The 144179-nt window shown below is 44.2% G+C and overlaps 2 protein-coding genes across 3 annotated transcripts; both read right to left on the bottom strand.

Moving 5' to 3' along the window:
• Positions 1 to 26126: 26126 nt before the first annotated feature.
• On the bottom strand, positions 26127 to 27946 carry FOXL3 (forkhead box L3). Its single transcript, XM_058850030.1, has 3 exons — positions 27840 to 27946; positions 26961 to 27129; positions 26127 to 26609 (listed from the first exon to the last, which is right to left on the bottom strand). The coding sequence occupies exons 1-3, from the start codon at positions 27944 to 27946 to the stop codon at positions 26127 to 26129; spliced, it is 759 nt and encodes a 252-aa protein (XP_058706013.1).
• A 26855-nt stretch (positions 27947 to 54801) lies between these two features.
• FAM20C (FAM20C golgi associated secretory pathway kinase) lies at positions 54802 to 112508 on the bottom strand. Of its 2 annotated transcripts, XM_058849847.1 has the most exons (11): positions 111713 to 112508; positions 110684 to 111414; positions 108788 to 108963; positions 100161 to 100239; positions 67995 to 68087; positions 66172 to 66287; positions 59135 to 59315; positions 58491 to 58600; positions 56910 to 56991; positions 56753 to 56812; positions 54802 to 55965 (listed from the first exon to the last, which is right to left on the bottom strand). In XM_058849847.1, exons 2-11 carry the CDS (start codon positions 111196 to 111198, stop codon positions 55713 to 55715), a joined length of 1665 nt encoding a protein of 554 aa, XP_058705830.1. In that variant the 5' UTR covers positions 111199 to 111414; positions 111713 to 112508; the 3' UTR covers positions 54802 to 55712. The 2 variants fall into 2 exon arrangements, with proteins under 2 accessions (XP_058705830.1, XP_058705829.1); XM_058849846.1 differs by having other exon boundaries at positions 110684 to 112508.
• Positions 112509 to 144179: the final 31671 nt, after the last annotated feature.

The following is a 144179-nucleotide window of genomic DNA, read 5'->3' as shown; positions in this document are numbered from 1 at the left end:
ATGCAGCTCTCTTCTTCTCCTCCCCTCCTTGGTGAGGGATGTCACTGGAAATCCTGGATGCTTCAGCTTTGGCTTAACTCAGAGCAGAGCAGACCAGGCTGGAGCTGCCTGTGTCCCTCCTGAACAAAGAGCTCCTCCAGGCATCAGCCCAGGATGGCTCCTGGGCACATTCCTGCCCTCCATGGGAACAGTCTGTCCCCTCTCACAGCTCCTCTGGCTGCCCTGCACCCTCACCAGGGCTGTGGGAGAGCACCCCCTGACTGATTCATCTGGCCATGAAAGACTTGAGGTAGTGCTAAGGCCAAAGTGGGGGAAAACCCCCCTCCCCAAAATAACCCCCATGCAGATCTATGAGAAAAGTTGGTTGAAGTAAAAGAGGCTTGTGGAAGTTTTTGAATGAAATTAAGTAAGATACACACCCTCTTGCCCCCGATTTTTCATTGTGATTCCAGGCATGGTTTTGTTTGACTGAAAACTCAGTGTTGTCTTTAATTTTCAGGCTATTTATCCTTCTGGAAGCTTGTGATGTGATTTTTATGAAAAGAAAACCAGTGTTTGCAAAACAATTCAAAGAGTTGAACTTTGGGAGGCATCAGAATATGAACTGTGAGCTTTTTCAGAACAAGACATTTCCTATAAGGATCACTGAAACAATTTATTTCGAAATTCATGAAATTATTCCTTTGCCTTTATTCTTTGGTTTGTCTTTTTCTTTTTTTTTTTTTTTTTTTTAAAGACTGGAAAGATTTCAGAACAAATTTTATGCTGTATTTTGTTTTTCACTCATTCAAGAAATAGTGTTTAAAAAATGTCCAGATTGGATTTGTCTAAACCCTGCCATCCCTTTAAAAGGCAGACATCTGTGTTCTAGCTGGTTATAGGTGCAAATGGAGCAAAAGGATGGGCTCAGGGGAAATAAAACCTCTCTGCATCCTGCATTTACCTGCCTGTGGATGTGTGCCATCCTCTCTGCAGCACTGCTGCCAAGCACCCTTTGTCTGTGATTCTGGCTGACTCGTGCTCTGGAGCTGCTGATCATTTCTCAGCCACAGCAGATGGCTGAATGTGGGCATGATAAACCCACGCTCTAACAAGCAGCCATGCAGCCAAAAAAGTTGCTTTGCTGCCCTCACCCTCCCTGTGTCCGGTGGCACCAGCACTGCCTCTTCCCATGGCTCGTGTCGCCCTGCTGCTCCTGCCAACCACTGCTGCTGCCCAAACGTGATCCCCAAGGCCAGAGTTTGGGCTGGGGGTTGAGTGTTTTCCCTTTTATATTATCAGATGTATCCATGGAACCCTCTGAGTGCTTATAACAACCACATAGCCCCATCCATTCACTGTGAGAGCCTGCCCCGAGCCTCTCAAAAGATAATGGGGCTTTAATCACAGCAAGACTCACCCTTTTGAACTGTGCTCTGGAGCAAAAAAGTACATGAGGCAAACACAGTCCTTGGCACATCTACATGGAAAAACTTCACAGTGTTCCTGTTGGCCTCCTGAGAGGGAGTCTGAGCTCTTGCTCTGTCAGTCAGATGGGATTTTTACTACTTATTTTTATTTTCTTTCGGTTGCTCTGTTGTTGGGAGAGAGGGGAACTGTAGTTGCCAGATACCAAACTGTGTATGATCTCCTTGAGCAGTCAGTGAAAAAAACATATTTATTTCCTTTTCTATAAATGGCTCTGAGAGAACTGTGTTTTTCTCCAGGGTTTAGTCTTCTTTAGGCTGGATTTTAGGTAGGTTGTGAAGGACCTACCCTTGAGGTTCATGATGGAAACTCAGGTCCAGGTTCTCAGCTAGAAAAAAAGTTCCTTGCAATTAATGTCAAATTTATCCCAAAATCTCAGAAGCATTGACCAGGCTAAAGATACTGCTCTCAGCAAGGAAAGCTGCTAGTAGTGAATTTAGTAGCTGTTCCAGCTGAAATAACATCAGGGCTCTCCTTTTTCCTCTTTACGAGCTGAACTTCTGCAGTGTGACTCCAGCATCCTCCTCTCCCAGTGAAACTCAGCCTGTTTTTTCTGTAAATATCTGTACGTGTTAACATTAGAGACAGAAGGTATGATAAACTCCCATTAAGGGTTCAATGCCAGTAAATGAAAGAAAAAAAGCATTGAAATGATTACTTGACTTAAAATTCCCTGTTTGGCTCTGGCAGGGTTCCAAGACACATGATCACCAAGGTCACACACTTTGATGAAATTCCCTGGCACAGTGGGAGAGTTAAAATGCTGTATTGTAGTTCCTTTTGCTGTGGGGAAATCTTACAAACGTTGTTTATTTGGTATCTTTCCTGCCTCCAGTCATTCCCCACTTCAGACTAGGAAGGAATCAGCTCTCATGAAGTAAACAGGGTCAGAGCTGGTGGGGTGTTGGGATGGGAGCTGGGTGAATGTTTGTGGTCAAATACTTCATTAGAAGAAAAGGAAAAAATGTGGATGCGAGTCCTCCTGACAGGCTTGAAAATTAAATCATGTTTCTCAGGTGCTTGAGCCAAGAGAAGATGATAACTAAGAGTAATTACAAATAATAATTCATCATGCTCTAATCTTGCAATGTTCTCAAGATGAAGCTTTGCTTTGCTTTCCTTTGATTCCAACCTTTTTGCTGGAACTTTTGTTTAGAGATGGAACTAAACGTGTTTGCTCTTCAAGGAGAGAGGACTAATGGAAGTTAAATATTTCATGGTTGATTTTTGCTTGGGGTGTTTTACTTGAGTGAAATTTAAGGTGGTTTTTTTTCCAGTCTCAGATTGTGTATGTTAAAAAAAGTCAGGTGGAACTCTCTGATACCTGCTGTTCAAAGCTAAAAATGAGATCTCTTTCCTTGGAGGTATTTGCCCCATGGTCCTTCTTGAGGAAGCACATTTGCTGACCAAGAACCACTGCTGGCTGTGATATCCCCAGACCTTCCAGATCTTTGGGTTTCAATGCAAATCTCACTGTATCTGATGTACAAAATGCGTCATCTCCTGGAGCAGATTCCTCATGTGGCAATTGCAGCTTTTCACTAGAGGAATTCAACACTCTGGATTTATGGGGCACAAGACTTGCTTAATGTGTCCCAAGTCACTCCTCATTCTCAAAAGTTAAACTGCAAATGGAGAAAACCCAAAATGCAGAGAAGGTGTTGACCTGGGAGGAAGGGTTTGAACAAAGTTGTATTTTAACCAGTCTAGGTGTTTGATTCCTGAAGTGTGAGGTGCACTAAGGCAAGCAACTCTCATCCTTCCCCTGGCTGTCCCCCAAATGTTGTAGACTACCCCTAAAGAGATACTGGTTTCTCATCTGGAAGCCTTTTAGGAGCCTTTCCTGGTTTTCCATTTTGTTGGAGGGTGCTGAGACGTACCTTAGCACCGTTAATTTATATTTGTTATTGCCTGTCAAAGCAACTTTATTTATAGTTGATTAAAGCTCTTGGTTAGGGAGGCTGCATTCATACAAGCAGCTCTTGGCTGCTCTACATTAAAGTGAGGCCAATATTTATGGAAAACAGAATATGGCAGAAAACTTCAGGGTTTGTGGTTACTACAGAATGTCCCCATTGTTTTCTTTTCTGGTGCTCTTCCCTCACTGCTTGCCTTCAATGGCCAGGTTTGCTTTTGTTTCTTAACAAAATGCCTTGCCAAAACCACTGTTTTCTGATTCAAATCATGGTCTGACAGCACTTTGGATGGAGAGATGGAGGAGACCTTCTCCTGCTTCTTGAAAAGAAAATGGGATTTCTCCTCATGCTGATGTCTTTTATGAGAATGGTGATGCAAAACAGCCACTTTTGCACATAGATAAAATTAAAACAGAGAGTCTGGGAGGAATGAGATTTCAGACTCTCCAAGGGAAAAAAAAACGTGCCCTCAAATCGAAGTTTTTCCCAGCCTAAGCACTTTTTTTGCATTTCGCATGCAGAGCTGTGGAGGAGCTGAAGACACCCCAGGTCTGGGGGCTCATGGAGAAGATGAGTGCCTGTGAGGTGTCCCTTGCTCTGTGGGGACTTGGGCTGGGGCTGTGGCTGCTGCCACTCCTGTGAGAGTGAGGGACGTGGATGTCCCAGGTGTCCCTCCCAGGACATGCTTGTCCTCCAGCACCGCGGTTTGTCCCATTTCTGCTCACCCACAGCTGGGGTTCCCAGAGCAGCTGGCAGTTCACCCATCACACCCAGCGTGTGATGAGAGGTGTCCCCAGGTGTCCCCAGGTGTCCCCAGCCTGCTCCCACAGGTGTCCCCCCTGCTCTGGCTCCCAAATCCCCTCCTGCCCCCCGGACCCCACCAGGCTGGCTTAACCTCAGTCTCAGCCACTGCAAGCCACGAACAGAGCCCAAACTGGGGCCCTGCTTTTAATTAGAGAATTAGTCTGAAGGAGGAGGAGACATCCTTGCTGCTCTCCTAATTTTAACCATAGTTAGCGCCTGATTAACGAAACATTTAACTTGTCTGGGACATGGGCTTGGTGGGGGGAGAGATACCCCAGGCCAATCAGAACTGATGTATTCTGTTTCCCTTGCACTGAGGCAGAGCATTTCTAAGTGATGTGTGTGTGTGATTGCTTCCAGATTTACGATTATTTCCATCCTTTTAATGCTGAATTTTAAAATAAAAAAACAATACCAAAAACTCCAAAAAACTCCAAAGAACTTGGTTTGGCATAATCTAATTTTCTCATGTGAAACAGTTTGTAGACCAGATGACCCCAGACAATAGGAGAGTTTGTCTGAGCCTGGCTGCTCTTGCTGCAGGCAGCCCTCCTCTGGGCTGCCCTCCTGTAACCAAATGTGACCATGTCCTTTATTTAAACTCAGCTCAGGGACTTCAGCTCTGCTGCCTTGACCAAGCTGCTGCCTGGGAAGTGCTGAGCCCATCACAGCAGGTGAGACTGGACGTGTATCCTGACAAGGAGAGGGCCAAAACCAGACTGAGATGGAATTTTTTCCTCCCAGACCAGCAGAGTTTGGAAATTCTCTGTGAGGTTAGACAGGGTTTAAGGGATACGATCCTGGACTGTTTAGGATACAGATGGACTCAAGAGCTTTTAAAATGCATCTGATGGAATTTTATCTTAAATATCTCAATTCATATAAGCTTTCCTTAGCTGGAAAACTGCATTTCAAGCAAGTAGCTGCTGAGAGGCTTCTTGGAAAGGATGGTCTTCAGCACTTCAGGATGGCATGAGGGGAAAGAAAGAGCCTCAGGAGCTGGAAGGCTCCAGTAAATTCTGCTCACAGCAAAGACAATCTCCTCTGCCAGGGTATGACCTTGCCAGTATATGGGATTTTGATTAAAATGGAAGCTAAAGAATTTATAATGCTAAAGAACTGCATACCTGCCCTGCCTCTTGCTTTTATTTATTGTATATTCCACATATTTATTGTGTATTCCTTGGTTTTCATGCAGTAGCTCTGGCATCTAAAACTAGGTATGGACCTTGCTCCCTAAGCTAAATCCAGACATGGAGAAAGGGACTGGACCTGAGTGTTGGTCTGGTTTTGGTGCTGTAGATACCATCAGCAATGGAAGGGACAATAGCTCAGAGGAAAGAATTAGAAAATAGAAAGAAAAAATAATCCAAGTAATTTTTATTTCCTAGTTAATAATTTAGATCCAGTTCCACTCTTCTGTGATCAGAGTATAAAAGAGAGACAAGGAATTAGTGGTCCTACTACAGCTTCTCTGTGTGCTCTGTTCTCCCTCCAGGGTTCCAGGCCCAAATTTTTGGTGTTCTCATCCCAAATTTTTTGGTGTTCCAGGCCCACATTTTTGGGGTTTTTATTTTCAGTGTTTGGGGTTCCAGGCCCGATTTTTTGGGGTTCTCATCACAAATTTTTGGGGTTTTTATCTTCAATTTTTGGGGTTCCACGCCCAAATTGTTGGGATTCTCTACCCTAACCCTTCTCATCCCAAATTTTTGGGGTTCTCATCCCAAATTTTTGGTGTTCTCATCCCAAATTTTTGGGGTCCCTACCCTAACCCTTCTCATCCCAAATTTTTTGGCTTTTCGGGCCCAGATTTTTGGGGTTTTTATCTTCAGTGTTTGGGGTTCCAGGCCCGATTTTTTGGGGTTCTCATCACAAATTTTTGGGGTTCCAGGCCCAAATTTCTGGGTATCCTACCCTAACCCTTCTCATCGCAAATTTTTTGGGGTCCCAGGCCCAAATTTTTGGGGTTACAGGCCCAAATTTTTGGGGTTTTTATTTTCAGTGTTTGGGGTTTCAGGCCCAGATTTTTGGTGTTCTCATCACAAATTTTTGGGGTTCCAGGCCCAAATTTTTGGGGTTCCTACCCTAACCCTTCTCATACCAAATTTTCAAGGTTCCAGGCCCAAATTTTGGGGGTTCCAGGCCCAAAGTTTTGGCTTCCTACCCTAACCCTTCTCACCCCAAATTTTTGGGCTTTTAGGCGCAGAATTTTCCAGGTTACATACTCCATTTTTTTTTGGTTCTAGACTCGGAGTTCTGGGGTTCCAGACACAGAATTTTCAAGGTTCCATACTCAGGTCTTGGAGTTCTAGGCTCGGGGGTTTCGGGGTTCCAGACCCGGAATTCGGGGTCCCAGACTTGGATTTCGGGGTTCTAGACTCAAGTTCTGAGGTTCTAGATGCTAATTTAGGGGTTCTAGACTCGCGGTCTAGGGTTCTAGATCCGGTTCCAGGGTTCCAGACCCGGTTCTAGACCCGGTTGTAGATCAGGTTCTAGGGTTCTAGATCGGGTTCCAGAGCAGGTTCTAGGGTTCTAGATCGGGTTCTAGAGCACGTTCTAGATCAGGTTCTAGGGTTCTAGATCGGGTTCTAGATCGGGTTCTAGATCACGTTCTAGATCGGGTTCTAGATCACGTTCTAGATCGGGTTCTAGATCACGTTCTAGATCGGGTTCTAGGGTTCTAGATCACGTTCTAGATCGGGTTCTAGGGTTCTAGATCGGGTTCTAGATCACGTTCTAGATCGGGTTCTAGGGTTCTAGATCGGGTTCTAGATCACGTTCTAGATCGGGTTCTAGATCGGGTTCTAGTGTTCTAGATCGGGTTCTAGATCGGGTTCTAGATCGGGTTCTAGATCGGGTTCTAGGGTTCTAGATCACGTTCTAGATCGGGTTCTAGATCACGTTCTAGATCGGGTTCTAGGGTTCTAGATCGGGTTCTAGATCACGTTCTAGATCACGTTCTAGATCGGGTTCTAGGGTTCTAGATCGGGTTCTAGATCGGGTTCTAGGGTTCTAGATCGGGTTCTAGGGTTCTAGATCGGGTTCTAGATCGGGTTCTAGGGTTCTAGACTCGGGTTCTAGACTCGGGTTTGGGGGTTCTAGACTCTGTATAATTTTGGGGGGGTTCAGGGCCAAATTTTTGGGGTTCCAGGCCCAAATTTTTGGGTTTTTTATCTTCAACTTTTGGGGTTCCAGGCCCAAATTTTTGGGGTTCTTTACCCTAACCCTTCTCTTCCCAAATTTTTGGGGTTCCAGGCCCTATTTTTGGGCGTTCTCATCCCAAATATTTGGGGTTCCAGGCCCAAATTTTTGGGGTTCTCTACCCTAACCCTATTCATCCCAAATTTTTGGGTTCCTACCCTAACCCTCATCATCCCAAATTTTTGGGGTTCTCATCCCAAATTTTTGGTGTTCTCATCCCAAATTTTTGGGGTCCCAGGCCCAAATGTTTGAGTTCCTACCCTAACCCTCATCATCCCAAATTTTTGGTGTTCTCGGCCCAAATTTTTGGGGTTCCAGGCCCAAATTTTTGGGGTCCCTACCCTAACCCTTCTCATTCCAAATTTTTTGGGTTCCAGGCACAAGTTTTTAGGGTTCCAGGCTCAAGTTTTTAGACTTCCTACCCTAACCCATCTCATCCCAAATTTTTGGGGTTCCAGGCCCAAATTTTTGGTGTTCTCATCCCAAATTTTTGGGGTTCCTACCCTAACCCTATTCATCCCAAATTTTTGGGGTCCCAGGCCCAAATTTTTGGGGTTCCTACCCTAACCCTTCTCATCCCAAATTTTTTGGGTTCCAGGCATAAGTTTTTAGGGTTCCAGGCTCAAGTTTTTCTGGTTCCTACCCTAACCCTTCTCATCCCAAATTTTTGGGGCTCCCATCCCAGATTTTGGGGTTCTCATCCCAAATTGGATGCCGCCAAAGCCCTTGGAGCCGCCGTTCCCAGCGGTGCGAGCTCAGGAAGCTCGGCCTCAGCACAAAGGCATGGATACAGCCCTGGGAATGCCATCAGGATCCCGGGAAAATGGGGAGAGGAGACAGGAAAAGGGAATCGGGGACCCTGGGACAGAGGGAAAGGGATGAGGGAACGGGAGAGGGGATGAGAAGAGATTCCTGCTGCAACCGGGGGGAAATCCATCGAAATTCCCTCTGAAATGGGGGAAATCAGTGAAATTCCCAGTGAAACAGGGGAAATCCAGAGAAATTCCCAGTGAAATGGGGGAAATCCAGAGAAATTCCCACCGAAATGGGGGAAATCCATTGAAATTCCTCCCAGCATTTGGACATCGCTTCTTTGGACTTCCAAAAATTCCCCGAAAAGCCCAGTGGGGTTTGGGATCTGGGGCTGTGCCGGGCGCAGGGAGGAGGAATTCCCGGGATTGCTCCAGGTAGGATCCAGCTGATTTCCAGCTGCCACCGCTGGAATCCCAAATCCTGGGAATTCCAGGGATCCCGGCCCTTTCCCACCCCACAAATCCCGGGATTTGCAGCTGGGCTGTGCCCGCAGCTGGGGCCGGATCCCAGGAATCGGGAGATTCCCTCTGGAATTCAGCTCCAATTCCCTCAGCTCCAGCCTGGGAGTGGGAAAAGGGAGGAAAAACTTCCCCAAATCCATGAAATCCGCGGGAGAGGATGGAAACCTCCAAAGCCATGACACCACCGGCCTGGAAGAGCTCAGCCTCCCCCGTGTCCCACACCCGGGATTAACTAATTAATTAATTGGACTAATTAGCCGTATTAATCACAGCTGAGGCAGCGCTGGGACCGATCCCGTTTTTCACCTGGAAAATCCACCCCTGCCTTTATCCCAGCACCGCTCGGGGGGGAGGAAAATTTCTTTTCCAGCCCGGAAAATTCCATATTTTTCCCACGGAATTGGGGTTTTTCCCTGCCCTGCTGGGGGCTCCTGTCCCCCCCAGAGGGTGCCCAGGATTTGGATGTTTTTCCCCAAGAAAATTCCCAAGATTTTCCCTGAATTCCCAGCTCAGGGAGCCACCAGGCCTCGGACAGACGTTTTCCATAAATAACCAAACAAGGAGCGCATGGCAACAGGGAAAGCAGATCCAATTAGGCCGGAGGAATTCTCTGGAAAAGGGCTGCGCTTTTGTTATCAAAATACCAGATTTTACCTCTGGATTCCAGGGTTTTTTGCCCAGAAAAAACCTGGCAGGGAGCGCGTCCCTCTCTCCCTAAATCCCGGCCCAACCTCCTCATCCCAACCCCTCAGAAAAGAGATCGGGAACAACTGAGCCAAAAAAAATCAACAAAATAAAAGCAGAGAGAAAAGGCTTTTGCCAAGGGGAGGGGAAAAGCTCCGGAATTCGCTGGATTTCCTTCCTTCCTTCCTTCCTTCCTTCCTTCCTTCCTTCCTTCCTTCCTTCCTTCCTTCCTTCCTTCCTTCCTTCCTTCCTTCCTTCCTTCCTTCCTTCCTTCCTTCCTTCCTTCCTTCCTTCCTTCCTTCCTTCCTTCCTTCCTTCCTTCCTTCCTTCCTTCCTTCCTTCCTTCCTTCCTTCCTTCCTTCCTTCCTTCCTTCCTTCCTTCCTTCCTTCCTTCCTTCCTTCCTTCCTTCCTTCCTTCCTTCCTTCCTTCCTTCCTTCCTTCCTTCCTTCCTTCCTTCCTTCCTTCCTTCCTTCCTTCCTTCCTTCCTTCCTTCCTTCCTTCCTTCCTTCCTTCCTTCCTTCCTTCCTTCCTTCCTTCCCTCCTTCCCTCCTTCCCTCCTTCCCTCCTTCCCTCCTTCCCTCCTTCCCTCCTTCCCTCCTTCCCTCCTTCCCTCCTTCCCTCCTTCCCTCCTTCCCTCCTTCCCTCCTTCCCTCCTTCCCTCCTTCCCTCCTTCCCTCCTTCCCTCCTTCCCTCCTTCCCTCCTTCCCTCCTTCCCTCCTTCCCTCCTTCCTTCTGTATTAGATAAACTTATGAATAAAAATTCGTAAAGGTCTAAATAAATATATTTGTAGCTATAATAATAATATAAAATAGAAAATACAGTGTGGCCAAAGAAGTCCTTCCCCAGATCTAGTCGCGAATTCCCATTCAGGAGATAACAATTCTAGCCGCACCCAGATAAATATCCTAGCCGGCACCCATCAACCGAAGAGAATGAGCAGGACACGGGACATGAGGTTGACAAAGGAACGAGCTCGGAGGAGATACCCATCGCCGGACCTGAACACCCCACCTGGCAGACCACGGTTGGGGAAGCAATCAGACTGGACAAAGGTGTTGTGAATTCATGTTGTAAATATTGGCTTTTCACAATTATTCTGATAAATATATATATTATATGCTTTTACTATATTCTTTTCTCTCTTAGCAAGTTATAGGCTTAGATAGGAATTCTGAATGGTAAGGATATGTTTCATCTGGACAAGGCAAGATAAACAAGCAAGACAATGGGAGGATCAAGCTGTGGAAAACAGGCTATTATCAACAGCAGGAAATGGAGAGCAAATGGTTATCAAGAAGCTGGTACCAGGACCCTGGCAAGGGGGGAAGACAGGAAGACCAGCTACCCTCAAAGGAAGGATGAGGGGCTTGGATTCTTATCCATCAGTGAACATTTCCAGAGGAAAGGAAACCAAACTCCAAAATAATGATGATCAGCAAAAATAGTGCTGACCAGCAGAAAATTAAGTTGTGCAAAAGCATGATCTAAGAAGGCAGAACCAGGGAGGGGACATGCTTTGAATATGCATTAACCCCTCACAGCAGGGGGGGATAAAAAGAGTGTCCCTGAGATACCAGGTGTGCTCTTGGCAGCGTGCCAAGGCACCCGGCCGTAACTCTTTGCTTTACTTTATGTCTCTTATTGTCTTTATTAAACTGTTTTAAAATTTTACAGGAGTGAACTTCGTTTTTCACAAAGGGAAAAGCCCAGCCGAGATATTCATTGGCTCCAACCCGGATCCCACCACTCCATCCTGATGGCCCGAACCAAAATAAAATCAAGGAACATTCAGAATCTCTTTATTCTGAATATATGAGGAGACTCTGCCCGGACATCTATTAACTCTATTCTCCAATGCCAGGAAATCCATTCATCCAACAATCAAGGACCTTTGGTGAATGGTGCCTGCTTGGAATTTAGCCTCAGGACACAAAATCCCTATAAAAACCCAGGCCTGAGAACCCTCGATCGTGGATTTGGGAACACCTATACCTTTGGTATAGACCCTGTCCACCCAGCGCTGCGCTGCACATTTTATTGTGGTTTTTCTCGTTGTTTGTTCTTTATTGAAATTGTTTTATAATAAATTTCTCTTTTTATTTAACCTAAATTTGCCTTTGCATTTATAACACACAGGAGGAATCTCTGCTTTCTAGTCCTGAGCTGGCAAAGACCAGGGTTTGAATCAGTTTGAATCAAAGTCAGGGAAATAAAAACTACAGAAAAATCAAAAAATTAAAGAAAACACTAAAGAAAACAAAGAAAATAATAATAATAATAAAAAAAAATCGCTGGCATTTGACTTCGAAAATCTCACTGCAGTGATCAGAATGTTTTACCTGAGATGATCCAGGGGTAAAGATGGAACAAGGAGGAATTCTCACTTGAGCTGACTGCTATGGAAGTGTGGCAGCACCTTCCTGTGGCCAGTCAAACCCATCCCCATGGGGCAGGTGCCCAGCAGGGCGCTCCTGTCCCCATCTACACAGGGACCTCCAGCTCTGCAGGCTCTCCAGCCCTCTTTGTGTCACCCTTGCCATTTGTTCTGGCCCATGGGACCAGTGCATGGCCTTGATTACTGATATTAAGATAGCTGCCCTCTGTTTGAGCTGTAGGAATGTAGGAGGAACTCCCAAAAGCTGGTGGTTTCAGAGGTCCCACTCCCCCCAACACTTTGTTATTCATGTCCTTGAGATTTACTCTAGCCACACGTCTTTTTGTGCTTGTCTTTGCAGGTTTTTTTTGCAACCCTCCCAATTAGCATACAAGTGAATGACATTGTGAATATTAATATGATTTTCATTTCTTTCCAGAGACAATAGCCATGTGAATCAGCAGGGCTCCACTAATCTACCCTGAAGATTTCAGAGCTGTTGAAGCTGGTTTAAAAGGCATGGGAACTTGTGGCTGTGGAGCAGCTCATTATACACTCATTATGATTCCATCCTTGAAGGTGAGGAGCATTGCACATTTGATTAAAGTGCTGTTAAAATAAAACAAATGTATCTAAAAAACCTGTGAATTGGTAAATCATGTTAAGGGAAAAAGCCAGTAATGACAAAAGCCCCAGACAGTGCATGGACAGAGAGACAGACTTATATCAGCCCAGAGATTTGTTCTTCTCAGCCAAACACATTGCAATGTTTATCAGATGCCTTCCTGCGGGGGACCTGGGGCTCGTGTTTGACTGCATTGCTTGGAATTACAGAGACATTTTCCTGTTTCCTTCTGAAGACAGAATGCAGAGCCCTGGGAGTCGGCTGGAGGTCAGGGTGGTCTTAATCTCTTTCTGCATCTTTCCTTCCCTGATTTAGGCAGGCACGGGGGGCTGTCCCCAGGGCTGTGTGGGTCACACACCCCTCTCACAGACCCTCTATGCCCTGTCCCTGCCCTCCCCAGCCCTGCCAGCCTCCACAAGCTCCATGGCAGGAGCAGACAATGCCCCACTGAGCCAGGGGATGCTGCCTTTCCCTCCTGCCCTCTGATCTGGGTGTCTGAGCTGTGCATCAGGACAGCAGGGGCTGCAGAGGGGGATTCAACCTTCCAGTGCCTAAAGGGACACAGGAGAGCTGGACAGGGACCTTATACAAGGGCACAGAGGGACAGGACAAGAGAGAATGACTTTCAAATGAAAGATGGTAGATTTAGATTGGATACAAGCAAGAAATTTTTTATTTTAAGGGTGATGAGGCCCTGGCTGCCCAGAGAAGTTATGGATGGCCCATCTCTGGAAGTGTTCAAGGCCAGCCTGGATGGGACATTGAGCAGCACTGTCCAGTGGAATGCCTGTGGCAGGGGGTTGGAACAAGATGATCTTTAAAGTCCCATCCAGACCAAGTGAGTGCATGATTCTGTGATTCACAGGTGCCCTGGAATGCCCCCCCTAAAGTTTCATTTACAGGTCAAGGTCTGTTAGAGGCAACTGAAACATTTTTGAAACGTCCTATCACAGTCATGAGGTGTGTGCAAGCGAATATGAAAACTAGGTAAGTAAGAACTTCATTTTCTCAGGGGTTAAAGCCATAAAGGTTTAACTGGTTCATCCACATGGGAAGGTGCTGCCTGGCCCATCTCCACTGCTGACACACTCTGCCACTGCTGAGCTTCAAGAGCAGCATTACTGCAGAATGAAAACCCTTTGGAACATTTTTAAATGCGCTGTGTCTTGCGTCCTTAACACATCCTAATCTCACTAGAAGCATTCTGGATAGCTGTTTGGATCAATGCCCTTCAGGAATCTGAGGGAAAACATTCCCACTGTTTGCTCTGCTAAATTAAGCACTGATTACCTGGCTGCATTTAAAATACAATTCCCTTGGACTTCTTGCAGCGATTACCTGCCATGCTGTATTGTCTGTGATTCTCTCCAAAAGAAGAAATAGGACATGAAGATTGAGCCAAGGATCTGCAGTGTTTGGAAGCACAGAGTGCTCCCAGCTTTGGCAGGCTCAGCACCCTGCCCACCCAAGCAGCAGCTGGATAAAAGCTCAGTAGCTCCCATTTTTTTGGCTAGAAGTGACCTGAGAGTGATGCTCCTGTTCCTGAGGACCTTCTTTGGCAATTTCCTTGGATAGATAAAGCTCAAAAGGTTGGTTTTATTTGTTTGTACTCTGAGGTCTGGTGACCAGATTCTCAGTTTCATCAAGTGAAGAATTCCTGGCCTCACATTTCTTTCATGAAGAGAAGTGGAAAGAAACATTTCCATGAGTGACTGTAATGATCTTTTCCTTGCTGTTTTGGCCTCAGTAACTGTATTCCATTCTGATCTAATTTGTGGCATTTCCTCCTCATATTTGTTGTTTTACATTATATATTGAAATATGATGTATCCATAATATAGAAAATGTGTTCTGTATTTCTGAGCACATTTATACAAAGGCTAATTCTTACACTTTAATTTGAAAAACATGAATCAAACCCAAAAATTAAAAGGAAAAATAGCATTAAACATACTTAAGGTAATGACATACTTTCAGGAAAACCAAGAATGTATTCATTTTTATGCCAAGTCAAATGTGCCCTGGAAGAAGATCTGGATATTAATATTAATTTATTTTAAAATTGGTGCTATATTGTAACGAACAGGAAGAGATGATCAGTCTTTACATGGTTACATAAATAAAGCAAACTACTTAATTTATTATAAGTTACAAAGACTTGGACTCCTAACAGGAATTGAGTGCATTTGTGAATTTATGTAACAAACATATCACTACCAACACCAAATTACATCTCAATCAATGTTAAAAGGCATCTGACATTTCCCTTTGATTTATGGATTAACCTTTACAGTTAATACAGTCTAGCATTTATTGTTTTCATCAGTTTGTGGTTTGGTAGCAACCCCACAGTCCATTGCTGGGAATTGACTCAATTAATAGCTTTTCCCAGCATGATCAACCAGCTAATGAAAAAGGTCTATTTTGCACAGCTGGTGGATGCTAATATTTAAACAAACAAAACAAATCTTTATAAAGGACACGTGAGTCTTGGGTCCTGATTCTGCCAGTCAAGTTATTTATCTCAGGAAACCAAGGTGCACCTATTCACTGGGGTTAAACCTGGCTAAAATGTAATATATTAAACCCAAAGTAGCATGAAAGCAGTCCTGAATCAGCAGCCAGAGGAATAAATTGTATTTCAGGGTCAACTTGCAGGCAAAAATTAGAAAGTTTTCATTCCTCATTGTCTGAGATGTTCTCTCTTTGGCATGGAAAATATTGGGAAAAAAAATGTACAGGTATCTTTGCCAAGTTCTGCTCCCATTAATACTGTTCAGATGCTGAGGGATTATGTATTAGAATGACAAAGCATTAAGCAATTATCTGCATCACTTTGTGGAAATAATTCAAATACAAAAGAGTTTTCTTGAATAAAGAATAACACTGCCTTAAAATAACCCAGTTACCCCTCCAATTTACTCTGATTGAGGACTAATTATCTTAGCAAGAAAAACATTGTGCAACTTGGACTGATTTTAGTGATGACAAGTCAGTTTACTGGGGACTTTTCCTTTCAAGCATCATTTTGCTCACATTTAATCAAGGTGAGATTGCCATTAATTCTGCATTGCAAGCAGAATGAGGTTAGCACCTGGTTAAGGTAACACAGCCTGGCTCCACACGAGCCATGGAGAAGACAGGACAGGCTTTCCCAGTTTCCAGATTCCACTTCATTGTGATCAGAGAGAGACCAGGACTAAGAGCTTTGAGAAAATTGACAGGTTTGGTTAATTCGTACAACTCTTCTGAACTAATTTTTTTTAGACACCTCAGAGCAGCAGTGAAATTTCCCCTCTTTCCCATTTGGAGCAAGAAAAATTTCAGTAATAAAAGTCACTTTCACAGCCTTTTGGCACGTCTGCTTCCTCACACTCTTAAATACTCATTTTTCTTAAGGTTCACAGAAGGTTTCCAAGCCTTAAAAGTCAGGGTTCATTAGAGCTAAGCTTTTGTTTGAATTGCAAACATCTGGCAGCCCAAAGAGACAGAAAGTGCTACCCTGCATCCTTGTTACAGCTCACAGTGGCCCCAGCAGATGCTGCCTTGCACCTTCAGCAGCGGTTGCAGGTGGAAAATCTTATTAATTACAAGGCAGATTTATCTGTTTTATCCACACTCAAAGCTAAATTCTGCTGTGGCTTCATCCTGCATGCAGAGCCCAGCCACTTCTGAAGGACAGAGCAGGGCAGAGCTCATTAATAAAAGGGTTTTTTCTCACAGGTCACAAAGTAGGGAAAAAAAAACCAAACCCAGCAACCCAAACAACTTTCCCACTTCTGGTGAACTTTTCCTCTGAAAAGGTTGGGCTGTTGGGGAGCCACCATCCATGACAATCCACTTTTCCTCAGCCACGGATCATTACTCCAGGATGGCACCAAGGCTACGTCTGCAGCAAATGTAATGAGCCCAGCTTGGCCTGGGAAACTTCTCCGGAGGCAAAGGCAGAGCTCTGTGCTTGTACAGCCCGTGTGTTTGTGATATTGTGTTCTGCTCCTGCTTGCAATAGCGTGGGGAATATCACAAGAGCCAGGCTGGGTTCTCCAGGAGATTCTGCATCCAGGGAATGTTCACTGTGGCAAAATTATTTTAGGTTTCTGCATGGATTCCTTGGATTTGAACATAAACCCTGGCATTTTAGAGATCCTGTGAAGAGAGTGGTTCAATAACTCTGCAACATCACTGTTGCCAGTGCCAAGGACTCCTCTTGGAATTGCAGGTGTTGTCTTCTCATTTTTACTGTCAGTAAAAGGAGTTTTTGTGGGCATTTTCTTGAAAGAAACAGCTGTGAAATGCTTCTTGCTGCAACAGCACAGTGTTTACTGGAACAGGTGGCAGTGTGAGTTAGTATGTGATGGAAGGCTTCTTTCATTTAACTGGGGACACAGGTTTGCTTTATATGAGCTTAAAAAACAGGGAAAAAAAAGATTATTTCTTAAAAGTAGCATTTCCAAGGCCCTGCAACCTGATCCCACTTCTCTTTATACTTTTATGTGTTCCTTAAATGTGGAATCAGAGTGCTGTTAGCTCTTACACTTTCAGGTACTCCTCAGCCCTGTGCAAAACTGATCTGGGGCAGCTGCTCAGTGGCATTAGGGGACATCAGGACAAGCTGCTCAAGCATTAGGGGAGATTAAAGCAGGGACAGGGCAGGTGACAGCAAGTGGAGAGAGCGTGGAAGGTCCATAACTGACACAGCACGTTCCCAACAAAATTCTTTGCAAAGGTGAACTCTGCTGCCTGCAGGAGACAGAGACACAGAATGATTTTAGCCAGGGCATTGCCCATGTTGGAGACAAAACAGACTGGATCTCTGAGGCCAGGAGGTTTTCTATTTAGGCTATCCCAGAGGAAAGGATGGAATACAGAAGCAAATAGAAACGTTCTCTTGGCTGTAATTTAAAAAAGGAAAAATAGAATTTCCTGCTATCTCGAGTAAGTGCATTATAATCAGCGTATGACTAAATCTAATACAGCAGCCCATGTGCCACCACCAGAAATACTTCTTTTGCAATTGCCTCCAGCTATTGCTACTAGTAGTTCTGATTGCAATTTCCTTGTACCTTATGTCAATATTACTGGGTCACAAGCGAGGAAACAGGAAGCCTGATAATCAATTTCAGTAGCTGTACAGTCATTTAGCTCAGGAGTTTGGTGGTTGGAAAAATTTAGACTTCAGCTCCAGTAATTGCAACCCTGAATTAAGACAGAGATATCAATTTCATATGTGCTGTGCACATGCCCACATGGCTGTAGAGCCAGGACACAGAAAACTGACTTGTGCTAGTAGGAATATTCCTGACAGGGAAGAAAATTCAGTTGGATTTTTAGCACCAGTATTGTCCTCCCTCTCCAAATTCAGCTTATGCTGTTGTCATGGTATAAATGGCTCAAATTCAGGCAGGCTTAGAAGCAAAGAAAAAAATTTGTATATATTCAGGTATATTAATTTTTCTCCCTGTCTGTTGTTAAGTGACAGGATACAGCTTTATGATGCTGTAGCACAGAGTTGACATGATTATTCGTTTTTATTTTGGAAAATATCCCCTAAATAAAAACTGAGGCTCCTCTCAAACAAACATTTTTCAAACAAGGTGAGATTTGTCTTTCAGGTGAGAGGGCTTTGAACCTGCTGTGCCAGTGAGTGCTGGTGGAGCTGCTGGTGGTACCCTGGTGTCTGTCCCCAGCACTTGGTCTGCTCCTTCACATCACCCCCAGCAGCCCTGTACTCCTTTTGCTGTCACCTGATGGGAAGGGACAGGGGAGAGAACAAAGTGCAGGGAGCTGAGATTGCATCAGAACAATTCATGTGGCTCATCCCATCCATCCACTGCTGGGAGTAATTCAGGTGAGACAAGGCTAAGAGATGGTCCCGAGGGTCTGTACAGAATGCCTGTGGAAAATGTGTGTTTCCTACCCCAGAAATGAGGTTCCCTTGAGGGCAAGTGGGACCTTGTCTAGAGAAGAGCTCCACCTGTGCCACGCCAAGGTCAGTGTGCACTGGCAGAGGACAGATATTTTGGCATCAGTGCTTTGTGTGGCTGAGGTTGGAAGGCAGGCAGGTCCCCCTGGGGGCTCCTTGCCTCCCCCCTGCAGCCAGCCTGGCTTCCAGCTGTTCCCCAGCTGTTCCCAGCAGGGCTGAGGAAGCTGATCAGGCCCCCTCCTCTCTGGCCTGACCCACTGTCCTGGCCTGGCGTGGGAACAGGCTGCTGCTGCCTTTGGGCAGTTTCTTCTCTGCTTGGCAAGAAATGTCTCCTCTGCTCCCAGCCCCAGCTAACCTGGCTGGCAGTGCATGCCTGGCTGGCTGCTTTCCTCCCAGGACAGCCTTGTCTTGGTTTCATGCACTGGGAAGCAGAAAGAGCCAAGCTTCTTCTCAATTTCGGGATCAGAACCTAAAACGGATTAAAATGTTGCTGCTTGAATTTTAAAATGTTGTTTTTCATGACATGATTATGTGACCTACCTTTGTTTATTATAAAACTAATACCACAAGTTACAGTTCAATGAATTCACATTTTATTTGAAATTTTTGTCTGAAGTAGCCTAAAGCTCTTCAAGAAACAATTGCACAAAACCATATGAGAGCTGCTAATTTATAATCTGCAGCATCACAGCACAACTGGCTTTTCATTTGGCTAAAAGGAAATAGTTACTTAGAACAACAAAGCAAACCATGTGTCCATAGTTTATATTAAATGCCCTTGGTATTTATTAGGGATACACAATGTATCATCTCAAAAATATTTATTTTCCTGTAATTTCAACAACAGCAAAACAAAATGGAAAGTAATACAGAGTCATGCCTTTGCCAAACTGTAGCAGATTTTGGGATGGTTTCCTGTTGAAAGAAAATTTAAGATCCAGAGTCTGGATATTAGCTAGTGTGACTTGTTTATTTGAGTGTGTACACCAGCCCCAGAACAGAGGTGCTCTCAAAGAACATACAAACATCTTTGCACCAGGAATCTCACCCCAGATGCCAACATCTGGTTCTGCTGTGTTCAGCCCTTGGGCTTAGGGGAATTTATTCCCTATTTGGACACATTTCTCATTGAATTCAGCAAGTATTTTGTCTGGCTGAAAGACAGAGCAAGAGAAACCTGTGGAAGGAAGCTGCTATTTTGTCTTGAGAAGACACCAAGTAACTGCTAGAAGGTATTTAATTTTCTCTGCAGTCCACATGGCCTTTAATCTGATTAATCTCTAGCCCTGGCAATAGAAGATGAAGTTTTGATCCCTCGAACCCAATGGCAAAACTCTCATTCATTTCATGAGAGTCAGGATTCAAGCCATGCAGCCAGTCCCAGATGCTCCAATGCAGAAAAATGTTATGGGCTGATTAGTGCTGAAGTGCCTCCCAGGGTTTGATAATTGCTCATACAGCTCTCAGCCTCGGAAAAGCTTGAGACAGATTAATCATGAAACACAGCTCATTGCACCTGTTATTTTCCACATTCACTTTTATGGGAAGTGCTGCTTCTTTTCCACAGCCGTGCTGGAAGGAGGGGATGGAGGCAGAGGATGCTGGATGCAGCCAACACCAGCAGAACATAATGCCTTGAGCAAAGAGAGGAAGATGGGGAGCAGTTTTGTCATAGGGTTAAATATCTGTGGCATGAATCCTCCAAAAGCATTTTCAGCCAGAGCAGATCCTGCTTCAGACAGATGGCTAATGGTCAGCAGAGCCTTTGGGCCCAAGAGGGAAGTTGGTTCTATCCTAATGTTTTTCCCTTCACAAGGAGAACATGACAGTGTTTCACCATCAGCAGCTGTGGGAAGTGCAGCTTTGGGGGCAGTTGGATCCAGAGTGGGGCTGTTGGGGCCAGTGCAGGGCTGACAAAAGGGTTTAATGACTGTGGGACAGAGCAGAGTTCTTTACTGTGCAAATTTCAGCAAGCCTTGTTTGGTTTTGGTTGTTTTTTTTTATTTAGAACCACAGATATCAGCATGGAAACTGAACAAACTTTCAAGTCATTAATTCTTTATCATGTCTCCAACAAAGACCTAAGAGGGAGCAGTTTTTGTGCAGAACACTTAGTTTGGAGCACTGAGGAGTTGGAGCACTGAGACCTGCACTGAGCTGCACCTCGCAGGCTGACAAGTCAAAGAGATTTCTGTACCTTGTTTTCAACCTGCTCAGAGCAAGACAAGGTGGTGTGTGCCCAGTGTAAATGCTGATGATGGAGACCAGCAGCTCAGTTTTGCTGTGGAAAGTTTTTTTTCTGAGATACTCTGTCAGAAGAGCCACTCCCAAAAGATGGAAGGGGGCTCCTGTTGCTGGCATAGCAGGGTTCATCTGCTGCTACAAAGGGCAGTGAACACACAGAGAAACATGACAAAAAGAAGTTTGGTTTGTGCTTCCTGAAACTTCTAGTTTTCTTCTGTCAATGCTCTGCAAGTGCTATTTTCAGTTCCATAGTTATGGTGAGAAACATGGTGTATTTTGATTCCTAATTTAGCTTGTTTATCCTGAGAGATTCCAGGATCTTCATTTGAAAGATAAATTCAAACCTTCTTTTTTCCTTTGCAGCCCACATTCCATAACAAAAACATTGCATGCCATACTTCATTACAGGGCTTGGAAGACCTTCATGACCATAAATTTAGGAACTTGTGGAACACAATGGACTTTAAGATGGAAACAAGCCAGTTGGCCTATCTGGTCAGGTCCATCCCTTCTGTTTGAATTAACAGCTGGATTTCACAGTGGGAGAAATCCAGCAGTTCTTTCTCAGGAAAAATTCTCACAGTTGGATTTGCCTCCAACCACTGTAGCAAGGGTGGGAGGGAGCACAACTTACTTTGTTATTTTATGTTTGCTCTCCGGGTAAGAAAGATTCCAGTGCAAGTTCCATAGGACCTACCCTGTTCTTTAATTTAATGACCCTAAGTGCAAAAAAGAAAGACATTCCCAGTAAAACAGAGACAGAGAGTAGGTTCTTTGTGCAGAGCAGTGCAGATGGTACCCATGTTCTGGAGAAAGCAATTAGAAGCTGATGCTGAGGCAAAATAAAAAGGTTAGAACCATTTGTTGCTCTGAGAATTCTGTCTAGGAGAGGAGGTGCTGGCACAGTTTTGCAGACTGTGTGAGCAGAGATGTTGGTATAATATGCAAAGGTTGGTTTCACATGCACTATTTCAATTTCAGAGGTAATTATACCAAACTTAATGGGTTTGCAAGGATTTACATCCTCACAGCAGGGAGGAGAAGATGGCCCAGGAGAGACAGAGATGGGAGAGGCCAGCTGGAATGAGCAGCACGGGATTTCCATGTCTTGACTTTGGGATCTGAAGATCACAGGCAGGGATTTGTGTTATCTGAAGAGCTGAAGGTTCAGGTTCCTGTGTGCTCAGGGGTGTGTGGTGGAGGTTCCCTCTTCTCCCTGAGCTGAGTGCAGTTGGACCTGGGGTATTGCTGCCCTCAATTTGCAGCAGAGACTTGACACAAAACCCCAAGGGCCCTTGAGATATCATCTCTGTACTACTGGAAGAAGTGTAGCAAAGTTTTTCCCTGAGGCTGGTCCCTCCAAGCCCCTTCCCCTCTCACCATGTCCTATCTATTGCTAGAGAGTGGGAAAGGCTCACAAAACTTGGAACAGGCGAGTGGTAGCCAAAAGAGAAATCCTCTGTGATCATACAACAGTGCACAAATCCTGATTTGGTTATGAGGGAGAAACCAACCTGCTGAGTGGCTGAGGAGCTGTTCAGGCCATGGGATGGAGCACAACAAAGCAAAGACATGGGGAGAGCCAGCTCTCCAACCTTCAAATGCTCCTTCAGCACTGCTTCTCTTTATATGAGGAGTTAATTGGTCTCAGCTAAGAGAGACTAATAAGATCTTTCTGATTGACAGAAAAATAGGGGAACTTGGCTTTACTGACAAAGAAAAGGTTTGTTTTCAGCTATCCTGGTCTGCATTAATGCTCCCATAATTTGCAGGAGGTTCTGCTGAGGGAGGGGTCCCTATAAGTGAGGTTAGCTGCTTGTCTGCCTTGGGTGTTATGTAGCCTCTCTTCACGGGGGGAGAAAAAATGCTCCTTGGATCTTTGACCTTCAATCTGAGACTGAGCATCATCTTGTTGTGTAAAAAACCACTTCTTTGACACCAGTGGCAAAACCTAAGAAATTAAATCAGTAGAAGTGAAATCGCTGCATAATAACCTGGCGTGGCTCCATCAAAATCTTTGTTTTGTCATGGGAAGCCTTCCTTGAGAAGGATAGACAAACAACCCTCCTCCAGGGTCCCTCAGCGAGGCCAAGCCTTGCCTCTCCCCAGAAAGAAACCTTTCATCTTTCCTTTGCAAAGGTACTTATGATCCTGGAGGGTGAGGTCTAAAGGCTTGTTCCCCGTCACTGTGCCCCCAGCCCAGCAGGCAGGAGCTGCTGTCCCCCACCCCAGCCTGGGGACAGTGTCAGCCCCCATGGGAGGCTCCTCTGCTGGGCTCAAGATATCCATGGCTCATTCTGGGTCTCTCTCTGCAGTCAGGAAGGTGCCATGAGATGGGGAATTGAGCCAAACACCTTCTCCCAGCCTGCCCAGCCCACTGATAGTCTTGGAGGGTGCAGAGCCTTGCCCTGCACTGCTCACGCCTGGCTTCAGCTCAGCTTTGAACCCCAGCACCAAACAGGGGAATATTCACCTGCTTCAACACAGGGCAAAGAGGGATGCTCCTGTAAGACTTTTTTTTCCTTTCTTTATACACGTGGCTGGCAGGCTTTGATGGAGCTGAAGAAATGCTGTGGTTTCAGAGAAGAAAGAAACCTGGACATTTTTCCCCCCTTCCCTGAGAAAAAGTAATTTACGTAAATTTATCCACGACCGGCACACGGCAATAGCTCACAACTTTGTTAATGGAAACCTGGTGATCCATAACACTTGTGTGGGAGACATTTGCTCGGGGGTAATACAATATTAATGTTAATATCAATGATCGATCAGAGGATTTGCAAGAAAGGCATAAAGTATTTAATTATAATTACATTGGGAATGGCTTTGTAATGGCTACGACATTTGAATAAGGTCACGTCTAGCCCTCACCCCTGTTATGTTGTTCTATATTAAATGCCATTCACTTTAACTGCTGGAAACCTTTCTGGAGTCGTCAGAATATAATATACTGGGTAAATTGAAATATGTCCCTTCATTTTTCGGAATATGATTGATATCCTTTGCAAAACAAATGTTAACACCTATTTGTACACAAATTTCTTTGATTATATGTTAGGGAAACTAAAGTATGACAGTCTGTCCTAGCAGGCACTTTACTGTGAGCAAAGGACGTGGCTATTTGTGAATATTAATTCATCTTACAGAAAATGGCTTTGGATCCCTGCTGTAATTCCACTTAGGTGTATTTTTGCCTTAATTCTACATTGATTAGTAGCCATAAACTGTATCTCCACTGGTCTCAGCAGCCCACAGTGTTCACCTCACCCAGGTGTTGCTCAGGAGGAACTTTTGCTGTCACTGAATTATCTCTTGTTAACAGCATCAACCAAGAACACATAGTAACAATCATATTTGCATGTTTCACAGCAGAAAATATGTATTTCAAATATACTGCAGGTGTGTACCATCACTATCAGCCCAACAGCAGCATTGCCATGTTTAAAACAATCAGGAAAAAGAATCTGCATAGAAAACACAAATATTTATCTGTAGGCAGGACCCCAGAGGTGCACAGGTACCACCCACAATGAGTGCATGCAAACACTGAAGCACTAAATGAGGACATGCTCTTCCCACACCTAATTACTACTGAGCATAAACACTAAAGGAGCAAATTCTTGTCCCTCTTCACATGAGAATCCACTTGTCCAGTCCCCCCAGAGGTTTTCTTCTTTCTCTAATATTGTGTAAACAGCAGATCAATCAGGTCTCAAGAGCCAAATTTTGCTTTCAGATTTTCACCCAGAATAACTGTTGATTCACAGGGAATCGAAAGCTCCCATTTGAAGGCAGAATTTGGTCTCAAGTAATCATCCCTTCAAAGTTTGGAAGACATGTAATGATGTAGTTGACATGATTTTCCATTTTCTCTTTTCTGAAGAAGAAGCAAAGACTTTTGCATGCTGTAGAAATGCCTGAAGATAACAAGTTTTATCGTTTTCCAAAAAATGGGCATTTATTACCAATCAGTGTGAAATACCACTGAAGGTAAATTTTAAGTATATGGCAGGAGTTTCAGCATCATGACAACATACATCATGCATTTTTACAACATATAAGTGCAGTGATATTGCTCCCTTTCTCAATAACAATATATAAGAATATATAGTATAAATGTACAGTATATATTAGACACAATGTAAAATAACTTAGTGAAATGTCAAAGCTTCTGCATAAAAATTCAAGTCATGCCTGAGCATACCTCTATGCTGAATCTTATCTCATATACCTTCATTTACCTTTAGTTCCTCTTGCAAAGATGATTTTATCTCTGCATTTAATTGCTTAAAACCACCAGAATTCTTGTCCTTTTTCCTTTTTTCTGCAGTAGGTGAAGACTGTCGTATCCAAGTCAAAGCCAGGATTGTGTGGAGCCTTTGCTACCACTGTTTATGTTCTGGGAAGCAATTCATTGTGAACAAGTTGTATAAAAACAACTTCTTAAAAGCTCATTACAGTTCATCATTGTCCATCAGGTTCTGTTCCAAAATCTCCCACTGCATGTAAATGGTAATGAAGTGGCTTTCTCAGAAATGGAGCTCATGAGCTAACACTGATATCTGGAAATTATAAATCTCACCAGTTTAGCTGAAATCATATCAAGCACCACTTTGGTAATTGCTTGCAAGAAGGATCAATAAAAATCTATTTAATGGGAATATACAGCTTGTCTCGGAGCAGGTAGGTGGAATTTAAGCTTTGCTCAACACTCGACAGAGCTTTTTGCAGTGCTGGGCTTCCATTCACACTTGCTAAATAAAATATGGTCAAGGACTTTTCTGCAGCATCTCAGGAAGATTTCTGATAGTACAGGGGAGGAAGTGCTGGGGTTTTTATTAACCAAGGCATTAAGAGACTCTTTGACTGTCACATTACCTATCAAAGTCTACCAGAGTTCAGCACCCTTGCAATTCTGTCTATTGGAATTATTTTTATACAACTTCACTTCAACAATTTAAACAATTCTCCCTCAAATATAAACAAAAATATACTTGACATACTTTATCAACAGCTATGTTTCCTAATGAACAATGAATTAAAGCTGCAAAGCAGTTTGAAACATGATGTTAAATTAAAAAATAAGGGAAGACAGGATGATTTTCTATAATTGTTTTTAAGAAACAAATTTCCACCGCTCCACCCCCCTACATTCCCAGCCAGTATAAGTCGACAGAATTACACTGTTTTAGATCAGCTTAAGTTCTGACCTATATACCCCAGTGGAGTTAATCCTAATTTCCACCACTGAAAGTGGGATCAAATTCACTTTGTCTTTAATAAAGAAGTGGATGATAAGAAAGTCTCTTCTCTGTCAGATTCTGCTTGAGGAAGGAAATTCTTTGTGGTGCTAAATGACATCCAAGACAGTTTAGAAAATAAAGCTAGAATTTCATAAATTTCAGCATGGTGAAAACCGATATTGGTAACTGTTATTTATGCTTTAATCTTAGCAAAGTTCTTTGGGTACAGACAGAGCATCAGCTGGTGAGTCTGTAACCCTTTCTGAGCACTGCTTGGGAGGAGAACGAGGAGGCAGGCAGCTGATTTTCAGTGACATGAGGCTGCTGAACACACTGAGACTCAGACTTTGTTACCACGAATAAATAACATCACATTGTCCAGAACTGGAGATTAATATGCGGGGCCTCCAGTAGGTGATATTTATTTTCTTGCATGTTATATTGAGATCTGAGGACAGGCAAAGGGTCAGGGGCTGAAAGGATGTAATCGATGCTAAATTTGATTTCAGAATCCGATTTTGCTAAGGAGGAATTGCTTAGGCTCTGCCTGTTGGTCACGCTGTTTGGAGCAAACCCACAAGGCTCCAGAAGTTTTGGGCCCGGTTCAATTCTTTCATGTTTACTTTCAGAAGAGGAAATGTTGTTCAAAGCAGAGTCCACAGAGGAGATATTGGGGGATGAAGGGCTTTTCACTCTGCTTGGTCTCTGCTCCTTATGTTCCCTCTTCACGTTCCTCCTCCTCCGTCTTCTCCTGTAATTCCCATTTTCAAAGAGATCCAGCATGGATTCGCATCCCGTTGCAAAGCTCCAATAGTTTCCTTTCCCCTTCTCATTCCCTTCTGTTCTGGGAACCTGTATTTATTTAAAGGCAGTTCAGTATTTGTATGTGTTACAGATGCTGCTGTTTAGCATCTGCATTCATTTACATTTAAGAATGGTGTAAACACATATGACAAGACTTTTAAGCCCATTCTCTGTCATTCTATGAGTAAAATGTAAGCCCCATCCTCTTCAATTTGTTATCTATTAGCATACATCAGACAAGGATATATTCCTTATCTCTGTAATTGACAACTCAGAGAGATTTTAAGTGATTTGCAGCTCAGCTGTTTGTTTCTCTTCTTTCCTAGTGATGAGATTACTGCTGCCTATATTTTTTAGCCATGCACAGTGTGTATGTAAATACCCAGTAACTGATCTTACCTTCACAAAACAACTGTTAAGCGATAAGTTATGTCGGATGGAGTTCTGCCAGGCTCTTTGATTTGATCTGTAGTAAGGAAATTTCTTCATTATAAAGTCATAAATGCCAGAGAGGGTGACTTTATTTGAAGGGCTTTGCTGGATGGCCATTGCAATTAAGGCAATGTAGCTGGAAAAAGGAAAACTTGCTGTTACACCATCGCCCTACTCACAGACTGGCTTTTTAGGACCACATGGGTACGTGTGCCTATATCCTGCTTCCAAAATTCCCCCGTGGATCTGTGCCCTGACTCGAGGTGTCCCAGGGAGAAGTCCTGAGTGTGGTCACTGCCCGTCCTCCACGAGCCCCAGGTGACACCGAGGGGCCACTGCCAGGCACTCAGGGCAGAGGACAGGGTCACACACCGCACCAACTCCCTCTGAAAAGTTTTCCTGAGCAGGAAGGCTGCAGTGAGACAGACCAGGCTCAGAGTCACTGTCACTGGAGACCAACCCTGCTCATGGAAAGGACCTTGGGTGTCCCTGTGAACATCTACACTGCGCCTCTTCCCACCACACCGGGATTTTCTGCATCCAATTCACCCGCTGGCACATTGAAACATTTAATTCCCTTCTCCCAGGGGTCCTGGAGGTCGGAGACTGTCTGAGATCTGGAGGCTTAAGGGCAAGCCAGAGTTGCTGCGACCCCTCATGGGAGGAAACAAATCATGAGCACTTCACACACAAAAAGAGGGGAATCTGCCCACTGCAGTGCCTGCACCAGGGCCAGACCCACTGCACACACCTGGCCCCCTGCTCCCCTGAGAGCTGTGATCCCACCAGCCCAGAGCTCAGACACCTCACCAGACACAGGGGGAACTTGGAAAAACTTCATCTTACCTGTACGCTGGTCTGGTGAATTTTTTCTCCTCGTCAGAACTACAGGTAGGATAATCATCCCCATCATAATTGAAGCAGTTATAGGGGTACTGCATGTTGTCAAACATCGTCCTGCTCCTTGCTCAGCTCCTGTGGAGTGAGAGAGATGGAGTGATGTTTCTCAGAGCTTGGGCTCCCTCCTCCCTTCTTCCCTCCCCTCTGTCTGTCTCATTCCCTCTCTCCCCCCTCCTCACACTCCCTCTCCTCCGTGCACACACACTCTCCGTGATGGGGTGGGGATTGTTTTTTGCAATTCTCGTGTCCCAGACAGCCGGTCTGTTGGGATATTATTTTTTGGGGGGTGTTGCTGTTGCTGCTGTCGGTGTTTCCCGGCTGGGGTGGCACGGGCAGGATGCTGGGGTGAGTTGGGGTGAGCCCCTGGAGCGGGTGTGCGGTGCCGGGAGCTGCGCTCCGCTCGCTGGGTGGTCCAGGCTGGAGAGGGGCCAGCGCTCCCCCCACATCCACAACGTGACAAAGGCAAGCGGCATGATGTTAATAAATCATGCTTCAAGGTCTCCACTTGGAAATTAAACTTTGAGAATGGAGTGCAGCTCCCCACAGTCCCCGAGCGCTCCCCCTCTGTATTTTTCTCTCCCCGGCGGAGCAGGGTGGTTTTCTTATTTATTTATTTTTTTAGGAAACCGACGTACAATAAACAGACTTTCCGGGCAGTAACGCACGCTTGTCCTGATCTGCAATCTATAATACAGTATAATAGACATAAATTGTATTTCCATGACTAAAGGAAAATCTGTATGTTCAAAGAAAGTAGAACAGAGGGATATGAGGGACTACTGTCAAGCAGGAAAGTAAAAGGAAAATAGCTGTAGGCAGGAGAGCTGCCTGTGTGGGCTTTGATCTGAAGGATGAATTAGACTAATAGCCCTGTGTGTTGGCATCCAATACTGTAACAATTTAATAGTTTTTCAATGCTTTGGAGTGTTTTCCAACAAGTGATGTAAACGAAAGGCATCGTGCACCATTTCAGGGGGGACTTAAAAGGTGTGTGCCACATGATAATTAAATTATTTGAAGACAGCTCTGTCCCAGGAAATAGCCCCAGGAGGAAATGGGTTTTGGAAAAGAGAAAGCAAATTGGTGTGCAGAGAGTTTCCCTGGATGGAAATATAAAAGCAGAACCACTAGCAATGCAACTTTTGTTTTCTGTGGCATCTTTCATACAAAGTATGTCCCCAAACCCCTTTTGGAGTTAAAGGATACAATTAGGGGAAAATTCATCTGAGTGATAAAGAGCCCTTTAAAATGATGCTTTAGTGGCTCCTAGAGTTCTGACAAAGATGGACATAAGAAGGCTTTTCCTGTGGAACATAACAAGACATTATAGCAGGGCACAGGGGGAAATACATGGGATGAGAGAAAACATATAGATAAATGTTTTCTTGGGATTATCAAACCAGAGCAGATATCCAAAATAAAAATTATCTCCACTCTAAAATACATCAATAGGCATATGCATAAGGCATCCACTGCAGAGGAGGTGTTAATTCAAAGGGTCAGCTGCTGGTGCCTAAGGCATTAGCAGGGCTTTAATACTGAGTAAGATAGAGGAGATTCAGTGGAGGGAAATGAAATATGTAATGTCTGATCTTCATTCATACTCTGTCCAGCTGGACTGGAAGGTTTAAAGTAAAGAAGAAGCCCTGTCACAGATTTGGGAAGATTCTCCTTTACTAAAACCCGTGATCCTTGAGACACAACTAGAAGTTCACTTTGATTTTTAGCAGTGGTTCTTCTCTTTGGAGGTGTTTCACCTCACTGAAATTCCAGCAACTCAGACTAAAGACTAAAAAAGATTCTGCTTCTGATTTATAACAATGTCGAAAAGCAGAACGGTGTTGGTTGACTTCTTGCACCCAACCTGTAAGCAAAGCACCCTTTTTTCAGTCCTTTGTATTCTATTTATGAAAATTAGCTTATGAGAAGTCAGACAATACACTTTGACCAAAGTCCTCACATATTTACCGACAGTATTTAATAGATTAAGTTTTCTATAGTGGGAATTAGAGCAAATGACTGTAGTGTCATATGTGTAGTAATGTTAATTATCTCTGCTTCTGTATTTTCTTGCAGGGGTGAGTGTAACCCACTTGTCCATCTCCAGCACATCTGCAATGTGCATCACAGCTCAGAGCCACTGGATTCCTCACCCATTCCAGTGGGAAATACACTTGGATTAAATTTCCATCTCAGCAGTTTGTTTGGGAGGCCAAATTGAGCAAAAGGAGTCAGATCATGGGTCGGTGTCCCTGGGCATCACCTCAGGAGTGAGTGGGACCATGGGTGGGTGGTGCAGGACAGAGGAAACTCCTGCCACTGCCACTTGTGTCACACATCATCTGGGGATAGACACTGTCACTTCCTGAGAGATGGAGGATTTGGTTTCTGGCTCTGTAAATATCACTACATTCACCTGCTGCAAATCCATACAGACCCTAAGAAGAACACAAACCATTTCTGAGTCATACAAGATCAGAAACAAATTATATACGATCTCTCATAAACTTGCTTCTGAAATCCAGATATGCAAAACTGGCGGAATATTTCTCCAGGTAATTTTTAAAGCCTGCATGCTGATATTTTATCCCCCAAGTGAGTGTTTATGGTCCAATTATAATCCTTGAAAATAATATTCATAAGGAAATGTTACCATGCTCTTGTATGTACCATGGTGGAGAGAGCAGGTGCCATGCTTATGGTGGCAGAACATGCTGTACAATAGCTTCTCCCAGCATCTGTGCAGCCATTACAGTTTAACTAGAGCAATTATAACTCACCTCTGTCATTATCATAAAAGCATAATTTTTCCAGGCTAGTGTTTTCTTATGCTGTATATTTTCAGAGCACAAAGTTGTAAACCATTTGATTTGAGATAGTAAATAGGCAATAAAAATGCCGTGAAAGATTTGAGTAATTTTTTTAACATTGATATTAAAAAGTTATTTGCAATTTTGGTAATTATGACAGAGACTGTGAAAGTTGTACATGAAATTCAGACAAGTCATAAATCCAACCAGGGCTGAATTACTGCTCATTATGGGATAATAGAATAACAGGGAGCACCTCAGTGTTTAGGACTGAAAGCTGACCTTCCATCTTCTTACTGGGGTAGACTGGTGTTTCCAGCAGCACAACTTCTGCTGTTTCTCAGACTTGGTTGCAGTTCAGGACTTTATTCCAAACCTTTTAAATTTCTCATATAATCATGGAATTATTTGGAATAGGGGGGATATTTTAAGATCATCTCATTCCACCCCCTGCCATGGCAGGGACACCTTCCTCTATCCCAGGCTGCTCCAAGCCCTGTCCAACCCAGTCTTGGACACTTCAGGGATCCAGGGGCAGCCACAGCTCCTCTGGGCACCTGTGCCAGGGCCTCCCCATCCTCACAGGGTAGAGTTTCTTTCTTCTATTCAACAGAAATCTACTCTCAGTTTAAATCAGAGGAAACCAGTGGTGTTTTTCAGCAGGCTTTGAATCCCTCAGCAACCACCTACACCACCAATAAACTCCTATCTTTTTTAGCTCTTTTTAGTACAAGATCTGTCTCTCTGGCAAAGAGGAGAATGGGGGAATGCAGGTTTTTATGTACATTTTCTCCTAGTTAATTAGATAAGGGATGAGGACGAGGAGACTTCCCCAAACTTGGATGGGTACTTGGCTCTCCCTGTGAGAGATCTCAAGGCATTCAACTTGGTGACCCTTTTTCCTGGGAAAAGAAAAAAGCTGCACTGTCCACCTGAATTGCATCCTAAATTTATCTCTGCTTCACCCACATCCATCAGCTGAATTCCTTTCCCTTCTGCATCTCCTTTGTGTTCACATGCAGAACTTCATGGAAATAAAATTTCCACCACAATTTGTGGTTTTCTGCTGGAGTTCAGTGAGAATTGTTTATATTTCCTAGCTAGGGGGTTATTTGGAGAAGCATTCCTCATCTGCATGCCTTCTAGCTGCAGCAGTGTAAAACTCATGCATAAAGCACAGCACGTGTTTCTACCAAAACAGGAACATGGGCAAGAAACCTTCAATGCCAATTCATCACATCAGAGGTGGTAAATAAGTGAGCAGCTACAGACACTCAGACATATCATCCCTGCCCTGGCTGGATAAGGAGATTCATAAGGCATATGTGAAAATCCAGTTCTGGAAATTCTCACTTGTGTTTTGGCAGTGAAAAATAGGAAAAGGAGGATTTCTAGGGAGAAAAGTCAGCTCTCCTACCTACTCTTGTGTTGTGACTCATTTGTTCTCATGAATTCATGGCTTCAGAGACAGTGGAGGGAGAATGTGGACTGGTCTCTAGCTTTTGGACAATTATTAAATGAGATTCTGGAATTTTTTTAAAACACATTTTCTACTTAATCCCAATTGTAATGGAAAGATATTTTAAAAGCTTTATAAATAATTGGAAAATAAATAAATAAATAAATAATCACTTTTGGTTGGACAAAATGGTTTGGGTTGACCCAAAAGGACAATCAAAATTTTATATTCTGTCCTTGGTTTGCCCAGCACCTTTCTGCTGGAGGCATGTTGGTGGTTAAAAGGACACATCCCTGTTTCTCTCTTTGCTATGGATACATGAGGCAGAGGTTCAGAGTTTGTGTGCTTGTGATTTTTGAAGCACAATATTAAATCCCTCTCTCTGAGATTGCAGATGGAAACACAGGAGGGATGTGCAAGCTTGCATCAGAGACCTGCTGAGGAATCACAGAGTGGTTTGGGTTGAGAAGGACCTTAAAGCTCATCTCATTTCACCCTGCCATGGCAGGGACACCTTCCACTATCCCAGGCTGCTGCAAGCCCCCTCCAGCCTGGCCTTGGACATCCCCAGGGCTGGAGCAGCCACAGCTTCTCTGGGCAACCTGTGCCAGGGCCTCATCACCCTCACAGCCAAGAATTTCTTCTTAATATGTAGTCTGTCCTTTATGATACTGAGATTTTTCCTGCCTCAGCTATGAAAGCCTCTGAAATCCTGACCCATGGGGCTCTTGGAGTCAAGAAGGAGGAGCTGGAGGGTTTGGAATGAGGGTAAGCTGAGAGATGATGCCATTCTTTGCCACACAGAGCACCTCTTGGGCTGGCACAACATCCATACCCCAACTCAGTGTACTCTTGTTTACCAGAAATGGACACAACCCTGGCACAGCTGCCTCACCTCGTCCTTCTTTGGTCATTTCTCATTCCAGCTGTCCAGAATCATTTGGCATTAGGCCTCCCTTCATACAATGTTTGAATTCTGCACCAGACACAGCTAATGACTTGGGCCAGGAAACTTGTTCCAGATGTTAATTAACTCCCTCTGCATTAACTGGAATCACACAATTAAGGCCTGATTATTTATAAAACCATTTTGTCAAGAGAATTAGGAGAATTAGAAACATCCTGGCTCACACTTTCACACAAATGTCCATGTGCTGTTAAATTGTGGAAACTGGCACAAGTTGTCCACACATTTATTTTCAGCCATCATAATTATTCCAGAGAGGAAAGGGCAGGAGTCAGCCAGGAGTGGAGGAGCAACACTGGAGCAATGGAACAGATTCCCAGCTGAGCAAAGGTCTATTGTGGTGGTACCAACATCCCTCAGAGATTCCTTTCAGCTGTCCCACAGGCAGTGTGTCTTTCCTGGGGCCATCAAGCTCAATGATGCTCAGACACAAATTGCAATATTTAGGTAGCTACTCAGGGGCTGGAGGGCCAGTCTTGGGTCTGTGGTGTTTTGTCAGCTCTCTGCCACATGGTCATTGGTTAAAGGGATTTTTCTGAGGGTCACACAAGCTCTTGACTGATCCAAAGCACAGCAAATTTGAACTAATTCAAAACTGTTCCTCCCATCTGCCTTGCACACGTTTCAGAGAATCTGGGAGTTTTTATTATCTGGTATGGACAGAATGGGCAAATAGAAGGCAAACAAATGCAAGGAGCAGAAGCTTTGCCCGAGCTGGCTGGACACAGGTGGTCCTGCAGGTGCAGAGGTGGCTGCCCCACGGTGCTGCAGCTCAGCAGCTCCTGGATGGCTGGGGAGGGGGCTGTGAGCAGCTGCAGTGCATGCACAGCACTGTCTGTGTCCCCAGCCACCAGAGACAGGCCCTGGGAGCAGCTGTGGCCCTGCAGGGGGTGTTTGAGGGAAGGCTGGGTGCTCAGTTCAGGGCAAGGATCCCCGATGGATGCCTTGGCCCAGCCTGGGACGGTCAGGTTTGTGCTGGAGCCCCGGCTGCAGGGCAGGCTGAGCATTCACTGCCTCCTTCTGCACCCTGCTGCCACCTTCACTGAGCAAACCCTGCACCTCTGGGAACAGGAGGGGTAGGGAGAGGCAGCGCTCTTGTGTTTTGCTGATTTTATTTTCCTTTGAAAGCGGTAATTCATTCCAGTTCACTTACTCACAGCTCTCTCCCACGCAGAACGTTTCTGGGAGCTGCATGAACAATCCCAAAACAATGCAGATCAAACTGGCAGGGCAAAAGCAACTGGAAATTGGCCCCCAAGCAAGTGCTGTTATTTCTTTAGAGGAAGGGGATGGCAGGCAGGGAGAACACCTTCCCTCAGAACTGAGCTGCAGGTTCTCAATGGCCTGGTTTGTCCTCAGCTATAACCCCTTCAAATTTCTCCATAAAATGCAACCTGTGGCTGCTCAAACCTCCTAGGATAGTCCAGTTTTCCACAATATCCATCTTTATAATAGGATCACACTTCGTAATCTGATTCCCAAGTCTTAATTACCAAGTGATAATAATATTTCACCATTACCTATATGATTTCTTTTCTTGCATAACTCAACCCTCCTCACTCATAATTCTGATTTGATGTATTTCATCCTGTAACTAAATTCAATTATCAATGGTTTTCTTCATTCTGGAAAAAAAAAATAATGATAATACCAGTTAAACTATTCAACTTCCTTCCAGGATAAACACTTGATGGTTAATGTGTCAGGGACATGGGATTACATTTTCCTCAAAGCCAGACATAAACTGCCTTCTCTTCCTCTGAATTAGAATTATCATTCACAGTTCATCATTTATCATCCTTCAAGTATTTGGCTTTCCATCACATGAAAGCCACTCTCAGCAGAGAACCAGAGTTAACATTGTATTCTGAGGTTACTGCTGATGGCTCCTGAAAGAGGTGTAAACTCCCTCCTTGCTTTTTCCATCCTTTTCATCTTATGAGAGGCTCTCTGATGCACACAGCAGAGTCTAAAGAGAAATAAGCTTTGATCTCTGCCACCTCAAGTGCATCCTCACCATTAGTGGTTTCAGGTGAAAATATTTGCAGAGCAGTGCCAGTCCTCAGTGCTGCTGTCCTTAGCAAGGTTGGGAGCTTTGCTGTGTGCCTGTTTGTGAAGTCATGGTTTATGGTTGAGCTGGTAAGTGTAATAAAAAGACTCTCCATTTAAATATAAACCAGCTTTGTTGCTGCTTCTTCTCATTAAGTTTTGACCTTAGATTATTTTTCTTCATCAGATATTCAGTTTGAAATGTCTTCAGGATTTAAAAGTGCTGAAGCCAACTTCATAGAACTAAAAGTTTCTAATTTTCAGTGTCTTTTAGGCAGCTGAATTTAACAAAATGGGACCTTCAAGAAGCCAAGTATTTTAGTGGGAGCTCAGCTTCTTCCCATTAATCTGGTGTATGGAGCTTTTAGGAATATATAGGCAAGTTCCCAGTAATCCAGATGTCTTGATTAGGAGTAGATTGTGTTATTTGAGAGTCAAGTCCTGTGTATTTTCTGACTAACCTGTTTGTGCAGCAGTTCATTTGGCTCTATACAAGTGAAGCACTGGTTATTCACAAGCACATCTCCCTGTTAATGAGTATTGGTGAGAGTAGTTTATTTTTCTTTAGTGTCTTCCTGATTTTCCAAGTTGTTCCTCGATTTCTATGAATAATTCTCAGGACTTCCAAATTTAGAAATTATAGTCCTTATTCTTGAGCTCTGGATAGAATGCTTTTAGGGAAATAACAGAAGATGATTTATAGTATTTTACTGCTGCTGTGAATTTCCAGGAAAACAGCAATTTATAAAACTTCAGGGATTCAGGGACTCTGTATTTAGTTGTGTACAATCCAAAACTAAAAAAAAAATAGGATCTAGGAAATCACAGGGTAGGCAAGTCAGCACTTTTGCCATGTGAAAGATATTCCTAAATCCAACATCTTGTGTGCTCACCTGCTCAGTAGTGGTGAGTATTCCCCAAAGTAAAGAAAGCCCAGTGTCTCTTCATACAGCTGCAGCCCAGCTCTGTGCTGAAATTGGTATTTTATGAGGTGTTTTGCAGCATGAGGCTCCACCAGCAACAGAGATATTTTGTGCCCCTTCTTCTGCCCACAGCACAGACTGCAGCCACAACTCCAGGGGCACCCAAATAGCCCAAACTTGCACTTGGAAGAGCCCCAGAGGACCTGGATGCTCTGACACCGTGGCAGTGCTGGGGTGAAGGGGGGCAGCTGTGTGGCTGGTGACACGAGCCAGGAAACAACAAGGAATGTGTCTATATTTAATTGCAGATCCTGTTGTTAATGAGTCTGAAGGAGGAGCTCAGGGGGTACCTTTTGTAGGCTGGTCCTCAGCAGGGTGATCAGTGGGTGGAGGTGAGGCACTGGGATTATTTCAACCATTGTTTTTTTAAAGCTTCTTGGGAGTCTTGACAAATTGCCCCTTTGTATTTGCTGTTGTTGTTCTTCAATACCAGTCAATCTGGAAAACAAAAAGACAGTCAAAATCATAGAAAAGGATTTTAAATGCTCAGATACTAATGGAGAATGTAATGATTCTCCAAATCATATGTCTCCACTGCCCAACACCCTGCATCCATTGAGAGGAAGCAATGGTACAAGACAGCCTTGGTTATTTTACTTCATATCTCTTGTTTTATTCCACCCAAACAACACTGTCCATGCTAAAATGATGAGCAGTGATCTGCAGGACAACAGCAGAGCTCTTGGCTGACTTACCTGAGCTTGGTGGCTCTTGTGTGATTTATTCAGCAAGTTTGGGAAAGACCTGGAACAGCCCCTTTGCTACCTGAGATGGGGTTCTGGGCTGCTAAAGGCCATTTATGCTGTGGCAGCAGCCTACAAACAGAAACAATCTTGAAAATTGCTCAGATGCATTGGTGCTGACAAAGGACACTGGGGTGGGAAAAGGGTTTCTAGGAAGCAGGAGGCAAAGAAGCAAATTTTTCACTTAAAATAAGAAGAGAATCCTATTCTGGCATGTGCTGCAGAGAGATCTGCTGGCAGTGCAGCACTGTGCCCTGGGAGCTGAGAAATCTGGAGCATGGGAGTTTTATGGGTCATACAATGTACTTTGAGCTGTTCTGCACAAACTAAGCTTGGGAGAGGACACATCTTTTTGTTCATTTTATCCCATAAGTAAAAATCAGGCACCAGGATGAGAAGATTGTAGAAAGGCTATCTGAATCATGAACTCTTATTTGCGTTTTGAAATGGAACTCAGTAGAAATCTTGGATCCCAAAACCCTCTAAATTTGGAGCATGCAGAATTCATCTCAGTTTTTTGTGGTTAATGGCCTATATATCTCTATCTTTTGTGGGTAAACCATCTTCTAAAAAAGAAAGCATTTCAGTTTTTAATGTTTGTTTGGTACAGGGCTGAACAGCATTGAGCTGAGAGCCAGAGATGTGTTTAGATTCATTCCCCTGGAATACGAGTGGGGATGGACATGTTCTTAATTAAATCTGGGAGTTTAGAAGATTGTTTCCCAAGGTTATTTTTGGTTGCTGAAGTCTGGATCTGGAGCTTGTCGCCTGGCTCCAACCCCAGTGCATTCATATCTGATTTGGGCAGTTTAGAACTTAAACTTTATTTGGAAGCAAAGACGAACAAACTTCTTCAGTTTGAAGGGATGTCCCCAGTTTTCCTTAAGACAGTGTAAAGCTGTTTGAGCCATCTGAGTCTTACAAACCTCTCCATCTTGCAGCAGTCTGGGTCTTACAAACATCAATCCTGCAGCTTGTCAGTGTATTTGCTACCAGATGGGAGGTAGATTGAGAAACCTCTGAATTTCTTGGAGCTGTGTAAGGAAAAGACAGCACCTTTGGGGAAGAGCCTCAATCTTTAGGCTTATTTCAAACAGTTCTTGTAGTACTCAAGACTGTTATTGAATTAATATTATTGTTGATTTCTTTATTAGCTGATGGGAAAGCTGAATTTGGACACATCCCTTACTGGCTGTCTGAGACATCACACTGACCTGCATTTTGGAGGCAGAGATTGGTGGATTTGCCAAGCTTCACTTTCCTGGACATGTTCCAGCACTTCAATGTCTTTCTTGTCATGAGGGGCCCCAAACTCAGGATTTGGAGTATGGCCTCAGCAGTGCCCAGCACAGAGGGACCATCACTGCCCTGGTCCTGCTGGCCACACTATTGATCCAGACCGGGAGCCTTTGGCCTTCTTGGCCACCTGGACACCCCTGGCTCATGCTCATTCCCTGTTCAGCACCCCCAGGTCCTTTCCCACTGGGCAGCTTTCCAACCACTCTGCCCCAGTCCTGTAGCACTGCAGGTTATTGTCACCCAAATGCAGGACCTGGCACTGAGCCACATTTGTATGTGTGAATAACCCAATAATAAACTGATGAATGGTTTGATATGTCAGATGTCTTACTGCAAAACAGGAAATACTTCCCTTGCCAAATAAGAGCTCTCTACCAAGCTTAATGTGGATTTAAAAAGAGCACAAACACAGCAGCTGGCTGCAGGTGGTGGGCCAGGGTCAAGGTCATGTCCCTTGCTCACCTCGACAGCGACTCACACAAAGACAGGAGAATATTTTCAGCAACGTGTGTTCCTGCAGAGCTGCCCTGATTCTAGCAGGGATGTGGGAGTATTTTCTGTGCAGTGGGATGGAGCAATGTCTCCCTCACTGGTACCCTCCCGAGCTGGGTGATGCTGCTGCTGCCGCCCTCTAGATGGTGCAGTCTGATAAAAAATTTGAGAAAAGACAGCAATTTGCTATGACTTTTATTTCTTTTTTTTGTTGTTTTTTATTTGCTAGGCAGAGATTTTTAATTGCATTTACAGGAGGGCATATTGCCAATGGCTGGGAACTGGAACATCACATTGCTGGTAATTCCCTTAAGTGCAGGGATGGGAGCCTGATCCACCTGGTTTATGCATATTTTGTAAAATCTGGTACACTGTACTGTATTGTGCCTTGAGACATTCTGCAATTTAAGTTTCTACCTATACTCTTCTATATGATTTTTTAAATTATATTTTTTTTCCTTTAGACCAGGAGTCTGTACAAGGAAATGCAATGAGTTTTGGAGGTCAGACTGGGAAATAATCACAGACCCTGGTTTATTTGTCTTGGGTATCTTGGAAGCACAGGTCGCTGACTGCAAATTTTTAGTGAACAAACCCAGCAGTGCATATGTTTTGCTGCAAAGGAGCTATTTCGCTAAGCTGATCACTGTCAAGTGGAACTGATTGGAAAGCCAAAAGAAAAATGAAAGAAAATGGGAATAGGCCAATTCTTAAAATGCAAAAACTCTACCTAAGATAGAAGACAGTAATTTGAGGTGCAAGCTTGCTTTTGAACCATTGGTGAAATGCATTCACCAGCTGGAGTGAAAAAAACAAGCTCCACCACGTGGGAAAATGTGTGTGTAGGGATGGGCAGCAGCCAGCTCAAACTGGATGCCATTTGGTACAGAAAATGAATGGGGTGGAGATATATATCCGAAAATCTAGAGCAGGGAGGGTTAAGAAAAGCAAAAGAGATACCTGTTTTCAAGAAAAAGCATATCCTAGCAACATCTCTGGCCTAATATTAGGTGGAGATACTGAAGCCCTGAGAAAGGGAGAACATGAGGCATCATCTGCTAGAGGAAAAATCAGATTTAATTATTCTCACCACTAAGCATTTTGGAGGAAGTGTTCAAGGAAGCCTCTGGCCCATGAAAAATCATTTTTGGGTAGCTTGAATGCAGTAAGGTCCAGGACTACAAGGGTGCTACTGCTACATCAGTGTTAGAATCAGACCAGCCATTCCTGCTCGTGGGACTTCTTGTCATCCAGGAGTTGAACAGTAAATCCTGTGAAGATAAAATGCATGGACAGGACTATAATTAATGCCAATCAATTAGAAATCAAATTTTCTAGATAAGGCCTAAATTTACAGAATTGGTAATTTCCTAGGTGGGATCTGACTGGAGAGGAGGTGGACAGGAGAAGGTTTGCTTTTGATGGAGGGGTTTGGGATGGCTGGCAGGAGCTCAGCAGAGACTGGCACTGCTGAATTGGAGAAGCTGAGCTGAATGGAGAGCTGCAAGGGGCCATGACTGCAGGACATGTAGAAAACATGGTGAGAAGGGACACAGCAAAAGAGCAAAAGGGTGACACGTCCAGGCTGGAGAGGAGGCGATGGTGGTGAATGGAGAGCGTTAGGAGAAGGGCCAAGGGGAGCAGATCACTTTGTCATTTCCTTGTGGTTTCAAAGCAACCACAGCTGCCTTTCAGGTAACTCCTCTGGTCATGTAATTATGGGGTCAGTCTGGGATACTGGGTGAAATGCTGACAGGAGGAAGATCAGGTTTAGATCTCCTTAGATCTTTAGGTCTGAGGTCCCCTCCTGGCCTTTAACTCTGGAGAGATGAAAATCACTCTGAAGGAAGATTGATAGGCAATGCACAAGAGGAAAGGAAAAACTGGAAGTTTTCTTCTGTCCCTTGTTCATGTTACTTGAATTTACTTGCTTCTTTTCTCAAGCTTGGAAAGGGTTGTGAATGTCCACACCACCAACCACCCTACCCAGCAATGAGCCAAAAGAGAAAGCTGAACGTTTTTCTGAATTAATTTTTGTGGGTTTTTAATTTTTTTTATTTTGAAATCTTCATTTTTCTTCTCAGTTTGCAATGAATTCTCCCTCTCCTGCCCTTTGAAGTGACCTTTGCTCAGCCTGCTGGCCTCTTCTCCAGGCTGCAAGGGGGACAGCAGGACTGGAGCAGCTGGGACTCCTTCAGATCAGGGAATGTGGTGGCAAAGAATGTGGCTGTTTTTTGCAGTAGAATGTAAGCTCCAGCCCAGTGGGTTTTTAAAAGTATTATCAGAAGTGAAAGGCTACATTTAAAAATGTATAAGCAGGGACTTTCAGCACTGCATGCCTTCATTCATAATTCACCAGTGCTCGTTTCTAAAGAAGATTTGATATTTTTACAAGGTAAATGTACTTTAAAACCTTTCTTTACTTTGCAGTGAATGTGCAATTAAGTGAACTTACTGAAAAGGAGAGGGAAGCAAGGTTTAGAATAGAGTTGCCTTGATAGCCATGAAATGATTGTAATTTTCATGTAATTCAGCTTTGATTGGGAAATGTTGCATTCCTGTTCAGAGTAATGCCATGTTTGGGGCTGGTGGAGCAACTTTTCTGACAAGATCTCCAAATCTGTGGCTGGTGACTATTGCTACCTGCACCTTTATGCCCAAAGATCCGTGGTGGAGAGGACACAATTTTCAACTCCCGTCTCCCTGATGTGCCAGAGCCCCACATTGCTGAAACCAGCTCAGCCTGGAAGCTGCAGCAGCGTGTCCCAACACCCAAACCAGCTCCCAGGAGCTGTTGATTTCTGTGCTGCTTGCACAGAGCTGAGCTGGGGAAGGACTGAGATGTTTACTCTGACAAGAGATCCCCACTGTTCCAGTCTCCACAGTAATTATGGGGGGCAAAGCACTTTCCAGGCACCTTCCCTGCACCTTCTATACAGGCTCAGTGTGAGGTGCAGCCATTAATCAGACAAGCTGTGGGAGATAACTGCTAATTAAGAGCAGTGTGGCTCCCTGAAGTTCCCTCCCTCTTTCTGTCCATGCTGGAAGACATCATTTGCTCTTTGTGCTGGTGTTCAGGAGCAGGTTGTGGTTGGACTCCTCTGCTGAGGAGGGACAGTGTTTGTATAAAACACAGCCCATGTGTGTGTGTGTGCTGAGTGTCCCTGTCCACAGCCACACCACAGAGAGTCCCAGGTGTCCCTATCCCAGTTCTGCAGGAAGAGGGAAGAGGCTGTGGCTGATAGGAAACAACTGGAGAACTTCCATGGGCATCTGACTTTGAATGTCCAAACAGGAGGCCACCAGAATAAAAAGTGTAGCTGGTGTTGGAAAACTCAGCAAGGCTGTGTTGCAACGCCCATTACATCAATGTAAAGAGGATATTTTTTTTGCAGTAATAATCCTCTTAAAGCCAGAAAGCCACCAGTGGGGAAAAGTGCTGCTCAGCATCCGAGCTCCAGAGCAGGACTTGCTGAGTTGACACAAAGGAATGAAGAAAAAACTGTAATCAAAAGTCTGTCTGGATAAATTAGGTGGAAAATTCATGGAAAACACTGAAGTTCCAGCACAGTGAAACCAGAGTAAAAGGAATCAGCCAGGCTCCATGTCCCAGATGTGCTATACCACACTCAGCAGTCTCCAGACAAGGTCACTTCTACCTCAAACACAGTGGAACAGCACCTGCTGCTTTACTTTCCAGCCCAAATCAGCATTTTCACCCTCATCCTCATTTTGTGCTGATGGATCCCTTGTCCCCTATCACATTCACATAAAAAGGGCACTGCTACAAACCACATTAAGTCAGAATTAACTGCAAGAGACTTTTGATGTGACACACCCCTCTTAGGCACTCTTGGCCTTCCCTTGGTGCTGGCTTGGGTGGGTGACAAGAGCCATCAGCAGTTTGGGCTCCTCCAGACCTGGGGGTGGGACAGTGACAGCCCCTTCTTGCCTCTGGAAGGGCGTGGGGAGCAACCTCTGACTGGACCCAAGAGAACCCTTCGTTCCTGCTTGGCTTTGTCCCTAAGCCAGTTTTATCAGTCAAAGGGAATTCTTTCCAGGGAAAATGTAGGGGGAAAGGTCTCTGTCCCTAAGAAGGCCATTTGGGGACAGTCTCTGTCTAAGATTGTTCCCATGCAACCCTCAGCTGGGTCTGGCTTTTTTTTTCTTCACTTCTCTGCTCTTCATCCTTTAAGAGTTGCCTGGGACTTAGGGATGAAAGCCCGCCTCGTTCCCTCAAAGGATCAAATCCATTAGGCCCGTTTCCCAACTTGATTGATGTTTATATCTATTAATTGTTTTCCCTCTCATTTTCTGATTTCCTACTGATATCACAGAAAACCCTGAAGAAAACAATCTTTGATGGAGAATAACATATTTCAGAAGACAACTTCCCACCTCCAGTGTTTGTGGATAATTAGAAGATTGAATATAAATGGCTTGCGAAGCCGCTTATTAATGTATTTTTCTTACCATTACCTAAAATAGTCCATTTCCTTGTGCATTTTGGACATCCCAGGATCCTTTTCCATGCAGAAGGCAAAGGTTACTCCCTCTCTGCCTGCTGTCCATGTTCTGCCAGCTGTGACTTAAGGCAATATTGTATTTTTAGCACTGCTGTGAGATGACTCCTGGTGCTTACGTGCTGCTGCATCTTCCAGGTGCATTAACAAGTGACCAGGATAACCCACACCCTCCCCAAGGGATACCCAGCTCCTGCCAGTCTCCAGAGGTGGACAAATGGAGGTTAAAACACCCAGTGACACCATGAGGTCACAGGAGCAGTTGAGATGAACTCTGGAAATGGAGATTTTCCTCCCCAGTAGCCCTTGGCTCCAGATGAAGGGATGCATTAATGATGGGAAGTGACCTTATCTAAGTCAGGTTAAGATTTTCAACTTTGAACAAAGGCCAAGCTGGGAATTCAATGGAAAAATCTTTTGAGTCATAGTATATGGCAAATTCATATTCAGGACAGATGGTATTTTCTAAAAGTAGCTGTTTACTCCTAGAATTACTCTTCTTCCTTCCTGTGGCATTTTTTTCCCTCATTCTGTGGTTCTTCTGCCCACAAACTTGTCTTTTTCAGTAAATTTCTAGTGACAATTTTACAATCTCTTTAAAAAACCCAGCTATAAAAAACCTCTCTCCCTGTCTATGTCTTCTTACCTTCATGATCCTCTGGGGCAATATCCTACCCTAATTATGGATAAAAGTACAGTATTTAGCTATTTTGGAAAATGTCTTTTATCTTCATACAGGAGGTCTAATTAGAAGTTTAGTCCTTCTTGCTTTTTGTCCAGCTAAATGCCACACTCTCTATTTGTGTTGCTGCCGTTGGTCCCAACTAATTAAGGAAATGAAGAATAGATTGAAAAAAAACCCAAAAGCCTATCTTGGTTTATTTTCTTTTAGAAAACTGATTTCAGCTGCACTCTTTTATCCTCCTTTCACCCTTTGTGAAGGAGAGCAGACTGTTTCAGGTTTCTGCCGCCTTGATCTCTCCCCTCTGACAAATCCCCTCTGGATTTGTGCCCAGCTACAAATAAATCAAGACAGAGCAGGATTTGGCCCAGCAGTCCCATCAGGAGCCAAACACCAAACATGATTTGGCCTGGCCCAAATCATCAGGCACCTTATGGGGCAGAACTAGCCCCAGTTAAATACCTTGAAGTTGCAGTCTGGGTCAGCCTCATGGTCCTGTGACAGGGCTGGGCTCTTGTATTTTCCAGGCAGTCTTGAACATTAGGTTTTCTGTTATTTGAGCCATATTTTCTTTCAGTTTGGACGAAGGTGGCTTTCCACTGGCACCGTATTCATTAGAAGGTCTCTGAGTCCACAGCAGTATTCAAAAGTGTTGCTCATTAAACCTTGGAAAGGAGACAACCTTCCTCTTGTATGATGGTGAGGTTGAAAGATCTTGTAAAAGTCTTCTTTATAGAAATAAAAATAGTCCCAGAAGCACAGCTTTCTGTTTTTTCTTTTTTTTTTTTCTTTTTTTTTTCCCTTTCTTTTATTTCATATTCCACACAGGTTTCTCTGTTAACAATTGCAGCTAATTTTGTCTTCTGTTATTTCTGGATATATTTACGATAACCCCAGAAAAATCTGACAGGGATTCTTCTCTTCACATAACTAACCAGCATTCTTGCTGTAGTGTCTCACTGGTACCCATCACCCTGGTTTCAACACTCATTTCAGATATAAAATTAGAGACACAGATGCTGAATATTCTACCATTCAAAACGCTACATTTTGTTTGGTCTGCTTTTTTCTTTTAACTTTGCACTTCTTATTAAATTAAAGACATCCCAACTCTCAAATTATGGAGCTGCACTTATTTTAGGGATAATTAACAGCAAATGTAGTTATTAACTTGTTTGCTTGAGGGAGAGAGAGAAAAGGTAAGAGAATTATTGTTGGTAAAGCAAAAGAAATAGAAAAAAATCGCTGGCTTCAGATCACACATAATATGTGACTGAAAAAATGGTGCCAAGTGGGAACCTGCAACGCCAAACTGCAATTAAACCTGGCTCACCAAAGCTTGAAAAGCAGATTTTCAGCTGATATGAATGACACAGCACCCTGAGCAGGCAGGCAGCAGCTCCCTTCCCCTGGTAAAATAGCTTCTGCAGGAGCAGAGCTGCTCTGTGCAGGGGACAGAGCTCTCCAAGGCCACGCTGGGCTCCCACAGGAGGAAACCAGGCTCTTTGTGGCTTTGATCCTGACAGGGCAGGGCTGATTCTGAGGCTCTGCCTGCTCCAGTGGGCTCAGGGCAATGGGATGAGTTTAAAGGGGAAAAAGGGTAACCAGCAGATGAAATCCCCACTTTGCTCAGGGCACAGCACAGGATGTGAGATCAGATGTCCCTCTGCAGGGCAGTACCAGAGGGAACTCAAACACCTCCACAGTGGCAGCAGCACCACTGCCAGGGCACCTCAGCTGAGCAGGCTGGGCAGGGATGAACAGAATTTTCAGTTAAAATATTGTAAGGCCACGTGTTAGGAAACAGGTCTGTTAATGAGCATTTTCAGCATCACCTTCTTGTTCTTATTAATTTGTCCCCCGGAGGAAAAAAAAGCTCTTTTCCTTACTGTTCATCTGACTTTTGGTCTTTGAAGCCCTGTTTTTTGTAGCTACATGAAGTTTAAAAAAAAGGATTGGCATTTAGGGAGATAAATCCTACTTTCACTGTCAATCGAACAAAAATACTGTAGGATAAGTCCTGCAGGTAAATTTCCATGGAAGATTCTGTCCATCTTCCTTGCCTGGGTGGGTCCATTCTCCAGATCTCTTCCCAATGTCCCTGTCCTTGTTTGGGCTTGGTCTTATATCTCCACCTCTGTTTTATGTTGCTGAAGTGGAAGTGTGTACATTATTAAAGCAGCTGCCTTAGACACAGTCAGGTTTTCCCCATCAGAGCCTTTTCATAAATCTGGGCATGCAGAACTTCAACAATCTTTAATGCTGCTGTAGGGGTAGGGAAGACCAGCTCCTTTCATTGGCAAGCACCAAGCATATTTCTGCAGTCAGACACAGAGCAATGGTCTCATGAGCAATACTTATTTCCACCATTGTTCATGCTCATGCCAAAGATTAATCTCTTTGCCCACAGCAGACTCCTTGTCTGATTTATTTGTGTGTATGAAAGGGACCCTTCCCGGGGCTCTGGCTCTGGGCACTCATTGCAAGGACATCCAATTACCAGTTCATCACTTTATTTTGATTAAATGATAGTTATGATGAACAGCCCCACTTGGATTGTGTCCTCTGCTCCTCTGTGTGGCTATTAACACATGCCCAGCACTGGCTACACAAGAGAGCAGCCCTTGCCTGCATGCAAAGCCAGCTGGACTCTAAAAGAGCCTTTGTAGTGACTTCAGACAACCTTGGAGCCAGGCTCTCATGTAAAGTATCACAAGCTGGTAGTGATAATAATTTGCTTTTTCAATCACAGGAAACTCCATGCTTCTAGATGCAACTGGCTCAAACAAATACATATTCAAATGAGAACACACCATAGGTGGGAAGAGAAATATAATTGCACCCAATTTTGCAGTTGCACTTGTCCTCCAGGAGCTAAAATGGGATTTTTAATATACTTATTTTGAATATGTGCATCTGCTCTGTCATTTTTGCATAATGAGCACATTCCTGATACTTAAAGAATTAGCTTCCCTCTTACTAAGATATAGGCAAAATGAGGCATGCTGTTATTCATGTATTTATTTATTCATTCATTTATTTTTTTTTTGTGTGAAGCATACTGGGCAATCCATCTTGTTCCAAGGAAAACCCCAGGGGATATGGAGAAGGCTCAGCATTCAGCTCTGAACTCAATTATCACAAATCTCATCCTATAAATTAGAACATGTTGCAGAGAAAGAAGAAAATGCAGCTCCCTGTAATACAATCCCTGAAAGAAAGAGAGAGAGAGAGAGAAAGAGAGAAAGAAAAATGCTTTTGGACAGATACCTTGAGAAATGCAGGGGAGGGAGTTTATCCAGTCACCCCCAGAGCCAAGCTGCAGCAAGGGAAGGGGCCACGAGCTGTACTTCCAAATATGTTTATCCATTCATGGTTTCACAGACAGAGCAAAGTCCAAAGCACAGTTCTAGACACGGGCAACCTACACCAGCCTCCACTCCAGGATGTACCCGGAGCCCAGGCATGATCCTTCCCACAAAGGTAAGCAAATTTTCTTGCTCAAGTGAACCAAATAATGAGCTTTTCTTTCCCCTTTTAATGACTCAACAGATAGCTCTAAAAATACATTATTTCCCAGAGCAATTCAGCAGCTAGGAACCCATCAGGAGAGCACCCACAGGATATTCCCACAGCAGGACTTAGGCCCATGGTGAGTGACCCACAGAGCTGCTCCACAGCTGCAGGACATGCTGTGAATGCAGGAATGCTGTGTATAAGAGGTTTCCAGGAAAAAAAAATCTCACCAGCTCTTGGGTTTTGACGTGTTTGTAGCACCAGTGCTGCTAACAGGTTGACAGAGATGATATTTTCCTCCAAGTGACGTTCGTAAGAAGGTGTGATTCACAAGCAGAATAATTGCTGTAGTCCTTCTATTGACTTCACTTCCAGCCAAAGCTGGACACCCACGTGTGCCTGGGAATAGGGGAGCAGGGTGTGCCAAGCGTGCTGATGCAGCACAGAAGCTCTGGAAGCAGGATAAAACTCACTGATATTGGTGCATTGCTGATTTTATTTAAATAGTGCTCCTATTTAAGCATGTTTCCTTGTTTTATATAACTTTTGAAACTTATTTGGGTTCTGAATTATCCTGGGCAGCTGCCATAGCCTTTGTGGCAGTGTCACTGTCCCTACAGCTTTGCTCTGAAGGTGTCTCAGATGGCCGAGCAGCACAGACAACAGCTGCTCCATGTTGTGCTGGTTTAGTTGAATCACTGCAAAGGGGCTTGAAGGCTGATGAGTGAATAAGAAGCTTCTTGCCTGGCTGAAGCAGTGTCTAACCAGTCAGCTCACCACCATTCCTAGCACCAGAGGGGACTGGAAAGCACTCTCAGGCTGCTGTGGGATGCTGTCAGAAAGGCAACATCCCTGCAAATTGCCAGCATTCCCCGTTGGAATTGTTCAGTCTGGGGTGCCAAGTGTGGAGACCTGGTAAAAAAAGTGTCTGAACCTCTCAAAATGCTAATCAAGCATCACAGGCTTGAGGTAGGAAGCTCTAATAAGGGTGAGGATGTGTGAGATGTGTGAGATGTTGTCATAAATATGCAGCAGCCTGACAGCTGGAGACTGCACAGGATGATGTAGTCCGTATATTTTTCTTTTGACTTCTTGCCCTCCCTCCTTGGTAGGGAATATCTGTTTTCTCCTGTTGCAAAAATGAAACCCATGTAAACAGCTAAGACCCTTCTCTTTAACCAGGAACCACATATACCAGCACCAGGTCAAATAAAACACCTGTAATTTTTAACATCCCCATTTCCAGGGTGTTTCTCAGAAGCTCAGGTGAGCAGCTCTGTATCTCTGCAGCTGCTGTAGGCTGGATCCAAAGAAAATTGAAACAGCTGGGAAGGTTTCCATTAACTTCACTAGATTGGGCCCTGTAACAGGAAAACACTCCTAATTTCAGGCTTCATGGGATGGCTCTGCCATTGCCTCTTTAAGAGGTGAAAAAAATGCACTGTGGGGACCACACATCCTGGACACTGCTGATTTTTCCACTATAGAATCATAGGAATGTTTAGGTTGGAAAAGACCTCTAAGACCATTGAGCCCAGCCACTAACCCAGCCAAGTCCACACTAAGTCCTGTCCCTCAGAGCCACATCATTAAATCCCTCCAGGGATGGAGACTCAGCCCTGTCTGGGCTTCTCCTGAAAGAAGAGCTTCCTTCCACTTCCTGCATCAAACCTGAAGACTGCCAGCAGGCTCCTCTTGCTTACCCTGCTCTGAAGAGCTGCTTGAGCCTTCAGGACAGCCAGGAACCAGGAGAGCACCCCACACAAACACTCTGGTGTTGGAGCAGTGCTGGAAGCTCAAAACACCAGGTTCAGTGCAAGTGCCAAGATAACAGCTGGAGTTGGGAGGACCTGTAGGTGATGAATCAATGAGGTTGGGTTATTTCTTACACCAGATACAGGGGTTGCTTGTGCCAATAATGTTTATGATCCCTCATGATACATTTAAGAAGGAACAAGTGATTTCACAGGAACTAAAGAATCCTAGAATTGTTGGAGTTGGAAGGGATGTCCAAGACAATCTCATTCCAGCATCCCTAGACCACATTCCCCTAGACCAGGTTCCTAAAGTCCCATCCAACCTGGCCTGGAGCACTTCCAGGGATTATCACACAAGCTCCTCTTTCAGTCTACCAGACATGTCACCATGTCAGGGCTCTGAAGGCACAACCAATGTGAGGAAACTTGCTGCAAAACTGGAGACTAAAGTTCACTTCCAGCATTTAAAAAAGTCCTAATTACAATGCAAAGAGTTGGCTCAAGTCATAAATAATGAATGTTGGTGTTTAGTCAGGCAAAACCACAACCATTAAAAATGGAAATCCAGTGCAAATCAGTGAAGCAAACATCTAGAAATAGAGAGAAAAGATAAACAATAATAATAAATTATTAAAGCTTATAACTAATAAAGCCATGGGAATGTCAAAGAGACCATTCATCTGTAAATGGGGCAGTGAAGAAGATAATCTACCTAAATTCTGCATCTGTAAAACTCTCACTGGCTTCACTGATTAGGAAGGAGTTGCTTAAAAATCAGCAGAAAGGGCTCTGATTTGATATAGAAAACAACACAAACTTCACTCAATGGACAAACCAGAAATGCCTTTTATCATTGCTATTTATAAATGCTGTCTGTGGCAAAGATTTCTGGCTCATAAATTGTTATGGTGAAGGACTACCAGGAAAAGCTACAAGGAAAGCCCCCTGCAGTTTTGGATAGCCTGATTTGCTTAGTTTACAAATCAGATTTTTGCTCCATCTCCAAAGTTCAGCCTGTGATCAGAGCAATAAGTACTGCTCCTGGCTCAGGTGCAGGTGTTTACAGGAGTGGATTTGACCATCAGCTTGCCTCTGTCATCTTTGAGTTGTTTCTTTCCCCCAGCATCCTCAGCTGCATTCCTTACATTTTGCTTACAGCTTTAGCTCTTATTTCTCATTTCTGTGTGTGTGAGGATTCAGAAGATGCAGGCAGGTTGATTTATGGCCCCTTCTGCAGGCACCCAGGTGCTCCAGGGATCACCGCGTTCCAGCAGGCTCCAGCCCCACTCTGGAGCGACACACGGCTCCAGCACAGCCCCAGCAGCTGCAGGGCTGAGATTTGAAATTCTCTGTCCTAAGTCACCCCAGGATGTATTTTAAAGTAGTGTCAAGGTCAACTAGCAGATGCTGTAGGTGGTTTTGTGCGTGTGTCTGTCAGTCAGCACCTTTCCAGAAGTGTCAGAGGAATTTATGATGAGATCCTAATGCAATTCATTACTGTGGCCAAGGCACAACGTGACCCAGATTCCCACATTCACAGAAGTGGAGAGTGCTCTGATCTGACATCTCCAATTCTGAGATGTTCTACTTTGGTTCCAGCTGCCGATTCCATCTGCAAGCTGCTGGGTTTGGGCCCACACCTGAGCAAGATCCAAGGCATAACATGAGTTACTCGTGACAGGGGATGGGGCTGCTTGTGTGGGAAGGTCATTTGAAAGAGAGGAGCTGATCTCCCAGCACCTAAATCCTCAGAGAAAAGATTGGATTTCACAATGTGAGCTCAAAACCGCCTTAGCTGGTCATCATAATTACATCAGTCACATAAAAGGAAAACCTTGGAAAGTGTTTAATATGTCTAAAAAGGTGGAGCAGCAGGTATTTCAGCAGCTCTCTTCTAGACACAAATCTTTGCCCATTGGAGGAAGAGGAATTGGTACTGCCAAATCAACAGCCTCCTTTTTGCTGATGCTTCATTTCTAACCATGGCCAGAACTTGTCTGACCTCAATTCTCAAGTCTTTTGACCCACCAAATTGAATTGCTTTTAATTTTTTTCTAGCCAGCCCCCCAAAGCATTGAAGTGGTACTTTACTGATGCAAATGTAGAAGGGAGCAGATAATTGAGTTTGATCTGGTCAGAAAGAGTTATGGCTGGAGGCTACCTATGAAGACTTTTAGCATAAAACTATTATTCTCAAGAAATCCAGCAGCTTCCAACTGGTGGAAACTTGAAATTCCATGTGAAAACTCATCCCACAACACTAAAAATTTCCTCCAAACACTCAAGTTAGTTTCAAAAGAATTTTCCTTGTGCACAACTCTTTCTGTGTATTGAGCCCCAAATAAACAACCATGGGCAAGAAATTCCGTAGGAACAACTGATAGCTGGAATAATTTCTGAAAAATGAACTTTGTGGTTATGTACTCAGTGCTAGAAGAAAAGATTGCTCCCTCAGGATGTAAATTACCAGTGCTCCAGTGTGTGTCCAGCTCTGAGCTGGACACTCAGCACCTTCAGGCTGGGTCACAAGAGCCTTGCTGGCAGTCATGAGGGGGCCTGGGCGTGCCAAGGGGACAAAGGGGACAATGCCATTGCTGCAGTGGACTGCAGGGTGTCCCCCTTGGACCCACACCACTACAGGCCCACTAGATGGAACCAGAACTCCCTTTGGATGCTCCTCCCTGGAACGCCCACTTGAGACAAGTTCATTTTCAGTTCAGAGCCCAAGGGCAGCAGTCAGGCTGAAATCCCAGTTTCCCTCCTCCTACACAACACATCTCGCTGCTGCTTACACTGCAATCTGCTCCAGGCTTCCAGCTTGTGTATACATCACGGGCTCTGCTGATCACAACACTGATACCTACTTCAAACAATCAGAGCTTTTTGCCTGCAATTTCCCTTTGATACTTAAATAACAGAAAAAACCACAAAAACAAATGAGGCTCTCCTCTGAATTACTCAGGAGAATACGGTAAGCTATTCTGCGCTGTCAGATACCGTTGTAATTAGGTGCTTTTAGAAATATATTATGTCTTTTATCTGTTATTTACTGTGCATGCTGTATTTATTGTGCTGAACGCATTATGCCCCTGACAGGCTACCGCAGATTTCTCAGTGTGTTAATTGTCTGGGCCCTGCTGCTACACCCACTTTTGAGATTCAGAGACAAACCAGTTGAATTCTGACATTTATTTATCTTCCTAGAATGAATATTTTTGTCTGGTAAATATGTAGGGCTCCTAAAGAGACCTTACACCAAGTCACAGTAATCCTCCTCAGTTCCTGGATTACTGACCAAACACACAGCAACAGCCCTTTCAGAGCCAAGGGCTCATATAGCAACATCCTTTGCCTAAAGACAAACCCACAAGGTTTCCAGAAGGAATTCAGGCCAGCTGTGTCTTGGGACAGTGCAGATGCACCCCAAAAGTGGGGGTTGCCCCTCCCTGGGCTGTGCAGAGCCATCCTCAGGGCTGTGTTAGCCCATGAACTGAAAGGCAGAGCCAAAGTTCACTCTCTGCCTCCAGTTTCCCATCTCGTGCCCACTCACCCCTGCCCACAAATAAAAGGAATAGCAGAATAAGGCAATAATTCTTTTCCCTTCCCAAAAACCTAGAAACTGAGCATGAGTCAAAGCTCCAGCTGCCTGGCAGCGGGAATGCAAACACACCAGAGCTTCCTGGTGGATACCAAGAAGTAACTCCACAGCCTGTTTAATTAATCATCCCTTCCAGCCCTGCAGTATCCTCCAGACCAGCCGTGTCCTCAGCTACCCTGACCCCAGGTGGGGTCTGGACTCAGCTCTTGCCCATCTCCTGAGCACCCTGCAGTGAGTTTAGGCTTGCATTGCCCATCTGGGGCTCATTCACCCCAGTTTCTCATCAGAGGCAGGAAGAAAGGAAACCTCTTTGCACGTGAGCCAGCGTCTCCATCCTTCCAAGGCACGTGCATGACTCATGCTAAAGAAAAGCTTCCCCTTCAGCTTTTCTGTATGCTTAATTTCAGACTAGAAATGAGAAGAATCTTTATAAGTCTAGAAAGCTGCAGCACAGAGCTTACAAGGGGAAGCATGAAAGTCCAGGAGAAGAAAGAAACTGGAGGCCTTCAGAACTCTTTACAATGTGACAAGGATTTATGACCTTTAGTTCTTTATACCCCTTACAAACACTACTTATTCCATACAAAACAACACTTAATCTATGAAAACACTACTAATTTTGCTTATAGAAATTCAGAACCAGATCCATAACAGCAAGTTCATATCCCTGACAGCACCAGGCAGCCTTCTGCAGAGACCTTCAGCTTGAACCACTCTGCCAGGAGCTCCTGAGCTGCACCCAGCCTCCAAAGAGCCAAACCTCCACTGATCTGATCCTCTGAACAAAGAGGCTGCCAAGTGCTACTTTCCAAAAGCAAACCAGGTATGCTGAGCTGATACCAGAAGCAGAAAGCAGAGCTGCCCTGGGAAGGTGATTCCATAGCTTCTCTGCTGTCCTGGCACAATTTCATGGCGAGAAAAAGCTGCACCTGAAGGAAAACCACAGCCAGGCAATGAAGATAGACCAAGGATAACACAACCCATTTCACCTTTTTATAGTCCCATGTTTTATTTTGGGTTTTTTTTTTTTGGCTAATGGGGAGAGAACACTGCAGTTCCAGTGCTGTGTTGCAGAGGAATCCTTGTCAGCATAGGTGGGTCTTCAAAAGTGAAAAAAAGCCATGGGATAACCCAGAAATTTTCCAAGATCATGCACAGTTGTACAATTTGAGATATTCTGTTGTCTTTGCAAGCCATGTATGTGAGAGCCATGGGAATTCAAAATGGGCAATAAAACATAAGAGACATGTGATTTTCAGTGATAATATATCAACCTAAGAAGTGAATGAGCCCATATAGCAGCTTTTTCTCTCATTCATAATTTTAATATGCTGAAATGCCTACATTTTAGTCTACCTGGCTTTTAAAGTATATGGTTATGAATCCCTGGGAAAAAAGACATCAAATGAAATAAATGGCAGCTTTGAATTATAGTTGTGATGAGCATTGTCATAATAAATTCTCTCCTCACCCAGAGGAGCGATGAGGGATTCCTGCTGTACCACACCACGTTTTCACAAGTCAAATACAGCCACGTGTTCAATTTATAGCTTGCTTTTGGGCTGAAAGTCTCCACAGATCTTGAATGAATGCAGCTGAGCACGATTCAAGGCTATTTGGATAAGAATACCATGTTTCCAGCTAATTTAGGCTGAGATTTTCGAGGTTGTGCAAGGGCTTTTGCAGCCCAAGTCAGAGGCACTGGTGTTTCTGAATTCTCTGGGCAGCGTGTCAAGGCATAATCTTTGAGAGGTGCTGCTCCACAGCTTGTTTCTACAGCCATAATTGCAAGAGGAAGGGATATTGAAATGACAGTCAAAACAAAGCTTTCACAGGAAAGATTAACCCTTTTCAACACCCTGGCCCTTTTTGGCACTGCAGTGTGTATTAATCACCAATTCCCTGCTCCAGCTCCAATTCTGCTGCTGCAAAAAGGGGATGACAATTTAAAAAGCCACTTCTGGGACACTTGGCTGGGGCACAGAGCTTTGCTCTGAACAAGATGAATGAATCCATTTAGACAAGATGGCTACACATTTTGCATATCTTTATTGCACTTTTACCACGTTGCAAACAATTCCACAAAAATGCTGCAAAAGTAAGCCTAGAGCTGCTGAAAGCAGCTTTTTACCCATATATGTATATATTTACACAAAACTATCAAAAGCAAAATTGAAAAGTAGCAGCTCAGCTATGATAGTCTAGAAAGATAAGAGCTGCCACCTCCTTATGGACAAATAGTACAACTTGTCATTTTACATCACTTTGTAAAACCAACATTCAAGTATTCCTGTCAAAGCACAATTAGTGAAATTCCCTTCTGGTAACCCCTGTATTTATTATCATTATTATTATAATTATTATTATTTTTTGCCTTTAAAAGTTCATAATGCCTTAACCCTTTAAATGCTGAGTAGCTGGGGGGAAAATAAGCATTCAATTTAAATAAGATACAGTGGATTAGAGCACTTAAAGGGTTAACACAAAATACTAAGTGGACTGTCACCACAAATAAAGTGTGAGTCACAAAACTATGCTGTCCCTCTTAGTTAAATTTGGAAAGTAGGTCTGGGGTTTCATAGATATACCATATATAAATACAAAATATTAAGTAAAGGCCTCCTTTCTATACAAAAAGGACAGGAGGTGTTTTGCTATCAGACTGTTGTCTGTCAGTGATTGAGTATTTTCTGAATCTTTTCAGAATCTCTCTTCAGGAACTAATGAAAAGCAACACATTAGACTTATTTTTCTTAATGAACTAATCCTTTGCAGAGTCTACACTTTACCTACTTTGGGAACAATTATATCTCATTTCTGAATTCACTGAATTCACAAAGTGGCATACACAGTCTTTTGCAAGACTTTTTTGTTGTTGTTTTGTTTCCTTTTCTTCTTTGAATCTTGAATCGGCTGGTAAAAACGTAGTCTTGCCATTTCACTACCTCTCGGTGGTAACAGTGTTCACATCCGTGTTAAAGTCATTTTCAACCACATTGTCATAACCATCCTTCTCTATGCAGTCACTGACAGCCTTGAGGACAATCCGCAGCCGCCTGTCCATCGCCTCCAAGTGAGGCTGGTAGAGGATTGGAGCTATTTTATCTTTTAGCAAAGATTCTTTCATCAGGAGACTGAGTTTGTATTCCTCCTTGGCTAACAGCTGTAATCGCAGATAGGTAGACTTCCTGATTCTAAGGGGAAAAGGAGAAAAAAAAATGCAAATGAGTTATTTCCATTACTGTTGATCTGGACAGTGCTGAAAGGCTTATAGCTAACTACAACAGTAGTGTAAGAGCCTATTCTGTGATCTGAAATGATGAGAAGCAGGCACTGTCACAGTCCTAATGAGCAGCTGGCATTGTTACCTGGCCACCAGTCTTTTGGGGCTCTTTGAGGTGCAGAGGTTTTGGAGCACGGATCCCTGGGGCAGTGCAGGCAGCCCTCACATCCCTCACCTGGAGAAGCACCAAGTGGAGCTGGTGCAGCATCCATAGGGCCACGTCCATCTTGGCAATGACACGTGTGACACGTGTGGCACTGAGCAGGGACACGTGTGACAGCAGCAGAGGCTCCTCAGGCTCACCCTGCAGGGCTGCCCAGAGCCCTCACAGACACAGAGCTCACCCTGCAAAGCTGAAACTCCAAATGTACCTGGCCCCTCTGCAAAGCCTGGCCATGGGCTCCAAGGAAAGCTGTTGAGAAGCATGAGAACAAGCTGGGATTTTGTCACTTGACTTCCATGGGATGTGTATTTTGCCTTAAAGCTTCTCTCCCAACAGCTCACAGCCGTGCTCCTGCAAGGTCCTGATCCCAAGAGAGCGTTTAACGTGGCAGTGCCAATGCTCAGGGCTAGCTGGGCAGGATCACACCATCTCCTCCTCCCCACAGTGTGCAATCAAAGTTTCACTTGAACATTTTCAGTCCTGTTAGTGGAAACCATGGTACAAACCAGGAAACACCTCCAGAGGAAAAACATACCTGCAGCACTGGTTTAAAGGCACCAATATGGAAAGTTCATCATGGGAATATTTTCCAAACCTATTTAAAGATAAGAGAAAGAATGTAACAAAGGCTATTTTAAAGACAGATTTTTTCTTTTTCCTTTAACCCCAGAAAGATTATTAAAGATATTTACCCTCTTCCATTATCTAAGTGGATAATAAAAGTTTCATTTCCAAACTTCTCAAAGGTTTCGTAGTGATGTCGATCCATGTTACCTATGGAACAAAGAGAAGAAAAAAGACCATTCTCATTCTGGCTTGAGCCTGCAGGTCAGGGCAATGCAAAAGCCCAGTGCTTCCCAAAAACAATGGCTGGGTAGAGCAGAGAAAGCAGCAAACCTGCAGAGCTCATTTGCTCCTACTGTGGGCACCCCAAAGTGTGTGATACCAGGAGGGCTGTTACACCTCAGGCAGCTTTTTAAGTTCTCTCTGGCTTTCAGACTTGATCTCTAAAGGGCCCATCAGGAGACAAAGCCAAGCTTCCCACCCTCCAGCAACCCCTCCTGGGGTACAGCAAAAACCCCTTTCCAGCACAACAGCACCTCAGCTGTTTGGGGGGCCCGATCTCCTGTAGGGCAGCTGTGTCCTAAGCCAGCAGAGCTCCCTTCCCTGGGGGCAAGGAGCCCTGCTGCTGCAGCCTGGGGTCTGTAGGGCGTGTGAAGCACACATGGTACCTGTGACAGGTGCAGGGCTTTGCTCAGGGAGGAGAAAATTCCTGCTTTGAGCAGGGGTGTTAATCCTGATCACTTTGTTAATACTGCATTCAGCTTTCTGAACCCCAGCCAAACATCCTGGTTTTCCTCTGGCCAGAGCTTTGGCCCAGTTGCTGACTGCCTGGAAAGCCAGAACAGTACCATGGCTGGAAGAGATGGATCAGGATGGTCCTGATCTGCACAGCTCTCCCTGACTGATCTGCTTTTTAAGGTCAATGTGCAGAGCACTGCTGCCAAGCTATGAATTTTGTCTCTGTGGTGGGGTCCTTGAGCCACTTATAGACGGTACATATGGCTCCTGAGCTGTCACCTGGCCTCTCCTGCTGCAGCATATTCAGGAATCTCAGTGGGGGCAATGGCACAGGATGTGTCCATGCTGGCACGTGCCCAAGGATCAAGGATGCAGGTTGGCAACTTAAAGGTGTATTGGCTGCAGCAGGAAAGGTTTCATATGAGAATGAGAATTAGGCGTGGAATGGGTCACTATTACCTGGTTGTAAATAATTATTTTATTGAGATCAGGTTGCACAAACAGAAAAAATCCTGATACAATCCACAGCTGCCTTTGTGACAAAGCAATGTCCCTCCCCCCCCCACCCTGACATTTTATAGAGAAGCAGCAGAGAACACTCCTGCAGGATGAAAACAAAGCACCAGTAATGAGCAGTCCTTGCATGTGCATCCAGGAGCTATATATTACAGGGGTAAAGCACTCACTAAAGCAAACTGTGAAGCCCTTCACTGCTGTGAAGGAGACTGGCCTGACCTGCATTCATCACCACTCTGCATTTCTGAACATCTTTGTTCCTTTAATCTGCACTGATGGGAATACATAACCATGTAAATCTGCATTTTCTCATCATCATCTAGAACAGCATATAAAGTAAATGCAGCTTCAACCACGCTTTAGCAAACTGCTGAGCTATGCAGAGCAGTGCAGAAAGAAATGGTTTTTATTCTAATTAAATGTTGCATTTAATTTTTGAAAGAGATGAAACATACCCATTAGGAAATCAAAAACTGTCATATCCATTATATCCAGAATTCTGGTCCCACTGTCGTATGGGGGTGTTTGTTTAACCTCTTCACAATAATCTGGATCAACTTCCCATCTGGAAAAGGCAGTATTTTGATATTTTATGTGACATACAAAGTTTACTGAAAATAACAAAAAAATGTTATTTTGCAAGGATCTACTTGTGTCATGTTCAATTGAGGGCAGGGTTGGGTAGAGGCAGCAAATTCCAGCAATGCAGGCAAGCAAGGAAGATTGTGACTGATGAAAAAAAAAAGAAAATCACAAGACTGAAAACTATCCAGCCAGTAGGTTCAGGATTTAGGAGACTAGCTGCAGCATCAGTCATATGGTGCAAGCATCTGAGACTTGTTTAGGGCTGCTGAGAGCAGGGAATCTTTCTCCCTCTGATAGGACTTAGACAGGTCCTGTTGCATCCTGTCTACACCACTGCAGGTATCTGCCCCGTGAGGGAATTGTGCCACTGAAAGTGCTTTTGGGTTCAGGACCATGGACTGGAGCTCCTGGCATGTGCCCTGTCCCTTCCCAGGGAAAACCCAGCTGCTCTCCCGAGGCCAGGGACTGGGTTATTTCCCCGTCACCCTGTGCAGCTTTGCTCACCACTACTCACTCTGCTTTCTTGCGCTTGTGGTAGGAACGTCTCCAAGGGTTTCTCCAGGTTTTCCTTTTTGCTAATGACAAATCAGGCAGGAAAGCAGCCAGAGACCCTTCGATCTGATCTGGTTTCCCACACAGGGCGTGCTCTGTTGAGCAGTAGTAGGAGCATTCCCCATAGAAGCAGATGTTGTTGGCTGACAAAGAAAGGAGAAGAGCTTTAAAGCCTACACTTAAATTAGTACTGAGAATTTATAAAAGCACTGATGTATGTAGGAGCAGAAATAAATCCAGACCCCTGTTACCACACGTAGTTTTCCTCCACTGAAACCACTAGAAAGACATTGATTTCAGTGGCTGGGATCATGCCCTGTGCTAAGCTCTCTGTGACTATATCCAATCTATTTATATTCTCCAAACCATTTTTTCTTTTAATCCTGTCCTTTCTCCTTTCATTTTCCCAGACTGATACATTACTTGGGACCTATTTGCTACCCCAGGCTGGAACAAGTGGCATGTGCCCAAAATTAAGTCACTTCTCAAAATCTTGGCTCATTTCTTTCAGAACAGAGAACATTTCATTCATTTCCTTGCTGGAATGAGAAGAACTGGCAGTTTTTGCAAGGAGAATTATTTACCATCAAGAGTCCTGAGGGGGTGTGTGTGGAAGGTGGAAATAGCACGGACGTAACGCTGCCAGCACACATCTCAAACACAAATTCCTTCCTCCAGCCCTCACGTTACTCCAACAACCACAGAAAAAGAATCTGCAGCAGGTTTTGGACCATGTGTTACCTTAAAACCTCCCCAGAACTGCCACCACATATTTCTGCACCAACAGGAACACCCACCTCTGTACAAGAACACCCTGCCCATGGGAATTCTCTGCAGGTGAGAGAGAGCAGCTCATCCCCAAAGCCCACCAACACTGGGCTGGGAACAGGGATAGGAGCACACTGCTGCTCTTGCCAGCGTGCTACAACTCTTGTGACATTGCTTTATGACATAAAATGTCATTAGAGGAAGACTGTGCCCTTTCCTCATGGTAATGCATGAATCTGAGAAGTCACACTGCTTCCTAATTCCCCACAAGGCCTCTAAATTCAAATATTGTTTCCAAGCTCCTCTCCCTCTGGGCAGGCTCAGTGTAAATGAGGCAAGAAGGGCTGGGAGTAGCAGGAGGTGATTTTCTGCCTGCCACAGGAAGGTGAGTGGTGGGTTTGCATGGCAGTGATGCCCTGCACATCACTGAGACATGCCCCAGCCCAAACCTGCATCCAGCAGAGTGCCCAGGGCAGGTGGGGCACTGCCAGTGGGAGATGGTGAGTCAGGAGGCCAGGGACAGCTCTGGGGGTGACAGGAGGGAAGGAGGAACAGAGCAAGAACCTGTGTTTGAGGAAGGAGAAGCAGGGGAACATGCAACAGCAAAAAGATCTTGTGATGCTTTTGATTAATTAGCTGCATTATCTGGGGCTGGCTGTTAAACCATGGAATTATACCAAATAACCACACTGTAAGGCTGATGTGTTGCTACTTGACAATCTGTCCCAGCTTCCCACTGCTGTCCCATCTTTCTCTGCTGATGGCCACCTGATCTGTCCATGAAGCTGTGATTACTCTAAGACAGCCTTTTTACATCACTCTGCTGTGACTGACTCACAAGAGCCACACATCCATCCATGCTCAAACTGTATATTTATATTCACAGGGCTGGATCATAGCAGTTAAATATATCCTGGCTAATCCAGAAATATTTACTCTGTGGCCAAAAGGCTTGTTGACAATTACTCAAGGAAAAGAAAAGTGCTTCAGGGAAGAGAAAAGGAAGAACAGAAATTACAAAAGGAAGGAAGGGATCATTCAACATATCTGTACTGAGTTTTCAATTTAAGTGTTTTACCAAGCAGAATATTCTCTCTTAAAAATTGTGTTTCTGCTGATTTGAAGCAGCAGTGGGGCTTGGGTTTCAATTGAGCTGTCTCAGCATCACCTCCTCATCTGTGGAGGGAGGGAAGCATGCAGATTTATCTTGACTGCCTGAGATAACTTATCTTCCAGGGTTTCTGTGACCTGACTTCCACCTGGCAGCAGGAAGTCAGTGCTCGTTTATCTCCTGCCGGATCGGTTTTGTAAAGAGCAAAAGGGCCAGCAAATGCCCCCCACGCCATCACAGCCTCTGCTGCTCACTATGTAAATCTGACCTTTCAAGAAAAAGGAGTTGTATTAAACACAGCATTTTGCTCAGTGGGAAGATAAATACTCTGTTTAATAGTTTGCTTCTGTATTCAGCTTTGGGAACAATGAAACCCTGCTCTGTATTGTCAACGAATGCAACTGGGGCTAATCACTTGACAGCAATCACACCCCGGTATCCAGGTAAAGCTTGAGGAGAGCTGGGGGCTCTGGCAGTGCTTCTGTTGGCTGCTGCAGGGCTGTGCAGTGAGCACGTGTGCTGCCTGCACCACGCCAGCCACTCATCCCTCTCATCCCTGCCAGGATCCTCCAGCTACCCATCCTCCATGAGCCCATTCCCTGCTCCAGCACCCAGTGCCCTCAGCAATGGCAAGATGTGTCCTGGCACTAAGGCAGTGAGCTTGCAGTAAAACCACAAGCATATTTCTCACTGACAAGTTATATTCAATATCAAATCTTCCTCTGCAGGCAGTTATTCCCCCATGGGCTCAGACCTGTGGTACCTACTCCCCACAGCTCCTGTTCGATTTCTGGGGATAGTGGAAATGAAAGGATCCTGGATCTCAAGCTACTGCTAAAAAAATTAATGGCCTTGATTGATACAGAATAGACATCTTATTATGTCTGCCCTAGTCCTTACATACTGGCAGTAAGATGAAGCAGCCTGAATTATCTGGGGAAATATTCATTTTTAAGGTTTCTTAAAAATGTAGGGAAAAAAAAGAGGAACCAAATATAGAAAACCACAGTTCTCATTTAATACTTCAAGGTGCTGTAGCAAGGCTCTTTGAAACCTAAGTAGGTGACCCACATTCTGCACAGCAGGCTGAGGGTGAAATTCCAGCTAGAGACACAAGCCCAGAGCTTCATGGCAATCCCACGCTGAGAGCAGGGTTTGGCTTTCCAAAGCAAAAATAAGAGAGAAAGGGGAGATGAGCTCCCTACTGGAGCAGGGAGCTGCTCACACTTCTCCTCTCATTAAAATTGCCCAAACCATATGTTCCTCTCACCAGATAAAGGTGTTTGTGCATAACTACACCTGCAAAAGGAGCAACAGCCAGGAATTTGTGCTCCTGCAGGGTGGGCAGGAATGGCAACAGCAGCAGTGCTGGCAAACCAGACAAGGAGGGATGTTTATACATGCTGGAATGTCCAAATGCTGTGCATTTCCAACATTCAAAAGCCTTCTTCCCTATAAACCAAAATTGTTTCCCCAAAGCACCATAAAGACAAGAGAACCCCATGTTGCAGTGTCTGATTTTCATTATCTGAGGAGGAATGGATGCGATTCATAATGAAATGCAGGCAAAAATCATGGTCTGGTGATTGAAACTCCAACTAATTACAACAGTTAAGAACCAGAGTGTCTGTGTACTCATCTGCACATTCTCTGTGCATCCTCCTGATAGCTGAACAATAATTCTTCTCAGGAAGAAAAGGAACAAGGGGGGATACCTTAAAGAAAATTGCTTGGCAGAGTAATTCTTTTATTCAGCTTTGCATGACTGTTAATAGAGGACATTTAGCAAGCCTGTGCAACTGGAGTACTGGAAAGAATCCTGAATATTTACTACAGCAATGCATGAAAAGATCTTTCATTTACCTGCTCAAAATAATAGGTAATTCAGAGCTGCTATTGTATTCCGAGAGGGAAAAAAAAATCCATAATCCCTTGGAACTGGTTAATATGAACAAAAACATAGTGCTTACTAGCTGTGTAACATTGATTTCTTTAAGCTGCTGCCTCTATTACTTCCAAAATGAAGGCTGACATCATTAATATGTCTCTTTTTTCCTAGCAAATTACCATTCATTTGTAAGAGTAGCAGGGCTACTGCAGTCTGCCCTGCTGCAAAGAACGTAAAATTAATTTAAATAATTACTGACCTAATTCCATTTCTCATGTTTAAGTCCAAGCTGCCTGCAAGTGCACTTTTCTGCAATCTGCTTTCTCTCTGAGTGCAGCCTAATGCATCCACTGACCTGCCTGCTCGAGCCATTGCCACTTTTCCATGGGAGCAGGGATGCTGCTTGGCACTGCTCTCTGAAGCTGCCTGCGGCTCCCTGGCCCTGATTTCCACACCTGATGGGACAAGGGAGGTGGCCCAGGAGTGGAAATGCAGTGAGGTTTCTTCTAACACCTCCCCACACTGCTCTAGGAGATAACACGTGCTTGGACAATGCTCCTGGTGGGATCCTTGGGGTGTCCTGTGCAGGGCTGGGAGCTGGCCTTGATCAGCCTGGTGCGCCCCTTCCAACTCAGGTTATTCCATTATCCTGATGAATATCATCAAAAACCACCCTCTGAGGGTGCAAACCACGGGCTCCCAGCCCGAGGGGAACATCTTCCTATAAAATCAGTTTCACTTAGTGCTTGTTTGGTTTTAAGAGCTCTGTGTGTGTGTGTGTGTGTGTGCATGGAGAGGGATATTTTGCCAGCAGGCACCAAGCGTCCCCAGGACCATGAACTGTCCCTGAGCAGCGCTGGGGATGGAGATGCAGTGACAGAGCCACCTGAAAGGGAGCCCAGAGGGGCCTCTACAGGCACAGCCTGGCTTGTACCAAGAGGTCACACCTCAATCCCTCACCTTTGGAGGCAGCTCTCCCTCAAAACCAACTGACCCAGCTGCCCTTCCTCTGCCAGAGGGGCAAGTCAGCCTTCCCCAGGCTCCCTGTTCCCTCCTCATCCTCACCCCTCAGAGCACAAGTCTCACCCCAGCACCCTGCTCTTCCTTCTCTGGCCTCAATCTGCTGCCTGAGCTGCCTGCTGGGCTTGTGGAAGCTGTTTCTAAAAGCTTAATTTAGGATCTTTGTTATTTTTTCATTAAGCATTAATTAATGTCTGCCTTTTAAGGTCAGTGTGAAATACAAGATGGAGGTTGGGCATATGTTAATGAGAATCTGACTAATTAAACTGGGGACTTGTAGGGAAGAACTCTGACAAGTAACCAACGTGATTTAACCAAAGTATATTGATTCAGGAAATGTAAAATGGAAAGAAAAATTAATTGCTTAAGCATTTTATTCTCCAGAAAAACCTGATTCATAGTTAATCAAATATTTTAATTGAATTTATCTGAGACCTCTAAATAAATTTGGATAAAGGATTATGCTTGGGTGTCTGGAATTTCATAATGGCAAGATAAAGATCTTCATCCAATCTGGCAGCCTTAACTCTGTATTACCCTGCTCTGGCTGCTGTAAGCTGCCCAGTACTTGAGAACAGTGTTGTAATTCTCAGAAATCATTCAAGTTCACCCCTAAGTCTTGAAATAAAACCTAGGAAGACTAAAAATCAAGCAAACCAACTAATGCACATCTTACTTGCCAAAATGGGAATAAAGTGGCTTATGTTTAAAGTGAGCCAAAGCATCTTGTGCACAGTCAAAATATTTTTTTGCCGTTTTTTGCACATTTTTACCTACAAAAATCAAGCCAAAAACCATTGTATTGAGAGACAAAGAGGGATGGAAACCAAGTAAGGCAAACACAGAAATGTGTGTCCACCAGGTTTGGTGAACATGTATTGCCACCATAACTGTACATGTAAAATTGGAGTGATAATACTGGGTAAAATGAAACCTTCTGCAATTATGTAACGTATTTTACAAGTGAGGTTCCTGGAATAAATAACTGTCTGCTCAACTGTGTCCTCCAGAGCTGAACATAAAGATGAAGCTAAAAATAACAGCTGTAATAATGATTTTACTGGGGATCAGAAAAGTGTGATAAACATTTTAAGAGCAAAAGCTTGGCAATGACAGGGTTCTGGTTTCTAGCTAACAGAAATAAATTACAGTTACATTGGGAGAAACTGTAATTAAGTCTTTGGATCTCGACTTTAGGGATCTGGGATAAACAGCTCCTGGCCAATCATACTCAGAGCAAGGGAGAGATCTCCAGAGGTTTCTGCTCCAGATTGCCTCTTACACAAGTCACCCTCAGTTCAGCAAAGCACACTTGCACTCAGCTGAAACAATAAGAGTTAAGCTACTGGAACATGGCACTGCTTTCATTTGAACCTATAACCTATAAATTCCATATGCAAGAACAAACTTAAACATTATTTCTGTGCCTTAACTCAGAGCCCTAATTTCTCCATCTCAGCATCCCAGATGTTGAACAGAGATGCTGCCTCTTTTTCCCTATTCCAGTTGTATCCTACCGTGAGCAGGATAGGGTTTTACCCTGTGCTTGTAAAATTCTCACCCTGTGGAGCTCCATCCTTGACTAGGTCCAGTCAAAATGTTATGAAAGACTGAAGAGGGAGTGGTATCAGCTTCTGGGTCAGGCCTCGAAGCAAGAGTGAGGACTGGGAACAATTCAGGTCACTTCTAGCCCAACAGAGAATTTGAGCTGGAAGCAGGATATATTACACATCTATTTTCTGATTTTTTGTCCAAACTCTTGTTGTAATAAAACCCGAATGGCTCTGAGAAATTAGGTTTGGTCCTCCAGTCAAACCCAGAAATAAATGCATCTAACCAACAGAAGTGACAGATCACATTGCAGCAGGAGAAAACCCCTGGATAACTAATGGGCTGGGTAATAAGGTTTTGGGTAAACTGAGAGCACCAGAAAAAATTGCCTTAGAAATTGTTCTACATAAAACATTTGTTGAATGCATTGCTTTGGCGAACATAAAAGCCTCTCTCTGCAGATAATTTGTCAAGGGGAAAAGGCACTCAACTCAAAACAATAAAGTCCTCTTTGTAAGCTATGTCTCCACATTTATTTTTATTCAAAGGTCTAGAAGACAGTTTTATTAGAAATATCTGAGCAATTAAGCAATCTACACATCGTTTCCTTAAGTATGTGTTCAGCAGGATAGAGAGAATAGAGTGTTATTTCCAGGACTACCTGGTGAGATGAAAAATGTTCTCCACAGCTTCTTGTCACGAGTAACATCTCGGATCTCTCTGGTCATGTTAACCAGTCTACCTGCAACCGGGGGCACGCGCCGGAAATCCAGGATCCTGCAAGAGGGAGAAAAGACATCGTTTATGTAAGGGATTAAAATGTAATGATAGTTATAGGTTTTAGGAAGCTTCATTACACTCTGAAGGCACATCTATCTGTGGTCTTTAAGGAGTATAAAGACCATCAACTTTAAACTGGATAATTCCTCATATAATGTATTACAAAATATGTCCTGAATATGATGAGCTCTGCATTGCCAACGTAGTATGGAGTAAAATACAAGAAAAGTATGGAGGGTATTGTTCCATGATAAAAATGAAGAAACATACAATTCCAAAAACCAGAGACAACAAAAATTTATTTTTTTTACTTTATGGTTGTTATGACATACATTTGCTCACCAGTTTTTTAAGTGACTTGGGGAATGGGATTTCAGCCTCTTTCTTCCATAAACACCATGTAATTCTTTTTCTGACAGCCTTAGTATGTGTTTGATTTATTTCCTTCTGCTCCTCTCTGTTTTAATACCCTTATACTAACCTAAACAATCTCCCTGAGACCAAAAATCTTCCCATGGGCAAAGGCTGGGAGAAGAGCCTCTCCCTACCCCAAACTCCCCTGCCTTCACAGATCATAAAAACTTCCCCAAGAAGCACTGCTATTAGATACAGTAAAAGAGCAAAGACGCCGTGCAAGGTCTCCCCATAGGCAGGATTTTTATATCCACTGTCTGCTGTTCAGATTTTCTACATTGGGTAGCAACTGCTTTTCCTGCTCAGTGTGTGGATATTTAACATACCCCCCGTAGGAACTCCACTGATGGTTTTTTCTACAGCACCATCTGCTTAAAACGGCGATATAAAATATAAAGCAGAAGGGATCAACACCAAGGTCAACAAAAATAAAATGGAGAAGATCCTTGAAGGATCTGATCAGGATTGGCTCTAACTGGCAAATCTACCCTGTGCCACCCACTGACACATCCTCATATCCCAGCCGTCATCCCAGAGGCAGAAATGCTACACAAACCCCCAAATTATTTGATTCCCCAAAGCTTTGCACTTTTGAAAGGATGTTTCTTGGCCTTTTCCAGTGTGAAAGATGCTTCAGTGAAATACTGTTGTTTCCAGATTTACTGTAAATCACTAATTAGTAGTTCCCACCCCTAATCTGGGCAGGCAGGGCAGGCTGCAGTCTTGGGGTATCCACCATCCCCTGCACTAACTCTGGAGGGGGGACACTTTCAGCAACAGGAGCATGAGATGACCACCACTGCCCTCTCCTTCCCACTAAATATGCTCCTGATGTAGGACACTTCCAGCTTTTTGCTGTGAAACCAGAACTTCCATCTCCATTACTCCTCTCTGAATGCTCACACCATTTCCTGAGTCTCATTTGGATCTCCATGCCCTGAGCTAATTGGGGTGAGCCAGATTCCCGTCACACTAACGTGACACTTTCCCTGGGAGATGGCTCCTCTCCATATCTACTTCAAGATCACAGGGGAAATTAATTTTTCAGCTTCTCTTCAATATAACTTCTCTTTCTTTTTGAGAATTACTTATTACCAGGTTTCTCATTTCCAAAGTAAGTCTCATTTCCTAATTATTAACTTACTCTTTCATCATCTGCCATTTCATTTATTCATGGCATTTGCCCACCTTTGTTCCAGTTTCCCATTTAAAAAATAATTCAGTTACAGGAATGGCCAAGTGCAACTCATCACAGTATTTCCCCTTTTAATGCAAATCCGTTCTACTTGCCTGTCCAGATGAAATGCTGCTATTTCTGCATTATGTCTCTCATAGTCTGAGAAGTAAAAAAAGTCAGGCGGGGTTTCTTGTTCTCTGGTTTGCCTGCAAAGGACAACAAGGGAAGTGTTTTAATGAAGGGTTAGCATTCCTAAGGAGCAGTGCTCAGCCATCAGCATGCTGTTCAGGAGATCTGTATTGTTTGCTTAATGGAAGACCTTTAAATACCTCATTTGTGCATTATTTGCCATGCAGCCTTCATTTTATCTTCTTTTTTAAGCTACTCTAACAAAAAAAATAGGAATTCAAGACTTGTGCAGGCAGTGTGCTGTCACAAAGGTGTTCCACTCAAAATTCTCGCTCTATTTAACAAGATCTGTTTTATCACTCTCAAACATTTCATTAGCGATAGTGGTGAAGACAATGTCATTTCATTAAATTATCATTAACTGTAATTATGAAATTTCCAAAAGTAATAACATTTTTCTTTCATCTTTGGCAGTCATGCAGCTCCCATCTAGAATATGCCTCTCCCCTTGCATTACTTAGAGCCAAAAGTGACATGTTTTTCTCATTTCAGAAGGAACAGGATCATTGCAGTTTGATGGCCACGACACTTGTCATGTTTCAAAGAACATTAGCAAGACTGTGCTTGAGAGAGGGTGCAGAATTTGTTGTTTTTTCAGTTTAAGAACCAATAAAAAATGTTATTCTGATACGAAGGCTGGAAATAGGAAGGCTAAAGCTTCCACACTACAGTACATGGAAAATACAAAGCTCTGTGTAAGAGAAAAGCAAATCCTGTCTCACTAGAGGCAGCTTCCAGTCCTTTTGGATGGAGCACAACTCAAGCAGCTGACCAGTGCAACATTTGGTTCCCACCTCAACTTGTTTTGAAGTCCTCAGAGGGAGATGAGCACAGCAAAGCTGCCTGCAGAGCATCTGCAAGGGAGGACAACTCTCCAGAAGAGGAAAACAAAGCTCTTTCTCACTCCCCTCTGTCACAGGTGGCCCAGCTGACAGCTCATGTGTCACTCGTGCTGCCTGCTGGCAATTAAAATACAGCTTCTGCACGGGGACCTTGGTGCATGAGAGGCTTTGGGGTGGTGCTGGTGCAGAGATCAAACCTCCACTGAAGTCCTAATTTTGGGTTTGTTGGGGACTGGAGCTGTGTCCACCCACCACTGTGACAGCCAGAGCTGGTGTCTGCCCACAGATCCACCCGGGGGCTCTCCAAGTTGCTGGAGAAACCAGATGAGTCTTGTGGGCTTTGACTTCATGAGGACTTTGCTGTGCACCCAACAGGGTGCCTGATATCCCTTCTCAGACATTATTCTTTATATTAACATCTTGGCAAGGTGCTCTATCTTGCCTTAAATGATGAACAACATCAAGGTGTTTGTGTCCTGTAGAACTCAAGGTCAGAGAGGCCTTAACCAGCCCAGGGATGCTGTGGGAAAACAGCACTGACCACTGGCACAGCAGAGGTCATGGAAGTGGCCAACACTTGGCAGAAATCCTGCTAGGGAGCTGCTCTGGCCACAAAGGGTTCATGAGGATACAAGTTAAAAGTGAGCCTGGCATTAAATAAAAAGTAATATTTTGCTTTGTCTCCATAAGCAATGCAAAAGGGCAAGGAGTACACCCACAAAAAGGAACAGGGGAGAGCAGAACCTCTGGCACGTCACACAATGCACTACGCAGTCAAGAGTTAGGAGAGCTGCAACCTCATCGTGCATATTCCCCTAAAAAATGAGGGAATGAGCCCTGAATATAAATTCAAAGAAAAAAAGATTAACCTATTTCTGCTGGACATAAAATCACATATTGGCATGTAGCCTTCCCTCCTCTCCAGACTTATAAGAGTTGATTTCTTCAACAAATCCTCACCCCAAAATTTCACAAACTTTACACACATCAAGCACAGCTGATAAGGTGCAGAAAATATTACTAATTAGCTAATCAATGCCATCTGCTTTTTATCTCCCGGGCACTTTAAAAGAAACCACGGCTGTTCCTTTATGAGAAAACTTTGCTCCAGAAAATCAGACTTAACTGAGGGCTGGATCTCAGCCTTGTAAGCACAGCCCTGCCCCAGCCCAGCTCCTGTCCACTGCCCCCTGTGCTCCCTGCCACCCCCAGCGATGCCTGCGGATATTTTTCATTTGGGAGTAAGCACAGCTGTCCTGCAGGCTCAGGCTTGTTTGTAAATAACTTCTTGCTGTCATACTGTATTATTAAGTGGTAGCACACCGTCCTAAGAAAACAATGAAACTGATTGCCCTAAAACCTTCAAAAATGGACACCAAATCCACAGTGCAATCTAGACAATGGAAATAGCAGTATTTTTTGAACCGGATGACACATCATGAAACAAACTCCCAAGTTTCTTCAGTGCTTAAGGTGCTTCCCTCTACAAAAACCACTCTACAGCCACTTTCCATATGGTCCATGCACATGTCCAACTCATCATACCCACTTCTCTGCCTCTTGAAAACACCCTGTTATTCAGAAAGTAGACTGGCAGGAGGATTTACCAACCCCACAAGATGCTTTACATCCCTTATATTCCTCTGCAGAGCTCTCCAGAACAAAGACGTAGCAGATACAAACATGAAGCCCTCTCCTGAAACAACCTTGAAAGAGCCTTTGTGCTGACTTTCTCCAATCTTCCACAGATATAAAAGAAACCTAGCTCCTTGGATCTGACATTAACTAGAAAGATTTTTATTCAAGCAGACATTTATTTTTAATTTGATGTCTGCAGCAGTACCTGAAGAGGTTCCTTGGGAATTCCCCAGCCAGAGCAAGCTGCCATCCCAGCAGCAAACACTAGCACGTGTGTGGATTGTAGCCCAAGATCCACAACTGAATTTATAAAGCCACGTGAGTCTAACAGAGCTCTGAACCAATGCCATTAACAGACTGATATGAGAGTGGCTTTAAGTGTTAAAGGGCACCTACATCATAATCTAGAATTTTGACTTTATCCAACTGCATTGATATATAATTTTATTTTATCCATGTTAAAAAAGGCATTTTTTTTTTTTTTAACTGTCCACAATCTAATCAAGTCTGTTTGTTGCTAATTCTTCTAATGATCTATTCTGATGTAAAAATCAGAGAGGTGGAAGATCAAACTGCTCTCAGCAAGTCCAGTCAGTTACTCCAGCTTTGGATCATGGTGACTGGTCTTCAGTCCCTAAGTGACAGGCTGGGAAAGGGGAATGAACTCCCAGACCCTTCCAGGTCAAGTAAAACATCTTTTAAAACAACACTGGAACTGATCCACCCCACAGCATGTTTTAAATCAGAATTCCATTTTAAAAGGGGGAAAAAAAATCCACCCCCACCTACAAATCAGTTTGGTTTTATCACCTGGAGGTTATTGTCTAATAAAATGACACATACAACGAGAGCCTCGAGCAAAGACACCGACATGCTGAGCCCTCTGCAGCAGCACACACTTCTGAGGGACCCTGAATTCCAGTGTGAGCTCCTCAGTGCCAGCAGTGCCATCCCACACCAGGCAGGGACAGGTTCTGCACAGGTTGCAGACGGTGGGAGAGGATATCTGGCAGCAGCTCCTATTTTGCAAACAGTTGGAATCTGGTGATCCTCTCTTTGGAGAAGGATTTGGCAGATATTTATAAAGGCAGGCTGGGAAGCTCTGGAGGAGAGACAGATGGAGGTCTGTTGATACTGCACACAGTTAAAAATTACACTGTGGCACCAGCCCAATTACAGCATGAGGAAAAGACAAATCAGCACCATAACACGTGTAGGGAAGAAATCAGAACTAAGGGGAAATCAAAGCCCATGAAGATTTTCCCACCATGGCACAACTCAGAAAAAACATAGGAAGCAAAGAATGATTTTAAACGGGACAGGGACACGATTGTGTTGACACAAGACAAGATGCAACTGTGATCTGATCTAGTGGCTATAAAAGTGAGTCATGCTAACAAACAGAAGAGAGAAAGCTGCTCTGATAAATGAACAGTCATGAATAAATCTGGTGAGTTAGCTCCATTCTAGCTCTAGTTTGGACCTGGTTTGCATGAGTAGTATTTGGATAAATCAACATAGTGATTTGTGTTCAGAAATAATTATAAAGTCTTAAACTTCTCTTCAAAGCTTCTGTAATTTTTTTTCAATTGCTTGGTCTCGCAGCCTCAACATTAATGTCTCAGGATTTTTTTTTGTTGTTGTTCATGAACCAAATCACCACAGGGCAACTGCAGGCTCTGCAGACTCTCTGGTATTCCAGAAAACAGTATTATAAAAACTAAACCCTTACCATGGAAATTTGTATTTAGTTTCCAGGATCACTAGCATACACCTGCCTAAACTACCAGGATTAATACCCACCAGGGCTGTGCATTACTCGAAAGAATCCTGCTCAGTGCCAGACTTCCTCTGCTCTGGAGGGGCTCTATTATCTGTACAGCAGCCAGGATAGAAAATAGGGCAGAGAGCCCAAGGTGAGCTAAGTGTTATCCTGACAGACACATGCTCTCTGCAGCCCAGAGACGTCTCTGGTGTCAGACCCACATCCCTGAACTAATGAGAGGATGTGCTGCTGCTTGGAAAACAGCTCCTTTTAAACAGGTTACCCTCGTGTTCTGACACATAATCAGGGGAATCAGCCACTGGGATTAGGCATGATTAGGGAGCACAACAAGGAGCTTTGCTGCAGCAGGGAGCAGGTTTGCTTGGGTCAGGCCATTCTGCAGACAGAGCCCCTGCCTGACCAGCCAGGGGAATTGGGCAGCAGCAAATTCAGAAAGAGATATAAAGCAGTGAGACTTTGTAATTGCATTGGCAGGGACAGGACTAACACTGATAAGAGCATAATTTGGCTATCGGAAGAGATAACAGGAGATTAACGGGGTCTACCCGCAGCTAGAGGTTGCTATTCTTCTCCTTTGGAAAGCAGCTTTCCTCTCTTCCTGTGGAGCACTTAAGGTGTTTAAATACCTGTCCTGAAGCCCAGTTGCAGGCTCAACAGTTCATACACAGTGTTAGCTAAATGATAAAATATAGCTAATACAGGACTAAAAGGATAGTTAATGCAAGACCAAAAGGTGGCCACTCAGCAGTTTTCTGCTGTTTCAATGATTTTATGGCCTGGAATGGACTTGGGAATTTTTTGCATTTGGAAGCTCCATAGGCAGCCCCTTGATCCAGCACACCACTGAAGCACAGATGCTCCATCAATTCCAGAGAGCCTTTCTTCCAACACAGACAGGCATGAAATCTCCCAAGCCCCCACTGATGAACTTCTTTGTACTAATGGAAAACTCAGACTGAAAGTCCGGTGTCTGCTTGCAAGATTTTCTCCCTCCCTCCCTCCCTCCCCTCCCTACAACACTTATGCCAAATTGGATTGTGCAGCAGGAGGATCTAGAGTGCCCTGAGATCATCTAAAGCTTATTATTCTAAGTGAAGGAGGCAGCCCATGGGAAAAAAAATGTCTCTCTGAGGCAGCTGCAGTCCTTAGGAGGGTACTGAGATTTTGCATGCAGAGTTGTATCATCTGGGAGGGTTTTCAATGCACTTGGCACCACTTAGAACAGGTGGAAAAAAACACCATTTAATTTTATAATACATTTTAATGGCTTAGTAAGTCCTTAGGATGAGAAATGATACTGCTAATGCAGCTACATCTACAGTAGCAGAGATATCTGGTGCCTGTTTCTGACTCCTTATGGAGCCTTGGCAGCTGATGGCTCTGGCTTTATCAAAGCATTGTGCTACAAAGAGCACTCCCAGGGACAATAGGAGCTGTTTACAAGAGCAGAATATGGGCCAGAAAATGAGTGGCCAACGCAGGAATGCAAAGACATGCAGTTTGAGTGCTACAGAAAGGATGTTTGGCCTGTTTCACCACTATCAACCAAATGACAATATGGGCCCCTGCAGGATATTCAGGCTCCTCCAGTTTAAGTAGCAGCTCTGCAGCTCGAAAAAATGAGAGAGTATTTACTGTGGCAGAGAGACAGAAATTCGCTCAGGGATGTGATAGCAATAGGAATAATTAGCAAACTGCCAAAAGGATAAATACCCAGATCATGCTCTTGCGTGCCAGCCCTGGAGTGCTTTTCTCCTGAGCAGACGGAGAGAGCTTGACAACAGCACATGCTCAAGGACCAGTTAGCTTAATATAAATCATAAACTTCCTATGCAGAGAATGACAGTAAGCTTCTGAAAGCACATTTGTATATATAAATATCTTGTTACCTGGCACAGAAGGACAGTGGGGGGGAAGACAGACAGAAAATCCCCAGGGAAACAGCATATTGAGGTGGGTTTTCTTTCTGTTTCCAGTGGAAAAGCAAAAGGAGGCTCAGGAGATCACCTAGCCCATTCCCTGGCCCCAGGGTGAGATCAGCTAGAACTAAACCATTCTTGACAGACGTTGCTCTAACGCTGATCCTCAAAATGTACTTTTGTGATCACACAGCTACAGCCCTCTCGTGCTGGCCTTCCTCCTCTGCTTATTTCCAGCCTCGCTCTTTCTTCTCCTTCCATGATCAGGGTAGAACCATCCCAGAGACACTGCTGCAGTTGATGTGAGTGCCTTTCTGAGGGGGGACACATGTGACAAACACACCACAACAACTGGCTTCCATTCCTGAAAAGAGCATCCCCAAGCCACGACCTGGGAACGAAGCCTTAATGCCTTGAGACCACAGATAGCTCAGAAGCCCCTTCTTTACTAAGCACAATTCATTTATTTTTAACTCATTAAAAATCCAACCAACCCAGAGACCTGAAAGCCTATTTTAGGCTTTGCCATTAAAACCAGCAGTGTTTCTAGAAGACAAAGAAGCAACCTCTAATTCCTCTACACAGCTCAGGGCATTTGTGAAAAGGTTGTGAAAAGTCAGTCCCTTGCTAAGAGCAGCACCAGTGGAAGCTTCCTGCCATCCCATGCACTAGATGTCTACATATATAAATATATATATATATATAAAAGCAGATTTTTCATCTGAGCAAAACATTGAGTTACCATTCCTGCCTACACAAGCAGATATGATATGAAGGGATGAATAATCAGAGCAAATAATATGATCCAAGAATATGAAGAATTCTTTTTATTCTCCACTAAACTATAAAAAAAATAATACACCCAGACATTTTCCTCTTTTGGGGGACTTTTCTGTTTCTTTTAGTGGTATTAATATCTCAAAATGCACCTTCTCTATACTGTTGCCTTTACTGACATTGTGCTGACAGTCAAGTCAAGGCATAATCTCACCAATCATCATTTCATTGTCTACCAGCTCAGAAGAATAGCTCTTTTTTCATTCACTCTTTTGTGCTTTCAAATGCATAAGACATGAAGAGAATCTCTGATCAGCACAAAACACATAAGAGTTTGATCAACTGGGAAAATTTCCTTCAGCAATTCAGAATATTACTTCCAGCTCTGCCCAGTAAGTAGCTGTCTGTCACCACAGGAAAGGCAAATGGAAAAAAAATCTAATAGTGTGAGCACGTTTGTCAGGATGTGTTCCCCACCCGTGCTTTTTGGTGTGACAGCCACTGGTCCCCTTCCTGTCCCCTGGGAATGAGGCTGAGGAGATGGGGTGTGCTGGGTGCTGAGCTCTCAGCCTGGTCAGAGCTCAGATTCACAGGCTGTTGTGATTCTTATTATTATACTTATTCTTATTTTCTTATTCCTGCTCTTATTCCTGTTCTTGTTATTATTACTTAGGAGGTGGCTGTAAAGAAAGCCAAAGGAAATGCTGCTACAGAGCAGGTGAGCTCCAGAGAGATGAGCTCCAGTGCTACCCAGCTCCAGATGGATGTACAGAGTAATTTACTGTATAATCCAGCACATACAGCAATATCTAACACTGCCTGCTGTGGTTTGGACATGATGTGACCAGACAAGCAGGATCACTCTTTGTAACACTTGTCTGTATTTCCCCAGCACCCTGCAAACACTAGTGAGGTGCTACAGTGATATCTTTCACCTTTCTTTAAGGAATCTTTACATTTAAAAGGCAGTCATAGTGTTAGAAAGCACACAAGTTTAAGAAACATTTGAGGTAAGATGAGTTTTTCCAACATTATGGGACTGATCTCAGTTATTTTGGAAAGCAGCCCCCCTGGATGTTGGGGTAAGGGAAATAAAGATTCTCACAACTGCTGCAGGGAGCTCTGTCCAGGGCTGCTTCTGCTGTAGGCAGCGACACACACAGCTGCTTTATGGCCAGCTGAAGTGTGTATTTCCAAAATCAGAAGCTCAGATCTTCATACCCTGATTTAGAGAAGCCTTCCCTGCCCAGGGAGCTCAGCAGGAGGGTTACAATTCATACTGGAGCACTGATTGCACAGGAGGCAGCACACACCCCCAGAAATTACAGGGGTGCAAAGGTGGGACTCGGGCTGCAAACTCATCTTTGTCTCCCTCCTTGAGATGCTGGTGAGAAGAAGGAATGTAGAGAGCAGATGAACACTGATGCCACAATGGCTAAGTGGCAGTGCTTGTTGGGTAGAAATGTTTTTCTGTCATCCAGAACGAGCAGGGCTTGCACAGAAAAACAAATGAGTCACGGTATGAAAAGAAAAGCAAGCTCTGGGAAGCTCCTGTCACTAATTTACTCCACAGATAAAAAAAATTCTTGACCCAGAAATAAGGTTTGGTTCATCCTTGAGATAGAAACCTGACTTGACATACACGAATTGAAAGATTAAAAGGTACTTGACAGCACAACAAAAGAGTTCCCAGTGCCAATGTTAACATGGTCAATGCTGTTGTCACAGCAGGGAGAAAAAAGCCTCACAGCAATTAAAAAAGCAGGAGACGTCATTAATGAGGTGTTGCAATGATATTTTGTGTCTTTTTAAAGACATCTTCCTTAAGAAATTATATCACTGTGAATATTTTCTGTCCCTGCATGGTCTAGATTCCTTTGTGCTCTTAAGCAAGTGGTGTGAGCATTTTTGCCATGCCAAGCCCATGATATCTGTCATCTTTCCCCTTTATTTATCCCTTTGAGGCTCCACTGTAACATTGTCTGCTCGCCACAAACTGCAAACGTGAAAAATGATACAGCTGCAAAAACTATTTTTGAAAAACTGTCAAGAGCAAACAGAGCTCCATGTGAGCCCAGCTACCTGCAGCATCCCTTCAAGAAAAAGGCTGCAGAGTGTTTTAAACAGAGGTTTTTCAATATACAACACTTCTAGAGGTCTGAGAGCACAGGAGGAAAAAATATGCGTAAAATTAGAAGTCTGAAGCATTTCTTCAGCTCTGAGAATGTTATTTAATATGTCTGGGGTCATTAAGGGTAGGGATTTAATGGAACAATAACATTAAACATATTAGAAGCATAGCAGAGCTCAAATTTCTTTCAGCTTTTTGGATTTTTTCTTCTCACTGTACGTGATGTATGTGCCCATTGAATTTCCTGGGTTCACAATAGGTTTATAGGTTGGAAAAAGTAATTACTCTGAGTCTGATGCATTGATACATAATTTCTTCCTTTTTATTCATGAGTTTCCTTGCTGTCATTACCAGAACCATGAATACTACTAAGTTTGTCCTCAAAATCTCCCAGGAAGCAGGAAAATATTAGCCCCGTTTTTCAGCAAAAACTGCAAAAACATGGAGCTATTAAGGATTCAGCTCTGCCCTGAGCAAAGCACTCGAGCCTCATTAAGCACATGCTTAACTTTGGGCACACATATATCCAGTGAACTGTGTGTGTCCTTGACAGTCAAACACAGATTTAATCCTTCCTCCGAGCTGTTTTGTGCTCAGCACTTTGCAAGAGCGAGCCAGTGATCAGCACCAGATCCCCACAGCAGCTCTGGCCACTCACCCTGCCCACTGCCAGACTCGCAACTGCTCTTTCTCCTTCTTCTTCTTCTTCTTTCCACCCATGACAACAAATTCTTTGGGAAAAAATCATTTTCCAAAAAGGATTCTGCCAAAAGCACAGGTCAGTTTGGCCATGGGCTTCGGTAGGCCCCAAATGTCGCCTTTCAGGCTGAGCCTGAGGCCTGCAGTCCCTTGCTGTGATCAAGACTCCTGGTGAGTGAAACGAGGCTCAAATCCTGCCTTCCAGTGTGTCTCCTGCCCCACACAAATACAAAGAGATCTAGAAAGGCTCAGACAACTTTTGAGAGCTCTTGTGCTCCCGAAATGCCTTTTGAGCTGTGCCAGGTAGAGGAATGTGCTGAGGGGCCACAGGGCAGTACAAACAACGTGTACGAGCACAATGTACAGACCCAACGTTCTCCTCTCCAGGCCAAAATTTGTCTGAACTTTGTATTGACACCACTAAAGGCACCACAGGGTTTTCACTCCCTGTTCAGCACATTTGGCCCAGGCTCACTCTTCCGATTAGTAATTGAGAGTTTGAATTTCTGCACCCTGTGCCTCCCTCTCTCACTCATGAAGTGTTGCAGTTCTTAGTTCTTAAGATCATGTAACAGGGATAAAACCTATGGCTCAGAAGAATAAATAAAAAGATGCACAGGCTACTAAAGTGAAAAATCCTTTGAGATTTCACTGCGTTGTGTCATGGCTGACCTATGTATCTGCATTTATATAGGAGAGCTGTGCTTTCCCAAGGACCCAAAACCATGCTAAGAGCAAGCTCCCTCCTCCCTTCCCACGTGCCCATGCAGAAGTACAAACACTTTTGTATTTCCAGTTTAACATTCAAGAACTACTGGATACTGAACTGCACTAAGTGCCCAAGACTGCAGACAAATAACTACCACCAAAATCATTAATGGGACAGAGCCTACATAGTGTGTGGACCAATATTTTAAAAAAGGAGTATGAAATTCTTATTTGTAGAGCTGCTTTACCAGCTACACATATCAAAGTTTCAGTACAAAATGAGAAATAGGGGATCAAAGCATCTTGTGCATCCTCCTTTGCAAACCCCAGACCTTCTGAGTGCCAGCCCCAACCCCATACATCATTTCCCCTGAGAATGCCCCACAGAGGGGCCAGAGGATGCACTGGTGCCCCATCCTTCTGTCCATCAGAGGGGACTTTCACCCAAAGAGCCAAAAGTTTTGCCTTTCAAGCTTGTTTCAATCCCACATCCTAAAAATCTTCCATAATTATGCCACTGAGGACAGCAGGCATGTAGTTACTGTGAGGTAATTGCTCCCCAGGACTGTGTGTTTCTAACTCCTCGGAGGTGTCATTTCCCAGTAAAGCACACACACCCCTGAACTCGCCTTCCTGCTGCTGTTAACATTCCTTAACTGGTGGCAAAGGGTGATGTGCCTCTCTGAGCTGGAAAGGAGGAATAACTGACTGCTTCATAGTTACAAAAGGAAAGGGAACTGCTTTGATATGGTGTGGTTATTTCATTGCTCTACTAAAGCAAACTATGCAACCTCTCTGTTTCCTCATTTATTTTATTTTAACTCCTGCCTCATTACCGCTCCTGTCAGCAACACAATCTCTGTGAAGAGTGCCCAACTTATTCTTTGCCCTAAGCTGGTTCTGCAGTTCATGAGTAGCCTTTCATTTTCTCATGTGCTTTCTTCCCAACCAGAATTTTGCCTAAACAAGGAATATGGAGCAGCATGTTGTTGCTCGCCATTCCCCAGCTGAGCTCTGGCACTGGCCCCATCCCTCTGCAAAGCCCTGCAGGTGATCAGTACACCTCTGAGGCTGATTTCCCCTCACTCACACATCTCCCACCTGGACTAGTTCCATCTGCAGAAGGTTATATGTTTGGGAATGTGCTGATATCACCACTTTGAGCATTTCTCATGGGGTTATTGCCTGGAGGCTGCCAAGGTGACTTACAAGTGCAAATATTCCTGGGTGCTCCTAAACCTCTCAACAACTTCAACATTCCCCAGCCTCGGTTAGAAGATGCTTTAACTTTTCAAGTAGAACACAGCCCTGGATCATCTCAGTATTAACCCAAATGTTTCACTTCCTGGCTAAATTTGAGTTTGTTAACTCTATCTTCCTCAGCCTTGGTTGTTCATTTATTGCATGAGGAAGAGTGTACTGGGTTGGAAGCTTTTTTAGTAGCCATTTCACAGAATAATCGTGTCGTTTTACCAACCTATAAAAAAACTCCTTTCCTTTCCCTTTAAACTTCTGCTTTTCCAGGCTGGAAACATTCCCTGCTAATCCACACTTTATATTAAGGGCACCACATAAATCACAAATTACACTGGAAATTACACATCAGGGTCCTTTAAGCTTACAGCCACGTGCATGAAGTGTGGGTTCATGCTCTGCAGCCCACTGGGTTATTCCCAGGGGAAAATCAAGCCATATTAGCATCTTTTCCCTCTTCTCCACCTCCACTGAGAAGGAAGATTTTAATGTCCTGGCTTCCATGTGAGCCCTGCTGCTGGGGAGCTGCAAATACAGACCCTGCCTGCCACAGAGCATCATCCCTCTGCTCCTTTTATCCCAGTTATAGACACAGCATTTCAGGGAAAAAAAGGAAGTGCAGGCTTAGAGGAGAATCACTTAAAATGACAGTGGATGCAAGATTTCAAAAGGCCTCAGTATTGGTCTAAACTGCTCCTCTTAAATAAAATAAAAATAATTAAAAAAAAAATAGAAAAAGACCTATTGAAATCTCTGAAAAATATTCCATATGAAAAGACAAAGAGCAAAAGGATGTTAGGAAGAACTCCCTGGCAGTGCAAGGGAAGGAAGGCTGTGGCTGGCTTGGCTGCTCAGGGCGATCACTGTTTAATATAAACATCTCCCATCGAGTGCAATCGTTCGGTGAACTCCCACGCTCGAGGTGCAGAGGAATATTCACGCTTGGTGGGCTGCAAAAATGCACCCACTCAGAGCTGGAGTGGAGATAAAGGAAGGGATCTGTGTGTGTACAGGCAGACACAGGGAACGCTTTCCTGTGGCTGTGCTGAGCCAGTGCTCTGTGTGAAACAGGTGTGCTCCCCTGCCCCACTCTTAGACACTCGTTTCAGCTAATTTAAAGCCTGTCTATGTTGAGGATGTTTGGTAAAATAAGGAGAGAATTCAATAAAGTGTGAGAAGGCTGAGAGAAAAAGCAGAGCTTAGAGAAAACAACATGTTAAAAAAAGAGGCAAGAGTAGAGGACAAGAGAGGGGAGGAAAATTATGCAAAAGATGTACAGTAAAACTTTAGTGAAATTATATTGTTGCCAGATTTTTTATTTTTTTTTTGTGGAGCTGATTTATGATGTGCAGCTGCTTTTCTCTAACGGTGAATGTCTGGTTACCTCTCCTTGAAATTTTAGCTGTGTTTAAAAGTCTACAAAATGTGAAACTTATCTACTGTATGTACAGTGCGATAGCTGTGTGTGCACAGCCCACAGCAGTCTGGTTTCAAAGACAGAATGATGTTTTTCCCAAAGCCAAGGACACCTGTATTTCAGTTTTCCTACTGTGGGGATAAGTAAATGGCAGAGCAAGGCGATAGTGTGCTTTAACCATTGCACTTCATTGTCCCATTCCTGCAGCACTTACTGTTTCTCCTCTGCATTTGTTCCAACTTTCCTTCTACTCAGTGGAAGGTTTCCCACAAGTTCAAGGTGAACGAGATCAGGAAAGACAGAGCCAGCTCATAAACTGGGGCCTGACCTGCCTGTACTCAAACTTAAAGGGCAGTGAATTTATGGGAAAAGCTCCTTGAGGACTCCAGAGGATTGTGGAACCGATGCAGGCTCAACCAAACAAATAAACGAGCCACCTTTGACTGCAAACACCCTGCTCCCATCCGTGCCTGGGCGAGGGGGACAGGAGACATAACCTCTGGTCTTAGCATTTAGTTTGAATACATCCATGATATCCTCCATGGCTCCTGCCAATATCAAGGCGGATAATGCAGGATTAAGCAAGAGCAGGAGCTGAAGAATCTTAAATTAATACTGGAATTTCAACTCTGTCTAGAGCACACTGTGTGTCTGGCACTTTCAGGACCTGAGATCTCAGATAGCAAAGAATACACAAGCCATCTTTTGTGTTTTATTACAGGTCCCTTGAGTTCCCTCCTTAAGCAATCTCCAGTAGGCTGCTATTACCAAATGCCTGAGTAAATTCCAATAAAGTTGAGTGAAGATCTTCATTTCATCACAAATATTGGCAAGAATTAAACCTGGGTTTTTTTTCTTTTTTTTCCCCTGTGCGCTGTTTTCCATGCAGCTCACAGGCAGTGATTGTATTGACAGAACTGCTCAACATCAATATGAATGTCAAGAAAGTATTACAGGATTAGTTACAGAAAGCCAGAGCACCTCTAGACTGAATCAGCTTACTGGTTCAAATAGGTGAAAGAGGAAACCAAAAGAAACAAAATAACGTGGGGTCCTTGCTCACCTCCAGGAAAATGAGGAAAATGACCCAAAGGTACAAAGAAGATTAAATTTGACATTCCATTTTTTATACATACACAGATCTTTTTAGTCACCTCTTTAAAAATATTGGCTCTACTCTTTGATTTCCAGCATCACAAACAATGATGCTACGATGGTGCACTGTCACATTCTCCAAATTAGGGATTTCACCTACACACCCACAGTGCAGTCTGAGAACAGGGGATGAGGCGTCCCAGGAATGTCAGGGAATCACCTCCTGCTCCCACCACCCAGCTCTGGCAGGGGCAGAGGCCAGAGCAGTGCAGACAATGAAAACAAACAAAAGAACCCCACTATTTTCATAAAATCCTATAAAAATTAAACACTCGGTTGTTCTTAATCCTTTCCAGCCAGAGGAGGAAATAAGAGGACAAAGCAAGTGAAGTCAAGTCTTTTAGGGTATATTTCCAGCTACACCTTTTCTTCCCAGAACATGCAGTAAGTCTTTAAATGACATCCTAAATCCGATTGCCTTTGTAGCAGACCAGTAAGCCCCGTGGACAAATAGCAGATCTATTTTTGATATGACCTTAATAGTTAAATCCTACCATTAGGTACATGCACACAGCTCCCAGGGACATAGCAAGACCTCCCCTTCATCTTGCAGTGCTGGTTTTGCTCATGATTAATATTCAGTTCTGAAAGCTTAATGAAGACATTGTTTCCACTTATCTACAGGTCAGATGGCAATTGCAAAGCAACTTAGTTGTTAGATGGTTGTGGATTCCCTGCTGATATGTCTGATTATTTATGCACAATGTGCATTTTTAATAGATGACCATATTAAATTATATGCTTCTGCCTTATTATTTCATGATTTTTAATGGTTTTCAATTCCTTTTCTTTGTAAGAAAGAAGGAACAATGACTCATGCTAATGAAGTACCTATGTATCACATCTGCATCTTTAAAATCATTGGAATTTTCTTCTTGAGGCGTATCAAAGACTGTTAGCTTGAAATTGTTGATTTTTATCATGAAAATAAAGATGAGAAATAAGATTGAGGCCTTTTTTTTTTTGTTTTTTTTTCCCCAAAGGACAGCGAGATTTTTGAGATTTTTGAGAGATGCAGCCAGAACTTTTCAGAGCAAGCCTCGTGCCCAGCTGAATTCCCTCCTGCACAAAGCTCCTTTGTGCCAGTTCCACCCAACTCCAGCTCTGATAAAAGATCTTCTCCAACACCACCGGGCAAACACATGCACTCCACACAGGTACCACCTCGGAGGGATGGGAAAACCTGTCCTGGCTTGCCAAAGAACAGTCGTGGTCCAATTCCAGAGCACAGCAGGTGGCTTCGAGCAGGCAAAGCCCATCTGAGCGCGCTGCACAGAGCTGGGAGGGAAGGAGGAAAGGCACAGAGACCCACAAAGCTGCTTTGTGGGAGTTTAAATCTGCGTCTGGGCTGTGACTCCTTGACCTACAGTCACACAGGCAGCCCCTGGCAGGTGGATTTCAGCCTCTTCTCTGGGACACAGAGCGTGGGGATGCTGAGGTTTGAAAGGAGATCTAGCGGGAAAGGTCTGTGAATTGCAGGAGAATCTTCTCGCTCCTTTATAAATGTGACTACTACTGTAACGTTATTCACTAAAAATAACCAAGCCAGTTCTAGCTCCAAATGTGATCAGCCCATAAATAGTCGGATAAACTCCTTCCAGGCACATCATGTACTTGATTTCCATTTGCAACACGTACTAAAGCTCTGCTTATGCATAAGTAATGCCTACGAACAGGAGATGGTAAATTTTCCTTGTTAAACACACAAAACACTCTCACCTTACAGAGCAGGGACACGCTGCTGCTTTCACACACCCTGTGATCTTTGCTGTCTGAGCACCACCAGAGCCACTGCTGGTTTTGTAGAGGGGAGATCTTAACACCAGAATTGCAGATTTCAAAAAGCAACATATGCTCACAGACAAAAGCAAGGCTGGGAGGAATTTGTGGGGACCTTACATTCCCAGAACTGCTTAAAAGAAGTTCCATTTTCACCGCACTCATCAACTGTGTGTGTTTGTGGTGGTGGGGAGGCTCCAAAACTCTCATTTTCCTTCACCTTATTTTGCATTTCCAAGTCCTAACCCCGGGTTACAAATTCAGAGCCACTTTGATGGATCACAGATTGGCTGCCACGATGTTAAGTTAAACAACAGTCTCATTCCACACAATAATTACTGCAAACAATTTCAGTGTCTAAGGGGTGCTTTGCAAGGTTATGCATTAGCTAATGCTGCTTCTGTCACTGTTCATCACATGAATATTCCCTTTACCTGCTGTGTCTGTGTGTGCCTGAAAGAACTGTGGCATTTTTAATGGCATAATTTCCTGGGATGAACTGAAAATCAGCACAGCATGGCCTGCATTATTTATATGCTGAGTCCTACAAATGGCAAGGAAAATACTGCAGATTTCCTGGAAATAAATATATTCATTATCCCGAAGCCTTGTGCACTGTAGACTTTATATCACTGAAAGAATTTAATTACTACCTGAAAAGCATCTTCATTTTGCTAGATTTGTAACAAATCTAGACACATTATAATTCAAAGACAAAAGACTCCTTACCCACCCAAAAATACCCCATGTTGATTAATGTAGAAACATGCCCTACTGTTGCTGCTAATCAGTAGAAAATTCTTAGTATTTTTACAGCATGAGATAAATTGTAGATTGAGCCAACTGGGAATACTAATGACAGAAGCCATAAAATATTTTGTAACATCAATTATGACTAAAGGAAAAGGACTTGCACCACAGATCAGCAGAATATTTTGCAGCCGTGCTTCATTTAAGACTGATTTCTGAACATGATTTGGGAGCTGATTTGCCAAGAAGAATGTTCAGGGATATGTAATTGGCAGCTCTGCAACTGTGGTACTTCTGCAATTCAGCTGTAGCTGCAGTTTCACCTTCAATGGGAGGCTGCAGGTCTGTGGAACCTGACAGATCACCAGACTCCAGCTGAGTTGTCCAAATCATACTGGATTCAATAATAAATGATCTGATTTTGGCTACAGCCTTAAGATGGTTATGTTACCTTCAATCCTAAACTAAAAAGTGATCTGAGAATTAAAAAAAAACCCTTTTCCTAAAATTCAGATTTGTTTTCACATGTTCCTTATTGTTATACCCAGACTACAAGCCTGACCACACTCCACAGTCAGATTCCAAGGAAATGCCAATTTCTACCTTTTGACATGTAGGTCTTAATAGAGGAGGCCATTATTTCCTGCTTTACACTCTGTCACATATGTGAAAACATCACTGGAACTTCACCAGCTTTTAAAAGTTTTTAAAAACCTGCTTATAAGGATCCTTCTATCCTGATGGGATTGCCATTTTAAAACCAGAGATGATAACCAGAGAAATAAATTGAAATGGTGACTGTGACAAGGAGAAAAGTTACGTACCAAAAAGGAAAAGCCAGGCTCATATTTTCTTCCCTTCCTCTTCTCCTTGACACAAGAAATATTTCCTTGCCCCAAAATAAACTAACCAGCAGATTCTGAACCAACAAATTTAAAAGCAGCTGTCCTCCTCCTGGTTCAGAATGAATTCCCAAGAGTTATACACCACAGGAAAATAACTTCCAACCCAGATACCACTTGTATTCCTCACACCAGCCTTGCTGCAGCTCTGCATTGAAGACTGACAATATTTGGTCACCAGGTAGTTAAATTAAATCTTTCCTCAACACAGAGGAGTTATCCATGTTCAGCCTACAGTGTTCCAGCCAAATAATGCTTTGCTAATGATGTCTGCAGTTAGATGACAAATCTAAGGCTATTTAAATTGCCTCAGCACATACATCCTTTACAGGCAGGGTATCCAGGTAACCATCCTAGCACGGCTTCAAGGTGGGAGGGAGAAAGCAAGAGCTAATTTCTTCAGCTAGGTGGAAAATTAATCCTGAAGAGATCTGTCTGGTTTGTTATGGTCAATTTAAAGGAAAAATGATTCAAAAATAATTGTTTGAAAAGAATTTTTAAGATATGAGGTTAGGCAAGAAAGGACAAAATGACTGTGTTTCAAAAATACAATAATGGCTGGTTTTGTTTCTGAAAAGAATTAAAAATATTTAAAGGCCCTCAATAGGAAGATTTTCTGTACTCTAATACATGTCAGCATCAATATACTTTGAATTCCAGGAAAATACCAGGGAGGAACGTCAGATGCTGCAACCAAACACCTTTATGTAAGTGTAATGCTAAATAAGATATAAAATACTGGGTTTTCTTGTAATGTTTTGTTTTTCCTGAAACAAGCTCAGCAATATTTTCCATACCTGGTGAAGGAAACGTTATTGCTGTATTAGATGTTGTTATGGCCCCACTTGAGCGATGTCAGTTGATGTCCTTGAACACCTTTGAGAAGGTTTAGCTCATCGGTGATTTGATTTGGGTGGACATGGGGGATATGGCAATTTTTTTGTGTCCTGGCCTGGGCTGAGGCTTGTTCAGGGTCTCAGCAAAGGCTTCTCTGCCAAGGAGCCACGTGGAGAGGCAGAAGGTGGGACAGGCTCCCAGCCTCCACTGTGGTCTCTCCAGTTTGGCTGCCCTGGATATCTTTGGACATCCTAAATATTTTAGGTAGGGGAAGGGGATTCCTCCAGCTGCTTCACAGGCAGAAATGCTGGGATGAGACAAGAGACCAGATTTGATTTCCTCTGCAGGCCAGGAAGGCTGCAGCATTTGACCCCCACACAAGAAAGGGGTGGGACAGGGAAGGAACCCTCAGGTTGCCCCATCCTAGGGGGGCTCAGATGTGGATTCTGCCCTGGCACCTGCTGGGCAGGCTTCTGCCATTTGCCATGGCAAAGGAACCATTCACACCCTGGTGTTGCTCCTCTCGTGATGAGGACCAGATTTTAAGTATTCACTAAATCTATTAAACAGGAAAATACAAACAACTTCTGATATTCCCTTCCTTGAGAACTATTTTGGAAAATATGACTCATTTGTTTCTTTTCTAAACAGGAGAAGTAATATTTTCCAGCCCTCCCTGAAGATCATTTAACTAGAAGCTAAGCCAGATGTAGAAACGCCTGCAAAGGTTTTCATTCCTTTCATTTAAAAAAAGAGAGGAAAAAAAAAAAGGAAAACTGTAAAAGAAAAGTCAAGGTATTACTGGGTTTTAAAGAACTGTTGGTCTTTTGATTACCCTTAAAATCAGATCAGATCACAAAGAAAACACAGCATATGACCAACTAGAGAAGGTCACATTGCAAAAGAATGCAGGTGGTCCCATTTTTTAACAGTGAATGCACAAATCTTCCAGCCACCAAACAGCCTCTCCTGGCTTGGCAATTGCCACATATAATATCTGATGAACTCTGATGTCTCACTGCTCAGGGATAAAATCCCAGCAGGCAGTGGCTGTAGGAACAGCTACACAGTCAGAGGGGAAAAAATCTTGTATTATTCCAGCAACCACTTATTTTATTCACCAGAATTAAAACCTCCTTCACAGACAAAAGTGGGGATTTTTTTTTTTTTCATCCCACAAAGCAATTTTAGATTTCTATAGAATCATTCAAAAGCAATTAAAATCCTGCTTCTGTTGATGGATTTGTATTCCTTGCTCACAGTGATGTCAGGCTTTGAAATTCAGGGCTGTTGAGTGCAATTCTTTGGGGCTTTGGAGTCACTGCTGAGCGCCAGAAAATATATTCCTTAAATTCACAGATACTAAATAGCTTTGGTAACACCAAAATAGTTTCAATACATGTAACTTTTAAATCTAGAAGATATTGCCATAAAGAATTGGTGCAATATCAGGCAATTCAATACATTTTTTAGGAGAAAGGAAGGACGAGAGAATCTAATAACATAATAAGAGTACAATTAGCTAAGAGGGATCAGGGAGCTCTTCCAAACTGTCCTACTGCAAAAGTGACAGGCTTACACTGCCAGGGAAAATAAAAATAATAAATAAATACATAAATAAACAAAATAAAAATAGAATAAAAACAAATTCTTCAAAACAAGCAAGTAAACAACACAAACCCAGGATCTACATAAAAATTATTCATAGTCCTCATCCATTTAAAGGTCTGTGTTATTTAAACCAGATAGTGAGCCTCCAACAGCAGTGTTTGCTTTGGCATCATTCTGTATAACAAAGGAAATTGTTGTTAAGAATGTAATTCAGATGTCAGCAACAGGAGGCCGTTCCCAATTGCAGAGACACAAAATGGCAGGATTAATACTGCTGGGTCTGGAATTGCATTGGAGGGATGAGCACTGATTTACAACCCCAAATAAAAGGAGCCAGCCACGCCAAGAATAATGGGGGCTGGGCACCTCCTGCAGCCCAGGTACCATTCTGATCACTGAGAAGGTTTTTCTCCTGCCAAAGGATGCAGCACATAATAGCAAAAGTGTAGGGTTGACAATATTGGGCACAGAATTGTCCAGACCCTTGCCAGAACATCAGCAAAGCACTGATCAGTGATTATGACTATTGGCTTATCAGCACCACTGATGTCTTACTGGCACTGGCATCACCCCAAGAATCTGTGTTTGTGGGCAAACAGGGAAATTTCTGTCCTTAGGCCACATTTAGACTACAAAATCACTGCATTGTTGCTCCTTCAACAGCAAATGCAGCCAGAATTAATGAAAGCAAGCTATAATCATGCTGCTGCCTGACATGGGAGATTGTTAGTGGTCACTAGGTAGAAGTGGCACAGGATATGGGCTGGCTCAAGACGATGAGAGCAAAATAAAGTCTCCAAGGACACCAGCAGATCCCAGCTGAAGTCAGCAGGAGAAGCACTGCCCCTGGTGCTGCTGTTCTGGGTGCAGCTCAGCCCTTCAGCACAGTACAGGGCTGGAGAGCCGTGGGGAGGGAGGAAATCATGATGGAATAAACAAGGAGAGAGAGGCAGGACTGAATTCCTGTCCTAATTTTGGGCTTATGTAGCAGGACCATTCCAATAGGAGGGATGAGACAGGTGGAACCTGTGTCACATCAGGGACAGATCCTTTGTCTTTCACAGCATCATACCCTACACAGCAGGGAACAAGGGGAGCCTGAAAGGCAACAACCAATTCTTTATTTTTATTTTTTTTTTCCATTTTCCTCTTCCTCTAAACTGCAAGTAATAGATACAAATAGTTGCTCTCCTGCAAAACTTGTTTGAACTGTGGCTGCCAGGAAATGAAGGCAGTTGATGGGGGCCTGTAAAAGGCTGTTCATTAGTCCTGCCTTCTTTATGAGCTTCTTCAGTCCCAAAGCCAGATGGGTGTGGGAATGCAGCAGAACAGGGGACTCCAGTGTTCAAAGAAATGACAGGATCTAGCCCTGCGAGGAATTCCTTGCCCATCCCTTCAGATTATGGGGTTAATTAATAAGAGTTAATTAATGATGTGTCAATCATCACGCAGTGCATGCCTGTGTGAGGAAAGCTGCCCCTCAGGGTGATGAGCATTAAGGCCTTCCCTGGAGAAAGTCCTTGTGACAATTCCTGAAGCCTCAAAGAGGATATTTTAATCCCTTTATCTCAGGATCCACTTCTCATAGGAAACCACCTAGCAGAGGTGGTTAAAAAAATAATTGCTGTGCTGCTGCCTTCAAGGTGAGTCTCTGGAGGACACAGGATGGTGGCAGGTGCCAGCTGGGCCCAGGGTGGAGCTCAGGCTGAAAGCATCTCAGAAACTGCCTTGTCCTGGGTGATGGAGGAGCAGGAGCCCAGGGCAGAATGTGGGGGTATCATCTCTGCTGTGAAACACCCCGTGCCCATGCCAGACATCCCCCGGGCCTGCTCTTCCCCGGGTAACTTCAGGAGGGACAGGCATTTGGACAGGAGCACCGAGGAGCTCTGCTCCCGTTCCCCTCTGCCAGCTGAGCATCCCAGGCTCTTGGCTGCCAGGACAGCCAGCCCATCTGCTCACATGGCACGCTGCCCGCTCACAAGTTGTCAGACAATTTCACGGGTGCCAAAAGAACCTGGACTCGAATAGGTGGCCTGGATATGCTGCAAAATCATCTCCTCTCGCTGACTGCTAACAGAGCAGGGCCTGTCTGTGCTCACGGGCTCACTGTGGACTGGCACTGCCCCTCCACGCCGCAGCAGGAAAGCTCTGCCATGCTTCGGGCAAAGCATCAGTGCCCTGAGCGCTACTGAAGCACAGAAAAACCAGCTTCTGTACCAAAATACCCAGTGCACGCCAAGATAACTTCAAGGCACCGTGATACCATTGGGCACAAAAGCCTGACTCTTGGAAGTGAAGCACAAACGGAGCAGAAACCCCCGCAGCTCCCCATGGGCAGTGACAAGTAGGTCAGGCAGAGCATAAAAGGGCATGTTTTGGGCTAAAATCCCAGTTACCCAGCTCCTGCACCTGAGAGGCTGCAAAAAAATATTGGAGCTGGCTCTGGGAATAGGAAAATTAGGCAGGCAATGGGAAAAGCAGACTCTGCCCTCCTGATGGCACTGGGTCAAGATGAAGGGACAGCTGCTGTCCCCACCTTTTCCAGGGCTGGCACAAATACTTCTTTCTGCACCCCATCCTTCTACTGCCAACAACCCCTTGCCCCACACTTCAGTCCTATGGAGAAAACCAGGATTTTGCTGCCAGTTGTCTGCCACTGTCAGCCCAGAAGGCAGAGCTGGCGCTGGAACTACAGCACTGCTCTCCCTCCTCCTCTTGGCTGGGGCTCACTCAGAGCCCTGACACAAACCCTGGGTTTGCAACATGAAAGGCTGAAAAATCTCTGGGTCTTATGCCCTGGGAATCAGATTTTCTGCCTAATAAACCCCCTAAAGAATCAGATGCAAAAGAGGTTTGTTTGAAAATTTTGGCTGGGTTATTTTAGAGTGGTGATTCAAACAGCCACGGAATACAGGGAAACACAAATATGCTGGGTCAAAGTTCCCTTCTTGTGTATCACAAGATAGACTCAAGCTAAATACACGTCAGTCATATTGGGAATCAACGAAAATTAAATCAATTATTGCCAGATTTCCCATTAAACCCACAAATTTATTTAACACCTCCATTTCTTTTGCTGCCTGCTGCCAGCTAATCAAAGCAGTTTAAAATCCATATACAGCCTGTGTGTAGCTGAGGTCTGTGTGCAATATTTCTGCTATTATAGGTCTCCATGGCCAGCCATATGTGTCCTCTGGCCAGGTGAACACCCTGGCACAAAGAATTTGGACTACCAATTAGCAAGGTTTACAAAAGGGCCTTGAAGTGCTAACAGGATCAGTTGGATGCTGCTGCTGAGAACAGTATCTGGTTTATGTGCTGGCTTGGGGTGTTTTATTATCCATAGCACATAATCCTGCACTTTAAGCTGCTTCTATTTACAACAGTTTTGCTGTCCCCCTGCTACTCTCCATCTCCCACACATTTGCAGATGCTACTTACTCCGTGTTTCTGCTACTTCTTCACATGCAAATGAGTCTTTCAGGCTTTCTCACTTTTATTTACCCATATGCAGAACTACAGCAGGGTGAAAAATTAAAAATTAAGAGGAAAAGTACTAGGACTATTGAACTAGACACAGAAAATAAAAAAAAAATAAAAATTCAGGGAAAAAAAAAACAATTCAGTTCAGCCTGACCTAAATCTGTGTTATTAAGAGCTACTATGGCTATTTGAAACACCCTTTTTGTTGGTTTACAGCAGTGAGTCACCCACAGCACCATGCCAAGGGCATAATTTGGATTTGTGCTGTGCCCTCTCTCCTCAGCTTTGCCAAAACCTTCCTGTCTCAACCTGCAAGACACTGATACTTTGATATTGTGTGTCTGTCCTAAATGCCACACCAGTTTTGCATTGTCACTGACCACAGAACTGTGCTGCCCGAACTGGTGACCTCTGGAGAAGCTGGGCACGGTTCCTCAGTCCTACACTTGCTGTTTCATCAGATCCACTTCACTGCTGCTTATCTCCTGCCACTTTGGATGGCCAGCAGCCCTAACTCAAAAACCTGTAGAAATGCTGAGAGCTTAAATGAGCTGACAAACTTCAAACAAATCTTGGTGCAAGAGGCCAAATCCCCATCTGCCTCCTCCAAAGTGGTGGTGATCCCCAGAGCTATCTCTGTGTGACATAAAGACCAGGGACAGAGAAAGAGCAATTTAGCTCCATGAAACATCCAAAAATAACTCATCCCAAGGGGTGAGATGAGTGTGGTGCAACTCATCCTCAGGACAAAGCCGCATGTGCTGCTCCAGAGAGAAAACAGACTCAGCCTGTGGTTTACACCACAAGTCTTGCACAAATCATTTTCCTCCCCCCTGAATTTCAGCCCCTGGAGCCTAGTTTAAGGATTATAAATTGTAGAGAAACAGAGACAAATTCCCATGGAATGTTTCAGGGTAGCGGTATCTGCATATCCCACTGAAAACACTGCGGACACATTTTTTTTTGCTTAGATTTACTAGGACATCTTACCTCAGTGCTCCACCAGTCCCCTGTGTGCCAAGCCCTGCTACTCAGCAGTAAATTACAGGCTATGTATTTCATGCCAGCTCTTCACTTCTCTGCACCATTGATACATGGTGAACTGTGTGAAATAAGGAACTGAGGAGCTAAAGTGCCTCTCTGATTAAAAGACAAAGCCACAGGACTGCGCTTCTTGGTATGCAGAAAATTAAAGTGAAGAAGTGGCTTGATTAAAATCAGATGCTGAAGATGGTTCCTTCCTAATATACTGTGGTAATGTTAAAAAAAAAAAAAAAAGTTAGCTGCTGCAATAAATGGCTTTTAAAGAAAAAATAAACACCAGCATGTCTTTGTTCCCAAAGACTAATTAGCAAGATTCTCTAAGTACCTAGAAGACAGCTAATCAAGCAGAGACAATTCTGTACTGTAAAATGTGGCTGCAGACTCAGGTCTGCCTTTTAACAGTGATAAGGGGCAGGTACAGGCAGCACCTGTGCCCATTTGTGTTGGTGTAAGACAAGAACAAAAATAGATATTGAGCATCCTGTTATCATCTGCCAAAAACAGCCCAAGGAAAAATGCAAGGGTGGAAGGCTGTCCAAAAAACCCCAGTGACAGAGACTGGGGGGCTGGCATTTCTATGAGATGTAGAGCAAAGTCTTCTCTGTGAGGAGCTGAAGATACCATGGGAATGTCAGGAGAGAGGGATTTTGGGGATAATTCACCAGCAGTGGTGGATGGCAGCTTCCCAGTGCTGGGAAGTGGGATGGAGCTGAACCCCACAGAGATGCTGATATCCAGCAAAACAGACCTGGTTTGTTGGAATAAAGTCTGGTCCCTTCCACCAGTGGGACTCACATTGTCCAGTCCTGGCTTAGAGCAGATCCTGCCCTGCTCCAGGAGGGGATAATCCAGGACAGCTCAGCTTGGGACAGCACAAAGGAGCTGCTGCCCAGAGAGGGAAGGAGGTTTATCTTCCCCTCCTGGCTGCTGGCACAGTGAAATCTGCTGTCACAGATCCTAATCTGAATGGACAACCTTTGAGCTACCTGGACTTGCAGACATTGACTCTGGGGTCATTCCATATACACGTTTGCAGAATTTGAGAACAAATTGCTCCTGAGCTGGATGAGATTGATCAATATTCCAACCAGCGGTTGCTGAGCTGTGGCAAGGGGAAATACAGAGCATGGTGCTGGACAGAGACAGGATTTCACTGCTGTCCAGGGCCATCAATCAGCCTCAATCCTGATCCAGCTCCCCTTGAAGTCACCACAAATTTTCCAATCTGCATAAATGAGATTTGGACCAGAGGCACTGCTGAGTCCTGAAACACAATTTGCACTGAAATACTGAAGAAGTCTGATCTGATGAACAGGATTAGTTATAAAAGAGAAAAACAGTTCATGCATAATATACCAAAAGTTAAAGAGCTAAAATACTACACAGCATCCCCCACTGTCCTTATTTAGGACCACATTCAGATCTCATGCACTTTAAATATCAAAGGATATAATTCATCCAGTTAACTCCAGATTTATTCCTGATTTAAGTACAATCAAATGTACCTATCAGTCTCATTCAGGTAAACATTTCAGTAGGGATTTGGTTGGCAAGGATTTGAATGCCCTTAAAAAGCCCCAAATCTCATAGATGAGGTCCATAGAATATCTGATTACTGATTATTCCTTCCAGCAGCAATGAAAGCACTTCTTCTTCACGACATAACAAGAGCATTCCTTGCAATTTTAAAATACTCCTACATAAACCAAATGCTGGGATTGCCAGTTTTAACCTTTCCAACCAGTTTATTCAGCCTTAGGTCTCCAGTAACCCACCCTGCACAGAACCAGTGAGTGGCACAGTAACACTGCTCAGGCTGAGGGAACAGCCTCAGTGCTTGGGTTGTACTTTGACCAGTGACTGCTCAGTCGGGTTTCACACAGCACATTCCAGAGTGCCAAAGCGCTAATCCTGGAAGGCTCCGAGCACAGCAGCTACTGGATGCACATCTCACTTCTCTAGCTGCTCAGAGGAAACGTTGCAATTTGATTTAATTGCTATGTTGACTTATAACAGTATGTTTACACTGGATGCCTGCCAGCTCACATGTAACAGGTTGGCAAAACGTATTTCCTCAAAACAGCGTGAGATGCGATGTAATAAGGAAAGCAATCTTTCAGCAGCCTCCATTCTGGAGTTCATTTCAACTCCTCTGACTTGGAAGCAATGCCACCAGTGCAGAAGAATTACACCACCCTAATTGATATGATAATCAAGCCTGGAGGCTGCACTTCCCAGGTACAACAGCCACTACCCCAGAAAGGGAATATAGGAAATGAAAGCGATTAATGGTTGTTTGTATTACAGGGATTGTTTGGACTATTTAATATCCCTATCAAAAGATGCATTACTTGTTGAACAGTCCTAAAAGAAAATCAAAGAGAAACCTGAAGAACACTGCTATCCTTTGCCACTGTGTGACATCTAAAAGCCAGTGAAAAGCTGTGCTTTGCCAATTAAAATGAAAATCACAGAATCATGTACTCATTTAAATTGGGAAAGACCCCTGAGATCATTGAGTCCAAGCACTAATAAGCACTGCCAAGCCCAACTCCCAGCTCAACACCCAGCACACGATGTTGACCACTAAACCACATGCCCAGGTGTCACATCCACACCCCTGAGGGCCAGTATTGGCTTTCCTATGACCCTGGCTGCTTGATCTCAGCCCAGTTAACAGCACCTGTGCCTTTGAGCCATGAGACAGCTACAGGAACACCAGAGAAAGGTGGGTGTGCTTGTTTCAGTCCTGTAGAAAAGCAGTTTGCCCCAGGCTGTGACTACCAGCCAGTTTTGTGGCTGGCACTGGGATGGCTCAGGGCTCTGAAGGCTGCAGGAACATGGAGATGCTCCCATGGGCAGCATTATTTCCACAGCAGCAAGTTTCAGGAGGGACAGTGAGAGCCAAAGTTACAAATAACACAGTCAGCAGTGTTTGATCAGTTAATGAATGCCCATGATTCAAGAGGACTGGATTCCACAACCCCAAAATCCTCTTCTGGCCTGGTATCCCCCTGATACTAATTGGCTCTACTTTATTAAAGACTTTAACTGCAAGTTAAATTCTTAGTAGTCTTCATCTACTGGAAGAAACAGTCATGTGGCTGTTTCTAATCCTGTACTGTGACTTGTAAAATCAGAAGAAAAGAAAGATGTTAAAAATATTGGGTAAAATCTAAAGCTGGAGCAGAACTGGCTTTTATCTGTTCATTCAAAACTGAGTTCACTAGATACAGTAGTATTTCTTTGAATGGAAAAAATAAGCCTCAAAGATTTTATAATGAATACCCCTTGCACACATTTGTACAATGCAGCCTATAAAAACGGGAATGAGAGATGTCGTTTCTAAACACAGACCACGGGACACTTTTCTCACAACTCCAATAACAAGGTATAATTTTCTATCTGATCCTATTTGGCTTTTCCATAAGGAACTGTAAAAACCTCTCTCAAAATCCTGGCACCAATGTGTGCAATAGGAATCCTAATGCTGCCTCTGCTGGAGCAGAATTTCCCTCTTCAAGAATAAAGCCTTGGGAGGAAAGAAATAGTGTGTTGGTTTTGTGGCTGAGCCAGCTATTTAACTCCACGAGCCAGCAGAAACAAAGGGAAACCAAATAAAACTACAAAGCTACAAATGCTCCTTTTGGACAAATGAGCCAAAACTCTTTTGACATTTATGGCTCTACACATCCCTACCTGATAAGTCATACAGAAAGCTGCAACTGTAGATATCAGCAATCACGTAAATAAATTTTATTATGTTGTATGTACAATACTAATACAGTTAGCTACACTAATCATGGGAGGAGGAGAGGTTGCTATTTTTTTCCTGTCCCATATGGTAATAATTTTGTATGATTGAACTGTTATGATCTAAATAAAAGTACACATTAGCTCTAAGATACATTGCAAATACATTAAATCTTCCCTGGAGTTTTAGCAAATACGTGCTTTTTCTATCATGCATTTGGAATTAGTAAAGGAATCTACACTGGGCCATAGGATTTATAAATAGATTTGGCTTCCTCTGCAATACTTTATGGGCAGTTATTTCAGAAATGAAGATGCAGAGCCATGGATAAATAAAATAATTGCAGCTGATCAGGCTTTATTTACTGCTATCACATTTCCCTGACTGCTACACTTCCCTCATTTGATCCACTAGCCTGAATCAATGACCAGATGAAGAGCTGTCAGTTAATGTCAAACACAGAGAAAAAAAGATGCCAAAGGCTGATTCTAATTTCCCCTTTCCAAATTCTGCCTGGGATTTGCTGGAGCTGGCTTGCTCCCTGGATAAATTCAGTGTGGAACTGGGAGGCTGGGAAAGGGCAGAGTCAGTCAGATGAGTTCTGCAGTGTGCTCAGCAGTTTTGCAGGGAGCACATTTTGCTGTGGCTGCCCTGTAGAAGTCACTGCCAAAGGTCTGGAGAGCTCCCCTCCCATGAGCAGATGTCCAGCTGTGTCAGGGAAGGGCTGGCATGGCCTCTGCTGTCTGCTGCAATCCCACTCAAACAGGTATTAATTCAGTTTGGAAGACGCTGAGTACAGTGATGTGTGGCAAAAACAGCTTTCCAGGCAATTCCAGAGAATCAAATGCAAGCAGAGCCTGGGACTGGCCTCATGTCTACATAATACCCTTCATGTACCTCACACCACGCAGCTTTCAGTATTGGAGATCTCAGACAGGACAGGAAACTCTGCATTACCAATATTCCTTGGGATCAGCCTTGAAATCCTACACCTATCTAATAGTCGTGTTACCTGGGCTTCATGAAGGAGATTGATTGTCTGAAAAGGCTTATCAAGTCATGAGGAAAAAAAAGTGTAATTCCTGCTGCTGTGAAAGGCCACAGGGCTGATAACACAAGTGGAATACGTAGGATGCACCGGGTGGAGACAACCTGAATACCCACTGACAACTTCCTTCAATGAACTCATCTCAGAAGTAGCCACCAGGATGATATTTTATGGCTCTCAAATTAAACTACCTAGAAAAAAATTGCCAGCCCTGATGAGCAGAAATTTCTCTGAGCTACCTACAGCCTCCTGTCCTGGGAAGGAAGATCCAGCTTTGTGAGGCCTGGATAAAAAGGGTACCCTATAGAAGAGGGGAAGCACAAGAAACATCATAGCAGCTGTTAAGGGCTTCCATGTCCAGGATATCTTAAGGATTGCCATGTCTGAAGGCTGTCAAGGGTTTTAAGAAGATCCTACAAGCATAAGTCTCATAGATTTAAGGCCTGGGGTTTTTTGTGTGTGTGTTTTTGGTTTTTTTTTAATTTTTATTTCATTCTAGGCTGCTTATTTCTGTATAAAGAAATTATTCCACAAACCTCTCCAAAAACTTCATCAACCACAGTCCATAAGGTGGAGAAAGAGGCCAGTGGGACCAGATGCCAAAGGAGGTAGGAAGATTTATGCTAGCTGAGCATCTGGCTCCCTGTTCCCTGTTATCAGAGTGAAGACAAATGCTTGCAAACAGCCTTATTCCAAAGCACTAATGTGTTCAGCCACACTCAGCACAACAGCAGCAGCGCTGCTCCTGGAAGGTGTGCTGCCTGGAAAAGCAGCTGCTGAATGCTTCTTCCAGGGGTTTAGGCAGTACAAAAAGCAGTGAGAAAAGAGGGTGTTGCTGCCCCTCAAACCAAGCCAAGGGAATGATTAAGACATCATCTGTTATTGTTCTAGCGGGTGGTAGGAATTGCTCCTACACAGGAACGTGGCTACACCTCTATTGTCATCCATCATCTTGCTGAGGCTGTGCATTGTACAGTATTTTGATTTGACCTCATTAGCATTCCCAGAATTACAATGTCATACCAATGATAAAGGCTGAGATTATCTGCATCTGAGGGAATGCAGAAGGAGCACATCACACACTGAAAAGCCAACAGTGCAACCACGACTCTGCCAAATGCTCAAAGGCAGCCTGAATCCCCCTGGTTCTTGATTTTGCATGTGAGACAAGTCATGATTAAGAGTTGTGCCTATGTGCATCAAACCTGCAGATAAAGGGGACAGGCTCATGCACTGGTGATTAAACCCTCAGGGAGAGGAAGGGCAGGTGCTGGAGTAGATGCTGTCTGAGTTGCCAGTATTGTCTGTGCTTCCTCCAACCGCTCCCAGGCAGCCAGTGATCCACTAGAAATGTGGAGAAATTTGTGTGCAATTTGGGAAATGACACAGAGGCATTTGGCCTTTGCACAGATGCCTTGTGCTCTCTGGAAGCTCATGGGATTTTCTTGTGATTTCCAGGATAGAGGCACATAGGGAGGGTCCCTGCTCAAACTTGGGTTGAAGGAAGGTCAGATCAATTTTTTGACCCTTGTGGCAGTCAAATAAAATCAAGTCAAATCTGTACTTGTCTGAAGTCAATCTACAGCAAAATCTGTAGTGAAAGAGGGAATCTGTCAGTCTCCAGCCAGCAGCTTCCCCCCTGAGCTGCATTCCCTGCTACAGCTCTAGCACAGTGCCAACACATTCCAAACCATTCCCTGCTACTTTAGTCTTCCATGGACCATCTTAGAGGAAATGAATTGAACTTCCCTACAGTGGGAATGAAATAAGGAAATGAATTTATGATTCCAGTGGTACCCTTGACAAAGACACTGAATAGCTCCATTAAACTTTTCGCAGCCCCAAGTGTCTTTGCTAAACCCTCTACAATGAGCACAGAGTAATTTTCCCTCTTACAACACAAACATACAGGTCAGGATTCAAGAGCCTTTTTTGTACCTGAATAACTTCTCTCATCTCAATGGGATCCAGGCAGGCAGAAATCAAGGCTGCATAATCCTAGTTCTTCCCTTTCTCTCCAGAGTCTTTCCCTTGCAGTACCGCTCTTGGATAAACACATTTTTACAGACTCAGCATAGACCTAACCAAATGACTAATACAACTCTTTAATACAAACAACAATAAATCAACTGATTAAATTCTAATTTATCAGACAAATACTCTTTAGCTCTTCCCAAAGCTGTTTTGAATCATCTCTCTTGTCTGGCCATGTTCCAGAGGAGCACTGACACTAGATAAAGCTCAGACCTGTGGAATAAGTTTACATGAGATAGAAATGCTGAAAACATCCTGTATTTATGACGGGAGATTTCACAGAGATCAGAGTGAATAACATTCCTGAGAAGACTGCAATGTCTCTGAAGCCTCCTCAGCATCTCCTCCAAAGACCAGTCTAGCAGGACAAGGGGTCAACAGACCCTGAAGGTTGAGGCTCAGCAGCAAGGCTCAGGAACCAGACACATTAACCTTGGGAGATCCTACAGCAAACCTTTAACAGCTTAGAAAATGGCCACTCCACCACAATTCCACTTTAAATCACAGACTTTTTTTACTTACTTCATTGGTTTAAACAATGCTTGCCCATAGTTCTGGAATGTCATGATCAGCTTCAGCTGGGTGCCTCCTGATTTCATTGCTGTGGGGGCAAAACACAAAACAGCTTTAAAATGAGACATGCAGATCTGCTTACACTCAGCTTCCTTCAAACCAAATCATATCTGGTTTTCTGTATAGTTCAGCACTGTGGTATCAGAGCATCAAGCAGGATGATGAACTGGACAACAGATTATTCAGCAGAGTACAGAGAAAGGCTTTGAGCTGCTGACCAGGACTAACATGGATTGTGTTTCCTGACACTTTTTTGCCTTTTTCTGGCCACCATGGGCTCCATAAGCACCCCAGATGAGCAGCACCTATAGGAGCAGACCTCTGGAGTCTTGTTTTCTCCATCTCTTATTGCTCTTGGAGTCCCTTTTAACCAGGGGCTGACACTGGGGAAGGAGATGGGGGTGCTTTCAAAGTCAGCTGCAGCTGGGATGTACAGCCCAGTGCACAGCAGACAGCGCCTTAATTAAAAGTATGAGCAGACACTGTAGCAATCTCTGATCTCTGCTGCGATTTTAATAACTGTTTCTGAGCAGTAGAGATATGTAAATTCACCTCCTCTGTGCACAATGGAGATGTATCCAAGCCCAGCTGTTAACTTCCAGTGATCCCGAGGTGGCTCATACATGAGAGCAGAGCTGTGCAGAGCAGCCTGGCTGAAGAGGACAGTGAAGGTGACAAGGACAGTGGCTCTGCTCATCTCCCAGCTGGGAGCTAATGGGAATTTAAGACTGATACTCACTCATACCATTCTGAAAAACTCGGACAATGTCACTGTAACAGCCAGGTTATAGTGGTTTTAAAATTAGGATTTTTTTAAGTATATATATATAACAATTCATAAAAATGCATTTTACTTGATGACAAGGCTACTTAAAAATATATACTTCAGAAAACAGCTGCTTTTCTGCTGCCTCAATCAAAAGCATCCTACTAAATGAAATGACCTATAGCCTGACTCCTGGATGCACCTCTGTGTTGGGAAGGCAGGCCATGGCCAGCAGGGCTGTGTGGATGAGTCAGTCTTTTAAAGATGCTTTCTAGGAATCATCAGATAATCAATCCCTCTCTTTGCAGTTCTGACAAAAGCCAAGTCAACTGGAGAACTACAAAATGTCAAGTTATCTTGCTCTGTAAATTCTGCCTGAGAGTTGCCCTTGTTCCACCTATACAGCTTGGACATGGTTTTTCTCTAACCAATGCCATTAGCTGCACATCTTTTTAATTACTCATCTCTGTGCCTTATCACTGATAGGTCATCATCTCTCTTTCAGCACTTGTAACCCATATTTTTGCAACAAAATGCTACGCAAATCTGGTCAGTGTAATTACAGTTCTCCTAGAATAAAATCCCTCCTGCCCTGCTGTTTTGCTGATCCCAGCCTTCTCTTGCCTTTCCACTTTATCCCAAAGGAACAAATAAATAATTAGAAATTAAAGGGCATTAAGCAATTTGCACTGACCAGGTAAAGCAGAAGCAGAGGGCTTTCCTGGATTAAACTCCCTCCCTTGTGCAGGACAGGTCGTTTTATCTGCACCTGGGGGCAGGAGGAGCGCAAGGCTTTTTCATGCCCAGCTCAGAGCCTGGGGACAATAAGTAGAGAACCTTCCAGTCCAAACCCTACCTGTGGTGCCCTGGGACCACTCTGGAAGCAGCCCTGGCCAGTGTGGGCAGCTGGAGCTGCCCTTGCCCCATGGCCACAGGGACACAGGGCCAGGCACAGGGCAGTCCCCACCACCTTCACTGCCCAGCCGCCGCCACAGGCCTGGCATTCCAAAGAAACATCACAGAATGGTCTGGGTTGGAAGGGACCTTAAAGATCCACCAATCTAACCCCCCTGCCATCACAGCAATGCAAAGAAGAAAAAAAGGAAGTTCCAGCACTCCCTTCTCTAAGCACAGCGTTTCAGATACTAAAAGGACTGGTTACTCAGCTAATTGAAGCCACACAGATAATGATTTTGTTAGCAGCCAAACTCAACAGCGAGGATGTCATCGCCAAGCAGGGAAATGTATGAAGAAGATTAACAATTCAGAATAATTCTTGCATGAGACACAAAAGCCTGGTTTCCTGTCAGAATGAACTGAGCTGAAGTAAGACAAAAGCATCTCCCTTGTGTTTTTAGATCCATCTTATTGTATTGCCTTAATTGGCTGCACCAGTAGCCTCACCCCAACACAAGTTTTACTGGCACAAGTTACTTCTCCACGGCTGCTGGGAGCAAACTTTGGAACTCTGAAAACCAGAGGGGGACACTGGTGGGAATTGTGTCCCATTGTGCTTCATGGCAGGGCAAGGTGGAACCCACATGGATCATGGAAAACAACCCAGTGCCAGAGCTCCACCTTGGCTTTCCCCATTATCCAGACTCACATGCAGCTATTCCCACTTTGTCTCCTCCTCCAGTGCCACAGATGTGCTGGCCAGGCTGGGGGTGATGCAAATCCACCCTCCAAATCCAGGCTGGCTAGAGCCCAACAATAATCCCCACAGAGATGGAGACACCTAAGCTTGGACTGTTCTTTTCAGCTCAATAAGACCTTGCTGTACCTGCAAGCAGCCTTGGAGCAGTCCAGGGTGCCCAGATTTTGGGGAAGAGCAGATCTCACTGGAGATGATCCATTCTAGGTCAGATCATTTCCCCTGTAATAACTTAGCATCACACCAGCACTCTGACTCCCCTCTCACTTTCTGAGCTGTGCTCCTCCAGGAACTCCCTTTCCTGCTCAGCCTCAGTTAAACATGTCCCTCTGGCCATTGTGGCCTGTCATCTTCCAGGGGTTTGTCCCAAACAAACATCTGGAGACATCCTCACGCCTCCATCTGCTGCCCACAGGCGCATTCCTGAAGAATGCACAGCACCAGGAGCAGCAGGTCCAATTCTCCAGTGAACTGGAGGCTGCTGCCCCATTGCAATCTGTCACATCTGTGCTCAGCAGCTTCAGGGACTTTTACAAAAGCCTTGCAACACCAGGCTGTGCTGACTCCAAAGGAACCACTAGTCACACTCTAAATTCAGCTTCTATTTTTTTGAAGTATTTTAATATACTGTGACCACAGGTCACAAACAGCTCTGTAAAGGCTTTATAAACCTGCTAGCTCACAGCAGGTGCTTCAAATCAAGTCTCACACAGCTCCTGGATGTACTGGCACACTGCTAAAAACAAATCCCAATGTCATCATTACTTTTCATCTTCAGGCAATTCAAAGCCCCTCTTTTCCCTCCAAAGTAGAAGGAGATGGAAAGCAGCATTAACCTTTCCTGTTAACCCAGTGTAAGGGCTCTGGGGTGTGATCAGAAATCTTCCTAACTTCAGGAGGCTTTGCAAAAAATTCCCTGAGATATCTTTTTGCTTGAATGTTTGGGATTAGAGTCTTGACCAAAGATTAGTGAAATTGGTGGGATTCCTTCTGTTTTTTCTGACAGACTTTGGATCAAGCCTGCAGAAATCCCCTCTCCACTCACATCCCTGAGCCTGCTGTCACAGCCACCTGCCACGTCTGCTACTTCCTCACCTTGTCACCTCACCAACACCAGTCCTGAATCCCCACCCTGAGCCACAGACCCCAACCAACACAAAAGATGTCCCAGCTATCATCTCTCACTCATCTTTTCAAGTTGTGCAGGGTTCCTGGCTACCCTCTGGTACTGGCAATGCTGCCCAGAGGGATTTGACCCAGAGGGATTTGGAATTCCAACTGGGCTGGCTTTCCAGCTCTTCTATTTTGCTCCATGATAGCCCTGATCCTACCAGCCTGTCTAAACCATATGGTTTTCTGATGGAGAGAGAGAGACTCCCAACAGGATCTCTGAACTTCTTCTGGTTCTTTTGGTCAGAATCCAACAAACATTTTAAAATGTACTTAATTATGCAGTGCTAGTGCCTGAGAAGTGAGATACAGACACAGCCTGGGATGCAGTTAACATCTGAAACAGAGGATGCTCAGATCCATTTTCGATTCCTATTTATAGATCAAGCTTAAATCTAACATAAACATGTTGATTGGCTCTAACAAGTAATGCTTTGCCCCAGGCTGGAGACACAGCCCTGTAAAAGCTGTAAAAAACATATTTAAAAATAAATTCAAGCCCTCATCATCTCTTGGTTTGTCCTTGTTCAGCCAATTCTGCTAGGTTTTTTAAAGGACTTTTTGGCTTAGTCAAGAAAGTCAAAAATTTCTGCAGGGGAAGAGATCTGTGAAATTATTCTAAGGCTTTGCTGTACATTTTAAGTCCCCTCATTTCATCTGGAGTTGTACATTAAATCAATCTGTTGACTCTTGGCAGATTCATTGTTTCCTTATGCAGTAAATCAAAGATGCTATATTTCATTGTTTTCCACAAGTTCTCAAAAGCACTTCTTCCTTTCCTTTGGATGAAATTTTCATGATTTTCTTTAGAGCCAGAATTTATGTTCAATATTTAAGGTCTTGTCTTTCCCTTTTCTCTTTTCTTTCCTTGCCTTGAAGCAGAGTCCACCTCAGGTAATTGCATCTTTTATTCCCGGTGTGAGTAATCTCACACACTCGCTTTCTAATCACTGCCTGTACAAACTGAAGGCATCACAGACTCACAAATTACCTCAGCCAGGTAATGTTTCCAAGCCTTTACAACCAGAGAACTTAAAGAATCGAAAAAATAAGTCCCAGCTACTCAGAGGAATTACAAAATCTATTCTGCTTACAGGGAATCTCCCTGGACAGCAAGACCAAGCCCACAGTGCCCCTCCAACACACCCTGCCAAAGCTGCTGTTAAACTGCTGATAGTGCTGCCACAATTATGCACAGACATCTTGTAAATATGCAAGAAAATAGCTAACTGTGGTTATTTATGCATGCAATAAGCATCTATGAAAGGCAAAGGAAATGTGCAATTGCCTGTGCATGTGGTTCTGAAAACCAGGCTTCAGTGCTCAGTGGAAAAACAATTCTCTCTAGGCTCCTATTTATGGCAAGAGGAAATTTTCAGTGAATTAAATCAAATTAAGAGCTATCCCTTTATGCTGAACAAAATGAATAGGAAATATGTATATATAGAGAGATGCAGGGCACAGAAACATCCTCAGCCCGAGCCTGGGTAACCCTGTCCTTTTCCAGGCCAGCTCTAGGTGTCACTGTGGGAGCTGCATGGGATGCTCCTTCCCATCCATGGATTTGTTCCATTTAAACTTCAACATCAAGAAAATGTCACCTTGGTGCTCCCTGCTCTTGGGAATTGTTTCTGTCACCGTTTTCATTTTAAAATACCACTGCACATTACAGAGTCGTGTGAGAGGCTCTAGCAGATGTGGGGGATCAGTCTGGTCCCCACTCACCCACAAATAAATGCAGGGTGAGCAGAGAAATCACAGTGTGGCCAAGAATGCTGCTTTGCTGCAGTTTGGATCTAATTACTGTAGGTATCAGGCAAACCATCTAATTCTATTAGAGCCAAAGTAAATCTGAGCACTGGGAAGGAACTGGATAAAGCCATATCCCATTTCATCTAATGCACGTTAGCCTGTATATTTAATTGTCCTGCTTGCTAAAAGAAGCCTGAAGACCAGGCATTATCAAGGTTCCAATTTATTTTATACTCCTAATCTGACATCTTTCCAGCTCCCTTAAAAATGAAAAAAAAGCAAAAAACCAACCCAGCAGAATTTGAGCATAAGGAAAAGAAACAAGGCTAATTAGAAGATAAGCAGGAATATGCAAAGAATGTAACAGCCCTATAAATGTCCTTTGGTCAAATATATTACTCTTTATTAATCAGCTTACATGCTTTTGAATCCTTCTGCTGCTCTGCAGCAAAGCTGAAAACTGGCAGGAATTACTTTAAAGCATGTATTTTTAAACATCCAAAGAATTTGCAACCTAAAATAAGAGAAGTTGCATTGTGCAAAAAATAATTTTTAAAAGTACATTAGCAATATGTTCTTTCTTTCTTTGCAAGCTGACAAAGCTCCTGAATCCCCACAGGGTCAGGCAGTGAATGCTAACACCAAAATTCAGATCCTGGCTTCTCTGTATTGGCAAAAGTGTCCTTCCATTTCCGTATACTTGATTTTAGACTGGGATTTATATGTAGGAATCATTCCCTGTCAGTTCCCATAGTGGCCAACAACAACGCCAAATTCACCTCATGGTTTAATTTATGGAAATTATCCTGATTCATTGCTAGAAACCATGGCTCTGTGTTTTTGTTAGAGGCATAAGAGGCCCTGCCATGCTCTTAAGAGCCTTGTTCAAACATTAACAGAGACAATCCCAAAGGGAATCACTAATAGCAACCATAAATCTTCCTCTGTGGTCCCATGGCCCTTTCCCCCCATTGATCTGAAAGCTCTATCAAAACCAGAATTAATGGAAACCCCATGACACATCTGTATGACACATTAGGTGAAATCATGGCCCCGGGGAAGTAAGTGGCAAAAACTTCTACTTACGTCACCAGGGTCAGGATTTCACTCCCATTTTTTATGATTGTAATTTTTTTATGCTAGGCCGACTGAAGCAGAGAGAGGTGAAGCCACATGCCCAGAAGCACAAGTGAACACCAAGCCCAGAAGATCAAGTGAAGAGTGAGGGCCAGATTCCTATTTCTTGCTCCTGCCTCCCTTTTTCTCCCACCAGTTTCTATGTCCCCAATCCACCTCAGCCGTCCCCCTGCTCTGCAGAAGGGACAGATTTCATGGCTCGAGCACTGCTGAGTTTGCTGCTCTCCTCATGCACAGACAATGTGTCTGAGCTCTGGAGTGTTGGGGAGGTGAGTAAAGATCAGCACTCAGCAGCCATGTGCTGCAAACTGCTACAGCCACTGCACTTTGTGCAAACCTCAAGAGATGGGCAGGATGTGGCTCCATTGGGCATCACCTCTGCTCCTCTGGGGACAGCCTGGCCACTGCCTGGGTACTGCTGCTCTCTGTGGGGACAGGGATGGGCACAGACTGCATCTGGCCCTCCTCAGTGGATGTGCCCAAGGCACGCGTTACAAAGTGCTGGCTCAATCCCCATTTGCGTGTGCCACTAACATTCCAAAAATTGGTGGATATTGAGGGGAGAGGTCAGGAAAGGCAAAGGCTGTATCAGGGAGAAAATCACCCAGGTTGTGTCCATACAATGCCCTCATCACCCTCCAGTGCAAACCAGAGGAGTGTGGGCAGTCTGCTGCTACCTGCAGCATCACCTCTGAGCTGGGGAAGGGAAAACATGTGGCTTAATGGGCAAACATGACCCCCTTAATGACTCACTCTGATCCAGACTTTTGGGAACAGGAAACCCATCACAGGTTAATAAACAAGCCCATGTTTGTCATCTTTCCTGAGCTGCAAATCCACTGGACCCTTTAGTCCAACATGTGGGATGGCACCTGGGTACCACAAACTGCTCTCCACAAAGTGCTGCTCCAGCAGAGCAGGGCACTGAGCACAGCCAATGCTCGGCAAGATTCACTGAGCTGAAGCTCTCCTGTGGCATCCTGCACTTTACACCTACTCCATCCCAAGCAGCTAAATCAGCCCACTCCTGATGACCAAGGATCTCCTTTATTCCTGCTCAGCAGCCGCTGTGATTCACACAATGGAAAATGTAAACCTTAGGGCTGCTTGAGCTATTCTTGCCCAGGCCATTTCCTGCTGAAGCCAGGGGAATTTTTGCCTCGCAGGGTTAAAGACCTGCTGACCTCATCCCACAGTGCCAACACACCATCAGCACTTTCACAGGGCTCCTGCTATTTCATCCCTCTGAAAGGGACGTCGCAACTTTGTGGTCAGCACAAGTAACTCCATTTTCTGCCTGGTGGATGGAAACCGCTGCCTGTGCTGCAACTCCCTACCTCTGGAAACCACGGGGTGCACACTTGTTTAGTATCCCAGGGCTTTCACCTAAGCTTGTGACATTTCTTTCCCTGTGCAGCTACACAGCTAAATTCAAGAAGACACACATTGCCCTGGAGAAAACATCCCTGGATGGAGAAAAGCCCCAAACGGTGGCACCTTGTTTAAGCAGAGCCAAAGGCTGACACGGGCACATCCCTGGTGTGGATTTACAGGCAGAGTAAACAGAACTGAGCTCTGGCTCAGGCTGGCTTGCCTGGAGCTCCCTGCCATGCCTGGGGAAGCTGCAGCTCCTGCAGAGCCCGCGGTGCCGGATGCTCCCGCAGCCACCGCAGCACGGCTGCAGGGCAGCCTCTCCTTCCTTGGCAAGGCAGGCGCTGCCAGGCACAGCCTTTTAAATAATAATCAGCCAGTGATACAAATCTAGCTCGTGCAAGATGCTGTCTGCTTCCTGCCATCCCTTTTTTTGGTCAATGTCTTCATTTGAAATAACCAAAAAGTGCGCTTTCAGCCTGATTGTGACTAAAGGCTCTCTGACATGAATGGGGTTTGCCTTGCTGGCAGACTTGGCAATTATTCAGGTAATACAGAGCTGGCAATATCTCGTTATATTTAGCAGGGAAAATGAGCAGGGAAGCCGGAAAGCAAAGTTGCAGAAACGCTGGAGAGAAGCCATGCAAAATATTAATACTCAAACAACAGTGAGATCCTGAACAAAGTGCAAATAATGATAAAAAAATAACATATATCCAAACATACCAACACTGGTTATCTTTTGGGAGACAAGGTCTTGTAGTAAAGCCTCAATTGCAGGATTATGTCTGGAATACAACTCATACCGATTAATGCCAATGTGGAATTTTAACCAGTTTGGGTAGGAGTCTATGGAGGTTTCTCCAGTTGGCAAAAATTCTTCGTGATGATCTTCATTTTGCCTACCACCAAAAAAAAAAAAAAAAAAAAAAAAAAAAAAAAACAAAACAACAAAAACCCAAAGTTGAGGAGAAAGAAATAATGTTACAGTTTGTAACACGCGTCAAGAAACAGGGCTTCAAAATTTGACAACTTGGAAAGGGAGAGAGGTCCCAGGTTCCTCCCTGCACCAGAAGCCTTCTCCCATCTGGGACTAATGGGGAGATGGATTCTCACTCCCCCTCGTGCTGCCTGATTTAACACCCACGAAAGTCAGGAGCAAAACTCAGAGCAGCATCACTGAGCGTTGGCAGAGGCTCCTCAATGGCAGAAACACAGAGGTCAAGTTTTACCTTGTGTTTAGGTGGCATTATGTTGTACACAGCTTTTACAGGTCTGACTCGAACAACAGCATCATCCTGAGCCTTTATTTAACAGGGATGTGGGGCAGGAAACCAAGGCAGCAGAACCTGACCTGTGGTGCCCAATGCTCCCACACCCTCCTCCTTCTTAAAGAGGGAGAATGAGAGAAACTGCATCACTCTGAACTGGTTGCTAAAGAAGAACTGGTCTTGCCCCTTCCTGAGCAGTAGGAACCTATTACAGCAAAGAATTAATTAAAATGATCACTACCTTCTGAATTTCACTTTAGTTCTGTGAACTTTGGCTGCAGCCACTAAGGAAAATATGTACAACAGGCAGCTGCATTGTGGATATCAGTGCTGATTTCACTCTTCACCTACTGAACAGACTAACCCATATTTTTGATGCAGAGTTCTCTGTGTTTACAGACATCTCCAGATGTTTAGGCATTTGTGACTTTTTTTTTTTTTCCTTCTTCCTTTCAGGGAACCCAAAACTTTCCAGATTACTTCCCTTCACAGTCAGTTAGGATTATTAGATGGAAGGGGCCTGGACAATTCACATACTCATGGGGCGGAAATTGGAATTATTTATCCTCTCTTTCTAAAGGTTTAGATCATGCTGGCTGCTCTGCAGCTTGACAGAGCTTTTGCACGGTACAATGCAGCTGTTTAAACATTACAATGTCAGTGTGTTTGGAAGAGGGTGCTGTTGTATTAGACAACCCTTTTGATTTTTCAGTCATTGAATTTCTCAGCATTTCTTAGGAGCCAACAGGGCATACGATTCACAGAGGCAACTGACTGCTTTGAAGGCTGGAGAGCTGTGGAGGTGCAGGGCACTGGGAATTAATTGAGGATAAAAAATGTAGCACAGATCAGATCCTGAAAGCGGAAATACCTGCCAGGATGAATGCTTTTATGGTACTAGACCTTGCTTTTGAGAAAAGTTAATGTATTACTGCCTGGCCTCACTGCTCAGCCCTTTCACGGCTGGGTGGGAGACAGGGAAGGTGCTGGAGAGGAAGGCTCGCTGTGAGCTCACCCTCTTCCTCACACCGCTCTTCTGGCAGCATCTTCCTCGGCTGCAGCTGGAGACGGGGCAGACCGACCCCTCGGCCTCAGCTCCAAGGGGAAGCTCCAAGGCTCCAGCCTTCCCGTGCTCCTGGCGTTTATTCCGTATTTCAGGGCATTTATTTTCTGAAGGAACCCGACCGGGCGAGCCTGCGAACGCTTTCTCTTTTTCCCGGTGACCCCGAAACGCTCGGCTCAAGCCCGTGCCCCACTTCCACCCAGCCACGACACCCCAAAGCCGCGCTACCCAGCGAAGGGCAGCGACTCGGGGGACGCGCCACGTCCGCACCCCCCCGCGGCCACTCACCACTCGGGCTGCTCGGCCGCCCGCGGGTTGAACCTGATGTCGCTGTTGACATTGAAGAGGAGGTCCCCGTCGGCCAGCGGGGGCAGGGCGGCGCGGTACAGCGGGTGCTGGAAGAGCGCGGCCAGCGGGGCGGCGTTGCCGGCGGGGGGCGGCGGGCGCGGCGCCCCGGGGCCGATCAAGCGCCGCGCCCTCCCCGCCGCCCGCTCCGCCGCGCCCCCGCCGCCCGCCGCCCGCTCCGCCGCCCGCTCCGCCGCCTCCCGCGACTGCGACGAGAGGTTGGAGGCCGGCTCGGCGCTGAAGTCCTGCAGGATCCGCAGCGTGTGCTTGCTGGGCCAGCGCGGAGCGGCGGCGCGGGGCGGCGCGGCGGCGGGCGGCGGGCAGGAGCAGCCCGGCCGGCCCTCGGGGCCCCGGCGCTCCAGGCGCGGCAGCAGGTCGATCATGATGTGCATGGTGCAGGCGACGAGGAACACCATCAGGATCAGCACCCGGAACTTGCGGACCAGGAGCATTTTCATGGCCGGGGCGATGATGAATTAGCGGCGGAGGGGGAGGGAGGGGAGGCGGCGGACGGAGCCCGGGCGGGCGCGGGGCTGCCGGGCCCCCCCCGGGGCTCCGGCGTGCTCCTCTCGGGTCGGGAAGCGAGCGATCAAGTCAATAAAGTTACCTCCATAGGCGCCGAGAAATAAACAGGCTAAACCCCATAGGTCCTCATGTCTCAGTATCATCAAGAACTTGGGAGGGGGAGGGAAAAAAAAAATAAATAAAAGGGTGAAAAATATTAAAAAAAATAAAAAGAAAAGGAGCTCCGGACCGAGCCTTTAAAATCAACAGGAAAACAATGCCAGCGGCATGGTAATATAGAAAGCCATCTGTTCACGATTTCTCCCTCTTTTTATTACAGGGATCACAACAAACGGGGAAAACTGGTTCTTGGAGAGAAACCGGCATCAGACACAGGCGCTGATTAAATAAAATTAAAAAAAAAAATTACGGGGAAGAGAACGGGGGAAGGAAAAATATTAAGAAAACCTGTGCGGAAAGGCGACAGAAGAAAAAAAATCATCCATAATATTTGGCTGTGCTGGAAACGCTGACTCCCTTCCCTTGGATTTGAGCAGTGATGCAGCAGAAGCGCTCCCCGCTCGCTCTTGTTCCCTCTCTTCTCTCAGACTCTTTAAGAACATTGGCTGGAAAATCATTTTCTTAGAGCGGTTCCAGTTTCTTCATCCATCGCGTCCAGTGCTTGGGAGAGATTAGTATGTTCAACTGAGATCGAGTCTGGGTGGCTGCTGTATCCGAGCTGGGCTTGTGCTTTGGCTTGGGTTGGTTTTTTTTGGCTGCAAAACTGTCTGATGGCACAACTGCAACATAAAGGTTAAATATGGCACAGGGAAAAAAAAAAAAAAAAAAAAAAAGAGGGGGGAGAAGGAAGGATTAGAGGAAAGAAACTAATATTAATCAGTAGAGGTTCTTTTTAGCGAAGAGGTCTTTGATCTCTGCTGGGTCTTACAGATCTTTCTTTTAAAGGGAGAGAGAGAAAGGAAGAGAGAAGGGGGGAGAGAAGGGAAAAGCGGGGAGAGATCTTTGGCAGGTGCAGAGTGAAAACCTCTTTCAGCTACACTGAATTCTGGAGACTGGTTGGACTAGTAGCTCTGCGGCTCCAGCTTTCAGTGGGTGTGTTAAATATTATGAGCGAGCCATGATTCCTGCCTTCCTCACGTCATAGTTAGGAGATTGGCTAAATAAACGCTACAGTGATAGTAACAGGAAAACCTCAACCAAAAGAGGTTTTTTTTCCCTCCTCTCCTCCCTCCTTCCCACCCCCCCTTTTCATTCTACTGCAGCTCCAACTGGGGCAAGGAGAGGGCGTCTGTTCCACAAAGGTTTGGGGAAAAAAAAAATACATAAAGGGAAAAAAAAAAAAAAAAAAAAGAAGAAGCGGCAGAGGAGAGAGGAATCTGCGCTCCCAGCACTGCGAGGCAGCAGCGCGGTGTGTGCCCGGGCTGGATCAGCGATCCTGCTCCGCCGCTGCCCGGGCTGCAAGCGGAGCTTTGCCCGCTGCCTTCGCCCCCGGCCCCGCAAGGTCAGCCCGGGGAGCCGCGGCTCCGCTTCCCCCGGGCCCAGCCGTGCTGGCTAATCCGGGATCCCCCGGGCTGTGCTGAGCCGGGATGCTGCTGCCCTGCTCCTGCTGCCTTCCCCCCGCAGCGGGCTCCGGGGCTGGGTGGCCCGATGGGCTGGTGGGAGCGGTGGGGCCAGCACAGCCCGGAGAGCGCTGCTGGCGGCTGGCTGAGAGCGAGGGCACTCTGGAGGAAGGAACGAGCTGTTCCTGGTTCTTCAGGTGATCGCGCAGGGGTGCACAGAACTGGCAGAATCAGGCAGGAACTCAGATTTCTGTCTCTGGGCAGTTTCCCTGGATCCTGTGGTCCGTAGCAGGGCTCCAGCAGTTGTTGAGTGGGGCAGTAGGAGGAGTGAGAAAGGTAAAGTGCTTGCTCTGACCCACCACCACCTTCCCACAGAATCATCTCAATGCTGAATGGGGTGGTCCATTCTTTCCCTGCATTGAGTCACATTAAAGTATTTCCTTTCCTCAAAAAGTCTTCCCCGACCCGCCAGGTTCCATCCAGCACTGTTCCTTCTGGAACACCTCTGGAACACTTCTGGAACACTTCTGGAACACTGGCACTTGTGCAGAGCCCTGTCCCCTGCACTCCTCTGAAGCACATCCGTACAGTTTTACAGTGTCACCGTGTTTTGCACAAGGGAAATCACGGATTTTCCAGCAGGAAAAAAAGAGACTGATGAACAAAACCAAAACAAAACAGCCTAACAGGCCCATGATCCTATGGACTGCTCTGTACCTTTGTGGAGAGACAAAACTTGCTGTCCTAAGGCGACCTTGTAGTCCCAGAGTTCAGAGGTACAGCTGGACCCTTCAAGTACAGTGTACTTAGTCTCAGAAATACATTTTGCTGCAGAGCCAGAAGCAAGGCTTTCTGTCTATTCCCACTTTTTTTTTTTTGCCAAGCTCAGCTTGGACAAATGCTGTCTGGACAGCTGACTACATGGCTGATGGAGAAGAGCAGCAGAAACCAGTGAGGGGTGCGTGGTTCCCTGTGTATCATTTATGTTACACTGTGCTGTGGTTTTTTAAGGAGTTCTGGGGGAGCTGTTTGTAGTACTTCAAGTGAGGATAGATAATATGACACATTATCTCCTTTAGCAAGGCACAATAGAATTTGTAAGTTGCAAATTTTAGCTACATGGAGGTTTTTTTTTCTCCTTAGTGTTTGTCCTACTAAAGCTGAGGTCTGTGGTGTTAGATGGGGGTGAAACTGAACAGGTCTGAGGAGGAAGTTGCAAATTACTTAAGTGAGTTCTTTAACTTAAAGTTGTTTGAATTTAGTTTACAGTAAAAGAACATTGTGTCAAACTCCATGTGTAAGAGTTACATAATGAAAGGGAGACTGGCTTTGAAATATAATGCAAGCAACTAGATGCAGTTAATTGCATGACTTTCAAGAGGTGAAAATGACAATATTGTGAACAAGTAACTAGTTCCTTGAAACTACATGTTTTTGTTTTCAACAGTGTGACCTGTAGTGCATATTGGTTATTTAGTTAAGTATGGTTTCATCTAAATTTTGTCTGCCTTTAAACTGAATCTCCCTGTCTTCCACAAGCTGTTTATTCCCTGAGCTTTTGAAACATCTGAGTTTTGTCTAAGGATGTGAGATTGATAGATATACTATATTCTCTTCTGTAACTGACCTTTGTGGGCAAGTTTTGCCTGGACCAAAGTGGCCCAGAGATGTGAATAAAAGAGAGCTGTCTCTGCATTTGTTTCTCAACTTCAGTATCCACAAATGCCTTTAGCCACTGATTGGTCATCTGTGAAATAAGATGCACAGGCCAGTTAGTGAACTCTGGCAGAGAGTGCTTGTAGCTTTGCTTCAGACTACAGGAAATGCATAATTCCCTGTTTCTTGAGTCTTTCTTCCTCTGTCCTGGAGGCTGGTTATGATCAGCACCAGCAGTGTGTCACAGCCCCTCGGTGCCTCTGAGCTGTGGTGATGGGTGAAGCCAAGAGAGTGAATCCAGAGCTCAGCTGCCTCTTCCCAAGCCCCTCTGGGTTGTGGCCCATCACACAAGGAGGATACCAGCCTGCCTCTTTTCCTTGGTCCTTTCCCATGAGCAGGTGCAAGAGCCCTGCTCTTGTCCTGGAGTCACTGTGCCTTGGGTGTGAGTGAAGGAGCCCCTCTCACCTCCCTAATTATCAGTTTGGGAGCACAAAATTAGTGCCAATCTCACATTTGCATTCCTGCTGGCCACCCCGTGGGGCTGGCAGGGAGCCTGGTGCTCTGGCCAGGGAGATGGGAACTGGAGGATCTGCTGGGTTGGAGGGCTGAGGTGGCCTGTGCTCAGGAAGCCACAGATTGTTGATGTGTGAAGGCGCTGGGAGAATCAGGAGCTGAGCTGCAGGTCAGGACAGCTGGGAATTGGGTGGCAGCTGGCAGACAGGCTCAGGGATGGGGTCTGAGGTATCCCAAAGCTGGTGCAGCTTCCCAAGACAACCTCATTGCTGGCCCTGGGCAAGGGGGAGCTTGGTGCAAGAGAGTTTGCTCTTGTGCTGGGATCTGGGGGTTGTGTGATCCACCCCTGCTAGGGAAAGGTTCCCTTTTGCTGCTGCAAGGGAGGAAATGGGGATTTGTGTCCAGCCAGCTGGATTTCAGCCCTGCCTCCCTGTCCATGTACTGTGAGGCCCTGGTCCTTTCCCTTTCAGTGCAAGTGCAATGTTTGCATGCAAGTTACCTCCTCTGGCTCCAAACGTTTGCCTTCATGACTTGATAAAAACCTCAAAAATTTTGGTAACTGCTGACTATTGTTCAAGCAGGCTTTTAAGTACCAAATTTGTGTGCACAGAGCCACAGTGTCTTTGTTATCATGCCCGATTTGGGCAGTTGTTAGAAGTAGAAGATAGTTTATTATTTAACTTTCCAAGTTAACTTGGTCTTAGTAAGGAATATTTAAATATTTCTCCTTAACTAAACTCGATGCCTTCATATGGTATGTGGCAAAGAACTTTTTATTTCTGCTGTGCTGTGTGTTGGACCAGCATTAGCCCTGTAATTTCTGGCATTATGTAAACAAGAAAATAATAAGTTCTTAATGGAATATTATGACATCAATAGGTTGTTGCCTACAGCTCATTTCAATAATATAAATGAAATCAAGTCCCTTACATCAACTCTTTATTTTATTTTTGGTCATTTAATTAAAATCTTTCCTCTCTTCTATTGAAGTACTTGAATGTTATTGGGAATTTCACATTGAATTGCTACAATCACAATTGCAAGCCAGGATTGCCTTGGATCTAACAGGCTTTTTAATTTGGTATTACAAATTGGCACTCAGCACTTCTTTGCATGTTCTACCTTTGCTTTTGTTTAATAATACAATCAAGAATTCAGGAGGGGTTATTGTCGTATGTCCTGGCATTTCTTCATTGTTTTGTGCATGAATTAATAGCTTATCTGCTGCTGAAATCTGTGTAGATGTTTATTTTCCCCATTTTTGTCTGCCTGCCTCACTGAGCAGTGACAATGGTCAGTGTACGTGATAGTGTATTCAGGTAAATAAATGAAGCATGGTTTTGGGTGAGTAAACATACCCAGCTATTATTTTCTGTTATAACGGTTTACAGCCTTCTGCTGTAAAGCCTGAATGCAGCAGGGCAAGCTGTAAGTCAGGCCTGATTGCACATTTTGAATCAGTGTAATATTTTTATTGTTACTTCTAATGGAAAAATGGATTTTCCTCTCTGAGAACCTCTGTCTGTGATGCTGGGAGTCCTGAGGGCATCACATGCCTTGCCTGGCCCCTGTGGCCAATGCTGCCCAGGGTCCTCTTCCTGCTCTCCTTCCTCCCTCTGAAGATCCATGTGCTGACCTCATTTACTGGTGCTTTGCCTTATAAACACAGATCACACTGGCCCTCTAATGGGTGCTGCACATTAACCTCCCACACTGCCAAAATCACTTTTATTGCTGAGGAATACACTTGGTACTGAACAGGAGGTGATTCCATAAGTTTGATTTCACTTCCAGCTTTTTCTGTGTATGAAGGATCAGCAACACACGTTTCAAGTGGTGTGCTGGTATTGTTTTCAGCAATGCATACTAGTGTTCTTTTGGCTGCCTCCTGGCCCAGGGTTTTGTTAGGTATTTGGTATTTTTTGGAATGAATCTTGACCAAATTTCCACTCCCAAATCAAAGAGGTGGTGTGGTCACCTGCTCCTTCCCATGGGGGCTTTCCTAAGGTTGTCTGAAGGAGCACTGAGCTGCAGGCTGGAGATAAATAGTGCTGGAAGTGAGGACTGCTCCTGTCAGAACATCAGGGCTGGGAAAAGGGGAGATCTGTGTGGAAACACATCACCAGCCTCAACTGAATTCAGAAAGCCAATGCTTCCAGCTCCAGCCTTTTGGTTTTGAGTGTTCCCATACATTAATTTGGGATGCAATATTCTGGATGATCTAAACCCCCAGGGATTTCTTCATCAACCTGTTGGAAGGACTGAGCTGGTTATTCTATTAAGGCAGTGGAACAGGAGGTTTTTTCCCTGCCTGTTTGTTACTCCTCTGTTGCTGCTGCAGATCAAGGGTTGGCTCCTCGGCTGGTATCAGCTAGCCATGGTTTCAATGAAATGCCATCTAATTATATCAGCTGAGGATCTGGGCCACAATGCTTAATTCTTCCACTGTTTGGAACAAAGAGCTGCCTGGCCATGCAAGAACAAAATTCTTGTTGTTGCTGTAGTGATGGGGTTGGGCCTGTGGAGGGATCACATTTGTTGGAGGCATTCAAGTGGAGCTGTGATCTTTCATATAGCTACATTACAGAGGGGGTGAGAAATTACCTTCCTAAGTGGTAGGATGTTATAAAGAAAATTAGTTGTTAGGAGGTTGTGTTCTTATCTAAAAATTATCCCTGAGACCAAGTCAAAACAAATTATCTTGATGTGCATGACATAAGAGCATGCACTGCTTGAGTTATCGTAATTTCATCTTCTTACAGCAACTAATTCCTCTAAAAATAATTGTGATCAAATAGCCTGTGTTCCTTGTGGACTTTCTGAGTTAGTGCATGAATCTTTGTAAAGCATAGAAAACATGGCTTGCTAAATTACACATAAAATAATTTTGCAGTTTCAGTGAAATTGAGGAGGCTACCTGATTTATGGCAGGAAAAAAATGCATCCTGATACTAAAACAAGGTGTAGCTACACATGCACAGAGAAAGCTTCTGCCTACTGCCGTGTGCAGTCACACGGACCCATTTGAGTGCATACAAAACTATGAACAGCCTAATTGTATACTGAAGAATCTCTTCTGGGAATTATTTTTATTTTTTTATTCTAATTTTGATTTGTATGGATGTTTTGATGTCTCAGCTTGAGCTTTTTTCCTCCTGGATGGCTAATTTTTCAATCAGATTATTAAAATAAACACCTGAGAAACTGAGAGCAAACCACAAGACATTTTAAGCACGTGACAGCCTGAAATAGAAATTAAAATACTGATAGAAACCCTCATGGGACCCTAGGATACTAGGCAGTGTATCCTAATAGGCTGTGAATTACTCTGCCCTTGGGAGACACCAGGATTCTCCCCAGTTTGGATGCTCCTTTGTCAATGTGATGTTGAGAAGTTGCTTCAGTTCTGTCTCCTTGTCTGGTGGGAAGGATACCCTGGGGCATTTTGAGATCTATTAATAAAAGCAGGAGGGAAATGGTGGTATTTTAGGTCTTGCTTCTTTGGAGAATAATTCATACTCCTGACTTTAACCCCAGGAGAAATTCAGAATCCTGAAAACATTCTTTGTAGGAAGGTCTGAAACACTGGGACTTGGGGTGAGTCCCTGAGCTGTGTAACCCCTTTATCTTGGCAGTGTCCTCATTTCTTGGCTTGGTGGGAGCTTCCTTTCTGATGGATTGCTCCTTGCCCTGTGCCTTGGGTCTCTGCTCTCCCCTCCTGCCAGGGCACTGCTGTCACCCTGCTGAGGAGCTGCTCCATCCCAGCCTGTGCAGCTCCTGCTACACAGCCCTGAGCTGGGAATTAACCCATTCTAGCCTGGATTAGGGTTGGCTTGGCCTTGATGAAGATGTGGGGAGTCTGCTGTTATTTTGCCAAGGGAGGTGGTGATGTCTTGGGGTCTCTCTCCCTCCCTTCCCATCAGCAGGATGGACCTTTCCTGGAACTGTTTGGTTGTCAGTGACTTCTGTTCTTCTTGTGCTAATTTGGTTTTGTTTCCCTAAGGGCTTTTTTTAATACTGTCTCACTTTCTGGATTGTTCTTTTTGATATGTTGCAATAGTGAATGTTAGTGGTTAGATGTGGCTATTTTGCATTTGCTGTTGAAGGTTGAAGGTGTGTAGCCCTTGTGGTAAAGCAGCTGTGCTGTTATGGAGGAGGGATGATCTATGAGTTTGGGCATGTGTCAGGGTGCTGGGGGCACGTTTCTTTTCTGTCTCCATTTTTTCTTGTCAGCCCTTGGGCTTCTCTAAGGCATGGGCTCAAAAACAATTGAGACAATTTAGGTGCCTGAGCTGGAGGCATAATTGCCACAGACTCCCTTGTAAATCAGACCTAATTGCCTTTGGGTTTGTCATTTAGCTGAGAGACCAACACAGTTTTCCACGTATAGGTTGGAGGAAAAAGATTTGATTTATCTGCTCTGTCTCTTGAGAGAGGGGTGCTTTGGGCCAGGGTGTCTTCTGAGTTAGTGCTGAGCCTACTGCAGGCGAGCTGTGTCCTCAGCTGAAATCCAGGTTGGAGGGAGGGTGGGACTGACAGCCATACACAGAACCTGTAATCCAGTGGTGAAAGGAGTTGCTCACTTACCTTCACTGCTGGAAGATAAAACTCCAGGCAGTTGCCAAGAAATGTGTCAAGGTTATAACTCTCAGGTGGGCTGGAAATAGGAATGTCAGACATGCAAAGTGAAAGAGGTTTTGAGTGCAGGCTTTGTCCTTTACTGGTTCTTTGAAGATTGAGGTAACTTAAAAAGAAGGGGGGAAAAAAGGGTTTCCATGGAAATTTTTGAAGCCAGAGGAGTGAATATTGGTGTTCGCTTTGTTCTGTGTTCTCCACAGCTGATAGAAGTCACAGTGTAAATGGACTTAACTGCTGAGTGACCTTTGACAAAGCCAGATAGGAAGTCTTTGTTGTTGTTGTCAGTGATGGTAATTTCCTTTTTTTTCCAAAAAAGAAGTCTTTTTCAGTGTGGTGATTCACTAGTTTTAACTGAAACTTTGAGACAGAGATGTGGTGACAAGATAGTGATTGCAGTGAGTAACAAGGCTCAGTCAATTATTGACCAGCCCATCTCAGCACCTTTGTTTTCCTTGCTGACAAAATATCACAACCTTTATACAAAGAGCTGAGCCGGCAGGAACCCAGCACCGCTCATTCTGGATGTCACTGTGAGAAATGAACATTTTCTTGTTATAAAGTGAATTGAATTCTCTCCTTGCAAAGTTTCTCCCCATTATCTTTTGGATTAGTGCTCTGTACATGGCTGTCTGCTCTGATTTCTGTCCTTTCTCATAGGAAAACATGCAGAAGAGGTAAAAGCCAATGCAATGGCTGTTTTCTGAAATATTTTACAAGGCACCCTAGCACAGCCAGCTAGAGCAGGGCTAGGATGGCCCAGATCTCATCTGGAACCCTTCAGACATGACTGCCATACATACAAATGCTGATGTGTTGACTCATATTTCTGAATCCTCCTTCAGGAGGTGTACCTGCTGTTGGTACTGGAGATAACCATTCCAGGAGCACGTGGGCTTTGTCGTGCAGTGGCTGCAAAGCTCTGCTGTGCTCATATTTCATGGTGCAAAGGTGTGCAGCTCCCTTTCTGTCCTCCAGCTCCTTTCAAATATAGGCTGTGCCCTTCTGGCAGGTTAGCCAGGGCACAGGGATGGGACTTTTCTGTGCATTTTGCATAAGTGTTATTCCATTCAGCACTGGTGTAGCTCTGAGAAAGGGTTAATGCTTGAGATCCCTGAAGGGGCAGTGCCATGGCTCAAAGCTCTGCGCCTTGATGTGACAGGAAGAGGCTTTTTCAGTTGGATCTGATTCCCTCAGCTTGAGGTGAGCCAGAAAAACTTGCCTGGCCTCCTCGTTTGCTCACTGGAATGAACAGAAGTTTGATGTTCAAGGAGTGAACAGATTGAAGTGAGAGGCTGGTGAAGCCCTTGCACGTAATTCCATCACCAGGAGCAGAGGTCCTGCTCAGCTCATGGTGAATGGCACCATAAATGTGAGCAGAGCTCCTTCCCAGCTCACTAATGATCACCACTTTGCTGGACTAAGTCCTACAAGACTCAAATGAATGATATTGGAGACCTTGGAGGCCACAGATGTGTTTTGCTTGTTATCCATAGGGCCCACTTTAGAATTCCAGTCTACAAGTGAAGTTGAGGTGGGCAATTAGTTCTAGGGGTAATAAAGTGAAAATTAAATTTAGTAGTTGCAGTGTGCAGTGATGTAATAAGACTCCTGGCATCTGATTGCTTCTGTCCCACAGATAAATAAGCCAGAAAGAAAAATAAAAATTGCATGAAGAGCAAAGTAGCAGCAAATTCAAAAATGCATCAAAGACAGCACATTGAAACTGTTGGAGTTTGCAAAAAAACCTTTTGAAAAAACTCCAAAGTTAAAAGGATAAAGATCAAAGGAAGAACAAAAGGAAATAAGGACAAATAAATTAAAGAACAAAATTATGAAGCGAAAGAGCAAAATGTCTTATACAGAAGGACTGAAAATGAAGGACACAGAAAAAGAATGAAACAAAGGAATAACAAATGGTGAGATGCAGCTTTGAGTATCATTTGCATAGGTGCTCGTAGTGCAATACGAACACCTCCTTTGTAATTTTGATTTTCTTTTTTTTAATTGTTTCTCAACCCAGAAAAGATAATTATAAGTTCCTTCTAATAATAATTACAGGTAGGCTGTGCCTTCTGCCTCTAGGATGTCACAGAAATAGCGCTGTGGGTAGCCAGGACCTGCTTGGATGCTCTGCTGTGTACCCCTGGCAGGAGTGGGTGGGGGTTGCAGATGGCAAAGGGCAGAGCACTGGAAAGTGCTGGAGTTTGGGTAGGACTTGGGGGTGTTCCTGACAGTCGGGTGAAGGCTTGTGGAGGGTGGGGAGGAGTCTTTGATGGAGGTCTGACAATGTGTGACTGGTCCCATCTGCTGCCTATGGAGCGGTGCACAGGAACATGCAGTACTTCTGCAGTCCACAGGGTACTTCATGCACAATTTACTTTATCCCATTTTCCAGAGTCTTGTCATGTGGCTGTTAGCTGGGAACTGAGTGTGGAGATCAGCATATAAATGAGGGTCAAAAGGTGCCCATGTGCTCCCCTGCCCTGGTGCTCAGGGCACAGCAGCCCTGGGTGAGGGCTGAGGCTGCTCTGGGGGTGTAGCAGATGCCCAAGCACACTCCAGGGTGATCTCATTACAGAGGCAGCACAAAAGTTACAGAGCTTAATCACTCTATTTCCCACCTGTTTGGTATTGCAAACCTTTGCCAAAATGGGAGTGAAGTGCCTGTTGTATCTCATGGGTCCAGCTAGACCCAAACCATTTCCCTTGTAGAGGAACCTTCCCCTCCACACTTGATCTGGCATTTTGGTTTATCCTCAGGAGAGAGATGTTGACATTGCTGCAGAACAGTTCAGAGTTCAGTTTTATTTGTGCTAGAATACAGACAGTCTGTGGTGAATTGACCCTAGATGGACACCAGGTACCCACCAAAACTGCTCTATTCTACTATATCTACTCCTCTAGGGGTGGCAAAATAAAACAAAAGGCTTGAGGCTTGAGATAAGGGCAGGGAGACATTAATCAACAATTACTTTTACAGGCAAAGTATTGTCGACTTGGGTAAACAAGTTTAATTTTTTGCCAGTCAAATCAGAGGAGGATAATGAGAAATGCAATCAAATCTTAGAAATGCCTTCTTTAGGTTCCTTTCTTCCCAGGCTCAACTTCACTTGTGTTTTCTCTACCTGCTGCCCCCAAAGTGGCACAGGGGGACAGGGAATGGGTCCTTCCCCACAGCCTGCAGGGAATTCTGTGCTCTGACATTTGGAGCATCCCTTACCCCTCCCTCACCGATCTGTGTCTGCAGGGTTGTTGCTCTTGTGCAGCCTCTTCTCTCCTGGCTGCAGTATTGAAGTTTTGTGGCGTTATTCCCCTTTTTGAGCAGGTATCCAGTATCCCTGCTGCTGCTGGGCTCAGTGGCAGGTTCCTCTTGGAGCTGGCTGCCACTGGCTCCACTGGGCACAGGGGAAGCTTCTGGCAGCTTCTCATTGAAGCCACCCCTGTAGCCCTGCTGTCTACCCAAACCCCACCATGCAAAATGAATATCTAACCCTACCCCAGAGGGAAATGTTGGCAGTTTCTATGCCCTGGAGCCTCTTTTCCACCACTGAATTTATCGAGGCTGTGCTGTGGCGCAGTGGCTCATCTGCTCCTGCCGTGGCAGCAGGAAATGGGGGAAGACAGCAAATGTGCTCCTGGTTGTACCCCACAGGAAGGGACATCTGAAGGAATTTTGTTCTTCACTTGCTGGCACCTGGCAGCCAAGAAGGGCTGAGGAGCAAACTGCAGTAAAGGAGAGTGAGGAGAGAAAAAAGGACTGAGCCTTAAAGAGGTGAGAGACACAGCAGTGGCAGTCACTTCTGAAGTCTCTTAATAGAAAATCATTTTCCCCTTCTCTTTGCTCTCCACACCCCAGCGTTCAGAGGCCAGGGGCAACTCTGACTGCTGCCAGCTGCATCCTCCAGAGGTGCCATTCTTTCAGCTTGGGCAGGCTAATGCCAACAGCGGGAAAACTTACCCTGGATGTTGAATATTCACATTTGCATTCTTGAAACCCAAGCTGAACTTTTATTTAGTCTGAGTCATGATTCAAAAGATAAAATATGCATGGATCACAGTTGTGAAGAAAAGCAGCAGAAATGGCTTTTTGGCACAAACATATGCAAGCCATATTTCTCTAGAAGTAATTTCCCATGGAAATTTAACCTCTGAAGGACACCGAAGTTAAATTAAACTGTAGGTTTTGTAACATAAGATGCTATTGTCAGTCTGGCAAGTCTGGCAGCCATGGAGGAGTAACACAATATGAAAGAAATGGTACACCCGTATTTAGAGCTAAAAACAAGGAGCTTTTCCCAGAGTCTGCATTAATGTTGCCATCCCTTTGTGACTAGGGCCATGTCATTTAATCTCATTGCATCATCTGAAAACGGCTGTGAAATTAGTACCATATGTAGCCAGCACATAGGGGCCAGGGAAATAAATCACAGTGAGTGAAGATGATGTCCTTAAAGAGGAGAACTTTGGGAATGTGCACATCTGAAGCGACTTTGTCACTTGCCAGATGGGCGAGCGGGCACGTGGCGAGTGCTTGCCCTGTTTGAGGTGAGGGAAGCCAGTGGCATCTCTGTGGTGATCTGCCACAGAAGGTAGATGAGCCCTGTAGCCCCTCCAGCTGCCCACAGTTCCCTCATGGTGATGGTCTGGGGCCTGGGAGTGCTGGGGGCTGGCCTGGCCAGCCAGATGTGCCTCTGCTAATAATAACAGGAATTGCCCTACGAGCAAAGCTCCATCTGGGTCACTTGTGTAAGCTCAGGGTATGGGCTCCTCTCCTCCAGAACAGGTTATGTAATCGCATCAGAAATCAAATATACAATGTGGATTTCACCTTTTTCGGAACATCTGGCTGTTCACATTTTGGGCCTGCTGATTTCATAGGGACGCTGGTTAGGGAAAGGTTTTCTGTGCATGCAAGCATGGAAAACAAATGCTGAAAGGTTGCCCAGACAGTGACCTTGGAATTAATTTTCATATTCAACTGAATATCTGTAGAAAGTCCCTGTTCCCAGGGTTTCAACAAATATCTTTATATTTTCTCCACTCAAAGTTTCCAAAGAGCAGTGCTGTGGTGTGTGACCTGTCTAACCCTAACTCTGCTTATTTAAAAGCATCTCTCTTTTCTCTAATGCTGCGTGGCTGCCTTTGAAATCAGCAGAGAGAAGGGCAGTGGAGCCCTGCAATGTGATGTGACCTAAAGCTGGTGGCATCCACAAAGAGAGTCCAGTTGACTTCAGCAGGCTTTGGAGAGGGCTTGTAAGAGGCTGCTGGCAGGGCAGGCAGTGATGCCCTCACAGTGTTTTAATTTCCTCCCTTTGCTGGTCTCAGATAGTGTGAACCTACTGACCTCTGGTGCATGCTGATCATCTTCTGTTTTTCACCAGGGAAGCAAAGCTTGGGACAAGTTTTGCTGGAGAATTGTCAGAGAAGTGATTGCAGCTTTTAATTTGCTTGACTTACTGGCTGAGGTCCATGTTGGCAGATCCTTCAGTAGCTCATTATTGTTGGAGGCTTTTCTCCATGGGTGTTCTCTGCAGCTGTGCTGAAGGTATCTGCTACACCCCGAGCTGTGTCCCCAGCCTCAGGATCCTCTTCTCCAGTCAGCAAAGCCAATGGATTTCTTTTTGTCCCAGCAGCAGTATGCAAGCATAAAGAAAGGTTCCACGGCCTTGTTATTGATGGTTTTGAGTGCAGAGAATTTGAGGAAATAAGATAAGTGCAATAGTCTGTTCCTTCAAAGTCCCCACAGCATTTTTAACTGTACTTCTGATCACTGTAGTAGATAATAAATACAATACATGCACCCATGCACATAAAACAGTGTTATTTTGTGCTTAGTCCATGTGTTTCATGTAGAAATCTGGATGACGGCCAGATCAGTAAATGACTCTCATTTTTAATGGAAATCAGAAACACAACAGATGTACTGTACACTGAAAAGAGTTAAAAATAGCTGATTGCGATCTCTGTGCTTGCCTTTAAACAAAATACATGATATAGAGCAGTGGTGGTTCAGCATATGGAGGCTTTAACCTCCAATATTTCTGAGAGTTTGCCAGGTTTGTGCAGGGAGGTCTTGGAGTTAATGGCAAGTTTCACAGACAGGATTTCTGCTAACATCTTAACTCTCTCCATGGTCAAACCCTCTGGCTGCTGTGAAACTCTTTATGACCACTTGCACGTTGCAGTAAATTTGTGAAAAGATATGGAAGGCTCAATAGAAGTTGGTCCCATCCCTACCCTAGTGGGGAGCTGGGTATTTTTATTTGGTTTTTATCTGGATAAATCAAGATGTTAACTCTGGGTAACGCAGCAAAATATTTTTAATGCGGGTGCCTCCTTTTATGACTGGTGCCACTTCTTTCTCATTACAAATCAGAATAACTAGTGCAGCATTACATGGGGGATTGGCTGCACCTGGCAAAACTGGATTAATTCCAACGTGCTGCATAACTCCAGACTGACTGCAGTCCTTGGGAGAGAGGGATTTGCCTTTAAGAGTTAACTTAAGTGCTGTCCCAGTGTGTACATCTTGCAGTGTGCTTGGCCTCGTTGTTGTTGTCAAATGACCAGGGAGCCTTTATGTAAATAATTTTGATAATACACATTTGGAAGCTGGTGTAAAGAAAACATTTTCTTATGAATGTTATATAGTGGAAGAGCTTCATCTCCACATCACACTTCTGCTTTAATTCACAACAGCTTTTAGTAGTCTCCATGTCAGATGCTCTGTGTAGACTCAGAAATGTCTTAGACAGTAATTACTCAAACTACCTGAAAGCCTGATTTTTTTAAAGAGGAATTTTATCTATTTCTGCTGACTTCTGTACAGCACATTTTTGATTCAATATGTTTTTCTTGTTTAAAAAAGACCTTGTTTTCCCAGAGTGCTAAAAAAAGCCCTTTGAAACACCATGAGACTATAGTGATGAGCTATGCTAGAGAAACCAATATTATATATTTCATCATTTGTCTGCTGTCCTTGCCAAACTTCTAATTTAGCAGTGCACAGTAGTGCACCAAAGTGAGTCATGAATTCTTCAGTATAATTACCACACAGTGCAAAACCAAGGCTACAGAAGTCTGAACCTTTTCCTGTCTCGTTTTTCCCTTCTACTCACTTTTCAAATACCATATGCTGTGCAGGAAAGCTGTGTGTTGCATCACAGCCCTGTTCTGAGCAGATATGATTAAAGGCTAAATTTTGAGTTAATAATGAAAAGTCCTTTTCTGTGGGACAGTCATGAAAAAAATGAAAAAAGGAGAAGAAGATGTTTGATTTCTTTTTCAGGTAAAATGTGGGTTTTTTAGGGAAAACACCCTGGTAGAGACAGCACTGTGGAGTTGTTGGGCTTGATATGAGATCTGAGTAAATGCTAAGAGACGGTCTTGTTGACATTTTAAAATTAGTTTTTCCTTGAATTGATTTTCTATGTCTTCATATTCATCATTTTAGAAAGTGAGCCTTACATGTGAGGTAGATGCAAAGGACAATTGGAAACCTCATGTGTTCATTCAGGGTTCACCCCCAGGGATAACCCAATCCAGAAGTGTGCTGATGACTTTGTGTTATCAGTGAGATGTGAAGGTGTACCTGCAATCTGGAGTTTCAAAATTGCTGCTGTATCCAAATTCATGTCCAGCTCAGTGTCTGCATTGAGGCTCACTAATTTTGACCTGTTTTATTAGTGTGTGCAAAGGCTTAGATCCTTAAAGGGCATCACAGAAGTCAAAGAATTAGAGTTGCTGACAGCCTTTCTTCTGAAAGATCCATTTCAAGTTGGTTTTGAAATTTTTCATCCTTCAAGTTGCTGCACGTGACTTACACACTCCTGCCTCCTCTTGAGAGTAGGAGCTTAGAAACTCAACACAATTTCTGCCATACTTATTTTTCTTCAGACTGCAAGATGATGAATCCTGTTTGCAAGCTAAAATGTGTTGACATGTTAAATATTATCTGTGTTTGAATTATTCCTGCCTCCCTGCCTGTGTTATGGGATGGTTTCAGCACAGGTTTTACTGGAGCACAAAGAGATGGGACAAACAGACTGGGGGGGATTTGCCTCCTTCAGCTGCTGGGAGGTTGGTCACTGTTCAGTGGCATTTTGTTTCTAGATGTTGTGAAAAGCTGTTTCCTGAGCAATTAACTGCAGAATTTTGCTTCCTGCAGAAGGCACAGGAAAATGTGGTTGCATTTCTGAAGGCACAGTTACACTTCAGAGAGCTACTACAGAAATATTGCCATTGCAAAGTTCAGCTACATGACCCTTCCCACCTCCCTCTTAATATTTCTCTAGTATTTCTTACTATTTTCCTATTTACTAGGGAAATTTTCCTTTCAGACCTAGGTCAGTTCATAAACTGTAGATTAAAGATGATTATTTCCTAACGGTGACTATGGAAAAATATAATGACGAAAGATGTTACAATTCTGGAAACTTTTTCCCATCTTTTCTACTTGCTATTTTGTTTGATGCATCTCCTGTTTCTGGCTTGTGGCTCAGCCTTGCACTTGTTTCATGCTTGGATAAAAGCAGCTAAGGCAAAGGGCTGGCTCGTGTGAGTGGGGCTGTGCAGATGCAGAGCACTCCCAGTTCACTGTCTCTGTACTCTGCCCACACTCCTCTCACAGCTCTCAATCACCCCTTTTCAGTAATTGCATTAACTCAATGCAGCAGTCTGACAAATTCCCAGACGTGTCATTTTTTCCCCCTTTCCTAACTATGTTTAAAGGAACACACTGTGGTGAGAAGTTAATTCTACATCCACGCTAAATTAGTTCTGTTGGTTCTCTTTTTCTTCCCCCCTCAAATGTTCTGTTTCAGAAATGCAAAGGAAGAGCTTAAATAGAGATGAGACTATTGTGGGCACAGTATTCCTCTGCTTGGAAGTTGAATAATAAGTTATAGATATAAGGAGTGGCATGGTTCAGGTTATGGGGGTTTTAGGCTTGTCCATTGTGTGATCTTCTCTCTTCAGTTACTGCAGCATCAAAACATTTCACCCAATTAATTTGATTTTTTGTACTTCTACAGATGCATGAAAAATTGCAAAAAGTAAGTAAAATCACTTTCTAAAAGAGTGCACAGCCTAAGAATGTATGTCAGGAGGAGAAAACAGCAGGTGATAAAACACACTTGGTATGAAAGACCACATAATTATGTAGTGTGATCACAGGGGCAGGTGAACAAATCGGGTGTTTTGATGAGAGCGTGCTGGAAAACTTAGACAAGAGTTGCTGGGAAAGAGCTTGTGCCAGAGATGAGGCATGGTGGATCAAATCCAACAGGACACTTGAGGCACTGGGACAGCATGAACAAACCCTGTGCTGTGATTAGAATAGCAGCCTGACTGAGATGGGCTCAGTCTGAATGCTGCATTACTTTGATTTTTGTCAATTAAAGCCTGATGCAATTAGATGAAGCCCTTGCTCTGCGTACTTGACACTGCAAGATGCTGAGGAGGCTGGCTCTGATCCAGCAAAGCACTTAAATGATTCCATTAGTTTAAATGGCTCTACCTGTATGCTTAAAATTAAGCACTCACTTAAGTGCTTTGCTGGGTTGATGCCAGTGTGAGCAATGGGTGGCAAGATGAGATTTTTACTGACCACCACCACAGTCTTTCTTTGGATTTTGCATGCAGGGGAACTGCAAGGTTTCCTTTATTGCCTCTTTAGGTTGGTTGTCTAGCTTGTGATTTTGATAAAAATAAGTGGCAACACTAAATAAATCACCCCCAAAAAAGTGCTTCTCTGACAGAATTTTTACAATGCACTCTATCAGAAGCTGTCCAGCCAGAGTACTGCTAAACTGAGCCATGCCAGTGAACAACACTGAAGAGTTTAAGGTGGTTAAACCCAGAGACATGATCCCTTGTAACCAGTGAATGGTTTTTTTTTTGAGCAGTTGAAAACCATTATTTTAAATGGCTGATGTTCTTGACAGAGTGAAGGCCATGTAGCCAGATGTCTAATGACATTCTTGGATTAAATGGAGCTATGGTCTGTGTATAATTGTGATAAAATATATCATAAAATACTATAATTATAATCACGAGGTTTATATGCTGTTCTTAAAAAAAAAATCCCTAGGCACTGTTAACTCAGAATTAAGCACATCCACCATGTCTGCAAACTTAGAAGTCATAAAGGTGCTATACTGTATGGAGAAATTTGAACTGATTTACCCTAAATTAAAGAAAATGGGCTTGGAAGAGACCTGAGGAGTTCAATTAGTTCATCTGCCAGTTTAAACCACCAACATCCTCGATTCCCGTGTCCCTAAGCTACCTGTTTCAGGACATAACAGTCTTTGCCTTCAGAAAGTATTTCCTGAATATATGTCTGAATTGAATTTCTCTAGCTGTAATTTTATCTCATTATTTCTTGTCTAACCTACCACACACATGAAGAATAGATTATTCCCTTCCCATATGCAGCATCCTTTTACAGCAGTCTCAGGGCAGTGCTGAGCTACTGTTCCTCCTGTGATCCTTCCTGATTGCTTTATTTTTTTTCCATTTTCACACTTCTCTCATTTCCATCCCTCTAGGATCTCGCTCTGGACAGCCACCTGTGAGGGACTAAGAAAGGGGCTGAGACTGTTCTCCTGGGGTTTTAGGCAACAGCAAAGTCTGCTGGTACAAAACTTGTGCATCTCTGCCTTGCTGGATCTCACCAGCCTATCCAAGTGCAGAGTCCCACTGTATGAGCTGGTGCATGTGACTTTATTTAGATGTTTTGTTTTTTTATTTTCTATTAGAGAAACATCTAATTATCAAACTTCTAATTTCTTTTACTTCACAGCAAGTGAAAGAGAGCACAAAGCTGTGGTCAGAGACAGCTGTCACTGAGAGGGTTTTCCCTGGGTGGTGGATTTGCATTCCTGCTCTTTCTGGGTGACTGCTGACTTGCTCCTCACAAAGGAGGCTCAGTTCTGACTTTTGGTTCTCTTGGGCACCAGACAAAAGGCCAAGGCTGGTGCAGTTTATGAGCCACACTGCAATTCCTGCAAGCTTTTTCAGAAAGAGACCAAGACCTTGTGGGGGGGTGTGAAACAGGAAAAAAGAAGTCAAGCAATTCCTGAAAGCCTTCTGCACTTTTTTAGCTCAAACTCAAGAAAGACTATTTCAGGCTTGGGAGGTTTCAGTTACATTCCAGTGATTGATTTTTATTTCTCTGCTAAAGATCAGGTTTTCTTAACAGCTTGGCACACTTGATAACCCTATCTCAGCATTTGGGCACACTTTAGGTGCAGAATTTTTTTCCTCACACTGCTCTACCAGCATTAAGCATTTTTTCCCCCCAGGAACATCCCTGAGGATGGCCTGTAAACATCAGGAATTCAGAGGGCAGCTCTTGCACTGACCATGCTTACAGAGCAGCCCTTCCTTCCATGTGCTGCTGCGCTGCTCTTTTCAGGATTCCCAAAGCACCTCTGGGAATCTGTGCAGCACCCAGCCCTCCCTGAGCCCTGCCAATGCTCCCCTGGTGACAGATGATACTCACAGGGGTGCACACCAGTTCTATTTACACTCTCCCAGCAGGCTCACTGCAGTTGTCACAACTTGTCAGTGGTCGGGGCTGAACGGTTTGTGGTCGGCGTAAAGATATTTTTCTGTTACAGAATCTGGCGTGTTTAAAAAGGAGCTGGGTGACTGTGATTATTAAGATGTAATCAAATGCATTAAGGCAGCTATTTCCTTCACCATTAATAATGAGAAAGCTGGCAATATAATCTCCCCTTCGTTCTCTTGTTTCACTTTTGTGGTGAGAAATGAAATGAAAGCATCAGGAGCTCCAGGAGCCTTTTGGCACTGTGTATTTTTGTTGTCATAAAAATCATAAAGTAAGTACTTCTGTCATGTATTTTTAGTTAAAAATTTTGCTGAAGAAGGTCTGTCCTTTATCATAGCTCCTAAGTGTTTCCATAAATAAGAATTAGGTTCTTAATTCGTCGAGATACTTTGGAAAACTCTCTTAAACCACACTTGCAGTGTGTCTGTCTCCTTCCCAGGTAATCTTTTTCAGTTTTCATTTCTTATATGGTATATTTATTTGTTTACTAAAGCTTATATAACTTATTTTAAATCCTCCCGAAGAGTTAAGGGATTAGAAAATGATGGGTTATAACAATAATTTTAAATCATGTTTAATACCTTAAATACTTTTCCACTACAGCAGGTTAAATAGTCACCAGCCTTTACCTTATAAAGACTCATTTAAACCTGATGCACAAGGAGAAATGCTGTAGAAATTACCATTTAACACTTGTGTTTGACATGGGTTTATGATGTTTTCTCAGCTGAGGAAAATGAGAAAAACTGGTTGAAACAGTTGAATTCCATTATCTTTGATTCAGCTCTTTTTTAAAACTGATGATCTCACAGTTTGTCTAATGATTCCCTTGAGTTTGTTAACCCTTGCAATTATGCCATTTAATTTTTCATCTACCTCTTTTGTCATTTTTTTTAGTAGAATCAAGACAATTTCTTCATATTCTAGAGTAAGCACCGTGTTCCCACTAGAACCTTGAGCTCTAATTAGACATCCAAGGCTGAGGTCTTCTGTTGTGCTTTGCCAGTGCTGGTTTTAGACTTCTCTGGCTGTAATAACACAGCCTGGAAATTCCCAGGAGGCCTCAAAGCTGAGCTGGGAGAACTCAAAGATAATTCAGGTAATTCAGTCAAGTAGCAAAATTTATTCATTCTTGCTTTTCAAAGTGATACAGTGAGAGAAAGGGAAGGTGAAATGACTTGTGTGAGACAAAAGAGGTAATCCCAAAGTCCTCATGGTGAATGGCAAGACTCCAGTCATTTTAGTGGTTTTGGAGCTGGTCTCCTGAGTCAGAGCAAATGGCACTCGGTGGATACATCCTCAAAGGCTGGATGAGGAAAGCCCTTGAGAGACAACCACACCTCCCTCTCCTGATTCCACTTACGCTGTGTCCATCCCTTGCAGGGATTTCTTATGGTCCTTTCACTAACCTGAAGGCTTAAAATCCTCAGAAACATGCTCTGTTCTCCAGTGCTTCTGTGGGCTCCCAGCTCCTTCTCTTTGCCTCCTCATTCTGGGGAATGGGAGCACGGTTCTAGTCCCAAGCTTTTAGCATCACTCCAAAGCCCTTTATTCAAGGACAAGGAGTATTTTTGCTTTGAACCAGCGGGCTGAGGATCCCCAAAGCTGCCAGTGTCTCTTTTATGAGATGCTGAGCTCCTGTTAGCCTGGGGAGTAACCCTGACTTCCCCCAATCCCTCCAGAGGCAGTGCCATGCTCCAAGAGAGGTGTATGGAAATGGACCTGCTCCCAGCAGCTCCCTCACTGCCTTCCCACCAGTGCCAGGCTCACGGTGGCAGGGAGCCCCTGCTCGTGCCCCTGTGATCTCCTGTGATCTCCTGTTTCTGGGAAGCTGTCAGGATGGCTGCTCCAAGAGAATCATCTGTGTTTCCAGTGATAAATCCTGCGATCTGTGCTCGCCTCCCACAACTGGGACAGGCTGGCTGCTCCTTGGCAGGGCAGAGTCCCTCTGCAGATGCTCCTGCCTGCAGTTTGCTCCTCCCCAGCCCATGTGGCTCAGGTCACTGCAGAGCTGTGGCTCCTGATGAGGTTTGCTGCCCCTCTGGAGCTGACAGAACATCCTGCCATGTTTCCAGTCCTTCCCAGGCTGGTTTTGTATCACTCTTGGTCTCTCCTCTTTGCTCCTTGACTCTGCAATGTCTGACTCTGCTTTCCCATTCCCTGGAGGTGTTGTAGAGTTGGGCTGGGATTTGCAAAGGGATAATTTTTATTTTTTTGGAAGAGACCATATCCCATGCCCTACAAGGGACAAAAAAGCAATGTACTCCCTAAGCCTGTACCATTTGATGGCTGCATTTTGTTCCCCATGGATGGAAGAGCTTCCTTAGGGACAAGGCCATCCTGGGCTCTGTCAGCCCTTCCCTGAGGGCTGTACAAACCTTGTGTTGTCCTTTCAGGGCTGGATTAGGGGGTGGCTTTGCCCAGATTTTTTCTGCATTATTATTATTATTATTATTGCTCTCCACAACACACCAAACTGCCAGCTCTGTCTCTGATAGAAAAGCACTTCTTATTAATTTTTGCATAGAAAATCAGCTGCGGCACTGCAAGGATGAATTTATCTTCCAGCTCTTTGGCTTGTACTTTAGTCACACTTTGTCAACCAGACAATGCTCATCACTTATATATAAAATCCTTCCAGAGAATATGCAGGTAAGAAGAATACATGTATAATGAAATAACAAGTCTTGGCATTTTCTACAGAAGCAGCCAAACATTCAGCTGTGATCCGTTTTATTAAGAGGAGAAACTGCTGGAAACAATAGTGTCCCAAATAATTGATGAGAGATGAATTTGATCTCTGGCTGGTGGCTGTAATAAATTTCTCTTGTCAGCTCAGTCCACTTACTGCAGGTGGGAACCCTGTGCAGTGATTAAAGAAGCAAAATATTTTAGGCATAACAGCATGTAGCAATTCTCCCAGAGAACAACTGGACAAAAATAGCTCCACAGGTAGGTAAATGAAAGGGGAAGTGCTTTTATTCGAAGTCCACATTAAATTAGGGAGCTGATATTTTTGTTCCTCACCTCTTGCAGCTGACAGTGAAGCAAAATGATATTTTTGGGATATTGCCTTGTACAGGCTCTGTCCAGCCTTTTCATTAGCACCTCAGGAGCCGAGGCAGTACAGGAGCTGCCTTCCCTTGGTGGAATTGTCGGGCAGGAGAGGAGGGAAGGTCAGGTAGTGCTGCAGAGGAGGGGAGGCAGAGCTGATATTTTGGGTTGCTGTACCTCTGGGTGGTGTTGATGGCCTGGATGAGCTGTGTCCCAGCACGAGGGTGGCCAAGCTCTGCAGGGCACACACAGGGCATGGGCAGGAGCCTGCCCAGACAGGGGGTGCCTGCACAGCCCCTCCTGCTCTGGCCATGGATGTGGAGACACCAGTGCCCTGCTCCCAGTGTGAAGTTGGGTTTCTAGAGCACATTGTGACTGCAGCCCAGGCTACAGAGTGTTTTACAGAGGATCAGGCAGAGAAAGCCCCGTTGTCTTTCAGCAGGGCAATATTAGACTAGACGGCGCTATCAGGGCCAAAGGCAGCAGCTATAAATAACTCCTTTAATCTGTGCAAGAAAATGAGTAAATAACAACATTGTCCCACGAAACAGTTCTGTTTCATGTTTCATTAATGTTTTGTGAACGTTGATAATTCTTTTTATATAATTTAGCATGCTGGGCTCTTCCATCCCTGGAGTTCTTCCCAGATGGGGAAGTGCATCCCAGAGAGCGAGGAGTGTCAGGGCCATCAGCGTGTCATTACAGCTAATGCAGGAATTGTCAAATGATGCCTGTATTAGCACAAGGCTGAGGAACTGCAACATTCATCACCAGGGAGGATTATTTGAAAAGATCATTTAGTGTCTGTCAAGGCTGCTGTAATATTTTTTTGGCCAAAGAATTTAAGTGGGAAGATGTGTGTGTGTGTGTTGTGTGTGCCTCCACCTCTGATTAATTGTAATCTCACATAATGCACTCCTTATTAGCCTGATGTTTTTAGAGTAAGGGGTAGGTTGGTTGATTCTTGAAATTAATTATAATTCAGATTTTGGAGTGTGAAAAATGGATAGAGAGCTTTCTATAAACCTTTTAGACACAGCTAGAATTTGGACAGATTTATTATGCACTTTTACTAGGTTCTGCTGCTCATGTAACGAAATATTAAGGAACTCGTTGCAAGAAAATGTCTCTTTTTTCACCAATTTTATGCAAGGAGAAGATGGAATTTGTATTTTAATTGCATTTTGGTAAGAAAAAACAAAACCAGTCAGGGCTTTGGCCCTTTGTACACCTGATGGATTGAGTCTCTGGTGTTCCTAACTCAGGGTAAGAAAATCTTATATCTGTATTAATGTCTGTGTGAAACTTCTAAAAACATAAAAACTAGCATCTGCTGGGTTAGTTTATTTGCCTTCCCTTGCAGGAATAAATTAGGAAAGTCAAAATACTTCCTGATGCTTCAGCAGAAGAGACTTTTGTTGGTTCTCCTTTAGGTGTTGCACTCATTAATGCATTTCTTTAGAAAGATTAAGTGGTCTCCAAGTTCTCCCGAAACAGCAGAGATATTAATTTCTGAATAAATGCATGTCCCAAATAAAGGTCTGCCCTGGAGATGAAGTTTTGGAATGGCAGCTGGCTACACAAGGAGTTAGTGAGAAACAACCATCAGAGACTGGTGTTTTAATCCAAACCACCTTTTGTGTGTAAACATGGTGAACTTTATCACACTTAATCTTTAACATTTATGAAGCAAGTTTCCATCTGAGGAGTCCTCAGTAACACCTGCATGCTCAGAAGTGCAGTAGAAGAGAAGGAAAATATGGTGAAATGCTGTCTGGGCCCTTGTAGAATAACTGAGATGTGTGGTTTGATCCAAAGGAATGTTGGTAGCAGTGTGATGGGATCAGGGTATCTCCAGCAGGGATCAGTGCCTGCCTGGGAGCTGGCAGCAGATTGCTACTGAAGAACAATGGGCTTTTTTCATTAAGCTCTTCCCTGTTGGCTAAGACAGATAAGAAAGCCTCCTCCCTTACTTGACTCATGCAGTAGATAAGATAAATATCTATATATGAGATAAAACTTAAGTGCAGCAGGAACTTGGAAGAGCCATTTTCCAGGAGAAGAAAAGCTTAGCAGGCATCAATTTATAAAAAATAAAATAGGCATGGATTTGTACTGTGCTCTAGTAAAAGCAAAGCCCCATTGTTGGCTCCCTGTATTTTCTGTTGGAGACTGGATTGCAACCAAGGCATCATCTGCAGGTTGTAATTCTCCCCTCTGGAGCTTTTGGAGCTGGGCAAGTTCAGTTTGCTCTGGGACAACCTTCATGCCATATTAACATGTGTGGCAATCATTTGCAAATACTGCTGACCTTGCAGTAGGCTGCAAGGCTTGTGTCTTATGTGGATGAATATTTCCATCCACATTTGAATTTCCTTCTTATAGTGAGGTGAAAAAGACCTTTTACAGGTTTATCATTCCTCAGCCTTACCTAGTCACTGTGGTGGCAGCATTCCCAGTCATTAGGAGAGCTCAAAACCAAGCAGGGTTGGTTTTTTTTTTTTTTATTTTCTGGGAGCACTGCCTTTTCAAAGCAGTGACAGAGCAGGAGGAATTGTCCATTTTTTTTCCCGTGAAGAACTTATTTCCATTTTCTCTTAATTATCTGCACCACTGGTTTCTGCTTCTGCGCTGGGTTTGGCTGGGGTAGAGTTAATATTCATCACAGTAGCTGGTCTGAGGCTGTGTTTTGGATTTGTTGGTAAGGCAGGGATGTTTCAGCTATTGCAGAGCAGAGCTCACACAGAGTCAAGGCATTTTCCTGCTCCTCAACCCACACAGGAGGATGGGGCTGGGAAGGGACATGGCCAGGACAGGTGACCCCAGCTGACCCAAGGGATATTCCAGGCCATGTGGATGATGCTCCATGTTTAAAGCTGGGGAAAGAAAAGAAAAGAAAAGAAAAGAAAAGAAAAGAAAAGAAAAGAAAAGAAAAGAAAAGAAAAGAAAAGAAAAGAAAAGAAAAGAAAAGAAAAGAAAAGAAAAGAAAAGAAAAGAAAAGAAAAGAAAAGAAAAGAAAAGAAAAGAAAAGAAAAGAAAAGAAAAGAAAAGAAAAGAAAAGAAAAGAAAAGAAAAGAAAAGAAAAGAAAAGAAAAGAAAAGAAAAGAAAAGAAAAGAAAAGAAAGAAAAGAAAAGAAAAGAAAAGACACAGTCAGAATGATGGTGTTTGCCTTCCCAAGTCACTGTCACATGTGATGGAGCTCTGCTTCCCTGGAGTGGCTGAACCTGCCCATGGCAAGTGGGGAATGAATTCCTTGATTTACTTTTCTCATGGGTGTGGAATTTGCTTTATCTATTAACTGTCTGAGCTTGGTTTTTTGGTTTTACCCTTCTGCTTCTCTCCCCATCCCACGAGGGGAGAGTGAGCGTGCAGCTGCTTGGGGATGAGTTTCTGTCGGGGGTTAAACCACAGCAGCACATTATCTACCTCACTGGCTCTCATGAATAAAGATCCCAGGGATTGTGCTCACACATTTCCCCTTGCTCTGCGCTTTCCCAGTGCTCTGTGCATGCTCTAATAGCATATATGGGTCAGATTATATATTACATTCTGAGTTTGCATGATGAGCTCTGACTGAAGCACCTAGGGACAAATAACCCAAATACAGGCCTGTGTTCCTCTAGTAACTCGGTTGTAGTACACTGCTCATTATGTGAGTGCTTGAGTACCTCTCCTTTCATGATTAAAGACATGCAAAATATAATTTAGGTGTTCCACTGTCTGCTTGCTCAGGGAATATTTCCCTTCTAGGTGGATAAATTCCTTAGCTTGAAAAATGCAGTTACAATTTTCATGTTATCCAAGCTTGTAGGGTTTTCTCCAATACCCTCACCTTCATTTAGGTACACTGCAGGTTCTCTAGAGGAGAATTGTACCCTGAAACCCAGGGTAAATTTCAGGGGAAAAACATCTTAATATTAACTAGATTTAAACAGAATGTTGGTGCACATACAAAACTCTTTATTAAGCAGCTCTTCATCGAGTCCTTGTTAAAAAATGCCCAAAAGAACCTTCAAGGGAAAAGAACACATGAACCAAAGGGGTCTTCTGTGCTGGGCAGTGCTTGACCAAGGCAGAGACTTGAGTAGAAAAGATTATTTGCTCTTGGTTGTGTTGGATGTGCTGCATTTTAGGTGTGCTGGAATCCCTTGCTGCAAGAAAGCTGGGCTGGCAGCAGATAATTAATGAGAGGATGAAAGTGCGAAGAAAAGAGTAGGATCATCAGGTATCTTCCGAAATGGATTGTAATAGAAAGTGGCAGAATATGCTGGTAATAAAATCCAAAGATGAAGTGCTTTCATTTAATCAATTAAGATCGATTACTGGAATCAAAGGTACAGTATGGGTAGCAGCTAATGCAGAGGTTAAAGCATTTTATCACTAGTAATTATAAAATTGGCTCAATTTTCTAATTCAAAACCTCATGTTTGCAGTAAGCATTATAAATAATAAAATGTTATTATGTTTTATTTAATATTTATCACCCATCTTAGTTGCTCGAGTAAAATCATACCATACTTAAACTCATGAGTTTTGTCTCTGATTTTAAATAGCCAATTTCCATTACCTTTTGTGACCTCTCTTTAAACCTGTTTCATAAAGGTATACACCCATGATTTCTTTCAATGAAATGAAAAATGATCAGGATTATAGAGCTTTGCTTTTTCAGAACCAGTCTTTTGTTTTTTTTGTTGTTTGTTTTTTTCCCAAATTCTGACCCTCACTTCAAAGAAGCATGATTTTCCTACATATCATTTTGTTTTGATTTTTGGAGAAAAGCCTTCATGGAGACATGCTTACACAGCAACACCATCCTTTTTCTGTAAGAGCTGGTTTGCTCAGAGAGCCAGCCCAGGCTATACTGACAAATGAATTCTTTCATGGGTGTGAGCTGGATTTCCCTCAGGGGTGTGTGTAGTCAAGTTGTACCAGCACATCCTTGCTAATGCAAGCCAGTCCCAGGCTTGGGGCGAGGAGCTGCACAGGGACAGGGACCCTTCTGCTGCTGGGGACACCCAGAGGGACAGGGGGTGTTGAGCAGGGGTGGCTTTGTGTGAATTCTGGCTCTCAGGACACTTCACAGCCAGCACCATCCCAAGGCCCCTTTAAAGCTTTTCCCATCCTTCTGGCCATATCAAATAAGAGAAGTTTTTGGCTCACAGAGAAAGATGTTTCCAAATTACTCTTGGCTTTCAAACCTAGGCTCCACCCTGCTCCAAGGGTGCTGATTTAAATGCAATTATAAAACTGTATTGAATGCAGCTGAAAAAATACGGGTGGTTTCTCAGCTAGAGCAAGGCGCTTTTGTTTTCACCTGCACAAACAGAATATTTCATGCAGACCCCTTCCCCTTGTTAGCTCCAAGAGGTGAATGTCTCTGCCCTGAGTGTTGCTTGCTCCCAGCCCCTGAGGGGGCACAGAGATGTTTTTTTTCCATGTATTGACCAGGCAGGGCTGTTCCATGCCTGGGTCTTGGGAGAATCACTTGGAGATCCACCTGGAGTCAAGGTGGAGCCATGGTCTCTGATAAAAGGGATTGGACCAAGAAAGGAAATAATCATCAGATATACAACTTTTACTCCAGTAAAAGGGAAGAGTTCTGCACATTCTTGCATTTTCTAAGTCCTTCATGTGCAATATTTTTTCACATTGTTGTTGTTTCCTTGGATCCTGATCCTCTGAGGGTAGAAATCTGCCTCCCATCTTTGACGCCTGAGTAAGACTGGAGGAGCTTTACTCTGATCCAGTAAACGCAGCAAAACCAACAGTGGAAAAAAAGCTGTCAGCCTCAAATTACAGTGGGACCAGGGCTGCAGTGCTCTTTTGTTTTGTGTGGTGCTCAGACTTGAGCCTCCTCAGAGGAAAGTTTGTTTCAGTTCAGGACCCAAACTAGAGAAATACATATTCTATCTTCCAGAAAGTAAGATAGCTCCTGACACATCACAAACCATTAGTGTAAGATTTTGAGGTGAGCTATTCTCTGCTTTTCTATTAAAAATCCATAAAACTGAGTTTCTCCCACCCACTTAAGCCGATAGAGCACAAAAACCACAAAAAACTTGTAAATAAAACATGAGGCAGAGGAATTCTCAATGTCTTTGGGGGAAGGAAGAGACAATAGCAAAATCTGTAGCAGCCTAAAGCAAAACCCCACATGAACAGCAATTTGTACTTGATGCAGAGCAAAAAAACAAACCCCACCCTCCCCAAGGTAGTTCATGAGTTCTGTGAATCCCCCTTGCACAACTGATGTAACAATTTAGATGGGCCTTTTTTCCTGAAGAGGTACAGAAGTTCCTGCTCACCTCCAAAAAGTCAATTTAAGCCATATCTGCCTCACATGACAGCAAATATCTTTCATTTGAAACCCTTGCTCAGGATCAGAGAACCCCAGAACTCGTGGAGTCCTGTGGTGAACTGCAGCTTGGCCAACTCAAACTTTACATCCCAGCCTGCTGCAGAAAGGTTGTGTTGATGGAGCAAAGGATGGAGGGGGAAAAAAGTGTGAGAAAGTGTGCTGGGGCACTACAGACACTTCTGTCAGCAAAAAAGGCAGAGCAAAACCTGCTTGTTCAGCTGCAGGTGTTGATTGGTACCTTTGACAACACAAATGAACTGCTCATGGGGATGTTCATCGAGTCTCTGTTGGGGACTGAATTCTGCCAGAACCAAAATTGTTCATGAAATCATGTTGTTTAGTCATTTTGTTGTTGCTGTTGTTGTAAGAAAAGAAAAAAAAAAAAAAAAAAGACAAGGAAATTACAGCAGTATGGGTATGGTCCATGTCTCCATTAGCAAAACAAGAAACTTCAATTTCCCCTTGGGGAATTTCAAATTATATTTTTCCTACTGTCATAGAAACTGTCAAAAATAAGAAGTATTTCATGCAGAAACCGAATGTTTTAATAAATGCAAAGCAACTATTTCCTCAAAAAATTTCTTTTGCCAGGAATTTTGAAATGTTGGTCTGTTCTAATGCGAAAGAGAACTTCATCTGAACATATTCTCCATGAAACAAGATGTTCAGTTGTGACCCAGGGCTGCAATAAAATGCTCTTAACTATAAAATTCCAGTGCTCTGAGCACCATCAAGGATTTGGTGAATGTGGCCTTAAATCCTTTCATTATCATAGACTTCATCATATTTAAATAGTTCAGTCTTTCTGCACCTCTTATCTATGCAGAAATTATCAGGACTCTGCAGATCATGGAGCTGCATATGAAAATCATGAGAGGATCTAAAGATTTCAAGTAGAGCTGAGTTGCCAAAGAAACATAATTCTACAAAAGGTAGGGTGAATTCTCTGCTCTGGGAAGCAGGGCTGGACATGGGATTTTGGGTGATATTTTCTTCAGTGGAGTGGGCAGGGCTCAGCACAGATAGAAAAATACTCAGTAGTTTTCTGGGAGTCTTAACTGCAAAAGTTGTGGAGAGGGAAAGTGCAGGCATTAAGAAAAGCCCATCTGTCTTAAACATACACTGAATAAAATCCTAATCCGCCTTGATGATTGGAATGAACATGTTTTCTTATTTTTCTTTCATCTGTATTGAAAAAAGATGTAAGCATAGATGCATCCTACCCTTCAACAAGAATATGCAGTAATCAGGATTATGTTGTTTTCATACAAGGATGGAAATTAAACAAAGTATTGCTCTTCTTTGTCCTGTTTCAGCAAGTTAGAGAAAGCAGATCCTGCTGTAAGATCTGTGTAGTGCCTGCCATGCTCCTGGCAGGTGTATGAATGTGTCTGCATCACTTCCACAGGTAAAGGCAATTCTTGGTGTTAGTCTCTGATTTAGAGCTGTGTGTGATCTCCAGGCCCACAGCTGGGTTCTGAGCCTTCATCCCCCCAAAGTCAATGGGAATGTAGACATCTGGAAATTTGCTTTCCCTCTGAAATGTGTTTTTGAGCATCTCAGTTCTCCTTGGAAGAGGGAAGCTGTGTCTGGGTTCCAGCTGAGACATCTGCAGGTACATCCCTCTGGCTGAGGATTGCTGGCACGTGCCCCAGAGGAGCCCAGCAGTGACTCAGTTCCTTTCTTTCTCTGAAGTTTCTTCATGGAAAGGTGTGTGTGTGTGTGTTAAATCTGTGATGGCTTCACCTTAATCGTCCCTTCCAGTTGTGATTTTCCACAGCAAGTATCTGGGCCTGGTAAGGCAGAGATAATGTTTAACCACGTTGTTCCAGATTTGATTATGATGTGATTTGTTCTGGGAACAAGGACCATGGTTTCAGTCCGTATTTATGAGGGTGGCGAGGCGCCCAACAGGAAGCATGATGTGCATCTCCAGAGCAGGGAGTTAATCCAAGGAGGTTTGGATTAACTGCTGTGTCCCCTGGAGCGGGGCAGGGGGGCAGCATGGATGGGTACACACAGGAAAGAGGTGTTTTTCCACTCCTGCTGCTGAGCCCGTGCTGCCTCGGGGCGAGAGCTCAGCAGCCCTGTTAGTCCAGACACGGCTTGAGGCCGCTGCAAGGGCCAGCCCCTGCTGTGGTCACACCTGGCAGATATTCCAACCTGAATCCAGCTGTTTCAGAGCTGTGCTAGGAGATCCCTCCAGTCCTGTCATACTCTTCAAAGTGCCAGGAGTGGTGATGGCTGCTGGCTGCACAGGCAGGGACAGGCAAGGGCTGGGTTGCTTCATCTCCCCAGCAATCCCGGGGCAGCCGTCATCCCAAAGAACACGCTGGTGCCTGCAGTGAGAGCACTGATCTGCACAACACCCAGAACCAGCCTCTGGATCTTGTTCAGAGGAGTTTTTGAGGGCTGTGTTTGCTAAACACAGTGTTCAGAATATCTGTGGCAAATTTAGGAAGGGCATCGTGGAGATGTCTGCCAGGGTTTGTGAAACGTCACAGAGTTTCAGGGGCAGTTTCATGATTCCTTTCAATGTTTTTATTGCAGGGCTACGGTGTTAGTTTATGAAATAAATAGAGTGGATCAGTAGATATTAAACAAAGGACTGTTTTTATGGGTGCAGATATGTTTTGGATCTCAAGCAGGAAACAATATCCATTCTCAGAGCTATAACCAAGCAAGCACTATGGGGGCAAAGCTGCACTTAGTTTTATCCAGGAGCAATGCAGTCTTTTAAAGGCAATCCCAAGTAAATGCTACCTGGGAATTCCCATGTGCCTGAATTAAGAGGAAACAGTGTTAAGTATGGTGAAGATGTGGGAAACACCCTAAGGCTCAGCTGAGAAGGAAAAACCACACACTATGGTTATTGTCTGTGCTGGGAGGTTCTGCTCTTTTTCTACTACACTATCCAGATTAAAATGTTTGCTTATGACCTGCAGCACTGTGCATCTGATTCTGCTCTTGCTGATGTCTGTGGCAAGAATACATTAGTAAAATTTGGCTCCTTTCCTTTGGTGTGATCTTCCAAGTATTCACTTCTCTGTGAAAGGCAGGGAGAAGCAGAGTAGCCTTGTAGGCTCCAGTGACCATTTCCAGCACAAAACCTGATGCAATTAGGCTTTACTTGAGTCTGTTACAGTGGAATTTTCCTGCCAACATTGTGCTGTGAATGTACTATGAGCAATGGGGATGTGTCTGTGCTGTGGGATGCCCTTCTCACATGGCCAGGGCAAGCAGAAGGGGCTTTAAGGTGATCCAATGAATTGCTGTACCCACAGGGATGGCTCAAAGGAGTTTTCAAGGACTTTTGGCAAACAGCATATCCAGCATGGACTTCCTCACCTATGGCTTGAGACTGATATTCCTGCCCTGTGTGACAGCAGGGTGAGTTCCAGCTGGGGCACACTGTGCTGCTGGGACCTTCCTCTGCAATCCCACATGGATAGGCTGGAAGGGACAATGGCCCGTGCCAGCCGTGAGCTTGTTTTCCCCACAGCTCTCAGATGTTTTTCTGATCCTCCCCAGAAGTTTGCTCATGCTCCAAAATCCTCCCA

The sequence above is a fragment of the Poecile atricapillus genome, chromosome 14, assembly GCF_030490865.1.
Source record: "Poecile atricapillus isolate bPoeAtr1 chromosome 14, bPoeAtr1.hap1, whole genome shotgun sequence".
NCBI lineage: Eukaryota > Metazoa > Chordata > Aves > Passeriformes > Paridae > Poecile > Poecile atricapillus.
This window is presented reverse-complemented; position numbering and strand designations above follow the sequence as displayed.

Excerpts from the sequence above, each read along its gene's own strand:
- FOXL3 (XM_058850030.1), bottom strand. The coding sequence starts at position 27,946 with ATGTTTGACAACATGCAGTACCCCTATAACTGCTTCAATTATGATGGG. Across the intron at positions 27,130-27,839 it reads TTCACCAGACCAGCGTACAG|CTACATTGCCTTAATTGCAA; the intron begins GTAAGATGAAGT and ends TCCTTTTTCCAG. Across the intron at positions 26,610-26,960 it reads TTAACAGTTGTTTTGTGAAG|GTTCCCAGAACAGAAGGGAA; the intron begins GTAAGATCAGTT and ends AAATAAATACAG.
- FAM20C (XM_058849846.1), bottom strand. The coding sequence starts at position 111,198 with ATGAAAATGCTCCTGGTCCGCAAGTTCCGGGTGCTGATCCTGATGGTG. Across the intron at positions 66,288-67,994 it reads GCAGCATTTCATCTGGACAG|GATCCTGGATTTCCGGCGCG; the intron begins GCAAGTAGAACG and ends TCCCTCTTGCAG. Across the intron at positions 58,601-59,134 it reads CACAAGCGCAAGAAAGCAGA|ATGGGAAGTTGATCCAGATT; the intron begins GTGAGTAGTGGT and ends TGCCTTTTCCAG.